Source organism: Acartia tonsa, chromosome 11, assembly GCF_053477335.1.
Source record: "Acartia tonsa isolate MP-2025a chromosome 11, ASM5347733v1, whole genome shotgun sequence".
Lineage (NCBI taxonomy): Eukaryota > Metazoa > Arthropoda > Copepoda > Calanoida > Acartiidae > Acartia > Acartia tonsa.
This window is the reverse complement of record NC_137270.1, coordinates 28,571,096-28,689,814: the sequence shown is the minus strand read 5'-3', so window position 1 is coordinate 28,689,814 and position 118,719 is coordinate 28,571,096. Positions and strand designations below refer to the sequence as shown.

General features: G+C 33.8%; 6 protein-coding genes and 1 long non-coding RNA gene across 7 annotated transcripts; 5 read left to right on the top strand and 2 right to left on the bottom strand.

The window, feature by feature from the left end:
- The first annotated feature begins 433 nt into the window (after window positions 1-433).
- Window positions 434-12,707, top strand: LOC145331756 (uncharacterized). The gene is made up of 21 exons (XM_080176586.1): window positions 434-1,276; window positions 1,769-1,825; window positions 2,086-2,175; window positions 2,476-2,578; window positions 2,909-3,023; window positions 3,333-3,421; window positions 3,625-3,715; window positions 4,065-4,220; window positions 4,752-4,836; window positions 5,494-5,602; window positions 5,912-6,032; window positions 6,744-6,898; window positions 7,276-7,351; window positions 8,190-8,269; window positions 8,912-9,120; window positions 9,437-9,507; window positions 10,286-10,393; window positions 10,566-10,679; window positions 11,319-11,413; window positions 11,714-11,835; window positions 12,533-12,707. Exons 1-21 carry the CDS (start codon window positions 1,206-1,208, stop codon window positions 12,705-12,707), a joined length of 2,292 nt encoding a protein of 763 aa, XP_080032712.1. The 5' UTR covers window positions 434-1,205.
- Window positions 12,708-13,381: 674 nt separating this feature from the next.
- On the top strand, window positions 13,382-21,545 carry LOC145331225 (uncharacterized). The gene is made up of 11 exons (XM_080175842.1): window positions 13,382-13,522; window positions 14,090-14,179; window positions 16,961-17,045; window positions 17,761-17,854; window positions 18,152-18,233; window positions 18,788-18,844; window positions 19,056-19,290; window positions 19,787-19,845; window positions 20,025-20,075; window positions 20,432-21,117; window positions 21,238-21,545. Exons 1-11 carry the CDS (start codon window positions 13,473-13,475, stop codon window positions 21,543-21,545), a joined length of 1,797 nt encoding a protein of 598 aa, XP_080031968.1. The 5' UTR covers window positions 13,382-13,472.
- Window positions 21,546-21,976: 431 nt separating this feature from the next.
- wapl (cohesin release factor wings apart-like) lies at window positions 21,977-55,570 on the top strand. The gene is made up of 22 exons (XM_080176585.1): window positions 21,977-22,319; window positions 22,517-22,736; window positions 23,079-23,318; window positions 23,604-23,725; window positions 23,958-24,174; window positions 24,575-24,690; window positions 24,944-25,059; window positions 25,719-25,770; window positions 26,037-26,128; window positions 27,063-27,171; window positions 29,822-29,904; window positions 30,337-30,438; window positions 30,761-30,841; window positions 34,996-35,078; window positions 36,823-36,900; window positions 37,999-38,121; window positions 38,684-38,871; window positions 43,039-43,173; window positions 43,776-43,866; window positions 52,512-52,573; window positions 53,002-53,118; window positions 53,556-55,570. The coding sequence occupies exons 3-22, from the start codon at window positions 23,303-23,305 to the stop codon at window positions 53,760-53,762; spliced, it is 2,190 nt and encodes a 729-aa protein (XP_080032711.1). The 5' UTR covers window positions 21,977-22,319; window positions 22,517-22,736; window positions 23,079-23,302; the 3' UTR covers window positions 53,763-55,570.
- Window positions 55,571-57,349: 1,779 nt separating this feature from the next.
- LOC145331566 (uncharacterized) lies at window positions 57,350-69,852 on the bottom strand. The gene is made up of 5 exons (XR_013883786.1): window positions 69,780-69,852; window positions 69,215-69,277; window positions 58,698-58,775; window positions 58,261-58,324; window positions 57,350-57,464 (listed from the first exon to the last, which is right to left on the bottom strand). It is a non-coding gene; the product is annotated as an uncharacterized LOC145331566 (long non-coding RNA).
- A 1,988-nt stretch (window positions 69,853-71,840) lies between these two features.
- LOC145331565 (uncharacterized) lies at window positions 71,841-85,383 on the bottom strand. The gene is made up of 12 exons (XM_080176286.1): window positions 85,267-85,383; window positions 84,767-84,845; window positions 84,458-84,502; window positions 83,827-83,868; window positions 77,577-77,609; window positions 77,397-77,468; window positions 76,808-76,849; window positions 76,521-76,563; window positions 76,162-76,193; window positions 75,042-75,103; window positions 73,824-73,891; window positions 71,841-71,956 (listed from the first exon to the last, which is right to left on the bottom strand). The coding sequence occupies exons 1-12, from the start codon at window positions 85,290-85,292 to the stop codon at window positions 71,895-71,897; spliced, it is 606 nt and encodes a 201-aa protein (XP_080032412.1). The 5' UTR covers window positions 85,293-85,383; the 3' UTR covers window positions 71,841-71,894.
- A 16,807-nt stretch (window positions 85,384-102,190) lies between these two features.
- LOC145331442 (uncharacterized) lies at window positions 102,191-103,483 on the top strand. Its single transcript, XM_080176088.1, has 6 exons — window positions 102,191-102,347; window positions 102,455-102,561; window positions 102,658-102,758; window positions 102,850-102,874; window positions 103,005-103,060; window positions 103,366-103,483. The coding sequence occupies exons 1-6, from the start codon at window positions 102,212-102,214 to the stop codon at window positions 103,466-103,468; spliced, it is 528 nt and encodes a 175-aa protein (XP_080032214.1). The 5' UTR covers window positions 102,191-102,211; the 3' UTR covers window positions 103,469-103,483.
- A 123-nt stretch (window positions 103,484-103,606) lies between these two features.
- LOC145331441 (bestrophin homolog 22-like) lies at window positions 103,607-107,613 on the top strand. The gene is made up of 10 exons (XM_080176087.1): window positions 103,607-104,072; window positions 104,166-104,249; window positions 104,310-104,381; window positions 104,991-105,061; window positions 105,163-105,257; window positions 105,361-105,401; window positions 105,554-105,607; window positions 105,959-106,036; window positions 106,479-106,559; window positions 107,074-107,613. Exons 1-10 carry the CDS (start codon window positions 104,013-104,015, stop codon window positions 107,239-107,241), a joined length of 804 nt encoding a protein of 267 aa, XP_080032213.1. The 5' UTR covers window positions 103,607-104,012; the 3' UTR covers window positions 107,242-107,613.
- The last annotated feature ends 11,106 nt before the right edge of the window (window positions 107,614-118,719 follow it).

Sequence of the window (118,719 nt, the reverse complement as noted above, 5' to 3'; positions counted from 1 at the left end):
GTAAATCTAAAAACTAAAGAAAAATAGTAAATTATTATGTCTCCTAACTTTCTAAAAATAATTTATATTCTTTTATTTTATTTTCAAAGTATTGAGATACAGTAAAAAAATAAAGAAGAAAAACAATGAAAGGGAAAAATAGTTTGTAAAGAATTTGTCCGAACAAAATGCCGCGTATCAGAACCAAAGGGATTTAATTTAGGGATGTCAACTTGTTATTATTATTGTAATGCTTTGAAACAAAATGTGTTGTATGTATATACCTCAAATAAGTCAAAACCAATAATTATATTCATATTGTAATATCTGTTCAAAAAAAAAGTTTAATTGTGATTTTTAAATACATAATAAATTTATTGAGATATGTTGTACTACATTTGACCATTTCCGCCTGAGAAAGCATCCATGTAAATTTATGATATGAGAGCCATGATGTGAAACCAGCTTCATCACCCAACCTTAACTTTCAGCAGCAAAACAAATTGTTTATGTTGACAATTTATTTAAGAAATTTTTTGCAGCGATGCTATTCTATTGTTCATTTTGTATGTCCGTTGGTACAATTTAAGGGTAAATTGATTTTCTCGGCTGTTATTATTGATAGTCGGCTATTTTTTTTTGTGTGAAAATACTCCTTATCAATGAAGCATATTCATATTACAACTTTTACTATACTTTACTTTGCCCGACAGTCTGTCGATCGGTAATGCTCTACGTATGTATAAAAGACATGTAAATATTGTAAAAAAAAGTTTTGTGATATTCTGTTATTTTTTTTATCTAATACAATGTGTATACGAATTAAAGCTTTAGATGTTAGTATTGTATTCAAATTATACCTTGTTAGCTATTAAATAAAGTATTAACATAATGTATGTTAGTACCGAAGGATCTCGCTTACCGCTATGCTGATATGGTTCTCCTTTACAGTGTATTTTAGGTCCTGGCAAGGTTTTTTAGCTATTTTGGGGAAGGGTATCACCACCCTTCCAAGAGAATAGGCTAAAGATAAACACATTGACTGAAAAGTAAACAGATTACGGGCCCCTAGAGGCCTCTAGGGGCGTAGCTGCTAGTATATCATATTATAGTATACCTTGTTACATCTTGTATTCTTAGAATTCTTAACATCTTATTGTTCAGACTGCTATGCTGTCAGATAAATTATAGTTAACGGAAAGAAGAATATATTTAATAATATCAAAATGGAAGAAAGTGAAAGAGAAATTGATGAATTATGGAGCTCACTTGAATTGGATGGACCTACTGAAACAAGGTGAAATAACTTAAGTCAGTCAAAACACCCAGACTATCTTATCTATAATATGTTGAAAATATTATATTAAATATATTATTCTCGACTTTTGTAATGAACAAGAATCTTGAATTTGATGTTAACATTATAAAGATTATTTGTTATTGTTAACTTTCTACTAAATTGCTTGAGCTCTCCCTGTTTTTCTATTCTTAATACTTTTATATAAGATTTTATGCTTATATATATCCAAGGGTGTACATTCTGCATGGGATCCCTTGCTAAAGTTGGGACGGGGGGGAATAAAAACTATATGGAAGGAGAATAAAATGAAACAATAGAGTTATAAAAAAATCTGGGGGGGGGGGGGGAGAACAAATGAAATATTTTGCTGCTGGAGAAAAAAGGAATATTGTTCAGAATATACACCCATGTGTATGTCTCCCTTACCTACTAAAAGTATGTTTATTAGTTATAGTATATAACTAGATAATTATGGTTTTATATTTTTAGGATTACCATGAGAGTTGCTGAAATAAAGTCTTATTTGGCCAGCCCTTCAAACTATAGGTGAGTTATGAGTAGGAATATTTAGTATTAAAGATACTCGATGAAATTGAAATGTTTTCCTTTAGTAAGCTAGAGATCGTTTCCACGACCTTATTGACACAAACACGCTGCCGTAGAAGTAACCTGTAAATAATAGAAGATATGTATACAATGCTATTTTATTTTGTACAAGCTTTACTTTTGGTGAAGCTTCATTAAGAGTTACATCTACTGAATGATATAGGTATTTTGTTTATCTGATATATTGTTTATTTTTATAGGCTATGGAACTCGAAACTGCAACGTAAAGGAATTAAACACAAGATAATTGTTTTAAATGATATCATTGTCTATACATCTTCTGGTCGAAGGAAAGCTTATTCAAATTTTTCCATATACCGAAATATTCTAGAATTTTTTTAAGCCATATAAGAAGAGATATTTAAATTTATTATGTTTATAAAAATGCTTTTTGTACTAAAAAAATACTTTGAAATTATTCTCTATCTTCACTAGGTACCTACGTACTTAAAATCAAATGTCCAATTTGCATAACAGTTTAGTAAACCTTATTTTCTAGTGATAGTGTATAGGCAAACATATTTACTCACAAATATAGAGTATCTAGCAGCTTTACTTGAACCAAATTTGAATAATAAGCTTATTTACAGATTAAGAATCCTTGTAAACCCTGTAAAAGAATCCATAAGACTGGGAAAATTGTTGATTGACACAGTTATCATTGCCACCCAAGTTTTTAGACAAAAAATCCAGGTAATTAAAGAGTTGCAATGCTTGCAACACTTAACAAATTCTAATTATATAATCTCTTTTATTAAGAAGTTTTCTCTGTCATAATAGTTCACAGCAGCATATCTCTAATTATCATATTTAGATATTGAACGATCAATCCGATGTTTTATAGATTTTAGGCATGCATGCATCATAGTCAATAAATCACTCACAGAATACAACGTTATATTTAAAAGTTTTAAATTACGTCAATAAACAATAAAAAAAACAGCCTTCTTTCTTTATCTTTATTGACTATTTATTAATATTTTTTCTTTTTAGATGCTTTACCTAAAAATATAAATATTTTAGAGTTTGGCTGAAACTCACTCAACCCTGTCATACCTGTACCTCCATGACTGGATATACCATCCAGATCCTGCAAACGTGGATAAAATATTCTCCTCTCATTTGCCACCATTGCAAGGTTAGTTGATTTACCTACTAAAATTCTTTAATTGTTAAGATACCATTATGAGTTTGTATGAGCTTACCCTTAATTTTGCCATTGATTATGACTGTCAAAGGGTATTTTAACTTTAAATTAGTCATATGGATGTTATTAATATGAGTCTTTATAATATATGCGACTGTTAAATGTTTTTTCCCCCCCCACCAATTGAACATGACGATTTAGGATTGACATTACAACATGTTGAACTTAAAAATGAGCTTGCTTTCATAAAAAAATCAAAGTTTTCTTAACAGCATAACTTTAAAACATTACGATTTTTAGGATATTTATCAGAATCGTGTCCAAATGGGAATCCAACAGGTTCTGAACTTTGTAACTGGACTTATGCTGGAATCGACGAACCTCCTCAGGCAATCAGGCAATAATAATAAATAAAGTAATTGTACATAAAGACATTAAAAATGATAAAATATGTCAAATATATCTGATTTATTCCTAAGAACATGTACTAACATGACTTAAAAACATTCATATTTATGCTATGGCCGTACCGACCCTAATTTTAGATAAGCTTAGCTTGCAAAAAATCAATATTGTCCACTTTTTTTACCAGGTTCATTTGCAACGGTTTAACTCACTTCGAAGTGTTCCCAGTCATGTCCAACGGGCCTATGATCCTACACAGTTCAACCTCAGACACATAGGTTAGGTATTATATTAAATAGGTATTGCTTTCGTCTCAGTGGAAATTTTAATTTGCATAGATGTAAAAAGATACAAAGAAAAGAAAATTATTACATCTAGAGAACGAAAAAACAATATGGTAGTACTTTATTTCCCCAAATTTTTTTTTGCATAATTAAATTGTATGATTATAGACAGCTAACCCTTTGATATTATATCCTTTGTTTAGAGTGCTTTGCATTTTAATGAGGTTCCTCGGTTTAGGGGCCATGGCATTTCCCTTACTCTTTTTTAAAAAATTAAGCGCTTAAAATAAAGGTAATTTTTATCATATTTTTTTAACAACTCAAAAAAAATATTTTTTTTTAGAAAGCCATGGTGTAAGCCAGATATCTTTGAATAGTTCTAAGCCCCCCTTGTGCTTAAGAATTGTAATGAAGTCCAAAGATAGAATGATAGTAAGACAAGAGGATGGGAGAAAACCAGTTATTGGCTTAACTACACTATTGGTTGCTGATTCTACAGGTTGAATTTTATTCTTTTGACTTTGAGCTTTGTTTTTATTAGGGTTGGCAATCCGAATCCGGAATCCGCTCAATTTTTAGCCAATTTTGTTTTTAATAGCGGATTCGGATTCTCGGAAGTGAATTATAGAGAACACCAAGAACATTAATTTTTAGTACATATGTAGCACTTAAATTTTGGAATTAAAAAAAAGCCTTTTAAAATATTGCTAGAATCTGGAATCCGCCAAAAATAAGAATCCTGAATCCGCAGGAATCCGCCTTTTTTTGGATGGATTCTTGCAAGAATCCGAATCCGGTCCAAAAAATTGACGGATTGCCATCCCTAGTTTTTATGGATAGTGTCATCCTTGTTTTAGTTAAGCAATTTTCCCCAAAATTTTCTTCTCATTCACATAGTGAATTAAAAGCATCTTAAAAGTCCACATATGAGTAATATTTGCATTATCTATATGATATGTTTGTTCATTACCAGAAACTATGTCCATTTTAAACATGTTTCTACATAATAAAATTTTTATCCCCAATTTAGGAATGTGTAAACTGATAATTTGGGACGAGGCAGTTTTATCTTTCAACAATATCAGCGAAGGAGATCAAATCTTACTAGCGGGAAGGTAGGTTTTAATATCATCAATTTGACGACTTTGTAACGAATACTCGTTAGCTATTTTTTCTTTAAAGGGGTAGTTTCACGAAATGCATTTGAACTTAATTTAGTGAACCGCATATTTTTTGCTAGGTAATGGGTTAAACTATATTTATACGGCATATATTTTAAAGAATTTCAGTTTTCTACCACGTAGTTTTGAAAATATAAAGACATGAAAATCGTCTTTTTGTGATATATGCAATTTAAAAAGACGATTTTCAAGTCTTGATATTTTAAAAACTACGTGGTAGAAAATTGAAATTCTATCAAATATATTCCATATAAATGTAGTTTAACCAATTAACCATGAAAAAATATGCGGTTCACTAAATGAAGTTCAAATGCATTTCGTGAAACTACCCCTTTAGTATTTGTAAAAATACGTTAATAGAACAATTAACGAAATGAATCTTCCTTAAGTTGATTTTGATTTTACTGTCATTATATTATCTCTTAAGGTTTTGAAACTGATTTAATGATTATTATTCCCCCACCCATGATTTACTTATTTATGAAGAACCTGTTCTTCCAAAAATAAGATAGAGTTCATCTAAAATTCTATTTCTACTTTTTTCGTGGGTAAAGCTAAAAAGTTTGATATTTCATTTTTGTTTGGTTTCAGATACAATTTCAAAGTTGGTGGAAACGACAAATATTTGCTGGAGCCTAAGGTTCGACTCTCTGTGCCAAGGGTTAGGGTGGAACTTAAGCTCAACATTTCAGATCTCAAGGTGTGTGGTAACATTCAAATGTTAATTAAAGAAAATAATATTTTCTCTTTAAATTCAACAAAATCATATTTTCCTTTAGGGATAGGACAATTGAACACAAATTATACCACTGACATTATCCTATACTTAAAAAAACTGGTTGGTTCATGTAATTTGTATATAATAACCATTTCAACAAATATCGTAAGTTTCAATTCGATCAGATAATTCTTTTAATGATAAAAGTGTTACAAAGTATTCTGATTTTAAAAAAATCCAAGGTTCAATATCTTTCTAAATATATTTTTTTAATGTTATCCTAATAACAAGGACGTGTTTGTGCTTGACCACGCAGTGAATGTTGGCCTTCCTCCCCCGGTATGGAATTTCTATACGATAGGAGACTTGACTCAAAACAAAGTACCCTCAGGCAGAATAGTTGACATTATAGGTTAGTAACTTTTAGAAAAACATATTTACAACTAGGATAAAAAATCCATAATTAGCAAATATCGAATTATTGAACAATTTATTAAACATCTAGAAGGAAAATATGTAAGGACTAACAAGATTAGGGTAGTTTTAACATGAATTTCAGACATACATTCTTACAAAAGGCTGACAAAAAAAACCATGTACATATTGAAGAATGCAATGTGGAAAGACCTACTACTAAAAGTAACAAAAGAAATTAATGCAACAGAATTCAATTCAATTCAATTCAATTCAATTCAAATTTATTTACCGTAAGATCCGACAAACCCCTGATCTTGAACAATTATCCTCCATCAGGACAATAAATAATATATATATAATATATTGACAATGTAAAAACAGATAATATTAAATAGTTATTACGATTTGGTTTATTAGATACATTATCACAATGTTTGCAGTTATAAGTGATGGTTTATTATTTATTTTCCATCTAATCATTATATTAAATTGACTACAATAATGATTTAAAGAATTAAATCATAATTACATAATGAATAATAATTGATAATAATGATTAATAAGCGGATAAATGCCCTGCCATGCGCTCAGGTGCAGTACGTAGCGGACATAGGCGGTAAAACATACTTATCATTATATTTTATTTCTCTATATCATATGGAATGTTACCTAATAACTTTTTTAATAGCTTAAATTTTTTTTTCAGGTTTAGTTGTCCATCACGGAAGGTGGGAGCGAGAATCTTGTACAGAACCTAACTCGAACAGTCTGACCGGCCAATTCTGGATCCGGGTATGGATAAAGTTGGTGGACCATACCTGTATTAGGAACAGGGAGAGTAGCCAACATTATGATGATCAGGGAATGGTCTTTTTTTTCTTTTTTTTAACCCAATATTGATGGATTTTTCTGATTTAATATTCGTGGATTTTTATGCTACTGTCACCTTTCTTTGATTCATTGGTTGATTAGTCGCAAGTCCTTAGTTTAGATTAGACCCAGGGATAATACAATATATTTGATATACATCCTCAATGACGATAAACAAAATTACACTTTCTGTAGAATAGATTAAAAATACTTAGTGCTTGAAAAGGCTGGACACTTCTAGTTTAGAATTATTCAATCAAAAATTAATGAACTTAACCAAAGTAATGGTTTTAGGATTTTAAATATGGCACAATGTTTCATGTAACCACAATAGAGATTTCTTGTTAATAAAGACCTTCAACGTCCAGAAAGAAAATTTTGCCTGGATAAAATTGTATGTGGACGTAGAAAAATATGAAAACATTCAAACTTTGCTACCTCAGGGATTTTATTAATAATAGATACTTCGTATTTGTTTTAACTACAACGTACTCTTCACGTATAGAGATGAGTTAGAATCATTAGATGGCTATGTTTTTGCTGTAAACTTTTCCATTTAAATCAGTTTTCAGAGCTGCTTTTCTAACCTAAAGAGGACTATCCACGAACGAGAGCACATGATTCTAAGTACCTTCCAGCATTGACCCTAAGTATTTTCTTTCAGAATATAATAGGTCACCATATATTATTATATATTGACGAGAAAATTTATGTTTCACCATATTTTTATAGGTATTCTAATTGATTTTGAAAACTTTTATGAAGCTAATTCTTTTAATAAAATGGATATTTGATGATACATATGCGAATACTCGTGTTATATAGATTGTAAATTAATCCATATTAGCATTAATTTAAATATACATATGAGATATAGTAAATGTGCTTTTAACTTTTTTTAATTTTTATCATTTGACAAATAACTTAACAAAACGTTTGATATAATTTTAACTAAAAATGGTGGACATTTTTTTACTTTTCTTCAACTTGAAGTGGTGAAACATAAATTTTCTCGTCAATATATTAATAATATATGGTGACCTATTATATTCTGAAAGAAAATACTCAGGATCAATGCTGGAAGGTACTTAGGATCACGTGCTATTGTTCGTGGATAGTCCTCTTTGCTTAGTTAGTAATGTTAGCCTTTAAGTGTGATTAAATAAAGAATAAAGTAAATATTGTCCAGTTAAAATTAAGAACGCGCATCTATTAAGTAAAGGAAATCCATATTAAAATAAACTTCCAAGTATGAAAAGAATGATAAAATAAAATAAATAGGTGCCGGCAGTAATTACAAATCTCCTAGTCGTTTATTCTGAGAATAATTTCTCACATTTAGAGTCATCAAACGAAACTCAGGTATAATATTTGAATTATTTCTTGTCTATCCCTTTATCTAACTAATTACCTAGGTACCTTTAGCAGGGAAATAATCTTTGGATAATTCACATTTTGATAATACCTTTTTGGCTTTCCCTCAAAGTAACTATCGAGCATTGACCCTCCCCCTTTCCCTATTTTCAAAATGAATTAAAATAGGAGGGCGGGTTCCTAACCCTGCTAGTCTATATAAGTATATACCAACTGCCTCTAATACTCAATCCTTATAATAAAGTAACAGGATGTCTTTTTGTCTGTTTGTGTGTCTGTACCGAAGGATCTCGCTAACCGCTGAACCAAACGGGTTCTCCTTAACAGGGTAGCTTCTCATCGGTCCCGGGAAGGTTTATAACTATTTTTCTTCCACTTTTAACTAAAATTTTTACTTTTTCTTTTAAAATCTAAAATAAGAAATTGGGTTATCAAATTCGACTCCCCCCTCCTCAAGTGCCTCTAGATGCCTCTAGGGGCGTAGCCGCTAGTATAATCTAAAGTAACCAACAAACGAAAATTTACACCCCCTTTCCTAATATTTATTTTATTTCAATAATAGAGGGAAGGGGTCAAGAAGGCAAGGGAAATCATTTGTCTTTTTAATTCATTTTGAATAATTTTTTTCAGGTATTTGTTGGAGATTCAGCTTTTTCCAGCCGATTTCTACAAACCTCTATTATTGAAGAACAAGAACAACAAAAGTCTAAAGAGCTACAGCCAGTTATAAATGTTATAAAGAAGAATAATCTAATCATAGAGGAGTTTCGCAACTCCTGGAATTCTGAAGATTCTGCGTGGGCAGAAATTCTGGATGAATGTACAATGGGAGGCAATAGGCAGGCACGTCTTATGTCGAACATTTATTAATTGATGACTTATCTTTAAATAAATACCATTTAAATATCAGCAAGGGAGAGAGGGAGAACGTTATTTTACTTTATTAAACTTTTATAGGACATAAGATTTGTAAAAGGGTCAAATTGTTTTAAATGTCCTATCCATTATCCCTGCATCTAAGTAAATCTATTATATATTAAATCATTTGGGTAGTATCTAAAGCAGGAATCTATTATTTTGGGGTTTTAGGCATTATTGTGCCAAAAAATTAACATCTTTGTAAAACTCTTTTATAAGATGTGTTAAAATTGTTAGTATACCATTGCGACAAATAAAAACCATGTTTTCTTTGAACTACCATCTTGAAGTTATTGAATTCTTACAAGGTAAATACATATTTCTATATCAAAACGTATAGTTAGGATTTTCTGGCATAACTTAAGCTAGCCTTATAATAAAGTAACAGGGTAAATGAAAGAATGTAAAATATTAGTCTATTGAATTAAATCATAAAATACTGAATTATCCTTATATTTTATTTTAAAATGAAGAGTTCTTCTTTTAAGGGGGGTTTTTTTAATGCAACCATCTCGTAATCAATGATTAAATGGCACTTAGAATTCGAATTTCGATCTGAAATTTTGCATGAATAATCCTTGGTAGGTCTATTTTCCCTAAATCGAACAAAAAGTTGGAAAAGTAACGGCTAAAGGCTGGCGGCTCAGCCGTTTTGTCATTTTTGGGATATCTTAAAAGCAAATTAGTCACGAAACCTATTTCCACATAATACATTTTGTGGCTCAAAAACCTTATCAAACGGTTATAGCCGTTAGCTGTTAGTACTAGAAATAAAAAAATGGTTATTGCTATCATTTAACATGAATTAAACCAAAAATATGTTTTAAAAAGTTGATTCCTACGTAATTAATGATGAATTTGCCCTGAAAATAAGCCAAAAACGGCTAAACGGCTGAGCCGCCCGCCGTTACTTTTCCAACTTTTTGTTCGATTTAGGGAAAATAGACCTACCAAGGATTACTCATGAAAAATTTAAGATCGAAATTCGAATTCCAAGTGCCATTTAATCATTGATTACGAGATGGTTGCATTAAAAAAAAAAACCCTTATTGTAAAAGCGTAGTAAATAAAATATTGTTTTTTAAGGTTTGCCATATCTTACCGGTGCAAGAGTGATGTTATCAGGACGGCCTTTGATAATAAGAGAATATACATTAAACTTTAATGGAAGCATAGATTTGATTGAAGAATCAGGTATGAAATCAATTTGGAGGGGGAAATAAATGAATAAACTAAAGAGTTCTCAAACATTTTAAAATGTTTTCCACCTCCTTGGGGGGAAAATGAAATATTTTACAGCCGTTAAAAAAAAATTTGTGTAGAATATACATCCCTGTACCCTTGATAATTTAGAAATTTTTTATAGCAGTGCGACATACACAAGAAATGGATGAAAACCAAGAAAATCCTTCAGTCCAAGATAAACCATTATTATTGGAAGATGAACCTTGTATTTTTAATGCTACCAGACATCCTCTAGGAAATTATTCATTTTAGTTGAAATTCAGAAATAATTCAGTATTCTGTTTTTTAATTTTGTTGAATGTAAAATTTACTTATTGGTCCCAAATAAAAACGTAAATTTGATGCTTTTTTTTAGGTTATGCTAAGTAAAGGTTACAAGAGCCCTGCATGGTTTGTACCACATAGACTGAAAGCACTCTAGGGGTTACTTAAAAGTATTTTCTCAAAAAAAAAATAAAGAGGAAAAGGCAGTGTTGCGGATCCGCATTGATTGTATCCGGATCCGGACCCTCCAAATTTGGTCTGTGCGGATCCGGATCCTTGACATTAAAAATAAAATCACCAAATTTTTAAAAAAATATTTATTCTTTAATCTCGAAGTAAAAAATTCTTTTAATTTTTAAGTCTGAACCCAAACCTTAAAGATTGGCTCTCATCACGAGAATGTCTTTGTAATTGACTATTTTATAAAAATTTAGGTAGATTTTTCCATAAATTTAGACCCCAGAATCCGGATCCTTGGACTCAAAAAATGCGGATCCGGATCCACAACACTGGGGAAAAGTCGGTGTTCACTGTTCACTAATAAGGAAATAACCATAATATTGGTTTGTTCTGTACATAACATGTTAAAAATCGAATAAAATGTTGTCAGATGTTCACTCAACAAGCACTGCTACAGCAAGATATTGTTTCCTAAGTCTGGAAAAGAACAGAGAAGCAGTTGATACAATGATTGTTCAACAACAAGTAAGATATTATTGTTAGGAAGCGGAGCTATATCTTTAGTAAGTAGTGATATGCAATAAATAATACATTAAATACATCATATTAAAATATAAGGGGAATTGGATCATGGAAAGAAAACTAAATTGCTGGTTTTGTCGTATTTTCACAGTAGTTTTCCTCTTATTTATAGCCCCTGCGGGTCAATCATTGACATTAACCTAACCTAAAGTAACCTATCAAAAGCTACTGTGAAAATACGACGAAATCCGCTACTTCTTTTTCTTTCTATATCCAGGAAATTAAACAGCGATGTATTTCTAGGTATTAATGGTTTTGATAGAAGGTCGAGACTTTAAAATCTGGCTGGAAGCGCCCATAGAATTTAAACAACAACTAACAAGCATTCAAGAATCAAATGTAAAATACTGCGTAGACTTTTACAGGTACAATTCTATTTTATGTAGGTTGTCGTGCAGAAAATCACCTTGATTTTAATGAAAAGGGCGTGGGTTCGAATCCCACCGCTGCCACCACGTAAAGAATGGTGCTCACCTTTCTTGGGGCATTGCAAGTTTGATCAACTCTTGAAACACATCCAACCATTAGTATTGTAGTAGCTATACAAAAGTGTCTCAGCCTACTCCATGACTACTTTGGTCCAAACCCTAAGAAACAATGGCTAATTAATCAATCAAAAAATTGTACTGGATAGCACATTGACATAGAATTAGACAGCTGTATAACATCACAGAAATGAAACCTATTTGACTTCATAGCCAGTATTCTTCCTATTATTATTCTTATATATCTTCAATTAACACATCCCTCTTGCTGTCGTCAACAATAAAAAATCATCTTATCCTAAAATAGAGAGAAGGTAGATTGGAGAGCGCAATTGTTCGGGTATAATCCCTTTCGTTGCAACGCCTCTTAAGGGGCGTTTCGCCGTATTTTCGTATTTTTTACCCTAACTCTGTGGGGCGATCACATAACCCAACTTAGCCTTACATAACTTAAAATAACCTATAAAGACTAATGTGAAAATACAACGAAACGCCCCTTATGAGGCGTTGCCACGAAAGGGACTATACCCAATTGTTCATCTTTTGGATGCTATTGTACTTGTATGTTATTGCATAGGTTTCAAGGATCTAAAGAAAACAACCAGAGTTTTGATGGAATGGAGGGGACACTGAGAAGAATTTATACGCCACAACAACAACAGGAGGTGGAACAACAACATAATATTCAACAGCAAGCTAACACAAGTGTTGGGGCCAATCAAACAATGGATTTTTTGTCGGTATTTAGATAGACTGAAACCTATAGGTATGAAAGGAGGTAGAAGAAAATTTTGTTTATATTAACGTTCAAACTTTTCATTCTCAACTATATTTAAGGCGGATTTGAATGCTTGTTATTAATCGGGTAAGCAAACATTTAAAGTTGTGATAGCTTATTAAAGTATATTTATTTAAGACTTATTTTTAAAACTTTAGCTATTTTTTTCTATTCTGAGAGGAAATTTTTATATACCTAATCTTTAAAAGCACTATGAACTAAAAATTCCTGTGATTGTTTGATTTTAAATTATTGTACCAAGTAACTGTATTCAAAATGAAAATTCATTTCAGCATAATATCACATTTGCATAGTTTTTCCTTTTCTCAAAAAAACAATAGCAAATGATAAAAGTGAAGCAAAGGGGAGGCGATTGAAATAATGACCTAATGTGATACATTATATATGTATATGAAATTGAACTGAACACTTAATTAAAACGCTTTTTATTGAATATTTTGTGCCAGACTAAAGTGATCGTCTTATAAGAGTAGCCTCTCTATATTTCACTTTATTTGTCTTTCCTAAAAATATTCTTAATTTTTTTTGGCATGTTCTGTGATTGCTGTTTTTTATTTTGCTACGTTACTATTTAACATATGCCAAATCGTTTTATAATCTATAATTTTTCAGATGTTTTTAATAATGTGACGAGATAGCAATATCAAGTTGTAATTTTTTTCTTCCCAGCTTTACCCTTCTTACTTGACCGCTGTCAGCCTGTGTGTAAGAACACACCATGGCGTTCAGAGGCAAAAAGGGGAGCAAATCCTCGAATCCTTTTGACAGGTTAGTCCGCGATTTCTTAGGATTTCATTTGTATGACCCAGAGAGGGAGGGAGGGAGAGGACAACGGCAGATAAATGAGTCCACCCCCGAAACATTTAAATATTTATCTTATTGAAAATAACATTTTCTCAATTTTTACTTTCCTTACTTGCAATCTAACAAATGCTGAATTTTGTTTTTATAATTTTGGGTCAATCTATCGTCCATACTCCTATCCCTGCAATAAACAATCCATAAAATATGATTATCATCAGATATGTTAATTTATTGTTATTCGACTATATTTGTCATCAGATAGGAAAGGAACATTTAACTGTCCAAAATTTTAAAATCACATTCTTTTATTTGTTGACTTAAAATCTTTGGGGACTTGTATCAAATCTTGATCGAGTTGCACAAAACATAGTGTCCAAACTTTTCCACCAATATTTTTATCTATAAATTGGATTATTAATTCTATTATGATATTTGCCATATCTTTGAAGAGGTTTGAAGTTGGCGTTTAGTGGCTCCAATAAAAAATTAATAGGTAGACTTGAGCAATAAATTGTGATATTTAAATTTTAGGATGATGCAGGAACAATGTAATAAGCCAGTGGCTGCCAAGTCGGCAGGAATTGTCGGAAAGTGGGGGGCTACCAGCTTCACTTCGGTCAGGTAAGCAAATTTTATTGTTGAAAATTTAGATTTAAGTTTTAAAAATTAACACCTACAAATAAAAAAAAATGTATTTAATGTCTTAAATTAAAATTAAAATTGCATTTTTTATAATCTTATAATATGCGTAGAAACTTATTATTAACTTAAAGTTATTATTTAATGACTTTTTATAATACAATAATAAAGATGTACCAATTGGCCTGGTATGGCCCTCTTGACAACCAACCCTTTTATTGAATGCGCGACCTTTGTCTGGAAATTCTAACTCTGCTTTTAACCAACTCATTCCCCATTCTCTAACTATTTATGTCGCACTATGGGCAAACCAAAAACATTAACTTTTTTTCTCACATTTTCTCAAAAAAATTTTGACACCATTTTGTAGCTTAGATTATGGGGATTTAACTTTACTTAAGGCAATTTGCTCGGTTTTGCCGACTAACAGAGTTATTAGTGCCTAAAAATACTCATTAAAATTATATATTTCGTAAGAAAAATAAAAGTAAGACGATGTATGTCGTAACATCTATGTAATACATAAATATATATATATACATATATATGTATGCATATTCATATGACCGTCAACATATGTTTCAGAGGGAATATAATGTAAGCTTGATAAGGATTTGGAATACCAATACTCATACTATTAGGGAAGGGGGGGAAATACTTGAGAGTATGTGCTTAAAATATAACTTAAAAAATTTGCATTTATAATATGTTTCCTAAAAAAAAAGACGAATATTTTTGCATTATATGATAAAGCCAAAAATAGACATTTTTGCTTTAAACACGAATAGGTACTTCGGTAAGTATTGTTGAATTATTATTTTAGAGCAAATACATATAGTAGATACATAATAATACTTATACAAACTTGTATTTGTTGAATTAAGTATTTTTACTATTATTAAAAGTGTACACTTTTGGGATGATTATTGGAACAGAGTAATCTTACTGGTTATTTTATTGTGACCAGAATTATAAGCAAAGCAAAGATTTTTTACCTTTATTGCCAATAAACCATACTATCGCTTTCAAACTTTGGGTATTATTGATTTTTTTGCAGATTGGATTGAACGCCATTATTACTTCCTTAATTCTACATCCTTTATTTAGTTTCCTTTCTTAATCTCCTGGAGTGGTCATAAATTCCTTTATATCATTTTACAACAAAGGATGAGGAAATAAAATCATTAATCTTTATTAAGTTCAATTCCCATTTTTTTGCTTACACATTGACATATACTGATAATTTTGAAATAAAGGTGACAAAGTTTTAAAAACAGCAATTGTTTAAATAAAATTAAACGACATAATATTGTGAATAATCAATTTTCTTTTCCTATAACATATATAAAACATAAATATATAAAATGTAAAATGAGTTTGATTGTGAAACATATGATTAATGTTGTTTTTATGTTACTTTTGGTGATTACTTAAGATTTCTACCCTATCTATGATAAATTACAAAATGCTGTTTTGCAAGAACACCGAAGTTTCCTAGATAATGTTAACCGTAGTATAAGAGTTTATTATAGGTCTAAACTGGAATTTAAAACTCCTCAATTAAAGGATTAGTCCTAAGGAAGGGGAAGGGTTAAAAGGGTTAATATAGACTATCTTTATTCATGGATTCAAATAATGTTTTTTTTTTATTTCGAAGTTTTTCTACATATAGGCCCCGTCCGTGTGTAATGGATAGCTCCTAGAACTAATTTAGGCCTTTAGAAATTAGAATTGTCCTATCCATTTAAAACTAAGCATGATGATTCCTGTAGCAAATACAATTAGGAAAGTTTAGCAATGCCATAACTATTTTGTAATGTTTATTTTTATGTTGATTTATTAAAGGCCCTTTGAAAAAAAAACTTTTTTATTGATATGCTATTGAGTTTAATGAAAATGACTTATACCCTAATAAATTTAATCTGTATTTCTGATAGGTTTAATGCATCCTTTTGTCCCTTCTGTCATTACTGTTTAAATTGCCGCCTTTAATATTTTATTACACATCTTAATTAAAGAACTCCCCCCCTCCCCCCCCCCCCCAATAAAACCCGCCCATTATTCAGAAATTAGCGGCTCAATTTATGAATTAACACCTTTTAAGTATGAATAAATAATCCAAACTTGAGAAACTTTACGAGTCAAGTTTCATCCCAAATTTTCTTATATAATCCCCTGTTTCTTATTCTGTCTGTTACAAAGTTTGTCTGCTAGAAATATTTGAAGCTGTTAATTTTCCCCCAGACCCATAGGCAAGTATGGAATTGGAAATATCGTCGTCAATGGTCAAAACTTAAGAATTAAATAAAATTGATTTTTTTATATAAATAAAATATTTTTAAGCTTTTAAAAATGTTTGAATCATTCTAGAAGAAATGTGCTAACAAATAGTGCATATTTCATCCACTTAAGTATAACAGGAAAAAAATGACAAAAATCGCTATTTTTTGCCCATAGTGTGTCGTGCATCTGACATAGCAGCAGTAGAAACCAATGTTAACATATTTAGCTATGACGCGGTGTTGAGCCGAGATCTGAACTGATCACCTTCTCGACAACCCTCTAGCCTATATCCTATTATATAAAATAGGATTTTTTTTGTCTTACTGAAGCTTAAGATTTTAAAATCTACTGAGACAATTTAGTTCTCGATTGAAGGGAAGGTTCATACTGGTCCTAGGGTGGTTATATTCTATTGTTTGTTCCCTCTTCTATAGAGTACCTAGATGTTAAATGCGTTGACGCTATTATGTCAAATTTTAGGGCTACAAGTGAGAAGCCGGCTACAGCGCACAGACCAAACAAGTTCTTCAAATCAAGAGCTGAAAATTCGGAAAATACGACAGAGGTACTTACATTTTTTGAAATTTTCTATACAGGGGTGTATATTCTACACAAGATTTTTTTTCCCCCCGGCTACAATTCCCCCTAGATTTTTCTCACCAAGTAGGGGGGGAAATGGAAAAATATTTAAAGAACTCTATATTTTATTTATTTTATCCCTCCTACCACACATTTTTTTAGTTTTTTTCACCAAGGAGGGGGGGGGGGGAATGGAAAAAATGTTTTCAGTTTTCTTAATTTTTACTTTTTTTTTCCTCCAACCAATTATTTTTTATTCCCCCCCCCCCCCCCCCCCTTAGCCGGGGATCCCATGTAGAATATACACCCCTGTTTCTATACCTAGTTATTTAATTTCTAACTCAAGACGGATATGATCTAACCCATATTCAAATAGCCTAAAACATGCTCAGGACTGAAACTTAACATTAATATCCACCTATTTTATAGATAAAATGAATGCAATGCATACATAATATATGTTGAGTTTACATAAATAACCTGACGACGTTAGTTCATCTTATGTTGTGTTCGTATGAATAAAAGAAAACCATGAAGTGCGAGTAGAAATATTTTATTATATTACAAGGATTTACCTACTGTACCTATTTATTTTATTAGAAAAGTTTTATTATTTTGGACATGATAATCCTATTTTATTAAATGACAGAATTCAATGTACTTAATCTTATGATTATAATCATCCTTGTTATTTTGCTCAGGTTGAAAGTGCGCCAGTGAAGGAGAAAGAAGAGACTAAGCCCACGAAACCAGTTAGAAAAGATAAAGATGTTAGAATCAAACAATCTGTCAAAGGTATCAATTAGTTGCTACGTCCCATACATCTAGATTTAAAAATAAAAAAATAGTCTAAAAATATTCCAGAACCTATGTTAGTTTTCCCTAATATTAAGAACCCAACGGTTCAGTTGACACCAAGATCTTAACGGACAAACAAAAAAATCATTCTACTTTTTAAATATAACTTAAGGATTGAACTTATTTTTACTTCCTATCTGTCTATTTATCTGCTTCACTAACTATTTTAGTATTTATGTATGCATGTCATTGTCCATATGTATCCATTTGTGTATTGTCTATCTGTCTATCTAGGTGATAAAAAAGAGCGTACAGCCTGGAGTGCCAGTACAGTAGTCCGACCTCCCCTGGAAAGATCTCCACTTCACCCTTCAAGGTAAGCCTTGCATTTTGGGTAATATGTAATTCAGGAAGGAGGCATTGAAAATGTTTAATCTTTTTGTATATATTTTCCAATCGCTGAGCCCTTACTGTAAACTGATGATTTTGATTAGTTGGCTTTTGTTTTTGTCAATTATGTTTGGTATGTTTACATGTGCCCCCCCCCCCCCCCCCCCCAAATCGTCTTGGAGTGGGGCGAAACACTTGACTCTCTATCCCATGAGAGCTCCTTATTACCTTACTCTTGCCGAATATGACAAACAAAGTCATTGTAATATATGATGCTCTCCATAGACATACTTGGGATAATGCATTTACTAAAAATTATGTACATTACAGAATAGAGAATCTATATTATTAAAGATCTCAATAATAATTTACAATAAGTTTACTTTATACCCTGAGAAACTGGTAAATAAACCAATAATTTTATTTAAATTAAATCAAAGGTGCTTATGTAGATTTGACTAATGATAGTTTAATGTTTTTAAGTATTAAATTATGCGTTATATTTGTAAATAAGTTAGGTAACCTTATCTTTCTTTCTAGGTCTCCCCTCCACCCTTCCCCATCCAGTAATCCATCCACAACCCCACCCAGAAGCAGGTAAGACATACTATTCAATGATCTCTATTAGCTTTAAACTGCATTTTTATTAAAGAATTTTATTTTTTTGTAACTAGGTACTTACGCTTAGATATAAATTTTTGGGAAAATTTAACAAAAATATAACATTTATGGCAATAAATGTCTATAATTTTCTCTTAATGAATATGATACATAGATAATTGTCTATGTTTATTTTATTTTTATTTAGGAACCAAAGTAAGAAAGTGGAGGATGTATTATCAAAAGAGAACAAGGAATCCGTCCCCTCCCAACCCAAGTCAGCCAAGGATCAAATGTTCGACTCCCTCGTCTCTGCCTCTAGAACTAATGACAAGAAGGAGGACAGACGGAGGCGGAAGCAGGACGAAGATGGGGGAGGACCGAGGATTAAGTTGAAGATCAGTGTCAATAGATCCCCGGACAAATCTGATAGTACATATAAGGTGAGATTTTGCTTCTTATGACACATGAGTCTTATTTAATTTTTTTGTAATAATACTAGCGACTACGCCTTCCATAGCATCTAGTGGCTCTATATTTGAATGGGTATGTAGGGGCCTTATAATAATAGGGAGGGAAAAAAATACTTTAAGTAGTCATTACCTAGAGTTGTTTATCTCTAGTTACTTTCAAAACATAGGTCAAGAAACATCTTTCAATTATTACCTTTTAATAAATAAACACCCCAAATATTTTTTGTGGTTATGAAGGTTACATACCTATACTTAATTAAAAAAATTAAATGTATGAATTTAGATATTCGTACAACGCTAAAATTAACTTGAATAGGTAGGTATAAATAAGTTATTTTGAATACTTATTGGTTTTAAGTTGCATTTTTCGCAATTGTATGACTGCAAAATTTTGTATTTTTAATCAACAAGATAGAATATGTAAAGATTATTGAATTAGTTTAGAGTAGAATTATTGTTTATTCAGGTTGTGAGAAAAGACGATGATTTGTTGAGTGTTTGTAGTCAAAGTTCTGAAGCCACAAGGAAAAATATGATCAATAAAACTTTGAAAAATTTAAGTCGAAAATATTTAACATAAATATTTACTTTTTGAATTAAAGATGAATAATTTTCTTCCCTAGTTTTTTGCTTTAATAAAAATATATTATATACCTGATTTTAACAAATGATATTTATTCAAATGATGATTTTTCACACTTTAGTGAGGCTGGTAGTGATAAAACAGATGTTTCTAATGGTTTTGCTCATAAAAGGAATGTTTGTTTTCATTATTATTTTATTAAAAAACTAGCGGCTACGTACACTTTCAATTTATGTTTTTTTTTTAATTTTCTCTTGGTTGGGTGGTGGTACCCTCCCCCAAAATAATTATAAACTTTCCCTGGACCTATGAGAATCTACGCTGTAAAGGAGAACCTGATATCGGTTCAGGGGTTAACAAGATCCTTTGGAACAAACGGACAGCAATACAGACATCCTGTTACCTTAAGTTCTTACCTTAGGTTTTTAAAAGAATTTCAGGTTTTCTTTAATTTTTTTGAAATAATAGGTATGAAAATAGCATACGTTTGTTATATAATGAAAATAAAATACCTAATTGGTAACCTAGAAGTAATCCTTACAGCCAAGACCAATCCACCTCTTCAGCTTTCAAGAAAGCAACTGCTCCATCTACAGTGGCTCAATCATCAAAAGCAAAAGCAGTAGCTTCAATGGATCAGCCGGCAGCTGCAAGAGTTTCTAGAGCTATTAACTACAATACAAGTGTACCTGAAAATAAAACCACAAACAGTCACCCACAAGACAAGGCTAACCCACCAACACAACAGCTGACAAAAGTCAAATCAGCAGATCACAACAATTTTGGCGCCAAACCCGCGGCTAAATCAGCTGATCCAGACTTGGGTGGGAAACCAACTAGGTCACGTGGTGGTGGTGGTGCGGAAAAGGCTGTGCTGTTAGAAAATGAACCAATAATAACCAAGCCACTACGTGAAAGTAAAGTTGGAGTCAGTGCTTCCAGTGGAAGTGATGAAGTTTCGGGTTCAAAACCTCCATTCGGCGGAGCCCGTTCCAGATCTCCGGCTGTTATACAGCCAAAATCAACAGCAAGTGATGTCGACACGAAAGAGTCTAAGCCAGTTGCAGGCCTGGGCAAACGGCGTGGACGCCCTGCAGCAGCAGCAGGTGGTAATAATCTAGTGGTGGCCAGTGCTCATATTGAAACCAATCCTTCTAGTGATAAACCTAACAAGGAAGATAAAAGCGAAAGCAGTAAAATTAAATCATCTTCAGGTAATACATTAATATTTTGAATAATATCGTAAGAACTTAGGATATTCCTCATTTGTCTTAATCTCTATGTTCACTATTTCATCAAAAGAGCTAAATTGATCTAAATTTAATTTTATTTAGAAGAAACTAGTGTTCCACCACCAACAAAACGGCGGCTACGTGGCGGATTAGCTGCTAAGCCGCCTTCACTAGAAACAGCTAAACCTGTTCCAGAACCCGTAAAGACAAATATAGCTGTTGAGGAACCGCAAAAGGCTCCCGAAACAATAGAAGCTCCGGCAGTTCCTCCTAAAAGAAAGTTTTTCAAGAGTAAAGCAGTTCCTGTAGTTGCACCCAAGAGCAGCTCGGTAGCTTCTGCAGCAATAAAGACTGAACCCAAGAAAATAGAATCTTCCAATTTTAGCTTTAAAAAGGAAAGCCGCACATGATACCTTTAAAAAAAAGTTTATATTAACATTTTCATATTCATTTCATCTCAACGATAAAACAAATATTATCTTTTTACTTCAAAAAACCCCACTTTTATTAATAAAGCTTGCTTGGAGACAAAAATGAGCTGATTTTATACCTTTAATTTTTCCTTCTAAAATATCTTCAGTCTTCAAATTAAGTCTCTAAACTTCTGACATTTTTGCTAATAGGACCTTTTTGAATGACCTGTATAGCTATAGTATAGAGAACGAGTTTCTATCCAGGTTTTAATAATATAAAGTCACTAGAAGGGGAGAAATATTATCAGAAAAATATGATATGGTAGATAATATGGAGTTTAAGAGTAAAAGATATTGGGTTAATTTAAAATATGCTTAAAGTGGACATATTTAACATTATTGGCTATCATGATTCATGAAACCTTAATTTAGGAGAATTTGGATGCTGATTTTGATCTCAACGAAGGTTTAGTTAAACCTGAACCCTTTTCAAGCAAACCGACGAAATCAACAAGCTCAGAAAGTAAATTATTGTCAAAAACAGAAAATCCTCCAAATAGAAAAGAAGTTAAATTAGAAAACGCACCAACTGTGAATAGTGTAAAATTAGAAAGCGCGCCAACTACCAGTATCAAGTTAGGCTCCGCGCAGCCACCAAAGGCAAAGTTAGTGTCCGCACCTCCCAGATCTCCGTCTCCCGAGTTTAGTTTAGAATTGCCTGATTTGAATGTGGATCAGACACCTCCAATTCCAGAACCCAAGCAAGCACAGGTAAATTGATTTTTAAAAAAACAATGGGCAAAAAAATCATAAAAATCCATTTTATCAAATGAAGGAATTGAAGTCTGACCATTTTTTGCGATAAAGATTCTCCTTATTTTGCTCTGTATTAATGGCATTTTTTTTCTTTTTAAAAGTGTAGAATAGAGAAATAGCATAGGTACAAATAATCTTTGGTCTATTTTCAGACCTATAACAAGAAGCGATTCTTTAAGAGTAGAAATAAAACAGCTACAAATGCGCCTGAGCCGCCACCAAAGCTAGCTTCTGATTTTACGGAAAAAGAGCCGCCAAGAGTTCCTCCGGTTTCTGAACATTTTGTACAAATAGCGGCTGCCGGCGATAGTAAAAGCAGCTCAGCGGCTGATAAGTCGGCCAGTAACCAAGTTTCTAAGATATTAGCTTCAGGTATTAACTTCAAGTTCCACAGTAACATCTATTATATATTATATATTTTTATTACCTACCGTAGTTTAGTTAATAATAAGAGGTTTGTTTGTCCTTTAGTTTATCTTTTTTTATTTGTTGAATTAGATTATTAAAATATATTTATTACCTAACATTACAGAAACATCTAACAGAAATGTCATATTTAGGAATTTATTTTTAAAACATGTTGGACTTTTAGTTTATTGGTACATTTTTAACATCCTGCCTTTCATTAAAAATATTGTAAATAAAATTACCCTTTTTTGATATGTATTTTTAAACAAAATAATATTTTTTCTATAAAAAAATCCATTATTTTAGTAAAATCCCCACCACGACCAACAAGATTTACTCGTAACCGAGAAGCAACTACAACAACAACATCTAGTACAACCAACACTTCAATTGTAACAACAAAGGCTGGAAGTGCAAGTGGACCTAATGGCAATCAGACAACAACTGCTAGTTCTAAACCAAGTGTAGAAGCTTCTAAAGTTGTCCCAGATAAAACTAAGGAAGAGGACTTTACTTCTTCGCAAGAAACTATGCCACCCCCTGAAGGTTCGTACTGTTCATGTTTTAGTATAAATATAATTTCAGTGATACGTCTTGAACTTAAATATTTGGAAAAGAAATTAATATACCTTGAGCCATAACAGGCTCAACTCTTAAGGACAACGGACCATCCTTTTATATAAAGTAGTATTTGTTTGTTTGTCTGTTAAGATCTCGTTGGAATTCGTTCTCCATTTGAATAAAAGGTTGAAGATTATTTTAACCTACATTGTACTCTCCCTCCCTGATTGAGACTCATTCCATGAACTTTAAATATTTTTTGTCTTTTAGATGATTTCAAAGACCCATCAATTGAGGAACGAGTGTCGAAGGGTGTAAAACCTGGGGAGAAGCCTGCAAAGAAGACCTTCTTTAAAAGTAAAAAGGCTCCCGGGGCTGGCCTTCAGTCTAAGGTATGAAAAATCAGTCTATGTAATTTTTTTACTATTTTTTGATCGATTTTGATTAGGACAATATTTATTGTTTTAAAGCATCTCATTTGTTTAGTATGTTGTATCAACAAAGAAAAAATCTCATTATTCCAATGAAGATTTTATTTATAGAATTAAAGTCCTCTTTTTAAAATTCAGTAGGTACTTTAAAAGATTTTAATATTTGAGAATTTTATAAAAATATATTTTTTAGGCAATGTCTTTGTACCGCCATAACGTTGGTTGGAGTGGGGGTAATTTCAAGGGGGAGGATAAAAAGCTAGGGGGTGGAGGTGACATGTATGACATGGGGGATTTCAGCGACGGGGAGGAGGGTGAGGGTGGTGCCCCCACAAATTTGGGAGACATCTCCTTGGCTCCTAGTAAGATTACTAGGGTGGCTACTTATCCCATGGCAGATACAAATACAGGTATATATTCCTTATTAATGTATGCTTTTAAAAAATTGGCATATAGTTGTTGCCTTATCCATACAAAAAATGTTAATGCAGTATCGGCATTTGAATCACCCCGTCCTCAAGGATCTCCAAAACAATGTCTGTCAATCACAAACTTTCAAATTTAGCTAATCTTAGGGCCAAGGTAATAAGGGGATATTATGTCTGAACACGAACTGAAGTTAACTTATTATATTTCAAGAATGCGCAAACTTACCTTGTTTTCAACATGGACTTTATAACAAGGACGTTTAAGAACTAATAGCACAGCAACAATAACTTAAGAATACTAGAATGAATTTTTGATATTTTTCATCGGAATATTTTTCCACTTTACATTTTGTTTTATCTTTACACATAAATCTTTATGTAGACCTTGATGGAGACCTAGTAACTCAAGTGAAATGTCCTAAGTCTTACAAGCCACTGTTCACAGTTATCAAGAACGTAAAGAGGGCCCATGAACTCAACGACCACGGAGAAGACCAGGTACAGAATTGTCATTATATAAAACTATGTCCCGTCATAATAGAAGACGTTAATAACTTTACGCACTGCTGCATTGGCAAGGGCTTGGCATGAAACATATTTTAAATGTTTGGCAGAATGGTTTATCCTATTTACAGGTTATATTTCTATTCCCATATCAGTGAAAGATATTGTGCAAATACTTAATTATTAGGATTTTATAACATGACCAATGACCATATCATATTCTTATTGATTTCCGTATTTTTTTTAGGAATTCCAAGATGACGTAGAGTACATAGTTGAGGGTCTGAATGCGAAGCACAGAATCCCATTGCGTTGTCTGACCGCTATTTCCCTAGCTAGCAAGTGTATGACTCCAAATTTCAGGTTCGTACATTTGTACATAAAAATTATACCTATACTAACTGACCCAAAAAATCATGTTTATAAATAGTGTTTGTTGCAAGACACGTTAAAAAAGAGAAAAAGACATTTGAAATATCATTAACATAGTAGGTAGGCTTTAAAAGAGATTGATTTTGTATTTATTCGTTTTTTGATTGCTAAACAGACTAACGTCTGTTTTTAACAAATATTTCAGTATAGCCTATTTTAATATTAGAATGGATTTAAGTAGGGCACCTTCCATACTAAAGCCATTGTAAATTCAGTTAGATTGAATCAGCTTAATAATGAATGCAGGTTTACAAATGGATTTATTATTACTTGGATCGCTTCATGGTCTATATTACTTTGAACTTTTATAGCGGGCTTTCCCCCATCCCCCTCCTTTCCTTACCCTCCCCCAATTTCCCCCCTCCCCCATCTCCCGGCCCGACCAATCAATTCAAGGGGTTATTGCAACCTAAATTGACGACAATTTTTCTCCTGTCATAATATCTACGTAAATTCTACATCCATTGTCTTACATTTGATGCAGGATTCTTCATTGACATTCAATTATTGTATCTCGTTCTTAAACATTTGAAAACTCTACCTAGTCAACACAAAAAAAAATTATTTACTAAATGAATGAACTAATATAGGATGCATCTGAGAGCTCATAGCGTTGTGGACAAGTTCTTTTCTGAATTACAGGTAAAAACATCTAACATATTTTAAAGAATAAGAAAATGTTTTGAAATGATATATTATGAGATTTAACTCCCCACTACCCCCTAACAAATTTACCCCATTTATGGTAAAAAGCTTTTAGTTATTATAGATTAGGTTAATCCATGATATATTATACATGAAGATGTGTTATTTGCCCCCCCCCCCAAAAAAAAAAATATGATAGACTCGTTAGAAAAGTTTTAATCTTTCTCAAATATACATTATCAAATATTGTGTTTCATATTTAGGATGCCCCGGACAACGCCAGCCTTGCTCTGTGCACAGCTACTGTCATGTTTGTACTGTCTCAGGACAGGCTCAACATGGACCTTGACAGGGAAGCTTCATTCTTTTTATTTTCATATGCAGGAAATACAGGGGGGGGGGGGTGGGCTGATTAACAAGACAAAGAAATAGTAGCTAATGACCTAATAAGCGCATTTGACGGAAAGCTTGCAATTAACTTTACGGTATTTTGTTAAAAAATAAGGAACGTTCTTTATTGGAATAATTCAGAATATGCAAATTAACATTTGTTGTTGTCCCAAAATTTTTCAAGAGATGGTTATATTCTATTTAGCTCATTTTATATCTAAAAAAATACCTTTGTTGAATATTTTGAGCTGGCTAACAGTTACAATAAATAATGAAACATTTGCCTAAATATTAGGGTTGACAATCCGAATCAGGGATCCGGAATCCGTCCAGTTTTTGGTCAATTTTGTAATCCGAATCCGGAATCCGTTTTTTAATAGCGGATTCGTATTCTTAATTGGTAGGCTAAAATTAGCGTCTTGAGTTTTTTCTTTCAACTCCCGCTTTTTGAAGGCAAATATTATTATCATTATAGATAAAATCTGGTTCGATTCTCGGAAGTGAATTATAGAGAACACCAAGAACATTAATTTTTAGGACATATGTAGCACTTAATTCTTTTAATTAAAAAAATGCCTTTTAAAATATTGCTAGAATCCGAATCTGGAATCCGCGGGAATTTTTTGACGGATTCTTGTAAGAATCTGAATCCGAATCCGGACCAAAAATTTGAAGGATTGCCATCCCTACTAAATTCCTTGCAGAGATGTATATTCTGCACAATATAATTTTTTTCTCCCCCAATATGAGGGGGGCAAATGTTTTCTGGACTGTTTATTTCTTTATTTTCCCCTTCTCTTTAGCATGCAGCATATACACCCCTGATACCTTGTAAAATAAAATTCGGGTCAAATTAAGTAGGTACAAAATTATAATAAAATGAGTTTCTTGTGCAGGGACTCGTTGAAGTTGATGTTGAACCTGTTGGACACTGACTCGAAGCTGAGCTCGGCCCTGGAGGATGACTCGGGGCTGGATAAGAAAGAGCTGGAGAAAAATAAACAAAAGGTAATTTATTTTATAATCAAATACACTTTTTTTCTTTCAAGTTCAATTTCTTATAATAAAGGAAAAATTATACAAATGGTTGATTTTGATTGCATCTTTATCTCTTAAAAATATGTCCAGATATGATTCTGTTATTATTACATTTCCTGGTTATAATGTATGGTTTTAACTCTTATTGCATAAATAGACAATTTACATATGATATTCCATTTCTGACAATAGAAATTTAATCAGATTAGGAAAAGGACCAAGCCTCGAGATCTTATTGGTAGATTTTTTTTCTTTGTTGAAGTAATATAAGATTAATATATCTATTTTGTTTTGAGAAAATTTGTATCTCTCTTTACCTTTAATTTATATGTATTGTGTATACTCAATATATAAACATCTATGCAATATATTATTGCATAATAGCAAACAAATGCTAAGCTAAGCCAATATCTTATTAAGAACTTACAGCAGTAATATTCAGGGATACAAGGAAGAAAACTGTTATTCATTATTTCTTCTACGATTTTTACTTATAAAATTGCCTTAGAAAGCTGAAACATATTGGTAAAAAGATAGTTGTGTACATTGATTTATAGAATATTGCCCTTCTCCTCCCTGAGGAGGAGTGCATCTAGAAAAGTTGAACCAAACAACCTCTTCTATCCTATTATTAGTCTCCTTTGCCCTATTGGCACTGACAATCCACCCACTATCAAGATTACTCAGTTGTTATTTTGACAGTTAAATTTTTCGCCTTCCTTCAGTTGAACAATATCTTATATTATTAAGTATAATGTTATAACCCCCCTTACTCAAATGGCCCTGGAAATTAAAAGACTGTTAAATTAACTTTTTTTCAGTTTTATATTTAGCTTCATTGACACAACTTTTTAGGTTAATATGAAACTTCTGGAATAACATACACTAAGTTGCATTTTTTACTTTTAATTCTACTTTTAACTTTGATTTAATAAGATTATCATTAGATAAACTTAACACCCTTCAAGTTTTTAAATTGTTGCGATTTTGCCAGCGCAAAATCTGCTTTTTATTGGCCTGGGACAAAAAGTTGTTGCAGTTATCCAGGAAATATTGCCCTCTTAATCCCCAGAATCTTAGATTTATATTCACATTCATAACAACATGTTTCTATAACTTTTATAGGCAACTTTTTCATCAAAAACGTTTTTAAAAACGGCAATTCTGAATATTTTCATATATTGTTACAATTAAAGTATGCTTTTTCAATTATCTTAGTTTCCAAAACGTCTTTCATCATTGATTATTCTAACTTAAAACTTACAATTTTTGTAAAGATTTTCGTGGTAAAAAAGGTCTCAATATGAATTATAAAATTTTAAAACATGAATTTGGTATAAAATGGATTCTTTAAAGTTAAATAATACCCATTTTTCAACAGTTATCGAACATCTTATTACGAAGGACTATGCATTATGTACAATATATGATTTCTATAGCTGTTATATGCACTTGTTTTACAGTAGAATAATTTGAAAACAAATCCTGCAATTTGGTTGTGGCATTGAAGCGAATTCCTGACTTTTGTACCATATCTATTCCACCGGGATATAGGGATTGGACAATGTACGATAATCTAATAATTCAGTCTTAGATTAAATTAGGGGAGTAAGAATTTGGAAATATTGAGGGAGGGAGGGGGTGGGTGGAGAAAGGGTAGTTCACCGCTATTGTCCTCTCTCTCCGTGATATGTCCTATTTGAAAGGCTGGGCTAATTTGGTCACGCTGATGCTTTTTTATCTCTTAAGTTTTATGCAAACAAAAACTTTTTCTATTTTCTGTTGATATCACCAATTGAATTACATTAGAGTCCTCATTTACATTTTTGTTTTGATCTTTGGCTGACTTTCCGGTCTAGTAATCGAACATAATACCTATAATTATAAAAGAAGAATAAAATGTAATGCAGTATGGATAAGCTTTACCCAATGTATAAATTGTTATTAAAATATAAACTAAATAACACTTTAATGCAAGCTTGTGTGTTAAAGTAATAGATTTAAGGGAGCATGCAAGAAATAACTGCTGAAATACTGCGACCAGTAGACCCAATTCCCAATGTGGTACTCTTTCATCAATTAGATCTGTGTATTTCTTGTAGGTTTCCTTTAAGATAGTTGGATTTAATTCTATAGATAAATGTCTAGTTGCTAAATCTGCACTGGTTAACTTTCACAATAAATTAACAAATGGCCTCAAAAACAACTATATAATACCTATTTAATGGAAAGAGCAAAATTTGCTTTTACTCAGGGAAAAGGGAATTTGATTCTGACAAACAATTTTAGAGGAAAATTTTCCCACAACCCCCTTCCCTCGAGTCCCCCCCCCCATCCTTATTACCCACTCACCTTTATTTACATGAAGAAAAAAAAACTTATACGCCAACTTTACCCCAACAAAATTTTAAATTTTGCGATAATTTTAATTATATGTTTATATGAAGAAAAAAATTAAGTACACTTCTTTTTGTCACAAGAAGAAAAACTTAATACAGTCCCCTAAAGTCTATTTTAATATTCCATTCTCTTAGCTTAAGCTTTACTTCAAGCGTTTTTCTTTCTTGTACGAACTTCTAGATTGTAGAGTAGCTTTGCTTTAAACGATAATGTATTTCAGGTGATAGATATCTGTGCTGAAATGAAAAGAATGGGCCACGCCACTAGTCTTAATTTAGAGCTCATTTCTGCCGATCATTTAAGGTAATATTCTATACATCTTTACATATTATTTATTTTCGAATCTGCAGGGAGGAGGGGACATTGGGCGGTGTACTACAATAGTCCACAAAGATTTATAATAACGCTTTCCTAATGTTAGGCTAAACAACTATAGGGACTATTTTGAATTTTGTTTGAATTAAGTTAAGTGTGCAAACTTTTCAACCACTGATTGTAATCTACAGAAGGGGAAATTTAGTGTATCATAATTGGTGTCGTACATCAATTTTTCAGCTATTGTCTTATCTCTTTAGATCCCTGATAAATATTTTAAATTTGAAATCTAAATTTAAATAAGATTAAGCATGGACTTTATAGTTTATAACTATGAAAAGTAGTTAATATACTAATTTGCTGTATTATTTAATACAAACATCCTGTTACTTTAGTATAAGGATATCCGTTTATTTTCAGTATGGAGACCTTGTTGTCCATGACAAGCCAGAGATCTGGAGAATGGTTCAAGGAGGAGCTCAGAGAACTTGGAGGCATCGGCCATCTGGCCAGAACTGTCAGGTAGAACTTTTTACAAGGACGTACAAGCTTTTTTTTTAAGTTGGTGGTGTACAAAGTCTTAAAGGGAAATAGTTCAAGTATGAAGGGGGAAGGGTTAATACCAACCCACCGTGTTCCTTAGTTTTACAAATTAACCATTTCTACATAGCTCCGACCGTTAATGGTAATGTTGAAATCGTCCTATCGATCACAAACAATGTAAAAAGATTCCCGTAACAGAAGCATAGAAAACATTTTTTAATAATATACTTAATAATTAAAAGTTTATTAGAAGTCATTTTCATCAAGATAAAGATTAATTTATAGATAATATCTTTTATAGTGATTGTATCAATTACCTGACCATCAAGCCAATAGATTCCTGGACTGAGATGCTTAAGGATAAATTGAAAAAGGCTACCAGGTGAGATTTTATCTGTTACAAAAATATATATTTTGTTTCACCTCTCAGCTGCTATACAACCAGACCAAGATAGCGCGCGTATTGATCATGCGCACTTACTTTTTCTGTAATATATCGCGAGGTGAAAAGAATGTAGATTATTTGCCGTTGTCTTCTCCTGTAGGAATGGTCTGTTGGTTATAGTAGTGGTAACAATGAATACAAATAAGCTGAGCCAATTTAGAGTTAATTTAACACATATTTAGTAAAATCTTCAAATTACAAACAACTTTTTCATTTAAATTGAAAAATCTAAAAAAACCTATCTTTTATCTGCATTATTCTGCTTGGTTGTTATCTTGACATTTCTATCTTATTAGGTTTTTTAGGTATAGGTTAAATATTACTTATAATTCTTACTTTAAAAATAATTGAAATAATAGCAGTAAAAACCAAAGGAATTATAATTTTGATATTTTTAACTACAAAATTTTGAAAATTGGAACAAAAACACCAAATAAGGTGAGAAATGTGAAAATAGCTAAAAAACCTGTTAAATAGCAGTCCGACCGCCATGCATGTTTCATATTTTATTATGCTCAATTATAATGGGAAACTCGTCAAAAAGTTTCAGCCTTCTGTCTTTTATAGGAGCCGAGAAAATCACGTGTCTAACGGACAGATGGACATTTGTAATCATAGAGTAGCTTCACTACTAAAAAATACAATTAAGTTCTGAAGAGCAGCACTAAACTATTTATGGTTCCTACAAATGTTGAATTCGATAGTATAACAGTAAAGTTACTTAGTCTTAGGTAGATTTTTAATGTTCTGTAAAAAAAATTTTCTTAGAACTTCTTATATAAGAATTTTGGACAGCTCAAACATTTGGAAAAAATGGTTTTCGTGAATTGCAGATTTTCTGTTTTAAAAGTTTTCACTAAAGAAGTTTTCCCCTTCCTGCAATATATTTGTATGTGTGTGAGTCTGTGTGTGTTTAGGGATTAAAGATGGTAGATTTGTTTAAAATACTTTTTTCATTTTATTACTTTTTGCAGAAGATGATTAAAATGCTCATTTTTTAAAAAAAATATTGAACACTTTGATAATGTTAAAAACACACAAATTAAAATATCTTAGGGTAAGGGGGGGGAAATTTTTTTTTTTTTTGGTTTTTTTGAAAAAAAATGGGGTAAATATTAATATTTTCAAATGAAACCAAGACCAGTAGAAAGCTTACGGAAAGGACTATCAGGTCCTAAAAGGACATTATCCTAGGACTTTTAGAAGTTGGCCGAAATTGACCGCAAAAAAGTTACCGATATTTCCCCATCACCGGGGGAAATATCGGTAATTTTTTTCAACCTAAAAAAAATCGATGAAAAACGACCAAACGGCCAGTCGAACATAAATAATCATAATTAGTATAGGTTATAGGGATTATCCTCAAAAAGTTTCATAATGATCGGACTATTCCTTCTATGTTAAAAATGAATTTTTTTGAAAGACGCGAATTTTCGATTTTTTTTTTCGAAAATTTTTTTTAAAAAAACTTAAAATTAATATAAGAAAAAAACGTATTTTATTACTTTTTAGGCCTGATCCTAAAAAAGCTCACATTGAACTATAGATTTAGCCCAAAAAACATGAAAATTGATTAAAAATTGACCTCAAAAATTGAATTTGAAGCAAAAGTGTCATCTTTGCAAAAAATCTTGACTACATTTTAACCTTAAAAAAATCGATGAAAAAAGGCCAAACGACCAAACAAGCGTAATAAATCATAATTAGTATAGGTGATTGGGATTAACCACAAAAAATTCATAAAGATCGGACTATTCCTCTTATGTCAAAAATATTTTTTTTTCAAAGGACCAGAAATTTTGATTTTTTCCTCGCAAAATTTTGATTCAAAAAATAAAATTAATTTTTTTTTTGTTTTTTATCTGTTCTATTCATTTTTAGGCCTAATTCTTAAAAAGTCCATATGGAATAATAGATTTGACAAAAGAAAACATGAAAACATGACCTTAAAAGTTGAATTTTAATTTCTTTTGAAATTACTGATTTTTCCCCCAGCGCCAACTTTGGTCATTTTTGAAAAAAATATTAACCCGATTTTAAAGCTCTCAACGGATTTGGAAAAAGCGGGCAATTTCTAGTTCAAAACGTTTTTCAGATCAGCTCTAGGTCTTATCAATTTTTGTGTAGGTCGATCTTTACACACCTACACAAAAAATTTTTGGAAAAAAAAAATTTTCGTCCGACTTTGAGACCCAATAAGTACCCTTAATATTCATCTCACAAAAAATTCATTTTATACTTTTTTGTAGGCAATTTAATAAGGAACAAATTTGCTTTTATGTTTTTTCTGTCATTTGAAAGGAACATGGAGAAAAAGGTCATTTAATGAAGGTAGGTCGAAATTACCGAGAATAGCCCCTTACCGAAACTTCCCCCCCCTTACCCTAATATTAAGTTGTTATAATATTAAAAAATATTTTCTTATCCTTAGACACAAAATTTGATTTGTCAAATGATTAGTAACAAATTTGCAATGATATGTCATTGGCAGAATCAAAGAAATGTTTTTATTTCCATGCTTGTTCCAATTAAACTGGCTTAAAATTCACAGATTAACTATATTCATCCAACCTAATGAATGAAACCTATTTAAAAAGATAATTACAATCATTATATTTGTAGTTAAGCTGTGGGTAGACTCTAAACATTAACTCAAAAATTATTATAAAAATGTTGTAATAATGGTCCCTACTCCGTGTCTTTGCATTTTAGCTGCAAGATAAATGAGAGCCTTTACTTGTATAAAAAGTTTTTTATTGCTCCACACTGTTAAGAATAGGGTGGGGAGACAAACTACCTACAAAGATGGAGAGCGAAAGGGCTACTTCTTAAAAACAAACCCAAAATGCAAAGGATTAGAAAGAGTTACTGCGCTTGAACTTTAATATGGCCCATGTTGCCTACTCAAGCTCAAATGAGGATGTACACAAGAATGGTTTTTATTATTTTTAATAGTAACTTTGGCCCTACAGAAGCTTAAATCTGAAATTAGCTCACTCTAGCTTTAAGGGTTCTCGAGTAAACCACCCTCCCCAAACCATGCTAGTGCACATCCTTCTTTACAGACTAAAAAAATATTTTAATTTAATTCTTTTCAAACACTATAGATCCTATGTATCAACACCAAGAAAAGTATGTAGAAGATATTTATCATTGTTCAATTTATACACAGTTTTATAGTTGTTAACCAAAACTTGGAAATTTTCAAGGTTCATTCCAAAGGACACTACAGAATTGTAACTAATAGTTCGCACTTCCTGGATGTATTAATTTATTTTAATTTTGTATGACGTCATGCAATATAAGTATGATAGGATAGTTTGGGGTATTCTTGCCTTATTATGATATTTACCAAAAGTGTGAACAATTTGCTTAACTTGCTTGCGCAAGTACCTTAGTTCAAAATAGTTGTAAACCTTCGCTGGACCTATAAGAAGCTTCATGTTAAAGAAAAACCATATCGGTGCAGTGGTTAGCGAAATCTTCTGTATACAAAGATATCCTGTTGTTTTTATGTAAGGATAATCTCAATGAAGCATAACAGCTAGGGCGGGTCGATTAAAAATCATGTGCAAGTTCCCGTTTTGGTCTCAGATAAAAATGTCTGGCGTCACTTTATTGTCAATGAGAATTTTAGTTAAATCCCCAATATTACTATGACTTTGTTGTTGTTCAACTTGATTTGTAGCCATTGTTAAAATAGAAAATTGTTGGACACCCTGTCACCAATAATTTCTATTAATAGGTCATACGGGATATGTTTATTACACGTCCGTTCAGTCTAGCGGTCAACTACCGACCCACCCAAACAACAACTATCATATATTCTTGGTCGTTTCTGCAAATTGATTATTGAAAATTGCCTCAAAATCGAACTTTCAAGTCGAATAATTACGTTTTACCCCAATCTAATATTTTCTATGATGCAAGGATTTTTTAAGATGTTATTCATTTAGAATTGATGTTTTGGATATCTTTATACCATTTTTATTTATTAATATTAAATATATTTTAACAAATTAAGGATTTAAGGGAAATCCTAATTTTGCTCCATTATTATATCCTGCAAACCTGACTTCTTTTTTATTTAGGATTTTGCGTGTTCTTGAGAATGTGAGCCACGAAAACGAAGAGAACTGTAATTATTTACTGGAATACAAGATAGATAATCAGGGATGACACACACATACAATTATAGACATTTATGTCATGGAGAAAGGGGACATTGGGCTGTTTAATACGCTAGTACCCATAGTTTTATGATAACGTTCGTATTCATTGGCTTTTCAACTTTGGGGACCCTATTCAATATTGATTAGTCGGTTCATTATTTTAAGTGTTCAAACTGTTCAACCACTAATCGTAATCTAAAAAAGGGATAATTTTGTGTATCATCATTTTATCGGCAATTGTCTTATCCCTTTAGATCCCTGCTTATATAAAATAATTGGACGCATAGAAACTAATAAAACAAATATATAAATCCAGGACAATTATCTAGAATTATTCATTCATTGTCACAAGAAAAATAAATATGTAGCTTTGGTAATCTCATTAACATTTGATTATCGGTAAAAAAAATCATGTTTTTCCTTGTTATTTTACCTCATCTTTTATCTATTATATATAGTAGTAAGCTTTTTTTGTCTGTGGCAAAGGATCTCACTAACCGGTGAACCAATATGGTTCTCCTATACAGTGAAGCTTCTTAAAGGTCCAGGGAAGGTTTTTAACTATTTCGGGAGAAGTGTTAACCCACCACCCCCTGAACATAAAATGACCACCCCCTTTACTTTTCTTTAAAAAAAATGAAATGGGGAGCGGTGGACTTCCCCCTTCCCCCATCTTTATTCCCCCTAGAGGCTTCTAGAGGCCGTAGCCGCTAGTATTGGAAAAGATTAATTCAATTGGATCATTAGGTATAATTTTGAGGGAATTAAAGGAATGCAGATTATTTTATGAATTATTGTTAATTTCCTTCCTACAAAAATTCATAAAATAAGTACCTAGGTAATTCAAAGATAGATCAATCTTCTATATACCTACCAATAAAGTTTATTTCCTCATTATATGAATAAATAACCAGAAAAAATCAACAATACCCAAATAAAAAAACTATCTATTCTTTACAATAAAAAATTTTTCATAAAATTAAAATTATTTTATTAGCATAATTGGTTCAACTGGAGAATATTGTCAAATCAAGCAAGTGCAAAAAGAAAGAATTAATTATTTCATAAGAAAAACGTCCTATTGAAAAACATAAATAAATTTCAGTTATAAAAGATTATCTCTAAATAAAACTTTATTTAAATTATTTTCTTTCCAGTTCTATTCAACAGAATTATACTGGAAGAAAAAATAACACACCTGATTAATAACAGAAATACAATAAATGTAAAAATATTTATTTTTACATTTCCTAGCTATTGATATCTTCACCCACTGATTGTTGAAACCAGAATAACTGTACTACATACAACTGTTCAGAAATTTCTATTTCAACCTTAACCCTTTATTACCTAAGCGATTATTTTTAATTTTAATTTTTTCTCATTAAACCAAGTATTTGTCTAATTATAAATTTATCTGATAATTTCCTCTGTTCAACAGACAGACCTATATTGCAGGATATGTATGCAAAATCAGGGATCTAAAGGGATAAGACAATGGATAATAATTTGATGTACATCCCCTACAAAATTATCCCATCTGTAGATTAAAATCATTGGTTGAAACGTTTGAATGCTCAATATAATAATTTAACCAATCAAAATTCTGTGAAGTCCACAAAGTTGTAAAGCCAACGAATAAGAAAATGTTATGATAAAACTTTGGGGACTTGTGTAATAAACATCCCATTGTCCTCTCTCTCTCTCTCTGATGCAAAATTATTTATGTGTATGTTAACTATTAGGAGTTTATATCAAATCTACAAAAGTTGTTTTCCCTGCTTGATAGCGAAGTTCAACTCAATCCTTCCACTGATTTGTCAGGTAAATATTATTTTATTGTAGGGATATATATGGTTTTCAACTAAGTTTAGCTTCTTTCCCCTCTTTATCTCTTTCCCCAGAGTATATAGTAAAAAGTGATTTTTTATGCCTTTTTTGATCAAAGTACAAGATGCTTAAATTGAAACTTTTAACGAATTTTTTTCGTTTTTAATTTTTCCCTCTGTCTTTTATTTTCATTTTGCGCATTTTAACCAACAAAGGGAGAGGAAGGTTGTGCTAAAAAAGTGTGAGTTTTAAGGCCTAAAAACAGTAGTAGAACGATAATATTCACTAAATATGTGCATTTCTTTTTGAAAAGAACTATTGACAAATGTTTGTTAAAGTTAACATAAATTTTTATCCTTCTACTACCTACTGTTTTTAACTTAAAACTCACAACATTGACGGATTTTTGGCACAACCTACTCCCCTCTTATTGATTTTTAAACACTACTGTAGTTTTGCGTTAGAGTCGTATTATTCCTTTTATTTTCCACAAACATTTTGGTAAAATGAAAAATGAAAGTTTTTAAATCTTTCTATTTCTTTTCCGAGTAAAAGTATATACCTACCTATATATTCTTTCATTGCATTTTCTCAACAAAATTGTAAAAAATAATTTTACAAAATAATAAATCATTTTTGCTTGATGAAAAATTGATTTTTTATAAGGTACGCACTTTTTAATACAAAATAAATAGGGAAATCATCTTCAATGAATATTTTTTTTAAATTACTGAAATATCATTGTTATTTGTAAAAGGAATCTTTACATGTAAGTTTTATTTTCCATGTTTAATAGCAGCTGAGAAAATAACACAGTTAAATGAAGAGCTTTACGGACAAAAGAATTATAAACATCTCTTTTAGTAGCGAAGCTACTTTATAGTTCACTTCAATCAGTCAGTCCTTAACGCAATGGGGCAAATGTGATTTTCTCTGCAACTTTTTAAGATACAGCAGACATTTTCAGTGATGATTCCTATGACCTGTGTACATTTAGTCTATACTGTTTTGTCCGACTGTCTCGTTCTTGTTTCAAAAGACAAAAATATTTATTTTGCTTGTTCTTAATGAAAAATCAAACATTATTTTTAGATAAAGATAGCATAGCTGTGGTAATCAGAGAAGCTTTGTTTTCTCTGATGCGAGTTCATATCAACCTGGCCTATGATTATAACTTCAATGCCCTAGGATCTCTAATTATTGGCAGACAAGAAGGTAGGGTTAACTATATTGTAGAATAGCTACTATTGTATAAATTGATGTTCTTTATTTATAATTTTAGGGGATGAGACAATATGGACGATAAATTATTGACGTCCCCACAATTAATACACAAACAAAATTACTGTCGTTCTGTCGATTAGAGGGGGTCATTTTTTTCGCGTATTTTCCTTAAAGTGGGTTTTAGCTTTTAGCAAAATGTGCTGATTAAGAACAGTTTGACTTAATAAGCGCATTTGACTAAAAGCATTCACACAACTCTACAGAAAATACGCGGAAAATAATGACCCCTTTTTTTGGTTACAAGTTTGGACACTGCTAGATTAACCCAACCTTCAAGATTTATTAGATGTACTCAAAACTTTGAAGCCAGCTAATGAGAAAATGTATTATTAAGACATGTCCCCTCCTTCTGCGATTATAACTAATGCAGCAAAAGGTAGTAATTACTCAACTAAAGATTAGATATTCTTTAATAGACGTATTTTAACATAAGGTTGAGAATAAAGATAAATAGCGTTTTAATTTAAGATTTGTATATTTTTGTGTGTCTCAGGTATGATCCAACGGTCGCTGAGGTGTCTCTTCATCATCCCCTTCTGGTTTGTTCCCCTGAGCAAGAGGTTCGAGTGCCTGATCCTGGCCTTGACTCTGCTGGTTAACCTGGTGGAGACCTGCCTGGAGAACAGGAGCCTGCTCATGGACAGTATGGCCGCTCAAAAAGAACTTGGGCTGTGTGTAAAGGTAAAATATTTTAGTTTTATTTTGTGTATTAGTATTCAGGGATCTAAGGCCGATGAATTGAAACATTCCCAAATGATGATTCACTAAATTACCCTTTAGTGGATTAAACGTTTAAACACCCAACTTATGAAACAACTCGCTAAAGTCTCCAAAATTGTTAAGTCAACGAATAAGAAAACGTTGTGGACTAGTGCAATACACAGCCCATTGTCCCATCTCTCTGATTAGTATTAGCTATCATAGGATAGATAGGGGCGTCGTAGCTAGGTGGTAACGCACTGAGTTACGGTGATGAGAGTTCGAGTTCAAGTCCCCATGTGGCAACTCGAATTCTCAGTTGAACATATTCACACAACTTCCCCTGGTTGTGTAAGAGGGGTGATTATTAAGTGGTTTGGATACTTAATAGTCACGTACATAATATCTGTACAACCCTTATCCCAAGCTCCTCTGCGGAGAGCGTCATTCATTACGGTGACTTAATTTGGGACACCTGCCATACTCGGCGAGGGTGAGGTAATAAAGAGTAGCTCCCTTGAGACAGCGGGTCAAGGCATAATGTACTTGGGCGTGGAGCTTGATAGCCCCAGTGGCTATACAAAAGTGTCTCGTCCTCCTCCATGACTACTTAGGTCCAAACACTAAGAAACTATGGCTACACACACACACACAGCTATCATAGATATCATTTTTCACATGATAAAGAACAATTCAGTATCCTTTTTTAATCCATTTATACCTGAAGATTTTTTAAGAATATTACATTTCTATTTCTGTCATTGTTTATATAATATCAGCATCTCTAAAATAAAAATAAATGCTGCTACTTGAAACACTTGAAATGTGATTTCAATATTTATGCTGAATCTTAAAATTTGGGGTTGTCATGTGGTTTACTTATGCCAGCATATTCAAAAATATGTTAAAAAACTGCTCTGCTACGTTTTCTTGAATTAATGTATGAAGTTGAGTTGTTCCAATTGCGACTGCGCACAGCTAGGAAACAGAGAAGAACAGACAAATCTCTGTAACACTTTTGGCCGATTTTTATCTATGCGCTTTTTTACTGGTTAAGATTTTCAAATAAGATGGGACTATGCACGAAAGAGTTAAAGTTTTAACATTTTTATCACAAGAATAGGTAGGTATAAGATTTATAATCAATGATTTTCTTTTTAAAAATTTTTTTGAATTAGTGCAAAAATGGCTACTGCTTGAAATGAATATCAAAAAAGGTTTAGATTAACGACTGCAACTACTGGAAGGTGATAAACATCACTTGCTCTTGTTTATGCATAGTCCCCTTATACTATAAAAGTTTGTCTGTAAAAACCGACAATAATAAACAAGCTACATTGCCCTTAATTAAATTCTAAGTAACTGTAAGTCAACATTACAACTTATTTTAACTTCCCCTAAAACTTAGAAATTCCGCTTCAACCCAAATCATCTATAAAATGCAAATGCATGAAATGGAGCTCCCAATATCTGTTGAAATATCTCACAACCATAGATGAACTAATATGTGGCTCCAAAACAACAAGATATAATTCATCTATTTTATGTAAATAGTGTTGCTTCAACAAAGTCAAATTTTTAAACAATCATAACATTGACTCGGTGCCCTAAATGAAAAAAAAATATGTAAATACTTAAAAATCTCGTAATAAATGGCGTATTGATTAAAATATTTTTAAACTGTATTAGTAAGTTACTCATAAAGATTAAATTATGACAATTTACATTAAATTATCCTATTAATGTATATGGAGGATAAAAGTAGTTGTCGGAACTTAGCATAAAAAATATTCACTAAGATTTTAAATGTTTATTATTTTTGAACTCTTTAGCAGGATAATTTGATAATTCTTATTTTCATACTTTTTTAATAAAGATAAATGAAATATCTATCTTTCTATCTGCCTAAAGCCATGAATTAACTCTATCTGTAATAAACAGTCTTTTAATTTAACCTTTTAGTTGCAAACATATCTCATTTGATTATAAGTAACTACCCAAATAATCATTTGTTTACAATGCTTCAGCCTAACTGCAAATAAACTGCATAATGTTTGGTTAGCAAAGCATAAGTGAAACCAATATGAAATCTGAGCTGCAAATATAACCCTGTAAGTTGCAGAGTCTCCCTGTGTAGTATCTCTCTCCTAATCTAGTCTGCCCTTCCTATGTCTATCCCTCACTTTACAAACTTGTGTGAATACAAAAATGCTATTCCTTGTATTTTAATTTTCTGTTATTTCAAGATTTTTTAATTGAATATAAAGTTTTTTTATTAACAATCCCCAGAGGTATTTATCAGAGCTGTAGGGCTCTCAGATGTAAATTTTACTTACTGCTAATGTCAGACGTGTGATTTTCTACTGTGCACATGGTTAAATTGTTTAGCTCATAAAATTGTGCATTTTATTTTCATTTAATTCATTAAGGCTTTAAAAGGAAAGTGTTGGTTGTCTGCAATAGTTGAGATGAGTAGAAAAATTGACTACAAGTTAATGATAAGTGTAGACAAAGAATGGTAGTTGGATATTAATAAAATGTTAAATAGCATTTTCTTTTTATTGCTTACATTGTATGAAGACTAGGGCATAAGGTAGAGAGAACTGTAATAGTGAGTGAGTAATGTCTCAAGTTTGATTTAATAAATCCTATTCATATTGCAGCCTGCTCGGCTGATCTGCCCTACTTTAGCAAAATTTATGGAAATGGAGATCCTTTATTTCAAATTGAATAATTGAGATAATATAATATAATGTATATCTAATTTACATCAATTGAAATATATTTAGCAACACATAAAGCTGCATTTTCCTCTAATGGAAAAATTAACAGCATACTAGTTTTCAGAAGACTATCACAATAAACCAATGCACACAAAGTTCTAAATTATTGGTGAAAAAACTTTGTATCATGGAAAGAAAACGAAGTAGCGGGGTTCGTCGTATTTTCACTGTAGTTTTAATAGGTTATTTTATGTTAGGTAAATTTTAATAGGTTATTTTAGGTTAGGTAAATGATAATGATTGCCCTGAAATTTAAGGATATTAACCATGCAGGGTTAGAGCCCCCCCTCCCGAAGTGGCTAGAAATAGGAGAAAAGCTACTGTGAAAATACGACGATACCCGCAACTTCGTTTTCTTTCTTGATCCAAACTTTTTAAGCAATAGTCAATCCACGGCATTGGTTTAATTTTGTTGATCAACCTTGAAGAGGATGGTGGAAATTCATCATCAACTCGAGAAAATAAAACTTTAAATCTTAAAAATATAATTTTTACTCTGAGTTCATATGTCAAACCAAACTAAACAGAAGAACCTTCACATACCACTAAAGATAAAGTGCAAAAAAGGCATTATCATTTCAAGGTCATGCATTTTAAAGTTGCTATAATACAAATAGACAAATTAAAAACTTTTTTTTCACTTACCTAAAAGAATTTGTTTGTTAGATACGGGTTCAGCTTTTCAAATTCAAAAAAAATTTGAATAGAATAATAGCAGTTACCTGATCAGTTTAATAAGTAAGAGTTGTTGTTTTTAGAGCATTAAGTCAATGATATGTTCCATGTATTTTTATAAACTAAAATTCAAAAGTAGTTCCAAAGGATAAAGTAGACTAAAATTAAATTGTCTTCTCATGTTATCAAAAGTGTTTAATAATTTATCTTTAAAAGAAGTCTGACCTAAGTTAACTCTTGTATATGTAGAATGTCAATATGAGTTTAAGTTGTTGTGTAATATACAATATACAGATATTTGCAAGAAGCATATCTGCCAATGCATCAAGTAGGCAACATTTATACAATATGCTTTGTGATAATAGAGTATTTGTAGAATTTCAACTTTTTCTAAAGTAACTGTTTTCATCAATAATTAAGGGGGGGGGGGGGGAGGACTACAAAAATTATTTCTATTTTACACATGTTATAAAATTACACTTATAATCTAAACTAAGATAATAACTCATAAACCTTGAGTTAGGATGGGTTTAGGCTATTTTCTACTTTCTCCACTCCCTCGAATACAGCTCCTCCTGATAGTAGAGGAGCAGCCGCTAGTATCTTGTAGTATTATCATTAAAGTTGTTACATTAAAAAATATGTAACAGTAAATAAACATTAATTTCTTATCTATTTTTGATAATTTTAGGAAGAGCCACGTCTGGCTATCGAGGATCTGGTCCAAATGTACCTGGATAGAGAGGAGCTGGCCAGGATATCTGAACAGAAGACAGATAATATTCTTGATGACGTGGAAGAAGAAGTCCAAGAAATTGATCCCACGGTAAGTTCATTATTTAAATGTAAAGGGTAGTTAGTGCTTTCACTCAAATTTTTTATGGACCACCGAAGCCCCCCCCCCCCTCGCCGTCCTTAACCTAAAAAGTTTCAGTGTTGTCGTGATTCAATATGAGGGAAACCGATGGGTATTTCCTCCACGTAGCTTTAACAAAAAATAAACTATGAATCTCTAATTTAATTTGAGATTTTGGGCTTGATATGTATTTAGGCTCTATTTTTATTACTTCGATTAATACACCTTTCAATAGAAAACACCTGGATGCTAGGGTCTAGTATCCTATAAATAACACAACTAATGTTAATGCTGTAAGCTAATTTTATATTTAATGATTTTTTTAAAATTCATACACAAATTATTAGTCTAAAACTATCTTATAATATACATGTTGTAGTAACATTTATTTGTCGGAAGCTCAAGATCTCGGAAACTACTGATCTGAAGTGGATATGAATTTCATGTAAGCTTTACACTTTTCTTAGATTGGTTTTAGGCTATTTTCCTGACATCCCCCGCCCTCCCTTAGAGCTTAGGCTAGGAACAAATCAACTTGTATTATGTAAGTTTATTATTTTTTTCTATTACAGGACGCAGACAAAGACAAGAAAGATACATTGGAGGAAACTGTACAGAAGCTTATTAACAAGGCTGGCAGCCATATGGAATCTTGTATTATAGGTAAGCATTGATATGTTGGTAGACAATCATACCAATATTAATCAGGATAAGATATTTATCTATTTTGAACGATAATGTATCAATAAAATTATGATTTTTATACAATACTTCATACATTTTCGCCTTAACCCTTTACAGTCGGGCCCCTTGCCGCACCTTAATCGGTCGGGGGGGGGTGGGGGGGGCGTTCAACGCCCCCCCTAATTATCTCAGTTCCTATTAGAGCTAGAGGGCTAAATTTTTTGTGCAAGTCCCCTGTTTGATAATGAATTTCCGACCTTTTATAAGTCTAAGTCAATTTTCGCTTCCTTCACCCTTTTATTTAACAACCTTTGTTTTTAGGTCTTTTTTTATTTAAAAATTTCAAACGGCTGTAATTTTCTTATTTTTGAAGCTAGAAGAAAAATTTTTTTCCCAGAAAATGTTTATTTTTTTTGTAAATTTTACATTAGAAATATCAAAATATAAATTTCAGCGGCCGCAGCTGTACTTGGCAGCTGCCAGCCGCCGCAGTCGGCGGTCGGCGGGAAAACGGCGGCGGATCTTCATGAAATTTTAATACGTTGTGTAGACATGTAGAAAAAGCTTAAGTTTAAAATTTGAAGTCTCTAAGTCAAAAATTGCGGCCACAGGAGCCTTTTAAAGATTTCTGGAGACCTGGAGGATCAGGACCTGCAGGATCATACCTGGAACCTGAAAGTGACTTGAACACCTGTATTTCATATAAGGATGTACTACTAGAGGATTTTTTAGTATTTTGGTATGATAAAATGCCTTGTTTTAGTCAAAGAAATATTTTTGCTCTTTACCTGGATGACCCTGCCAGGTTTGCTGGCATCCTGTGCCCAACAGGATGGAGATATTCAAAAAATTCCAACTCTCAGTTATGTGTCATACCCATACTTAAAAAGTCAAGCAGTTTGGGCTCTTTATCTTTCACACACAGAAAATGAGATAGAAAAAACCGGATGGGGGGGCGTTCATCGCCCCCCCCCCCCCCCCCGACCGTTAAGGGTTAAATACGAAAAAAACTATTTCTAATATGACTCACTTTCAGCCATATTGAAAAATTATGTATAGTATCGTATTATAACCAGTTTTCTACTCTAAAAAAAACATGTTAGCTGTTTTTAAAACAACAAACAAGATAATTTTTTTATATTAAATTTTAACTTATATTCCTAGCTGGATACGCCCCCCTTCTTTGGGTTTAGAGGGGGGGGGGGAGGTAATATGCCAGGAAGGAAGGAAGAGAATGAAATGAGTAATGCATCAAAGTTTGGCTATGCTACACCATTAATCTGAGATAGGTTCAGGTTTATGCACCCCTGTCCTGGATAAAATGTTTATTTAAAAAAACATGCGCATTTAGTTTTTTTAATTTCCTGAGAGATTTTTGTCCCCCAATTCCAAAAATATCTTTCCCAAAATCCTAGCTGTTCTATAAGATCTCCAAAAATGCAAATTACTTTTGGCACTGATTTTTCCATATTTTTTCAATAAACTAATAAGAAATTTTGATCAAAACATGTTTTAGTGAACAGTAATAGTTATTTCTCGCATCGTATTATAAACGGCTTTCCGCGGATATAGAATGTACAATTATAAGATTAAAACCCGTTTTTTAAGCCCCGAGGTGCCGAAGGCACGAGCTAAAATAGCTGGTTTTAATCTTATGATTGTACATTTTTATATTCGTAGAAAGCCGTTTATAATACGATGCTAGACATAGTTTTTTCGTATGGATGAGAACCAGTTTCTATCCACCGGATTCGAATGAATACAATGAATACAAGAAAAAGGGTTTATCACACCCTAGATTATACATTCCTTAAATGCCAACAAGACCTAACAGAATCAATAAGAAATACCTGCCATTTTGACCGTTATTAACTGTTAAACATAGCCATTTCTGGTTTTAACCAGAAAAGACATTAAAGGAGCAGTTTTTGGGACTTGACTAAGAAAAACAAAGTTGTAGAACTCCTCTAGTAGTAAACCCTTTTATAAACTATAGGTTTCAAGTCAATTTAAGGTTCCAGGTATGATCCTCCAGGTCTCAAGAAATCTTTAAAAGCCTAATATGACCGCAATTTTTGACTTAGAGACTTTTAAAATTAAGCTTTTCTTACATGTCTACATAACATATTAAGATCTGTTTTTCTGTTGACTGCAGCGGCTGTCAGCTGCCAAGTACAGCTGTGGCCACTGAAACTTATGTTTTAAGATTTCTAATATAAAATTTACTTAAAAATATACATTTTATACATTAAATAAGATTATTAATATTGGTTTGGGGTGGGGGGGGGCGTTGAACCACCCCCCCTCTCTACCTATTATCTCAGCTCCTTTTAGGGCTAAAGGACTTTGTGTGCATGTCCCCTGTTTGATAATGAATTTCTGACTATAAGTAAGTCAAAGTCAATTTTTGCTTCCTTCCCCCTTTTATTTAACAACCTTTGTTTTCAGGTCCTTTTATACTTAAAAGTTTCAAAAGGCTGTCATTTTCTTATTATTAAAGGTAGAAAAATAATTTTTAGAAAATGTATAAGTTTCAGTGGCCGCAGCTGTAATTGGCAGCTGACAGCCGCTGCAGACGGCAGAAAATCAGATCCTAATACGTTATGTAGACATGTAAGAAAAGCTTAATTTTAAAATTTTGAAGTCTCTAAGTCAAAAATTGCGGTCACATTAGGCTTTTAAAGATTTCTGGAGACCTGGAGGATCATACCTGGAACCTTAAATTGACTTGAAACCTATATTTTATATAAGGGTTTACTACTAGAGGAGTTCTACAACTTTGTTTTTCTTAGTCAAGTCCCAAAAACAGCTCCTTTAAAGTCTTTTCATGTTAAAACCAGAAATGGCTATGTTTAACAGTTAATAACGGTCAGAATGGCAGGTATTTCTTATTGATTCTGTTAGGTCTTGTTGGCATTCAAGGGATGTATAATCTAAGGTGTGATAAACCCTTTTTACTGTTCACTAAAACATGTTTTGAACAAAATTTCTTATTAGTTTATTAAAAAAATATTGAAAAATCAGTGCCAATAGTAATTTGCATTTTTTGAGATCTTATAGAACAGCTAGGATTTCGGGAAAGATATTTTTGGAATTGGGGGACAAAAATCTCTCAGGAAATGAAAAAAACTGAATGCGCATGTTTTTTTAAATAAACATTTTATCCAGGACAGGGGTGTATGGCAGAGAGAAATAGGACAATGGGCTGTTTATTAAGATAGTCTCCAAAGTTTTATGATAACGTTTTCTTATTTGTTAGTTTAACAATTTTGGAGACTAGTTTAAGTGTATAAACAACTAAGTTTAACCTACGTAAGGTGTAAATTTATTTTTCATCATTGGAGATGTACATCAATTTATCGGTCATTGTCTTATCCATTTAGATACCTGGGTTTATGAAATTTACAAAACTTAGACCCAATCTCATACTATCAGTCTTCAATGCTAAATGCTTAGTTTTTCTACAAAATCCTGTTTTACTTAAACTGTTTATAACCTATTTTTGAAAGGTATATCAAAAATATACTCTGACACCTGTAGAATCGAACTGCAGAGCTAAAAATGAGAATAATAGCCCCCATCAATTTTTAATAGGATTTTAAAGTTTATTTTTTACTATGGATTAAGTAAATTTTACTGAATCGTGAACTGTCTTTTCTTTTTGGGTAAAATTCTTGCTTCAAAGCATTTTTCTTCATAATATGATAAAAAGATAATGATAGTAAAAAAAATGGCTCTTGATTTTATATTTATAATTATTCATTAAAAGTGAAAGATGTAGGATATATCTTTGAATTAACATAAAAACTATGAGAATTCAGCATTAACCAATGACAAAGCTAGAAATCTTTAAATTTTATATATAGTGTTTTCACAAAGTGACTTATTTCCAATATAATGAAATAACTTTTATTTAATTAAAATGAAAACAATGAAAACAATACACATTAAAGATACATACTTTTTAAAAATATTTTTAAAAATAAGTTTGAATAATCTTATTTCATATCATATTTGTAAATGTGATAAAGATAAATTTGTTGTATTGCATAAACATTTATTATGATTTTATAAAGTTTAGTCCTCTACAGCCGACTTTTATGTGTTTTAAATGGATAAAAGACATGAAACATTTTTATGTTAATTTATTGATATATTGTAAAAAATTTATTTTTAATTAGTTTTGATAGATGAAATTAAAAGACCTAACTTTACTGTATACTAGCATACAATATTTTTGAAGCAAGACACTCTAAAAGCTGAGTATTTTACCCACAAAGGAAAGAAACATCACGATTCAGTAAAATTTATTTAATCCATAGTAAAAAATAAACTCTAAAATCATAATAAAAATCGATGTGGGCAATTGTTCTTACTTTTGGCTTTGCAGTATGATTCTACAGGTGTCAGAGTATATTTTTGATATACTATTTAAAAATAGGTTAAAAACAGTTTAAGTATTGCCAATACAAAATAAAGACCAAAGTAAACTATATCACGTTTAGCTAGGTATATATTTTTGTATGCTTTGTTCAAATTATATCAAATTTTGGAAAATGGGATCGTATTTTCACAGTATCTTTTCTCCTATTTCTAGCTCCTGCGTGGGACTCTAACCCTGCGGGGCCGATCTCATAACCCGAAATAACCTATCAAAATCTACCGTGAAAATACGACGAAACACACTACTTAGTTTTCTTTTCATGATCCTAAATTTTAAATGCTTTAAACAAGGGGGGACGGATGTGCTAATTTTTGAAACCAAAAGTAAAATGCGCATGATCTTAGCCTATAAAAGAGTTACAGCTTTAAAATTTGACACAGCGGTTGCTTTTGTGGAGAACAATATGGATGTGAAGAAACGGCAGTGTCACGTGAAAATATAAGGGAAGTTTTTATGAGAAAAAAATTTTTATCTCAGATGATTGAGAACTGTTTAATTTTGCTAAAAAAGGCAAAAAAATTGGGCTGGAAACGGCGGTTTTCAGCGGGAGCGGCGGTTCCGCTGTTTCTTCACAGTTCCATATTGTTCTCCACAAAAGCAACTGCTGTGCCGAATTTTGGAGTTGTATCTCTTTTATGGGCTGAGAACATGCATGTTTTACTTTTGGTTTCAAAAAGTGGCACATCCACCCCCCACCCCCCTTTGTATACACAACTATGACTCTTCTTTTCTTATAAACCTCTTCCTAATTCAGACCTAATGTGAAGGCATACAGAAATATGCAAAAATATTCCAATTTGCACTTTCTTCCTTCAAAATTCTCAAGGATAGGAAATATACTTATAAAATAAGTTTTTAATAGATATAGTACACTATGTATCTGACTCCAGTAAGATCTTTTGAACAACCCTAAATTATCAATTTCATGGGAAACTCACAATGGTCTTTCAATGGTTTAAAAGATAAACAAAACTCTTTTTGTTGATTTTATTACCTACTTAAAAAGTACATTCATGACGTCTGTAGGTTAAAAACGAAAGGGGGGGGGGAATTTTTTATTTTATGTAAGCTGCTTCTACCTCGTTAGGATATTTTAATCATTGTTCTCTCTATGAGAAAGGAAAGAAATTCAAGGATAAAAATATTTTGTGGTTGCATAGATCAGATGCAATGCAAGTAGTGTATGTGTGTGTGTTTGTGTTGGTTTGTGTGTTAGTTTGTTTCTAAAGGCAGAAATTAAGAGATAGATAAAAAAATCTAGTACACCATGAAAGGGTTAGCAACTTTTAATGGGCTTTTTCAAAACCATAAGGTTCCAAGATTGCAAGGTACAGTATCTTTATCAGTATCACGTATTTTGTTTTAATTAAGCTGAAGCTTTTGATAATGTAATGTTAGGAGGGACTTTGGAGTCAATAATAGCCAATGGATGATAAATTAAATTCAGCCCCCTCTAATCTAGATTAAGCAGAATATTGGTACTTATTATTTTTGACAATATAGTTTCTAACTTTCTAGTATAGCTTTGAAACCTACTAATGTCCGCTGGATTAGAACTGGCTATAAGCCATACTGAAAAATCATGTTATTGCATTGTATTATAGATATTTTTCTAAACCCGCGACCGTGGCTCAACACGTAGCGCATCCGCTCGTCGTCGGGAAGGTGGTAGGTTCGAATCTCGGTCCGACACCGCGTCATAACTAAAGACGTTAATAATGGTTCCTACTGCTGCTATGTCAGGTGCGCGACATAAATAGTTAGAGTAGGGGGAATGCCTTGGCCCAAAACAGGCGCAACTCACTACCATGCACAGTTAGGACTTCTCAGACAAAGGTCGTGCAATAAACGGGTTGGTTGTCTGATGGGCAAATGGATGCTTTACACCGCAATCATAGGGCTTAGGGCTGACAACCCTATCCCATATCCATAAAAAGCCACATTGTTACAGAAACACTGACAAATTGTCAGCGGCCTATGCTCCCCCTGTGGAGTGAAAAGGGCTTGTTACTGTTATAGATATTTTTCTACAAATGATAAACTGAAATTCATAATATTAATACCTATTTTGTTAGCCCAGGCCTTCGGACCCTCAAGGCAAACAAAATACGTTTTAATCATAAAACTTTTCATTTTAATATCCGTGGAAAGCTGTCAATAATACTATGCGATAAATAACTATTATTGAACTTTCCCTAATGTATAATTCCCAAATTCCTGAGGATAAAAGAGAAGGAAAGAGGCGTAAAATTGCGATTGCAATTTTAAAGATATTCTATTTCACAAAATTATTCTTTTATTAAAACTTATTGCTTTCTAAGTATTATCGTTTTGGGAAGCAAATTTTATTTTTTCGTCTTAAAATCGTTCGTTTGGTTTTTTACTATGGAACTTTGTTTTCGATTGGTCGTTTCTAGCACTATACACAAATATCTATTTTATTTAAAGTTACTCAGTTGCTAAAACTAATGAATTGTAAGTCAACTTTAATATATTTATTTGACATAATTGGGTCAAATCTGTTTTATGATTAATAGGTATTTGTTTAATGACGCTAGTAGACAAATTATTTACATTTTATTACCAAAGTCTATACAATTTTTTTGCTATGCCCAATCCCATGTTTGGGTCCATAACCCCTCGGAGCCTATCCCAGCGGTTTTCTAACCCTGTTGGGCTACCCTGTACCAACAACATTAACTAAACTAACATCACCTACAATTGCCCCATAAATAGTTACTTTTAAACTTTTTTCCATTATAAAAATAACCGTTGCTAGCTATTGACGTAATCATCCTATTATATTTTTTTAACATTTATACTTTAATACGTAAGAAAAGCACAAGAAAATCCGCGCATGTCTTCTAATACAAATCCTCGAATTAATAAGTAATAGTCTTATGTAACAAAATATACTTTGTTTTATTGCAAAATATCCTATTAGAGGTGTTCATTCGTCTGCACATATAATTACAATCGCAATAATAATAAATAAATATGAAGGATCAAACGTGGAAAAAGCAGACTGTGCTCTTGTAATAATCTGAGATATATTGATAAATACTAACCCTTTTTTTGAATCATAAAATTAGGTTCTTAATAAGCTTTCATAAAATAGCAATTTAGAAAATTTATCATCGAAGCTATTTTATATTTTTTTTTATACGATACGATATATGAATTTTCAAATGGCTCAGAACTGGTTGTAAACTGGTTTTGTAGCTATACTGAAACATATTTTCTTTAATGTTAAAATGCTGCTCATGCTACCAATAGACAAAAATGTCACACTTTTTAGTAGTTGATCTCAGGGATTTGAAGGGATAAGACTATGGCCGATAAATTGATGTACATCCCGAATGATGAGAAACAAAATTACCCTTTTAGTAGATTAAAATTAACGATTGAAATGTTTGAACACTCAATTAACCAACCAATCAAAATTCATTAAGTCCTTAAAGTTGTTAATCTAACAAATACGAACGTAACTGAAGTTTATAATTTGCTGTTTTATCATCACATCCTAATTAGTAAATGGAACTATGATGTAAACAAAAATAAAGGAAAAAACCTAAATCTGTGATATTTTCATAAATCAAAGAACAAAAGTTTCATTTTAAGAGGAAATTTTCACAAGAAACAAAGGGGGGGCATTTTTTCGCTTAATTTCCGTTAAGTTGTGTGTATCCTTTTAGTCAAATGCTGTTATTAAGTCAAACTGTTCTTAATTATGACCAAATGTATATGTATGAAATGGGCATCAATAATAACAGTTTGACTTAATAAGGGCATTTGACTAACAACCAACTTCACGGAAAATATGCTAATCTGGCCCCCTTTACTATATAAATATAGAAATCTGATATTAGTGGGGATAAAAACCAAGTTTTTTTGATAAAATATCAGAAAACTAAAGTTAACGATTCAAATAAATTAAAGTAAGCTATTTTTAAATGCTAAATGTTTATTCAATTTTTAAAATAACCCATGGCAGTTTCAATTTTGATTCGATTCTTTCTAAGTTTAAAAAGATCTCGGCGGCTGTAAAATATGTAAAAACAGCTGTAGCTGGATTGTAAATTGTCGAAGATTAGGCAAATGGCTGAACCCTCTCAAAGGCTTTGAAATGTCCAATTGTTGGGTTGATTAATTGTTTCTAACGTTATGTTTTTAATTTCAGCTGCGTATATTGGCCTTGTGCTGGGATACTTGGTCAAGGAGAATGATGACTACGAGTGTAGGGTAAGTTAATTTTTTAGTAGCTTCGCTGTATAGACGTACACAAAGCTATGATTCTCTGAAGTTAAGATTCTGATGCACATGGAGATCGGTAGGAAGAATCTTTATCCAATTCTAGATTGGTAAGATGACTCGCAATTATCGTGAAAGCTACTCACTTATTACACCACCCTAGGCTATAGTTTTGGTAGGTGTTCTATATTAAGCTACCCAAATGAAAGATGCTCTCTTTAGAACGAGGAGCTTGTCAGAGTGAAAGCATAATTACAGTTGCTTGATTTAGTATCCTAAATACCTACCAATGTCTGTCTTTATAACATAAGGGCATTTCATTTCGGATAACGTTGCGTGATCATAATCAGAAAATTGCGGCTGTATTTGTCAGCCACGGGCACAAGATCCTTAGGTTAACATGATCCTAATATTTCTAGATTCGCGAGTACCTACCCAGCAAGGATTTCAAGAGTATGGTGGTTGTACTGGAGAAACTGAGCAAGTTTATGGCCATGACCTCCGGGGGCAGCAGCTATGTCAACAAGAGTATTAAGGTATCAAATATCTATCCATCTTACAATCTTTTTTTTAAATATATATCTTCTAATAGAGTTGATCTTTTTCTTTTGTAGTCAAGTATAGACTGTATGTAAGGAATACACTTCAGAGAAATTATTGTAATATAATAAAGGCATAAATTGATGATACAAGAATTACTTTTTTATCCTCCTTTGCCCTATCCTTGAATTTAACATTCGATTTTCAGTGATTTGAAATGTTTACTTTATACACATATCATGATATTTGACGGATTATTCACCATATTACGCACTTATGTACAAGTTTACGGTTCTTCTTTTCGCTTTTTTTGTATTCTTCTGTGTAAATACCAAACTATTTTATTGCAATGTCATAAAACATCTAAAGTTCTATCTAGTCATTTAATTTTCTTTGTCACTAGAGATGTCTTACAATCATATTTTCTATGCAGGGTACTCAGAAAATGATCAAATATCTGGAGAAACTGGACGCCGAGCCGGAATCAGAAAACGAAGGGGACGGATTCGAACTGGACAGCAGCAACCTAGACATGTCATTTGATGTAGAGGACTCTATTAACCTGCCAGATATGCCACGCAATGATTATTCTAGAACACAATATGGTACAACTGCAATAGATGATATGGATGATTTTTAGTGATGCTGTGATGAGTCACACAACGGCATAGTGTTAAAAACCAGAAAATTTCTGGGCGTATAGAAAATTAAAGTTCATTTTATGGCGTAGAACACGATAGTTTAAGGTACACTAAATTATTTGCTTTACAAAGCACAGTGTCCTACAAAACTTGAAAAGTTAGACACTTAAAAGAATGCTAACGATTAATAAAAACTTTTTTTGCACTGTTTGTTAACTAATATTGAAAATTGTTATGTTTTTTATCTAGTTTTTAAAAAATATCATTAACATGTTGTATATATCATTTTATTATTAAAAAAATGTATAATAATTTTTCTTTTAATTTATGTTAAAAACCAAAGACTTGAAAGTAAATAGAAATGCTTTTAGAATTTTTAAATATGACCCGACATTCACTGTAAAATATTATTAATTTTTTTTTATTAATTTGTTATGTTGTAAATTGACACATTTGATTTAAAGAGGGAGGACAATATTTCTCACCATTATGGTCAAAATTTTGTTTAAAAATGCGAAAATTCGTTTAACGCTTCGTATTATAAACAGCTTTCCGCGGATACTAAAATGTACATAGCTATGAGATTGAAACTAGTTTTGTTAGGCCTTGATGCCGAAGGAACGGGCCATCAAAACTGGTTTTAATATTATGATTGTACATTTAAAAATTCGTAGAAAACTGGATGTAATACGATACGTTACATGATTTTTCAGTATGGCTGAGAACTGTTTCTAATCCAGTGGATATTAATAGGTTTCGAAGCGATATAGGAAAACTGATATTTTATTAAATAATCTTTCTATGTCAAATAATGTCATAAATAAAATTGTGAGAAATACTCCCCCCTCTCTTAACAGTAACACTCAGCACTCTGTAAATAAAAACATAATCAGTAGGGTAAGGCGGGGGAAGTTTCGGTAAGGGGCTATTTTCGGTAATTTCGACCTACCTTCATTAAATGACCTTTTTCTCCATGTTCCTTTCAAATGACAGAAAAAAAACATAAAAGCAAATTTGTTCCTTATTAAATTGCCTACAAAAAAGTATAAAATGAATTTTTTTTGAGATGAATATTAAGGGTACTTATTGGGTCTCAAAGTCGGACGAAAAATTTTTTTTTCAAAAATTTTTTAGTAGGTGTGTAAAGATCGACGTACACAAAAATTGGTAAGACCTAGAGCTGATCCGTAAAAACCTTTTGAACTAAGAATTGCCCGCTCTTTCCAAATCTGTTGAGAGCTTTAAAATCGGGGTAATATTTTTTTCAAAAATGACCAAAGTTGGCGCCAGGGGAAATTTCGGTAATTTCAAAAGAAATTAAAATTCAACTTTTATGGTCATGTTTTCATGTTTTCTTTTGTCAAATCTATTATTCCATATGGACTTTTTAAGAATTAGGCCTAAAAATGAATAGAACAGATAAAAAACAAAAAAAAAATTAATTTTATTTTTTGAAGCAAATTTTTGCGAGGAAAAAATCAAAATTTCTGGTCCTTTGAAAAAAAATATTTTTGACATAGGAGGAATAGTCCGATCTTTATGAATTTTTTTGTGGTGAATCCCAATAACCTATACTAATTATGATTTATTACGCTTGTTTGGTCGTTTGGCCTTCTTTCATCGATTTTTTTAAGGTTAAAATGTAGTCAAGATTTTTTGCAAAGATGACACTTTTGCTTCAAATTCGATTATTGAGGTCAATTTTTAATCAATTTTCATGTTTTTTGGTCTAAATCTATAGTTTAATGTGAGCTTTTTTAGGATCAGGCCTAAATAGTAATAAAATACGTTTTTTTCTTATATTAATTTTAAGTTTTTTTTTAAAAATTTTTTGAAAAAAAATTTAAAAATTCGCGTCTTTCAAAAAAATTCATTTTTAACATAGAAGGAATAGTCCGATCATTATGAAATTTTTTGTGGATAATCCCTATAACCTATACTAATTATGATTATTTATGTTCGACTGGCCGTTTGGTCGTTTTTCATCGATTTTTTTAGGTTGAAAAAAATTACCGAAAATTCCCCCGCTGGTGGGGAATTTTCGGCTGGTGGGGAATTTTCGGTAACTTTTTTGCGGTCAATTTCGGCAAACTTCTAAAAGTCCTAGGATAACGTCCTTTTGGGACCTGATAGTCCTTTCCATAAGCTTTCTACCGGTCTTGGTTTCATTTGAAAATATTAATATTTATCCCATTTTTTTTTCAAAAAAACCGAAAAAAACCCGAAATTTCCCCCCCCCCCTTACCCTAGATATTAATAAATTCACAATTTCACAAAGATATTCACTAACAAGGATGACAACATCCATAAAAGCGAAGCTCTGAAACGATATGACAGACGAACATTAACTTTTGTTGAGTGTCAGAACTGAATATACAAAATATGAAAATATAAGGTGTGGCAAAATTATACGTAAATTTGTTGCAAAACTTCTTAAATACAGAATTCTGTTTAAGGACATACTGACATTTTAATACTTGATTATAGAGATGCTTCGCTCATAATATTGTACCTTATTGTAATAGGAATCAGTAATCAAAAAATCAGATCAATCTGATGATTTTATCACATAAAAAATTGTTATTAAAAAAGTAAAAAAATCAACATGTTTAAAATGGACGTACGGACATTCTGGTAACGATTATAGAGTTGCTACGCTTTCTAAATCGTACCTAACTACTACAGGAATCACCATGCAAAGTTTAAAATCGATAGGACAATTCTAACATGCCTAAATTAACGAATAAAAGCTAACTATCTCGGACGGACGGACGTACGGACGGACCGACCCTAATTATAGAAAAGCTTCGCTTTTAAAAATAGCGAAATTATTTGAGGAAATAATAGTTGAACATTACAATTAAAGAGAATACAAATATTTGAATAGGTCAATAGATTATAAAACATTTTCCAAAAGTTTACAATCATAACTTTAAATACATGCCCCTTGATTCGCTTAAATATCTTCATTTTTTTCTATTAGACACTAAATTTAAATAGAATTCGTTTTTATGGCCCTTCTTTAATGAATAACTTTTATTTGATTAACTAAACATATATATCTATAACCTTTAGGACCCAAAAAAAACAAATACACGTTTGATTTATTATTTGTGTTAACGAAAATTGTTAAAATGTTGTGTAGCATTATTAATACAAATATTATTTTGAAAATCTTGTCTTTGTAGTACATAATAAAATATGTAATCGTTCATTGTTTTTTTTTTTGTAGTAGCGAAGCTACTCTATAATTCACTTTGTCTGTAACGCTATGGGAAGAAAGATAATTTCTTAGCTGTTTTTGAAGATAGAAAGCTGAAATTTTTAGTAAATAATGCTTTGACATGCGCATCTATACATTGATTTTGTCCGTCTGTCTGTTGCTCATGCTGCAAAAGACATACACCTTATTTTTGTTAGGTGTTGTGATTTTCATGAAAATACCAAAAAAGTAGAAAAACAACATCCCAATACACACATGTTTAGGTTATATTTCATCGCTACTATTGGACGTAATCGTTCTTGATTATCTTGTAAGCCTTATTTACACATATTTTATACTTGTTGGTCTATCAGTTAAAATAAGAATGTCTAATAATTTATTTACAAGCTTTATGTTTAATACAAACAAATAATTTAAGAATAGCCACAACGGAACAAATTACAAGCAAACATAATACAATGTAGCCCAGTTTTGTCATCTAAAACATTTAGATAATAGTTGTGAGCCAGATCGGGGTGCGCCGAATTTCAGCCAATCATAGCGCGGCATTTCAAAAAATTCTGTGCTCTCATTGGTGAAAGTTGGCTCACCCCGATCTGGCTCACCACTAAAATGATTTAAAGATCCAGCTCTGCTTTTCCGCGAATATATAAAAATGTACTAAAAATTTAGTTTTATTCGCCGAAAACTGGATATGATACGATACGATACATGATTTTTCAATACGGATTAGATCCAGTTTTAATAATACAGTGGATATTAATTGGTTTCGAAATCATACTGGAAAATAAATGAAATTTGAATCCAGGCAGCCACACTTTGTAATACGCATATATCAGGATAATAGGATGTCAAAGGATCTTTATTACTCTAATCGCTGTACCGTTATAGATATCCTTTTCAGTAGAGCTTGCTTTACGTCCTGATTAATTTTATGAGTATTTCGGGCCTAATACACACATATCTCGTGCAAAAACATAACACCTAACATTTTTTTATAACACTAGAAAATGGAGTGTTGACTCCATCATAGTATGATCATCATACCTTCCCCTAAAATGCATCTAGGGGAGTAGCCGCTAGTTTATGCAGGCCTTGGCAGCCGCCAATTAAAACTCATTTAGGTGCTTATTTTAATAAAGACGGATTGCCATATAAACGAGTTAAGACATTCAGTTTAAGTTAAAAAGGTCGAAAAGCCTGCAGCTCGCTCAAAAGTAATTTTCCAAACTTTCCAATACCTGTCCATCTGTTTTGGGCTAAAGATATATCACCTGATTTCCTCGATTTTCTTGATATACATTTGAATATTTTTTTCTTACACCAGTGTGCATAGTTCTAAAAACACAAGGTTAAAAAATCCAAAAGCAAAAAATAATTTTATTAGTATATATGTTTTGGATGTCCGTGATTCTTGCTAACCACTGAACCAATTCTCCACGTTAGGATTCTCGGGATTGTTAAACTCATTAAGTTGAGTGTCCAAACTTTGTAACCACTTATTGAAATATACAGGGGTAATGTGTATCACCATTTGGGATGTACATCATTTTATCGAGCATTGTCCTATATCTTTAGATCCCTGGGTTTTAGAATATTTTCTGCACGCTCCCTGCTCTCTTCAAATACGTAGATGCTACGTGCGCAGCCGTTAATTTTAACAAATAAGAAAAACTTGTAGAGTAGCTATATTAATCTAGAAAAAAATTACATTGAAATCAAATTTCCATTGATGACTTCTTTTTTTATTATCTTTCTTTGCTCTATCCCTTCTTCATATAGTTGTATACTGAAAATAATCACAAAAAAAACTGAAAACGGTTTTTAAAATTAGTGATTTCTTAGTGATCAACATCCGCTGGATTAGAACCGGTTCTCAAAACTCATCTATCGTGTTGTAGACAATTTTTTATTTTACAAGATGCGATAAATAGCAATCTAAAGAGAATCAATTCAACTAAAGATAGAGTGATACGTTCCTAAAGAGCTTTAAGAGCAGAACTATATATCTGTATCTATAGTTGTCGCCCCCCCCCCCAAAAAAAAAGGGTAACTCGTATTAATTTTTTTTTCATGAACCTTTCCCTATATGCCTAACTAAAAGCATATTTTGACTAGCAAAAAAACAAATGACCAAACATTATTTCCTTTTAGCGGCAGAGAAAAGGGGAAAGTTAAGATAAAAACCAGGGATTTTAAGGAATAAGACAGTGGCCGATAAATTGATGTACATCCCCAAAGATGATACACAAAATTATGCCTTCTATGGATTACTATTAGTGGTTAAAATGTTTGGACATTTATCTTACTGAGCCAACCAATTAAAATTCAATAAGAGTTCCCTAAGATGTCAACGAATAAGAAAACATTATTGTTAAAATTATGGGACTAGTCTAATAAACAGCCCAATGTCTCCTCCCTCCCTGGATAGAATCAGTGGTTTTACACCCCCTTAAACAAAAATCAAGGGGGGTGAAATACTTTCAACAAAAGTGGTGTATTTTTTGTGAAGGGGGTGGAAAGCGCGCAATTTTTTGCAATAACATTTAATTTATGGATAATGATACCAAAATCTTACTCCCAATATTTACTATCTATAATATGCTGAAATCCATAGGTATCAATTTGGAGTAAAGATTGAAATATATCCCTTTCTCTGTATTACTGATATAATGGCCAAGGTTATAACCTTTAACAAAAGTTAAATATTCTTCTTTTTTGAGTTTCTTAAGAAAAGTTAGGAGAGCAACATCAATAAGTAGGCTTATCCTTTTATAGAAGTAACATGAATTCTTTCTGTCCGTTAGTAGATTAAGATCTTGGTAACCGATGGACCCAAATGGTTCATTTTACTTTTGTAGCAAACTTTTAAACATTATACAACTTCCTTTTAAAAATCAAACTGGTGGACAAAATAAAATAGATTAGCTTTGCTCCAGAATTTTCTTTTTATTAAGTAAGATTGACAAAATTTCCCTAGTTTAAATATTCAACAAGGATGATAATATTCATAAGTAGCCAAACACAAGAAAACATAGATAGACTGACAAACAGACAAAGTGAGTTAAAGGGTGTTAAAATAAAAACCAATCGCTTCACTTTTTTCAATATAAACCTTACAGTTTTGGTCCAAAACTAATAAAAAATAATACAATTCATGCCCAAGCAATGACAATGAGAAAACAATATTGAATTTTGAATCTACTTACCCTTCCAGAGCCCTAGAGCTTAAGACCTAGCCCTTGCAGAGAAATTTGCCCTACGCCGAAAGTGCATATTTTATTACAAATTTGTCTTTTTAAAAACCAATCGCTCACAATCAGGGATAAGGGATAGGAAACCTGGCCATTAATTAGGTCCCGGCCTAGATTCTAAAAGGATATTGCAACTATTATTAATTACTATCAAACTGGCGGACGCTCCCAAGTAGCTGTCGCTCTAAACCAATAAGAATCGGCCTGTTTTTGTCAACCAATCACCAATTGGGGGAAGTTTTAGAAGCAGACAATTCTGGAAAAAATAATGATTCGTCTGCTATTAAAAAATAAATATAGCAGACAATTCTAGAAAAAATAATGATTCGTCTGCTATTAAAAAATAAATATAAATGGTGTTAGATCACATTAGCTTAATCATTAAATCTGCTTAGAGTTAAACATTAAAAAAGGGCCATATAGAAAAAACAAAAATAACGGGATTATTTTTTAGGAAGTGCGTAGCTAAGAATATTCAATTGGCAGTTTATAAATGAAGTGTTGTATTTCAAATTTTAAAAATTCTATACGGAATGGATAAAACACATTAACCTTAATTTTTGTACTATTAGTCAATTTGTACACAGTACAAATCTATAATTACCTAATAGTATCCATAGAAGTTGATAGAATGTTACCCATTGCTTATTTATTAATTTATTCATTTTCGATTTTAATTAGCAATGATATTTTCAAATAAAATGTTTACTCATAAATAAAATTAAAAATAACACAACTTAAAATCTGTCAGCGACAAACCCAATGATAGCTTTCTGAAAAATTCAAATTACTAGAGTAAAAGATAAAAAAAATTATGGGAGAAAAAAAAATCAAAACAAAATTTTAACAAACGCCATTTATATATTGGGTAAAAAAGATATATTTTTACTTAAGGCTAGCTACCTGAATTTATTCTATTATCTTCTTTGAACTTAATTAGCTATTTCATTATTCTAGCTGATAGTTGTCAATACTAACTACTGCAGCATCCCGAAACTGGTTTTTTAGGCCTAGTTGGAAAATAGGCCTGGAATAATATTTTCTTACGTTTCCCATCCCTTATCCCTGCTCACAATATGAACCACCATAAGTACTTAAAATCTTGTAGATAGACCCCATAATGTTTGGAGTTTTTGATGGGGCATGTAAAGACCTTTCTTTAGACACCTTAACAATGTTTCTAACACAATCTTAGCCAATTTGGTATCAAAAAGATCGACCTGGCAATCATCAAGAACTAGGAATAGACAGAGCCGTTATGACTCAAAGTTGGATGGGAATGTCTTTTTTTATGTCAAATTGGCATAGATTGAGTTAGAAACCTTGTTAAGGTGTCTAAAGAAAGGTTTTTACATGCCCCCATCAAAAACTCTAAACATTATGGGGTCTATCTCCAAGATTTGAAGTACTTATGGTGGTTCAAATTGTGAGCGATCGGTTATTATTTTAACACCCTTTATAAAGCAGAAGTTCAATTGTAAAAATTATGAAAAAAAATCACGAAACATTTGTAGTATAATAAGTTTTTACTTTTTTATGTTTTTAAAGAATGAATGACAGACATAAGGACAATCCAATGTATATGATAATATGCTAGATGGGCACAGATCAAAGAAATTTTTACTAAATATTTCAGCTGGCTTTCCTAATTAACAGCCGAGAAAATAATGTTACGGACGGACAGAGAAAGCAAATTATAGAAAAACTTCGCTTTTAAAAATTGGGTTAACTTGTGGTAGAATACATTTTCCCTTATACTGTAAGATACATCCCCCTACCCAATTTACAATTCTTTTTCAATCCTGTTTAAATATTAAGGAAAAGACAATTTACGATTAAAATATGCACATCCTTAGTGATGATAAATCAAATTAACCCTTCTGAAGATTGAATTATTGGTTCCAATTGATTATTTAATAAAAGTGTGGTATCCGCCTAGGTTAAATGGCAGACACCCGAGTTCAAATGACTACGGCAGTGCGAACAGACGTGGACAGGTATATTATAGAGAAGCTACGCTTCTCTAGCAATCACTAAATAATAAACAGAGTCTATTCAGATGTTCCTTTATTCAGGGTCTAAGGTTTACTAAAGTTATATACAACAAACAATAAATACACAGCTTGGAATAAGTAATCATAAAGCAGAATCAATATAAATACATATACAATAATCAGATTGGGCAATAATGATCCCCCATCCCTGGAAAGGGTGGGGGAACCAAACAATACAGCTTAACCATAATAAGGCTGTCAAAATCTATCATTAATTTTAAAGCATAGGGAGGGGTCGGCTGACCCCTTCCCCAGTACTCGGGGGAGGGCCCTCGGCCCTTCTCCGAACCAAGGTCAGGGTTGCCATAGAACATTGCTCACGGTTGCACAATACCACAACTCTCCCCTCGGAAGGCTGGGAGGGGGTATCCCTGCCAGACTTCCGACAGTGGTTGAGGCCTTCAGCCCCCTCATTAGGGGCTTATTATGTACAAGAGATAATGATTCAATGGAATCCTAGTGGTGATTTTCAGGGCTGATGGGCCCCCAACGTGGGGTAGAAGGTAGAGGCTGGCTTTTGTTGGGCATGTAGCTCGGCGCCAGCGGGTGTCAGGTTGGCATGGGGCGCAGCCGCTGCGGGACCGGTCAGCAACGGGGCATTCTGGTTGGTGTTGGCAGCGGCTGGGGCACTGGCTACCAGGTTGACTGTCTGGGCGACAGCCTGGCCTCCCGAGGGGCCGCGGGGCTTTCCAGAGTGTGGCCCAGGCCTGCCTGGGCGGTCATTTCCACTATCGGCTGATTTCATGGATACCATCTCCTCGGCTGCTTCCCGGCCAATAGGAATGGCATCCCAGTCCACTGAAAAGTCCCGGGACTTGGCATGGGTGAGCCTGGCCCTGGCCAAGGCCTTACGATACAAGGTTGGGTGATACAGGAATACTTGTGACATCGCGTTCATGGCGGCTTGTACACCTCCTTGTGCAGCTGCCAGGGAGATGATGGTTAAGTCTCCCAGCAGCTTGAGGATCAACAGCAGCAGACACAGTATGGCTGCGCCGTCTCCCCACTCGTGAATAGCCTGTCTGAACCCAGCCCAGACATCCAGGGTTTCCTCCCCTTCCTCCGCCAGTCGGTCAATATTGTAGGACACGATCCCATGGTCTCCGGTGGCTGAACAGCTGCCTTGCTGGACACATGAGCCATACGACAGGCCGGTCAGCATGGCGGCCTTATACGCCGGGAACGCTAGTAGCTGCTGCCAGTCATTCAGCTCGGCCTGAGAATACAATCCTCCCGAGCTAAAGTCATCCAAGGGCTCGGTCAGCAGCTGCTTGGGTGTATCCAGCGGGGGCGGCCTCTTCTTAGGTGCAGGAGTTAGCTCTATCCATCCTTCCTCGGCGTGTACAGTTAGGGGGTAGGTGGAGGAGCAGGGAATCTTGGTGGCGTGGCCGCTATACACCTTTGTCACTGCATCTACAAATCCTGTGGGCTCCACCGGCACCTTGTCCCAACATTCATTGCTCTCCCTTACCACGTACTTATTACGTTGGCAGGTAAGCTGGAGCAATACATCTCCCCTCAAAATAGAGAACGTGCTCCCCTGGACACGCACCGGATGGGCCGGGTCTAGCTGCTGGAGCTTCCAGCAATTGGCCGCTACTTCTTCTGATGCTGCGCTTCTCATTCGAGTTTCCAGGGTAAATCCGATGTAACCTGCGTGTATCTGGGCCTGGAGGGGGACATCCACGTCCCTGGCCGATACTCTGGGCAACGCTGCCGCGGCCGGGTCGGCTGCCACGAACAATGCTGGGTGGTTGGTGGCATGGGCCTCAAAGTCGCAGTTCACTATTGAGGTGGGGGTAGTCATGTTGATGAAGAATTGGGCCTGATGGTCAAACAGGAACGCATCCATCACCAGGCTGGGCTGGAAGCTGCGGATCAGCCTCAAGGGGCAATCTCTCCCCAGGTGGTCCCACACATATGTGGCCTCTCCAGTGATACAGGACAGCTCGGAATGGGGACACTCTAGGGTCAGGTGGTCAGACTGGGACTCCACCCGTCCGTTCTCAACTAGGTAGGTCTCTTCCTTGACCAGCAGCCGTCGCTCCTGGAGCACTAATTCATTTCAGTACAGCTGGCCTTCAAAATGGACGTCCTCCCCTTCACAACCCACCCCCTCGGGGCTGTTGACCAATGCGCCTACCATATCGAGGGTAAAGAACAGGGGGTGGTTCAGCTGGAACGTCAATGGCTGGGTCTTGCCTGGCAGGGTGTAGACTCGGCTCCGGGCCAGGTCCCGGCACGTTTCTGGGTCAATCTTGGTTGGCCGCATGAGGGTGGGGACCGAGGTCACCTTCAGGTGGCCCCAGACTCCACACCTAAATGTCCACTGGGACACTGTGAGTTGACAGCTATATCCCATGGTCTCCCGAATCTTGACTTGCTGCAGGACATGTACCTCATGGCCCAAGGGCACCTCCTGGTGTAGCGGCTCCTTGCTACACATCTGCTCCTTGTTGTAGGCGGTGACATGGGTGGGGTTGGCACAGTCCCACCCTACTAAGACATAGCTAGTTGTAGGCCACACAGCTGCTAGCAATAGGCCCCACAGAACCATCCACCAATGGGAGAATCTGCCAGACAGCCATCGTCCTCGCGCACGCATCTGGGGATCCTCGGCTCTGGCCACAACTGCTTCCTGGGGCTGGACACTGCTGGACTGCTCCTGGCTAGATATAAATTTCCATTGAGTGTTATCTTTGGACGCCCGGGGCGTCCCGATGCCCTCCCCAATGACAGACTGACAGGCGACGGGCGCCTGTCTGGGCGTCGGCTCCCCTAGCCCCAAGTTGGCCCTTCCCTCGTCCATGGCATGCCCAGTGGCATGGGGCTGGAGTGCGTGTGGCACAGGCTCGCCCTGTATTACATCCCTCCCCTGCCCTAGGAACTCAGGTGCATGTGGCACAGGCAAGTCCTGATAACCCCAAATCTCAATCTCCCCAGCCTCTGGTGCGGGAGGCACAGGCAAGGCTGGAGGGTCACAATATTTTGGATACAATGCATTTGTCAATTTTAACTTATCCTGGCTCAGTTGAGGGTGGTAGACAGCTGGACTCTCTCTGCTGGCAGGGGGCTCTGGATGATGGATAGCTGGACTCTCCCTGCTGGCTGGTGGCGCTGGCTGACTGGGGGTGAGGATGTCACCCCTCCCTCTGGGGCTGCAGGCTCGTTCCAGGGTCCAGGTATCTCGGTGGCGGCGACGGTTGTCGCCCCAGGCATCAGTGTGGGGGCGCTGGATAGCACCCCCCAGTCTTCACAGGTGGCGGCGGTGGTTGCCGCCCCAGACATCAGCTTGGGGGTGCGGGATCACACCTCTCGTCCTTCCCAGGTGGCGACGCCGGATGGCGCCCCATACATTGACTCAGATGCGCTGGCTAGCGCCTCTTGCCTCTCCCGCTCTGCGGCCGCCAGGGCCTCCCCGTACACTGTCTCGGTGGCGCTGGGTAGCGCCCCTCCGCTCGTGCTGGGGGGACTCGGTCTGGCAGGCCCCATCATGTTGAGGCTGAATGGTTGAGGCCGCAGGACTTCTGGCTCCGCAATGTTGGTTGGCTGCATGAACTCCGGTCCCAAGTGGTTGAGGCTGAAGCCCAGGCCAACCCGGTTCAGCCGCTCCTCCCAGCACGTTGATCCTGGCTGGGATAGTCCCAAACTGCGGCATTCCTTCTGATTGGCCCGCCGCGCTGGGGGCGCGCTCCCTTCCATGTTGGCTACCCGGCTGGGCTTCCCTGAGTGAGCGCCCTTGTCAGCTACACGTCTCCTGCCGGCTACCTGGTCCCAGTCAGCCTTGCACTCGGCTGCCGTATGGCCTGCGTAATGGCAACGTTCACATTTGGCAGGAGGGTCACGGCGTGGCTGGGTGTGTTGCTCTTCTAGGTTGACCTCCATAGGCGTAGGACAATCTCTGATTCGGTGGCCCTTCCCATGGCAGCGCTAGCAGCAGCCTGGAATCTTGTCGTCTGGTGCAACCTTCCCCATCTGGTGGAGACCCGGAGCCAAGGCGCCAATCTCCATTGGCTCCGACTCATCGTACTGGGGCAACTGGACGCTGGCCGATCCCGTGAGCCCGTCGGTGGCGTCCACTAGGCACACACCCTCCTTCAGCTGCTTGGTGATCATGGTCACGGTGAACATGGCTCGCCTCGTGTACTCAGGTACCGAGGCGATCTCATGACCCATCATAACGCGTTTCACATTGGCATTGCGAATGCCGCGATTTAGTTCATCTATCAATAACTCCAAATCTTCGTGGCTGTAGGCCTCCCGGTACAGCGCACACTTTGTGGATATGTAGGCTTGTATAGGCTCCGTCGAGTGTTGCCTGTAGTCTCTGAAGGCTTGCTTCAGGGTCTGAGACTCATAGGCTGGACGAAATAACATTTCACACTCGGCCTTGACTTGTTCGTATGTCAAGGCTTGGCCTGCCTCTCCAAACAGATGAGAGGCCATCTCCGCCGCTTGCCCTGCCAGGGATAGTAAAAGGGCGTTGCGGCGGTTCAGTGTGTCATGGGGGGGTACACGGTAAGCCGCCCATGACATCTCCAGCCTCCGGATGTGGGAGTTCCAGGACTGCTTGGGCGGTCCTCGGTACTCCGGCAGGTTACTCAACATCAGCTTGCGGTACTCGGCTGGAGCCGGCTGGGGATCGTCCTGGAGCCATCCTTGGAGCTGGTCGCCTCCTTGCGCTTGTGGCTGCTCCATCGGGTCAAAGGTTCAGCGGCGGGACACTAAGTGTTAAGTCAATACTAGGGGAGGTTTACACTTATGGCTTCTATCCTAGCAGCCAATACCGTTTATCACTTGGTTGGTAGTTTGAACTACAAAGATCTAAAATAGGTGTACACTAGGATACTTGTCACTAGCTTCTAAGCTTTAAGGTAGGCTGGTAGGTGTAGATAGTTGTTGAGGGTCTGAACTGCTGTCAGGAACTGATTTGGTTTTCCTTATCACACTGTAGATAGGAGGGAGGAGCTTGCAAGTCTTTTTTTCTAAAAATATCTCTGTTGTATGCTGTAGAGTAGCTCCTCTCCTGTGTGTGTGTGTGTGCGTGAAATCTCCTTTCCTTGCAACGCGCCTACGCGCCATCAGATTGCGCACACAGGTAAAACGCGCATCTATCCCTCAATCTGCTCTCTCATTGGTCCGCTTCATCTCCTTTGTCCGTTGAATTTTTCGTTGCGTCCCAAGCTCCGCTGCGCAACCCGTGATTTGCGCTCCGTTCTCCCGGTCGCTATCTCCGCACGGTGGACGGACTTATCCAAGTGTGGGGAGAAGGGGGAGTGCGTGAGGGGACGGGGTAAAGCCGTCCTTCCCCCTATGGGGAGGGGGGTGCTGCAGGTTTGAGGTGACTGGGTGGTGAGGTAATTGTGCTTCTTCCTTAATCCTTGGCTTATTCTTATGTCACCTCAATTGTATTTGCTTCAATTTATGGTGGGCCCCTCCCCTTCCGTTGGGATAAGGGGGTGTATTTGTCGTGCTGTAGGTTTGGGGTCAGATTGTTTACCAATACATTGTTATCTTACATCTAGGTTCTATTTTTGGCTTTATCACAATACACAACAAATTTGTTTACCAAGCCCTGCCCATAAATCTATTGTTCAGCTTTCACACCAGGGTGGTAATCCATAAAATCTGATATAATATCTGTTTTTCTCAATGGGTGGCTGCGCTGTAGCCTCTCAGGATACTTGGAATTGACGCAGTTTTTTTTCTGCTTGGTACACTACACTAGTATTTTCGCTCACAGCTCGCAGCTATTTGGCTTGTTTCAGCCAGTCGGCGGCAGGGAATGTCCCGTCCTGCAGCGCCGTGGATCCGAATCTGGTTGGTGGCGGCAGGGAATGTCCCGTCCTGCAGCGCCGTGGGTTCGGATCCTGCTATCTTTTGCAGTAAATGTTGGCCTATTTTCAGCCGTTTGCAATTATTTGGCCTGTTTCAGCCCGTCCGCAGGCCTGTTTCAGCCCTTGAGCGCTCAATCCTCTGTTAGATTTCGGCGCTCTTCGCGGTTCTCCGTCAAGTTTCGCTGCTCTCCGCAGTCTCTCGTCCAATTTCGCTACTCTCCGCAGCTCGGGTTCCGCCACACTTAGTGGTCTTTCGCTAGGTTTCGCTTTTACAACTGCCGGATACAGAGTTAGACCTTGCTCTCCAGGGTGGGTAATTCAGGTTGCTTGTGTCAGTTTTGCCAGTTTCACTGCTGGGAGTACCTTAGCCTCAGCTGCACGTCTGCTCTACACTTGTGGTTTGCCGTAATCTCACACAGCTGTCACCAAAAGTTGTGGTATCCGCCTAGGTTAAATGGCAGACACCCGAGTTCAAATGACTACGGCAGTGCGAACAGACGTGGACACGTATATTATAGAGAAGCTACGCTTCTCTAGCAATCACTAAATAATAAACAGAGTCTATTCAGATGTTCCTTTATTCAGGGTCTAAGGTTTACTAAAGTTATATACAACAAACAATAAATACACAGCTTGGAATAAGTAATCATAAAGCAGAATCAATATAAATACATATACAATAATCAGATTGGGCAATAATGATCCCCCATCCCTGGAAAGGGTGGGGGAACCAAACAATACAGCTTAACCATAATAAGGCTGTCAAAATCTATCATTAATTTTAAAGCATAGGGAGGGGTCGGCTGACCCCTTCCCCAGTACTCGGGGGAGGGCCCTCGGCCCTTCTCCGAACCAAGGTCAGGGTTGCCATAGAACATGGCTCACGGCTGCCGAATACCACCCAATTTTTAAAAGCCAACTTATAGAATAAGGTTTTAACAAATGTATCTCTTATTAGTTATTATTTGGGAGCGGGGGGAATTAACACTTCAACATCAATATATAAGATATTATTCTATTAACCTAACTATAAATGTAACAAATTGTCTAATATTAAAATGTGAAAGAAATTCAATTTCTTACGTAAGAATCTCATTACAACCAAGTTTAGACATTTCACTGATAACATGGAATTCATCTCGGAGACTAGAAAATTAAAAATATTGAATATAAACAAGGATGAATAATATCATATCCAAAGGCAGCGTAGCAATTAACACCAGATAATATTGGCAGAAATTGGAATTAAATTATTCTATATTAAATTATTTTTATATTAACAAATTTTTGTTTTATATTTGTAAATCCGCAAATAAAAGAAAAAAACGATATGAATTAAAGAATGTACGGACATATCAAAATTAAATTATAAGAGAGCTACTAAAAATTGATAAAAATCTAATGCCAAGATGAAATAAAAATACTTTGTGTAGACATATTCTTATTAAGAGGGACAGACTGACATGGGTCATATAAAGAGTAGCAAAACTTTTAAAAAGTATAAAACTTGTATTTTAATTCGAACCTGTCAACTTCAACAGTTTTTAATTAATAGTGTTGAATTTACAGCTTAACTTGAGAACGTTGTCATCAGAGTATAAAAAAAGGATTTTGATTAATTTGTGAATTTGTATATTGATTATTTTACCTTTGAATATCTGTATATTTTTTTCTCTCTTCGTAGATCTCTCTGGGTAATTGATCGTCTGTCCTTCCACTGTTTATTAAATATAATATTTCAATCAAAATATAAAAGTAGGATAACAAAAAAAACCTACCCTTTTAAAAAATGTTTAATGTAAAAGAGTTGTTACATTTAAAGTTCTAAAGTTTGGAAATGATTGGAGTTTACTATGACTCCTGAATATCTGCAAAATTTTTATCTACCGTAATCACTATTATGATTATTATGAAGTAAAATATAAATTTTTTCCTGAGTATTGTGTAACTCCTCATGTTCTATTCAGGTTGGAGTTTACAAGTTATGGAGTGATGATCCCCCCTGTGTAACTCTTCATGTTCTATTCAGGTTGAAGTTTTCAAGTTATGGAGTGATGACCCCCCCCCACCCCCTGTGTAACTCTTCATGTTCTATTCAGGTTGGAGTTTTCAAGTTATGGAGTGATGACTCCCCCCCTGTGTAACTCTTCATGTTCTATTCAGGTTGGAGTTTACAAGTTATGGAGTGATGACCCCCCCCCCCCCTGTGTAACTCTTCATGTTCTATTCAGGTTGGAGTTTACAAGTTATGGAGTGATGACCCCCGCCCCCCCCCCCCACCCTGTGTATTGATCCAGGTTATATTTAGGCGGGAGTTTACAAGTAATAAAGTTATGACCCCCCCCCCCCCCACTCTGTGTATCTGTCCAGGTTCTATTTAGGTTGGAGTTTACAATTTATAAAGTGATGACCACCCCCCCCCCTTTATGTACCTGCCTCTGTTCTATTTAGGTGGGAGTTTACAAGTAATAGAGTGATGAACCCCCCCCCCCCCCTACCCCTTGTGTATCTGTCCATGTACTAATTAGGCTGGAGTTTACCATTTATTGAGTGATGACCCCTCCCTCCCCCCACCCTCGTGTATATATCCAGGTTCTATTTATGCATCTGTTTAGGTTCTATGTATTTAGTCGGGAGTGTACAATTTATGGAGTGTTGTGTTGACCCCCCTCCCCCTTGTGTATCTGTCCAGGTTCTGTTTAGGCGGGAGTTTACAATAGACTATAAAAGTTTTAAAGATTTTTAATCAATATAATAGATTTGAAATCTGCATAAAATTTTAAGGATTTTTTATAAAATTCGTTTTTTATATAATTCTTTATTTAAAGTTAATAAATTTTGACCAATAGGATAGCTGGATTGGAAACTACCTACGCTCTAATTGGTTGAATGATGTACGTCTTTTAAGCTTCTCCAATCAGAGCGCAGATAGTTTTAAATCCACCAATCACAGATCTCAAAATTATTTAACTTAATTTGTATTTGCGCCCTTAAATAAAGAATTATATAAAAAACTAATTTTATAAAAAATCCTTAAAATTTTATGCAGATTTCAAATCTATTATATTGATTAAAAATCTTTCCAACTTTTATAGTCTAGTTTACAAGTAATGGATTGATAAACATTTTCAACCCCACACACACGCTTGTGTATCTGTTTTTGGAGTGATGAACCCCATCCCCTCTCCTTGTGTATCTGTCCAGGTTCTATTTAGGCGGGAGTTTACAAGTTATGGAGTGATGACACGACCTTGTGTATCTGTACAGGTATGATTTAGGCGGGAGTTTAGTGATGACTCCCCCCCCCCTCGTTTGTATCTGTACAGGTTCTTTTTAGGCGAGAGTTTACAAGTAATAGAGTGATGAAACCCCCCCCCCCCTACCCCTTGTGTATCTGTCCATGTACTAATTAGGCTGGAGTTTACCATTTATGGAGTGATGACAGACCCCCCCCCCCTCCCTCGTGTATATATCCAGGTTCTATTTATGCAGGAGTTTACAAGTTATAGAGTAATGCCCCCCCCCCCTAAACTTCATAAACCTGTTTCCTCATCTTGGCTTTAGAACTTTTGGTACTTTGAAAAAAATTATAGCTTGGTACAAACTGACAGTGTTCTAACATTTCACTTATAATTTTAATGTACATAAGGGGTAATTTTGTTTATCATAATTAGGGATGTTCATCAATTTTTATTCCACGGAGAGGAGGTAGGTATGTTTTTTTTGTATTTTTTTTTTTTTTTGGGGGGGGGGTCTTTTAGCTCTATAACTGTGCCTTGTCCGGATTGCTCCAGAAGCCGTCTTTGTCCAGTTTAACATTATCCTGGATTACCAACATTTATTATACATATCAATTCAGATCTACAAAACTTTGGTTCTCACATAGAATGACTAAAATCTATAATATATTTATTGGCACATTATTTATAACTAGTTGCTTCGCCCCTAGATTCTAAGGGAGCACCCTGGTAGGTCTAAAACAACCCCAAAACCAATTCTGACCAACATTTTTCTAGATCCCTAGCTTCAGACACAAAAAAACTTACTACTTCATACTTCATATATTAGGTCAGTCAATTTATGTGATCAAATGTTTTGGCGACAAAATATTATCATCCTTGTTCCGAATCCAACACATTTATTTCTATTTTTATACAAACTAGTTATAAACTGCTATGAAACCCTATCCTTTATGGGTTTTAAAACAAACTGTTGTATAGATATTCTTGATTTAAACTGTTTTAACTCATTTTTGGAAGGGGTATCAAAAATACACTCTGACACCTGTAGAATCATACTGCAGGGTTTAAAAAATTGCTCTTTTGATTTGATTTATATTTATTTATATATATCATTCAGAGAGAAGTGAACATACGACTGTAAATGCCAAAAGTTATACAACTCTCATAAATTGACTGATGACTTTGAGAACTTTTAATAAATCTTAATTGGTCGTTTCAAACTAACAGTGTATGAACTTTTCAACCATCTACAGAAGGTCTCTCTCTAGTTTTATCACTTAATATTCCTGGATTACTTTAGAAATTATAAAATCATTAATAGATTTTTTTTGTAGAAACTTTTAGTATCCAAAGGCTTTGTTTTTTGAACAGTTAAAAATGCAGTTAAAAAGGCGTTTAATAATTTAGCTATTTATACTAAATTTAAATATGTAATATTCTCTGAACATGAAAACTTTCTTCCTACCTAATCTCGTAACTATTTATATTCTTTGGAAATTTCTGTGGAAATTATTCAGAAATACTTATTGTCATTCGATGCAGGGAGGAAGGGGACAATGGGCTATTTATTTCACTAGTCCCCAAAGATTTTAGATGACGTTTTCTTATTCGTTAGCCTAAAAACTTCGGGACTTTTATTAAATTTGATTTGTTGGTTAATTACGTTGAGTGTTCAAACGTTTTAACCACTAAATGTAATGCACAGAAGAGATAATTTTGTGTATCCTCATTGGGTATGTCCATTACTTCATTGGCCATTGTCTTATCCCTTTAGATCCCTGCATTTAATTGCAACTTTACAGTAGACAGATAGTTCTAGATGTGAAGCTACTCAGTAAATTTAAGATTATTGTTTTCCTCTGTGATCCTTAATATTATAGAATTAGAAACTAAAGTAATGATTCGGCTAATTATAATCTACATAAATAAAGATCTTGGCAGTTTCCTTCAAATTGCCTAGTCGAACACAGACAACCACCCACCCTATCCGTATATTAGAAGAAAATGAAAATTAGGGGAGGGGGCAGTTTATTGTGTTTTTTTTTCTACTTTAGGTTAGGTTAAATTGGGTATGGAGTAGCATGTCTGGCTTCGCACTGGTAAGGCATACATCAGAAAAGGAACTGGTTGTTTCAATGCTCGCCAGGCACTTTGAGGGAAAGCACCAAGAAAGTTGTTTCCAGTATAGCTTCGAAACCAATTAATATTCGCAGGGTCAAAACCGGTTCTCAACCATACTGAAAAATCATATTTAGCATCGCATTACAGACAGTTTTCTACGAATATCTAATTAAAACTGGTTTTAATCTTATAATTTTTAATTTTGATAACCTCGGATAACTGTCTATGACAAGATGCGATGAATAACTATGCTATTGTTTATTATAAATGTTAATTTCTTGAAGTAATCTAGAAAATTGTTCCTACTATTATTATAAATGTTAATTCCTTGAAGTAAGCTAGAAACTTGTTCCTACTGCTGCCACAACTCCATGGAATTTCCCAAGGAATAAATATTCTAAATAAAAAAATCATCCAATTATATACATTATACAGGTGTCCATCGGAAACTGTTTTTTTTTAAACGCTTATTACTCCCTTAATATTTGAGCTATCTTAGTAAAATAAAAAGTATTTGGCATCTTACTACTGACCATTTTATGGGATAACGATGAAAAATCCACAAAATAAATAAGGATTAGTTAGGGTCCTAACGGCTGGTCGCTCAGACTTTCTAAGCACACCAATAGAACTGGCTTGACACGGCAAACAAGAAATTCCCAATATTCAAGAATCTGAAGTTTAATATAAGTAAACAACATGTAAAAAAAGGCATAATATAATAATATTGATCTTCTTTGTTAATTTTTCACATGAGCTCGCTTCAAATGCACACAAGAACCTGAAATATACCAGATTTTTTAATTAGACTACAATGCCAGTTCTTATAATGTCTGGAGTAAGTCTTTGTGATCCACCGTTTAAACACCATCTTTGTATTACCTTGTAGATTTTTTCTGTTAACTTTGCGGATTTTTCATCACTTTATCATTAAATGGTCAGTAGTTGGCTGCCAAACACTTTTTATTTTACTAAGATAGCTCAAATATTAAGGGAGTAATAAGCGTTTAAAAAAAACAGTTTCCGAGGGACACCCTGTAGAAGTCAGCTTTTTTTGTCTGTAGCGAAAGATCTCACTAACCGCTGATCCGATGGTTCTCCTTTACAGATAAGCTTCTCATAGGTCCTGGGAAGGTTTATAACAATTTTGGGGAAGGCTACCACCACCTTCAAAAAATCTCCCCTAGAAAAAATTACTTTTTCCCCAAAATTGATTTGTTTTATTTTTGTAAACTAAAATTTAAATCAATTTTCCCTCATTAGCCCTCACCCCCCATGGGCCCCTAGAGGGATCTAGGGGGGGGGGGGGGGTCAAAACTGAAAACAAGGGAAAAATCTTTAATTTCCATGTAAATATAACTGCAACCATTATCAAAGTACATTTCTGTATATAGTTAGCATGTATGGGTTGGTGAGTTGGAGGGGAGGAGGGTTTTAACCCTTGACTATGTATCAAATTTCAGGGGTCGAGTAAAATATTTTAAAACTTTTTTTCAATCTCCCCCATCCCACCCATGGGGCTTAAATGACATGCACGCCCTTGTTACCTGGAGCCAGAATTATTATCTGGGATTTGTCTACCGTCTCGTTCAATAAAACCGTCTGTCAGCTTAACATATTCATTATCATTATTATTGTGCATTTATTTTTACCTGTAATAAAGTAACAGGATGTCTTCTTTCTTGTCTGTTTGTTTGTTTGTTCAAATGGATCCCGCTAACTGCTGAACCGATATGGTTCTCCTTTACAGGGTTACTTCTCATAGGTCCTGGGAAGGTGGTTGAATTTGTTCCACTGGCAAGATTTTTTGGTCTTTTGATAACTCGTTTTACCCCATCCCTTATCCTCTACCCCACTTTTGCTTTCATTACAAAATTCTTCCATCCTAACTTAACAACGCTGCTCAATAATGTAGCTCACCAAATTTACACATAAGGTGACGTTAACATGGGAAATACATATAATTAATTATGAAAATAATATATCCAAGTGCGTCTGTCGATAAAAAGAGAAAGACGCAATAAATCATTTAGCTCTTTATTTTTAATTTTTTAAGTTTAAAAATATTGTACTCGGCTATTCCTTGGCCGATTTAGGCTTTTAATCATATCCTGGCCGAGACAAATTTAGACCATTGACTAATCAAAAATCGGTTCAGTTAGAGGGATACCCAACGTCTCAATTTATTGCTACCAAAAGTCTTATAACTACGTTGCAATTATATAAAAACCCGTAAATTGAGTTTAATCAAAGGAGTATACTACACATTTAAATCACGCCCCCATCCCGTGATACAGCGTGGCATTAATTTGTCATCGACCGGGAAGGTTTATAACTATTTTACGGGAGGGTACCACCAACCTCCCGCGATAAATCGCCATTATCCGTTAGTGTATATATAAGAGGATACACTTTTGTTTCTATGGGAAAGGTTTGTTTGGGGAGAGGAAATGTGAAATCATTTTAGATTTTAACAAACCATCAAATACTTGTGAGTTAGTCCGTTTATTTGTTTACGAGATCTTATTAAACAAAAACATATGCTCAAAAACCACTCTTTTTGCAAAAGAGCAGAGTCCAAACTCTTCAGCCAATTATCTTTGTTTATCATAATTGGAAACAATCAACTAAATGCACATTGTCCAACTGAAATATTAAATTTAATACCTGGAAAGATAAAACACCACAGGTTCTATACCCTGAAATTTATAATGTAAAAATAGTTATTTTTCGCATCTTTCCTCGGATATTAAATTGAAAAATTCTACGAGTAACACAAATTTTGTTAGCCCTGTTGCCCCGAAGGCCCGGGATAACAAAACTAGTTTTAATATTATGATTGTACAATTTTACATTCGTAGAAAACTGGATATGATACGATAGATACGAAACATTATTTTTCAGTATTGCTTAGAACCGGTTCTAATCCATACGTTGATAGATTTCGAGGCAATACTGGAAAGGTATTTACTAATTAAAATATTCAAAATATCCTACTACTTGGTCTAATATTTATAAGTTCTCACCATAAAATGTTCCTGTGTTATTGTTATCATACACAAACACAGCCTGCAATGCAAAATTAATTTACGCAGAAGGGGATCATTATACTGGTGCTCACATAAACACGTTCTCTAATTCGTAGGCTCATAAAACTTTGATTAATCTTGTTAAATTATGATTGAATGGTAGAAACTGTATTAATAAAACTATTCAACTTATAATCTTAATCTTCAGAAGTTGTATGCGATATGAAGGAAACCTACACAAATATTGCCCTCCATCTTAAATTTCCTGCACAACTACTGTTTACCTTTGACATAGGCTTAATAGTTCTTGGTTCATGTGGTCCTCCCTGAAACAAGTAAAATTCAAAATCTTTGTAATCAGGTATAAGGTATAGCCAACAAGCGAAATAAATCTAAAATAATATTTGGGGGCCAAAGGTCGTCAATTTTACTATGTGTTGCCCCCCTAACGACAGCTGAAAAATACGTATAGGTTTCGTGATTTTCCCCCCGAGTTGATGTCATTGCTAGTATAAGCTGCTTTGAAATAAATTAGAGGGCTATATCGTAATTTGTGTTATGTCATTGTAAAGAAATCTAACTTTTGCAGGGCTACCCTGAAACTCATTTAATATAATCTAACCCATGTGGGTGGCCCTAACCCTACGATGACTATTCCTGTAGTGTTCTAACTCTGCGGGGCTACCCTGTGCTCTTTCAACATGTACTTTTTCAAACAGGGATTAGAATATGAGGTGGAGTATCCAAATCATACGATTTATCATGGGTTTCAGGGTTGGTGGAGTTTTTTTACAGATGGTGTGTGTGTGTGTGTTTATTTTGACTTTTGACATATGTATAATAAATTTACAAATAAAAATATTTATATTTTACCTTATTTCCATAGTCAGAGCATACCACGGAGACAATTGGATCCGACAAATATTTACTACTATAATTCTCTATCTATAAAAAGTAATATAGTTTTTTACATACATGTTGTAGAAATATAAATCATACTAACTAAGCGTATTTTAAACTTGTATAAGAATTAGCTATTAAAATTAATCCAACCTGAATTCTGATGGATATAGCATTATTACCACCCTATGATTAGGAAAAAATAACAAATAATTAAGTGTTAGAAAAATTGTTCATTGAAAATGTTTGGTTTTTCCTGTTAATGTCCATACCCCTTTATATTTTTTAAAAATGGCGGGGGGGGGGGATCTTTTTCTATACGCCTAACACTAGCGGGAGAAATCAACCCTGCGGTGCCTAGGTCTTCTCGGCTACCATGTAACTAATATAACTCAGCCTAAACTGAACTAATGTAAAAAAAACAAATGCATAAAAAGCTACTCCTTCTCATTTTAATTTTTTTCAGGGTTCGGAAGCCGCGCTATCAGCCGCGCGGCTGCGGCTGCGGCTGAATCCTAATTTGCGGCTGCGGCTGCGGCTGCTTAAAGTTATGGAAGTGGCTGAGGCTGAGAGTGGCTGAGGCTTAGTGCGGCTGAGAGTGGCTGCGGCTGAATGCGGCTGAGGCTTAATAAGAATTGGGGTGGCTGAGGCTTACAGTGGCTGAATTGGAATTTTGTGGCTGAGGCTTCGAGCGGCTGAGGCTTACAGTGGCTGAGGGTGGCTGAGGCTTACAGTGGCTGAAGGATTTGTGGCTGAGGCTGCGGCTTACTGAAAGCCGCGCGGCTCATAGCGGCTGCGGCTTACAGTGGCTGATTGGAAAATTAAGCCGCGCGGCTGAGTGAGGCTGAGGCTGAGAGTGGCTGATAACATAATTAAGCCTCGCGGCTGATTCTGAGGCTGCGGCTTACTGAAAGCCGTGCGGCTGAGGCTGTGGCTGAATTAAATTCAGCCGCACAGCTGAATGCGGCTGCGGCTGAATACAATATTAAGCCTTGCGGCTGATCTTATGGCTGATTATAAAATAAGCTTTGCAGCTGAGGCTTCGGCTAAATTGGATTTTTTAAATGCATTCTAGGACATTTTTTTGGAGAGTTGAGGGTGGTTAGGGGTTGTGAGAATAAGAGTGGAGGGAAGAGGGGGAAGGACAGCAGGATTTTTTCAAATGTTTGATTCATAATTAGTACCCAAATTTTATACTGGTACCCAAAGTTTTATACTGGTACCCAAAGTTTATAATGGTACCCAAACTTTTATTCTAGTACCCAAAGTTTTATACTGGTACTCAAAGTTTTATACTGGTACCCAAAGTTTTAGTCTGGAACCCAAAGTTTTATAATGGTACCCAAAGTTTTAGACTAGAACCCAAAGTTTTATACTGGTACCCAAATTTTACTGGTAACCAAAGTTTTATACTGGTACACAAAGTTTTATACTGGTACCCAAAGTTTTATACTGGTACCCAAAATTTTATACTGGTACCCAAAGTTTTATACTGGTACCCAAAGTTTTATACTAGTACCCAAAATTATATACTAGTACTCAAATTTTATTCTGGTATCCAAAGTTTTAATCTAGTACCCAAAGTTTTATACTAGTACTCAAAGTTTTATACTGGTACCCAAAGTTTTTATACAGGTACCCAAAGTTTTAGACTAGTACTCAAATTTTATTCTGGTACCCAAAGTTTTATACTTGTACCAAAAGTTTTATACTAGAACCCAAAGTTTTATACTGGTACCCAAAGTTTTATACTGGTACCCAAAGTTTTAAACTGGTACCCAAAGTTTTATACTGGTACTAAAAATTTATGCTGGTACCCAAAGTTTTTTACTGGTACCCAAAGTTTTATACTAGAACCCAAAGTTTTATACTGGTACCCAAAGTTTTATACTGGTACCCAAAGTTTTATACAGTTACCCAAATTTTATACTGGTACCCAAATTTTATACTGGTACCCAAAGTTTTATACTGGTACCCAAAGTTTTATACTGGTACCCAAAGTTTAATACTGGTACCCAAAATTTTATACTAATACCTAAAATTTTGTTTCAATATTGGTACCCAAAGTTTTATACTGGTACCTTAAGTATTATACAAGTACCCAAAGTTTTATACTGGTACCCAAATTTTATATTGGTACCCAAAGTTTTATACTGGTACCCAAAGTTTTATACTGGTACCCAAAATTTTATACTAATAGCCAAAAATTTATTCTGGTACCCAAAGTTTTATACTGGTACCCAAAGTTTTATACTAATAGACAAAAATTTATTCTGATACCCAAAGTTTTATACTGGTACCCAAAGTTTTATACAAGTTTTTTAGCAGTAGGAATTTATTTCAACATCTTTAGTTATGATGCAGTACAAAGCCTATCAACTCCCAGACGACGAGCCGATGCGCTACATGTTGAGCCACGGTCGAGGGTTTCTATGACATTAACTCAAGGTCCAACAACCCTGGATAACTAAGGGGAATTATATCTTTCCTTTGCGCCTGTTCATGTTGCACACCTAGCACCTAGGAACCATTTAATGTCTTCAGTTATAACGCAGTGTCTGCGCGAGATTCGAACCTATTACATCCCTGATGACAAGCAGATGCGCTACTTGTTGAACCTTGGGGAACCAATTCTTTTCTTTTCTGTATTAGTTTAAGTGACATCTATCCAGCAACCAACTTTTTTTATTGAACTACCTGCCTGAAAGTTTTATGGTAATGAGTTACGCCTGTTTATGAGCCAAGGAAATCCTCCTACTCCAACTTTACATGTTGCACACCTGCCATAGCAGCAGTAGGAACCATTTAATGTCTTCAGTTATAACACAGTGTCTGGCCGAGATTCGAACCTATTACCTCCCTGATGACAAGCAGATGCGCTTCTTGTTGAACCTTGGATAATTAAGGGGAACCAATTCTTTCCAATTTAAGTGACATCTATCCAGCAACCAACTACCTGCCAGAAAGTCCTATGGTAATGAATTACGCCTGTTTAAGAGCCAAGGAAATCTTACTCTAACTTTACATGTTGCATACCTGGCATAGCTGCAGTAGGAACCATTTAACGTCTTTAGTTTTCGCGCAGTGTCTGGCCAAGATTCGAACCTATTACCTCCATGATGACAAGCAGATGCGCTACATGTTGAGCCATGGTACGCAGGTTAAATTTGTCTTAAAAATAATCGTCTTTAAAATGCTTATCATATGTACACTTGCAATAAATGTATTTGTCATAAAAACTTACCTCTTATGAAAAATGTTTTTTTACAAAAGTGCTTTTTATTACAATTATTCATGGGTATAATTTTTATGACTAACTTGTTATGTCACATAATCTTAATGACAATGTAATTATGAAGTTATTACAAAAAATACTAAACAATAGGTACTGGAAAAAGAAGAACTGAATTAAAATAATTTTTTGGGGGGTAGGGTGATTTTTATTGGGTGGGGAGGGCCAGGGCGAGTAAATCACATTTTTAATTTTGGGGTGATGTTTAATTTTTTTTCTAAGGCAATTTTTTTCTGGTAGTGTGATGGTACCCTCCCCCAAAATAGTTGTAAACCTTCCTAGTACCTATAAGAAACTACCCTGAATAGGAGCACCATATCGGTTTAGTAGTTAGCGAGATCCTGTAGTACAAACATATAGACAGACAAACAAACAGACATCATAATACTTAATGATCTAAAAATAAGACAAATTTTCATTTTGAAATATTGGAGCTCTGATAGCTTTTTGGTACGGTAACAGCTTTGAACCATCTATCATCCGGGTTCGAATCCCAGAAGAAAAAAAAATTTGGGGGGATGAATGGTGACTTTTATTATTTTTTTATGGGAAAATAGGGGGGAGTTTGGTTGAGCACCCACCAGTTTTAATTTTAGTTTTTTAAAAAATTCAAAAACTTGGAAAAGGCAATTTAAAAAGTTTACATTAGTTCAGTAGTTATCGAATTCTTAATCTACAGACAAAATAACTCTCCATACTTTATACATTTCCCCCAAAAAATTATAAACTTTCCCTGGATCAATAAGAAGCTTCACATTACCACTTTATATAATAGAATATGTGGATATATTAAAAAAAAGAAAATTTGTTAATAAAATTATGGACCTCATTTATTGGCCAGTTCATTTATATATCCCATAAGAGGGGAGAGATGGATTAAAGGGGGTGTATGGGGGTTATTGTTATTTTAGCCAGCTGAGATTATTTCTTTATCAGAGTACATGAAAATATGGACAACATCAAAGTAATAATATATCGATTCATGTATTGCTTATAAATTCAGAAATTGTATAACATAATGATAAAGATAAAGAAACATTTTTTTTATAATAATTGCAGTTTCGAAAATAAAATCAATTTTAGTAAGCATCTTTGTAAAATAAACAAAATCGGATGATATATGATAATCATTTAACTATTTCAATCTATCGAGTACATAAAGATTATGTAGATTTTTTTTGCATATTATACAGGACAATTTATTGCATTTTACAGACCTTTTTTAACCAACTTTAAAAAGTAAAATACATCGCTGTTTAAATTTTTTTTGTTAGAAAACATATTAGGATAATTTGTGTTCAAAATAAACACACACACACACCCTCCCCCCTCCTCAAATCTTAATTTAATTATTTTCATTAATTTAAAAATACTATGAAAAATGAAATATGTATAAATCTTTTTTTTTGCATAACTTTTTTAGTGTCTCTCATCAACCACAAAGTATTAAATACATTTAAAATTGAAGAAATATCTAAGTAGGAGAAGCTTAATTATATAGAACAAGTATTGCGTACCTAAACGGAAAAATAATAGAGAAGCTACAATATAACTTGAGTATCACAAAAATTGATTGCCCCCTGTGAGGTTTGAACTCACGGTCCCTAGTTTACAAGACGAGTGCTCTACCATTGAGCTAAATAGGCCACTTGTACAAGAAAAAAAATTTAAGATAATGCAAATTCATAGTGAATATTAAGTAAATTCTGAAAAATTTGTATCTTTTAAAAACAATAAAATTAGGCAAACGTCAGTAGGGCAGTTACCCTATAAATAGTATTCAATAATATTCAAAAGTATCAACGTTCAAAAACGTATTGCTCCTGGTGAAATTCGAACTTATAACCCCGGCATAACAGTGTAGAAGAACCGTGCGCTAACTGATTGCGCCACTGGAGCTCTTATATTACAGGTTCAAACTTTTTGTAGTTGTTCGAGATGGTAGTTTCTATGTTGTAATTTTAAAAAAAACTTAAGATAAAATTTTTATAAAAGAATATAAAAAAATTTAAAAGTATAACATTTAAAAAAATTATTTTTGGGCGATGGAAATGTCTGACCCCCACCCCAAAATTAGCTCAAAACCATCCAATGTCAATATATATATAACTAGCGGCTACGCCCTAGAGGCCTTTAGGGGGCACTTGAGGAAGAGAGAGAGTCAAATTTAATAACCCAATTTCTTATTTTAAATTTTTAAAGAAAAGTAAAAAAAAAATTTTTTTTTGGGGGGGGGAATTTTTTTTTTAGGGGGGGGGGGGCCTCCCCCCTCATTTTTAATTTTAGTTTAAAAAATTTAAAACACAGATACACAGACACATAGACATCCTGTTACTTTAGTAAAAGTATTCCTGAGAAGGACAACATTGTCAGTTCAGTGGTTGCTGAGATCTTAAGCTTCAGACAGACAAAATTAAATGAAAATTAAGCCCCGCGGCTGAATTGACGGCTGAGGCTTGTACTAATTTAGCACCTGCGGCTGCGGCTGGGGCTTACAATATCTCAGCCGCGCGGCTGTGTCAAAGCTGCGGCTGAATTAAAAAAATTAAGCTGCGGCTGAGGCTGCGGCTTACAAATATCAAGCCGCGCGGCTGCGGCTGCGGCATAATCATAACTTTGCAGCTGCGGCTGAGGCTTTCTTGAAGCCGCGCGGCTGAGTGCGGCTGCGGCTTCAAATTATTAACAGCCGCGCGGCTGAGTGTGGCTGAGGCTTCCCCAACTATAAGCCGCGCGGCAGATTGCGGCTGAGGCTTAGAGGGGCGTTGGCTGAATGAGGCTTAGTGCGGCTGAGGCTTAATGTGGCTGAATTGGAGTTTTGTGGCTGAGGCTTACAGTGGCTGAGGCTTACAGTGGCTGAATGCGGCTGAGGCTTACAGTGGCTTATGTTTTCTTTAAGCCGCGCGGCTGCGACTAAGGCTGAGGCTTATTGGGTGGCTGAGGAAGCCGCGCGGCTGATTTTGAGGCTTCTCGTAAGCCGCGCGGCTGATGGTGGCTGAGGCTGAGGCTGCGGCTGCGGCTTCCGAACCCTGATTTTTTTTAATTGGAAGGAGGGGTTTATGTGCACGACTAGGAAACAAGTGGGAAACAGTCATATTTAAAAGAGTTCACTACCTTATCCTTAAACTTTTCTATATATTCTTTTACTTCAGTATTCTGAATAAAACAATAATTATATCCACAAGTAGTGAAGTAATATCATTTTGGTATTATCATGTAAAATTATGTCTTTGTCAATATTAAGAGAAGAAATGTGTCATAAATTAATTCCTTAATTTCGCTGACCCATTCCAAGAACATCAAAGGTGGTGGTGGGAGGGGGGGGGGGGCAAAGAGGTGTTTTCAAACCCAATTTAGAAGGATTATAGTTTTTAGTTTTTAATGTTTTTAATAAATGAAAAAAGTCAAAGAAGAATTACAATAACCATAAGAAACGAAACACAAATAAACTGAGTGGACATAAAAAAAACAGATAAACTGAGTTTTAGAGCAGATATTTAGTTATCATAAAAAGGAGAGGGAGAAAAAGAAAGAGGGAGAGAATACAATGATAAATCTTTAAAATAAAAATCAATTTCCCTTTTGTAGGAATACTTATTGGTATTTGGAGTCTTAACAACAAATTTCAACTCTCTATCTTAAATAGGAGATGAGAAAATCGAGTTTTGCTAAAAAATGTTTCAACTGAAATACACACAAATATTTAAAATTATAGAATAGTTCGTTACTAAAAATTGTATAGTACCTTTCGAAAATAACCAAATTCAGTAAACTTTAATGCACCAATTTTCTACAAAAATAAGATAATGCCTGTTTTACATACAATATTGAATAATTTTGTTAATTTAATAACGATAATGATAATAACTGTTCGAGAATCACTAGTGAACTAATTGTTTTCCAACTCAGGGAAGCTTCACAATGTCTAAGGGTGGTTTTCAGCTATTTTATTATCAGGATTAAGTCATTTTTTCTTCCCTATCCTTTCTAATACAATACACAGCCCCTAGATGCCAGGGACGCACCCACTAGTTAAAATACACATTAAACTTACTTGAATTTTTCTTGAGATTTTGTCAATTTTTTTCCTAAGTTTGTCATCGCTATGTGCAATCAGTGTTTGTAAACTTAAACTTATAATTAAAATTTTGTCAGTAAAATAATAATGGAATCAAAAGAGTCACTATTCACGTACTGCTTGAATTTGAGTAGCGAAGCTATTCTATGATCCACGTTGTCTGTCCGGACAATTATAGGGGAAATGATATTTTATTTTAAGATAGATTTTTGGTGAATATTCCCTATAATAGTTATATAATAAACAGTTATTAAACTCTTAATATTGATAGGGGAAAATTTAAGTTGCCTATATGAACCTTATTTATTGGTTAGTATGTTTATACAGTAAATGAAGTAAAGGGGGTGGATGGGGGTATCGCTATTTTAGCCTGTTGTGAATGTCACTTTATTAGAGAACATGAAAATCTGGTGCAACATCCAAGTAATAATATATCGTAATATACTACTTTTAAAGTCGGATAATTAACTACTCACATGTAAAATAACAATAAAATGTTCATTTTTTCTCATATCTACACATTTAATAACTGAATCACAATCATTTTTATAATTTTTTCCTATCAACGGAAACATTTGATAACAACTTACAAATGGATGTAGAATATACGTGGATATTATGACGGTAAAAATTGTCGTCCATTTAGTTTGCTAACATGCAACTGGTTTATTGATCAATTCCAGGAGGAGGAGAGGATGGGGTAAAAAGATACTTGTTTTTTATCTGCTGCAAGTTTCACTTTATTATAGAACACGAAAATCTGGTGTAAGATCCAAGTAATACTATATCCATTAACCCTTTACAGTCGGGCCCCTTGCAGCACCTTAATAAGTCGGGGGAGGGAGGGGGGCGTTCAACGCCCCCCCCCCCTTATTATCTCAGTTATAAGTCCAAGTCAATTTTCGCTTCCTTTACCCTTTTATTTTACAACCTTTGTTTTTAGGTCTTTTTTTACTTAAAAATTTCAAACAGCTGTAATTTTTTTATTTTTGAAGCTAGAAGAACAATTTTTTGCAGAAAATGTTTATCTTTATGTAAATTTTACAGTAGAAATATCAAAATGTAAATTTTAGCGGCCGCAGCTGTACTTGGCAGCTGCCAGCCGCCGCAGTCGGAGGTCAGCGGGAAAACAGCGGCGGATCTTTATGAAATATTAATACGTTATGTAGACATGTAAGAAAAGCCGTAAAAAATTGCGGTCACAGGAGCCTTTTAAAGATTTCTGGAGGATCAGGACCTGCAGGGTCATACCTGGAACCTGAAAGTGACTTGAACACCTGTATTTCATTTAAGGATGTACTACTAGAGGATATTTTAGTATTTTGGTTTGATAAAATGCTTTGTTTTAGTCAAAAAAATATTTTTGCTCTTTACCTGGATGACCCTGGTTTGCTGGCATCCTGTGCCCGCCAGGATGGAGATGTTCAAAAAATTCCAACTCTTGTTATGTGTCATACCCATACTTAAAAAGTCACGAAGTTTGGGCTCTTTATCTTTCACACACAGAAAATGAGATAGAAAAAACTTTTCAACGGCCCCTCCCCCCCGCCCCCCGACCGTTAAGGGTTAACTTACTATACTTTCCATAACGAAATAGTTTTGTGCGCAGCATCTACTATATTTTAAAGAACTGTATACATATATATATATATATATATATATTACAGTAAAATTCAAGAAAATATTTTGAAATGTTTTCCTCAAAATTGGATAGTTGTTTATTAAAAATTCCATATGTGTGAATCTTTGTTACATCCATTATTCTGCCTCAAAAGATCTTGCTAATAATTGTATTTAGCTCACCATGAAATATACCTACTTGGGTTCAAATATTAACAAAACATATTCTCGTATTCATTCGAATCCGGTGGATAGAACCAGTTCTCATCCATTCCGCGGAAAGCCGTTTATAATACGATGCGAGAAATAACTATTATTTCTCTCAGAGCTGCTACGAATCTTCAAATAGCCAATTATATCAACAAAACTAAAAATTAGAGCTAATGTTTAACAAAAAATTCTGCTCATAAAATTAGATACATATATGCTGTTATTCAAGGTTACCCCTTTTCGAAGAAAAACAGCCCCTTATGGCCATGGACGAAGCCTCTTTATTTCATATTGTAAATTAAAAGCATAATAGTAATTTAGAGTTTATTCGCTTTTAGTTTCAGAAAAAATGATATAAATATATTCTGAAGGGAAACTATGAAAGTTAACATTTTAAAATTTTAAATTATACTAACATCAAGCACTCTGTGTTGGTTTGGGTAGGAGAGAGCAGAAAGAATAGCCTAAAACCATCAAAGATCCTATGCAAAGCTTCCCTATAAGGGAGAACTCAATCGGTTCAGTATTTATTGAGATCAAAAGATTGGGGCAAAAAAAAGGATGGTTTTTCACTAGTAATCAAGGACGAATAAGTCCAATAGAAGGAAAGCTATTTGAAATTGTAGGCAAAATATACGCAAAACAGAAACACTAAATAAATTTCTTTTTACATATATAGAAAAAGTCAAAAATCAAATTTCATGACATCATTAAGAGAATGGATGAAATGTATAATGTCTATCACCTCCTTCTAGAGGGTGAAAACAGTAATTGTAGATTATTTTTCTACTACAACAATAAAACTAGTTCCAACCTCCTTACTGTTCAAATAAAGTCAACATACAGTTTTGTACCAATTAGAGATTAAAAGTGTTATAAAAAGTTGCACTTATCAAGTGATCCACAGACACAAATACAAATGAATGGTAGTAACAAACAGTTCGATAGGCAGACATATTCTAGTATATATAGAGAAGCTATAAATTAATTTAAATGGATGGATCATGGAAAGAAAACGAAGTAGTTTGTTTCGTCGTATTTTCACAGTAGCCTCTATATTATGTCTAGCTCCTGCGGGGAGCTCTGAGCCTCTGGGGCAATCATTAACATTTACCTAACCTAACCTAAAATAACCTATCAAACGCTACTGTGAAAATACGACGAATCCCATTGCTTTGTTTTCTTTCCATGATCCAAATTGACAAATGTTCGAGAGTGTAGATCACCTAAAACTATTGCAGAAATAACTAAATCTAAATGATTTTAAGTTAACAGAGTATCTCTTTATAAATTCTTTAGGAATGATATTTTTCCAATTTTCACGTCTTCCTTTAAATATCTAATAAATGTCAATATTACGAAATAACAGTTTTTAAAATGAAAATATTTAATATAAATTATACATTTGGAATTTCTTAACAGTCTTATTTGTACTTTTATTTAATTCTATACATGTATACTAGCGGCTTCGCCTCTAGGGGCTCTATATTCGAAGGGATCTGTATTTGGAAAGGCAGAAAAAAGTCTAAAACCATCTCGGACCTATCAGAAATTTTACTGTAAAGAAGAACCATATCGGTTAAGAGGTCCTTTGCTAAAGCCAAAAAAGCTTACTGCTTTATACTGTAAAATTTGATTAAATTCATAAACACAACTTATTTTTATTTATGGAATACTATTGTTTCACTAATAAATAGATCATAAGTTCCAATTAAGATGTATAAAATAAGAGTTAAAAAATGTATGTCTTCTCATAAGATTCCCCCTCCCTTCCACCCCATTTTTTATTTTAGTTTTTTGTTGGGGGGGGGGGGGAATTTTTTCTAGGGGCGATTACTCTTGGGAGGGTGTAAACCTTCCAGGGACCTATGAAAAGCTACCCTGTTAAGGAGAACCCGATCCGTTAAGCAGTTAGACAGCGGTACAGACAAACAGACATCTTGTTACTTTATTATAAGGATAAAAGTATTTTCAATTTGTCGTAACTAGGATAAAAAATGTTTAAATGTGTGTCAAGGAATGCAATTATATTCAGGCATCTCAAGGGATAAGACAATGGTCGATAAATTGATGTACATCCCCAGATGATATGGACGTTGTCCAACTTTGAGTAACAATAAAATAGTGGGGCTTGTTATTATAGTTAATTACAGAAGTATCACAGTAGGGTTTCTGATTTAATCCACAAATACTTACAAGATTTTTTTTGCTTAGTGCAAACCAAAACAATCTAGTCTGAGTTATGTTTATTTTGAACTTTATTGTCTGCTAGCGTTTGTGTAGACTTTTTTCTTAAAGCTTGGTCTGCTAAAAAAGTATTTTTTGAGCGGCATTCTCGCGCTAATTACCAAGCCCTTAAAAATTAGGCAAAATTAGATAAGAATTGTGTTGGTTGGTTCAAGTACCCAAAGAACAAGTCCACCAAACGAATTGATTTTATATTTATTGTCCCATCCTTATATACCTGGTTTCACTTTCAAATATCTTTTCTTGCAATTCAAAACTTCAAAACAATTAATGTCAACATTTTTATTCCGAATAACGTTACTTGTTTTTAAAAGCGAAGCTTTTCTAGGATTAGGGTCGGTCCGTCCGTCCGTCCGTACGTCCGTCCGAGATAGATAGCTTTTTTCGTTAATTTAGGCATGTTAGAATTGTCCTATCGATTTCAAACTTTGCATGGTGATTCCTCTAGTAGTTAGGTACGATTTAGAAAGCGTAGCAACTCTATAATCATTACCAGAATGTCCGTACGTCCATTTTAAACATGTTATTTTTTTCTACTTTTTTAGCAACAAATTTTTATGTGATCCAATAATCCGTTTGATCTGATTTTTAGTATATTGATTCCTGGGACAGCAAAGTACTATTATAAACGAAGCAACTCTATAATCAAGTCCTAAAAATGTAAGTATGTTTATAAACATTATCCTGTATCAAGCAGTTTTTCAACAAATTTACTTGCAATTTTGCTTCGACTCTTACACTTTTATATTTCTAATTATTCATTCTGACACTATACAAGTGTTAATGTCCGTTTGTCCTACTGTTTCAGTGCTTCGCTTTTATGGATGTTGTCATCCTTGTTTATTTAAAGATATTTTTGTACTGTGAAGCATAAGATAATCACAAGGATGAAACACATCCAAAAATAATGAAACATAGAAACAAACTAAATACTATTGAAATTTTAAGAACAACCCAACAACAAACTTAATAGCAAAAGTATTAAAATTCTAATTTTTAAAAGAAATTTTAGATAAATATCATAAGTATTAAAGGAGTAATGAAAATTACACGAAACCATTGCTCGATCTTTCTAAATTTTATGATTTAGACAAAATGTATTAGTTTTAGTAATGGATGCTTGGATGTTACACCAGATTTTCAAGTTCTCTAACAAACGTGCAGCGGGCTGAAATAAAGATACCTCCCATAAACCCATCCCCTGAAAGAACTTGTCATTAAATGGGTTCCACGTTAGCAACCTAAATTGACAACAACTTTTCCCCTGTCATAATGTCCATGTATATTTTGCATCCATTGTTTTAGTTAAAATTTCGTTTTTGACTTGTTTACAAATCATAAAACATAAAAGTAACAAAATGAACACATTATTCTTGTCAACTAAACTAGATAATTCTGGATTTGAGCCTTCTTTTTTGGTCGCGTAGCATTTCCATATTTTGAGTATCAAGTTTTATCTGTCCTTGCGTCGGTTAAAAGTTATAAAGTTGACATAAACAACAATTACTAGAAAAGTTTAGGTGACATTTAAAAATGATTTAAGTTTGTTAAAAGAATTGCAAAAGGTTGGTAATTTTTCTAGAATGGGCGTGAGTACACACTTCCGTCCTACTGAAACAGAGTAGCTGCGCTACTAAATTAAGCAAAAAAGTAGCAGAAATATCCCAAAACCATTTGTTTAAATATCTTCGTTTTCTTCGGTTCGATTTAACACATTTAGATTTTTTCTTGTTTGTTTAAAATAGTTTTGAATTTTATGGTTTTATTACTATGTCACTAAGGCATACATACAATACAAGAATGACTTTATTCGAAATTAAAAGTTAAAGTGTAATTGGATTTACCTAATTCTTCCAAAGATTTTCCATAATAAGAGTCTGTCCGTCTGTTACTGATAGCAACTATTGTTAATTTTCCATGTTAGAATTTTTTGAATGAATTTCATAATGTGGACTCCTGTGATAATTAGGTATCATATAGAATGCGTAGCGGAAAGTTTTTTGGAACCATGATTCTTAGAGCATCAAGACATAATACTATGAGTAAAACTATAATCGTGTCCAAAAAATTAAAGTATGTCACTAAAGTATTTTGTATTTAAGCAATTTTGTCCAGTCATTTTATAGCTTTGCTTTTATAAATTTTGTCGTCCTTATTAAGATTCAAATCATGACCTAAAAAACTAGACACTATATTCGTCTATTTTTAGGGTCAAGCCGTTATGCAGATTGTATGACATAATGTACAGATTGATCTTCAGTGTTAATTGAAAGCAAAAACACTTCTTTGTCTCTGTTTCAAGTTTTTGACCATCTACAAATAAAAATTGATGAACGATATCTGAAACAAAGATTTGTATTTTTGAAAAGGTTTTAGTATTTAATACAAAATGACCATGAGTATGTATAAAGCCGAAGGCACGTTCTAAAAAAACTGGGTTTAATCTAATGATTGTGCATTTTTATATCCGTAGAAAACTGTATATAATACGATGCTAGACATAAGTTTTCCGTATGGCTGAGAACCGGTTCTAATCCACCGAATATTGATTGGGTTCGAAGCGATACGAGAAAAAAACTATCATCAAAGAGTTTTGGCGTGCTTTATTAACATTCAGACTATAACAATGTGGATCAAAAAATGTATCCTTATAATAAAGTAACAGGATGTGTGTTTGTCTGTGTGTCTGTCTGTACCGAAGGATCTCGCTAACTGCTCAACAACCGAGAAGGTTCTCCTTAACAGAGTAAATTCTCATATGTCCCGGGATGGTTTATAACTTTTTTGGGGGAGGGTACCACTACTCTCTTAAGAGAAATCGTAATAAAATCGAAAAAAATTCTATTCTATCGAAAAAATATTTGATAGACTTGAAAGCAACATAAAGAGGTATCGTAAAGAACAAAAAACACATATAAAGTGCCACTAGAGGCCTCTAGGGGCGTAGCCGCTAGTAAAATATAGGTCAACTAGTAACATTATATTTTGCATTTTTTTTTTACAGTACACCGTTATAATACGAATCTGCACTGAGAGGGTAGAGAAAATTACTTGTAAATTACACTAGTAAACCAATATTTTATACTCACCGTCTCTTATTTATTGGCTCAAAACTAAATGGCTTTAATGGAATTTTAATTGGTACATTTAAACTATAAGTGTCTAAAGTTTTTTAATTTTTTTTATCTACCGAGGGAGTAATTTTGTTTACCATAATTGGGGATGTATATCAATTTATCGTCCACTGTCTTATCCCTTTAGATTCCTGAATACTTACACACAAAGAAATGTTTTTGATGAGTGGTAAATATAGGCAACAAATTCAGGGTCATGGGAATAAGTAGTAAACTTTAAGTTCGTCAGAAATATTTTTACCAAAAGGTCTTATCATAAGAATTGCATTAAAAAAGAAACTTTCAACCATTAAGCTAAATAGATGATATTTAATACAACTTTTTGGAAACAGAATGTGCCCTTTTTCTTAATTTAAATACATATTGTATGAGTGCGTTTCAAGCAACGTGACTTTACAAGTTTACAATTGAAATACTTGCTGACTTAAAAAACCAATCAATTAAAAAAATCCACTTCAAAAGAAGAACCGAACATAATAATTATTTTTACCAGATTCTTCTTAACCCTTCTCTTTATCTATGCAACTTGTAGTACAACTAAAAGCAAATGGTTGGAGTAATCTTGTGTCGGTATGTATTTCTTGTATTCCCCGGCAAGTTCGAACCCATTAATTCCTTTTTCCTTACACCAGAATTCCCCAGAGAATGAGTGTGTTACGTGGCATTCCTAACTATCTCCGCGCGTGGCTTGTAAACAAACAAAAGAGACGCGCACTTTTCCTTTGATAATTCCCATGTGAGGAGCTACGTGAATGAAAATAATGTATTGCTTGAATATACATGCGCTCTGACATGTGGAAGATCTCAAATAAGCCTTCCTGCTTAGTTTGACATCATATGTGGTAAGAATTTATCTTTTAATTCTTGAAAATAAGCGTAGAATGGTACAATTTTATGAAGAAATTTAAATCATTAATTTTTCAACAAATAGACCATTTAACTGCTAAGTTTTGATATACGAATATTTACTTTTATAATGTTGATTATTTTATTCTAAAATTATCAATTTCTGATGCGATTTAATATGATTCGTGCCAATTTTAAGTTTTTTAGAAAATTCATATTTTTTATTAAATTAAAATCACGCAACCTTGATGCTAAAAAATAATAACAATTAATTTTATGTAATTAATTCTTATATTTTTGTTTTAGACTTACTGTTTTCATGGTAATAAATACACATTCGTAAACTTCACTATGTTGGTCATTCGGGAGGCTTCGAGATAAGATTTCGAGAACGGCTAGGCATTGCGTTCCGAAACAATGAAAACAAGACAGAACAGATGCAGCTAAGAAGAATCTGTGAAGTTTTGTGAATGTGTTGGTTGTGATACCTTACCACACATTATTATAGTCATAATCAGTACAGTTAACTTTAGTGACAATCATGGGTCCTAAAAAGAATAAAGGTGATCAATTGAGAAAGCGGCTGCGCCCAGCCGTTGATGCCCTAACCAGTGAGCTAAGTAGAGTGATGAAGTTGGTCAGTGATACTTCAGAACTTGATGTTAGACATCTCACTAAGGAGTCAATCCTTGTCCACGACAAGTTCGAAACGTTCGACAGCATCATGGACGGTTTTAACAAGCTTGGTTTGAGAATCCAAGAGCTTGATGAGTTTAGTGACATTTATTCTGATATAGTTACTGTGCAAAAAGACTATAGTGCCTTGAAGGATGCTCTTGATGCTATAGAAGAGCTTAATGACATTCAAAGTGTTGTTGATTTAGTTGGTGATAATTTGCCTAACCATCAGGCTGAACTATATGATCGATGTTTGAAAATCGTGAAAGTTATTAAAGGGTCATATTTTCCCTTGCCCGATCCAATTATAAACACTTTGTCTGCATTGATGAAACAATTGGCTGAGGTTAAGCTTGAACCTGTGAAGCCATCCACGACGACGGCGGGTGCCCCAGCAGCATCGCCATTTGTGTCACCGTTTGGCACACCACAGTTCGCCACCGGTTCTATGTTCACGCCAGGATATATGAATCGTGTTGACGAGCGGCTTCTCCCCTCATTCGACGGCCAGGAAGCATCTTACGTAAGTTTTAAGGACAATTTTAAAAAGCTTACTGTAGGACAGGACCCGTCGTATTTGCAGTTATTGTTGAGCAGTGAGAAGGTCTGTAAAAATAAAGAGCTGAGACTCCAATTAACTCAGATTCAATCGCATGAATCTCAGTGGGCTTACCTTGACTCGCGTTTCAAGTCTAAGACACGTCAAATGCTCTGCCTTTTCAACCAATGGGAGAAAAAGTCTAAGCCGTCGGACTCCAACCAGATTGTGACTGTGTTAGCAGAGTTCGGTGGTGCAGTTAGCCAGCTGGAGCAGCTGACTAAAGATGATGAAGATGATGAGGTTACCACCAGCCAGTGGTTGACCGTGATTCTCCTGGAGATGTTATCCAAAAAACTTCCTCGAGACTTTCAAGACAAGCTTAATTTGGCATTGGGCTCCATGGACACCCCAAATGTGCCAAAGTTGATGCAGATTATCGAAGAGCAGAGGGGCGCTATTTTAATGCGGTGCTCGACTGATATGGACACCCCCACTAAGAAGAAGGGTAATCCTGCGGCAGCAGCTACAGCCGTAGGTAAACCTGGGTCTACAGCAAAGACCAAGAAGAAACAGCCTTGCCCGTCGGAAGGTTGCAGTTCTGAACACTTGTTGTTTAAGTGTTCTAAGTTTAGGGATCTGTCTGTTCCTGAACGTAAAAACTTTATCAAGAAGATCGGCGCCTGTCTGCTTTGCCTTCAAAGGGGACACAGGGTTGCTGATTGTCCTAAGGCCGATAGACTTGGCAGCTGTACTATAGACAGCTGCAACCAGCCTCATAATTCATTGTTACACGAATCTGTTGCTGGTGGACAAGTTGCGGCAGTTTATGAATCACAGTTGTTCAGCAAGAACAATTATATGCTGATGTTGCAGCAGCTCCCAGCCGTGGCGGCTGACAAACGCCAAGTCACCGTCAACGCGATGTGGGATTCTGGAGCAAATCTCACACTAATTTCTAGAAGTATCGCCAAGAAGTTAGAGTTGCCATCAACTGGTCGCACAGCTACTATTTCTTTGGCGGATGGAAAGAGCCAAGCATGTCCTACGGTTAAAATCTGCTTGGTTGACCGCAACCGGAATTGCCATATTCTGGAGGCGGCGGTAGTGCCCAGCATTGGTACTAACGAAGGGTTACGTTCTATTGATCCTGCAGCCGCCGCCGAAATTTTCGATATGAAGCCTGATAATTTCTCTATGGTTGATGGTAAGATAGATGTTCTTATTGGGCACCTGACACCAGCTATGTTCCCGTGTGCAGATAAAATGGTTGGTGATTCTAGACTGTACAGAAGCTTATTTGGTACAGGTTATCTAGTTGTGTCTGCAGACGGCAGGACTGTGGCTAATCCTGTCGCTTGTAAAGCTACTAAGCTAGAGGTCAGCAAGATGGAGTTCCTTTCCACGGAGAGTCTGGGGATACAGCCGCCATCAATGTGCAGCGGCTGTAGGAACTGCCGCCATTGCGCTGCCATTGCCGCCGGGCAGTCCGCCTTGGACGTGCGCAAGCGGCAGCTGATTGAAGAAGGTTTGACGCTGGATCTTGAGAGCCGTATCTGGACGGCTTCATATCCTTATAGGACACCGCCAAGTGTGTTGTTTGATAATTCGGAGCAGGCGTACAAGATTGCGCTCCGTGACCGGCAGAGAATGGTCAAAAAAGGTGAATACGATACTCTGCCAAGTGTTTAATGAAGCTGTTTCTCGTGGTGTTTACATTAAAGCATCGCCAGAAGATCTGTCTTATACTGGGCCTGTTTATTATTCGAGCCTGGTGTGTGCATATAAAGAAAGTATTTCAACGCCGTTGAGGATATGCGCCAACAGCAGCCTCTGTTGCAAGGGGATGAGTCTCAACAGTATTATGATGGATGGGCCAGTTCCATTATATTCCCTGATGCACAATCTTATTCGGTTCAGAAGCTACAAGTGTGCGCTTGTGGCTGATATCCAGAAGTTTTATAATAGTTTGTTAGCTACCTATGAAGATTCTCAGCTGAAACGCGTATTTTTTGCTGATACAGTTGATGGAGAGCCGGAGGTTTACCTCACCAAAACTGTTAATTTTGGTGAGGCCCTCGCAGGCGATATGGCCGTGACCGCCCTCAGACTCACTGGTCGTATTTTTGGTGGAAGATCCCTGCAGGATGTTCATGATGTTTATGGATCTGAGAAGATTAAAGGTTCTGATGTTGTAGCCAATCAAGATGTGTGGAGAGATGTTCAGCAGCCGCTCAGATCTGAATTTGTGTTGTATCAAGATCCTCCTTCTGTAAAATTGGAGACTTGTACCTACGTAGATGACCACTTAAGCGGTCATAACAGTAAACCTGAAGCTGTCCAGCTGGTCCGAGGGCTGGAGCAGATGATTGAACCTGGAAATTTCAGATTTAAATCTGTTATTTATTCTGGAGATGATGTTGACAGAGCAAAAGTTTTGGGCATTGTTTGGGACCCAAAACAGGATATATTGTTTTTGCCTGTTAGAGCCAACCACGGCGCGAAGATTAAAGGTAGAAAGTTGCTGGAGGACCTGGACTTGGAGGATCTCTGGAGAAGTCTACCTGAAACGATAACTAAACGAGAAGTTTGGAGAATCGTACAACAATTGTACGACCCGTTGGGTTTAGCTTCACCATTGTTGCTTAAATCCAAGCTATGTCTATGCTCAGTTTGCATACATGGATGTGACTGGGATGATTCCATACCTGGAGAGTTGAGGTCTGAGTTTGTGAGCAGCCTCCAGGACAGGGCGGCACTTGGAAATGTGTCGTTCAGACGTTCGATGGTTCCTGATAAGCCATTGGGGCTTCCAATGGTAATTGGTTTCTGTGATGCATCAAACTCAGCCTATGCAGCCATTATTTACCTGAGGTGGCCAACGGCTGGAGGATTTGATGTAGTTTTGTGTTGCGCCAAGTCACGTGTCGCACCAGTTAAGATGGAGTCTATACCGAGGTTAGAAATGTTGTCTTGTCTAATCTTGGCAAGGCTTGTGGATACAGTTGTCAGAGCCCTACCATTTGACATCTCTGGCAAAGTATTTTTTAGTGATAGCAGCTGCGCCCTAGCACAATTATCTAGTGACAGTGTTATGCTAAATGTCTTCAACAGTCATCGTGTTTCGCGGATTTAGCTACGCGAGGTTTGTGTACAATTGAGGATGTACAACCTGGATCTACTTACCAGGAAGGTCCAAGCTGGTTGCGCCTGGAACAGGACCAGTGGCCCGTTAAAACGGCGGGTGAGGTTAACGCATCTATTCCTGAGAGTGAGCTTAATCCAAAGATGGCGAAGCTCAAGTGCATGTTCACACAAATGGTGGACAATGATTTCTGGAGGTCGCTGGCAAGGAGGACCTGCAAGCAGGCAAGAAGGACTGTAGCTGCAGTTCTTAAGGCTGCTAACCTATTCAAATTGTTACTTGTCAAGAAACGTGGTGTTGCAACAAATGAGGATGGTGGTAGCAACAATGATAGTTCTAGGTATTATGAGAACTATACTTTCACAAACACTTATTTGGATTCTGTTTGTGACCTGTTTTTGACATCCTTCAACCAAGAGAAGGAAATGACCATGGACGCCGAGGGGAAGTTCAATTCTCTTCAGCCGTATCATCACAAAGTCCAGGTTTATTGGCCCATAGTGGGTCACGATGGATGCTTTCCTCTTCGGACATTTACAATACTTAAAATGGCCGCCAGAGGTGACGAAGCTCTTGAGGCCGCAGCTGGAGGCCCAAGGAAAGTTATGAAGGACAGCCCAGGTGTTGTCTTGCTTAGCCGCCACAACAGGCTGGCCAAGCTGATACTACAACAAGCTCATGATGAGCTGGGCCATGGAGGCCACAGGAAGACTTTGGCTCAAAGCCGAAGGTATGCTTGGATCACACATGGCCGCATGGAGGCTATGAAAGTGGTCAAGAATTGTGCTGCATGTTCCATTGAGTATGCCAAGCGTTCGAGTCCCGCAATGGCTAATATCCTGCCCGACCGTGTGGAGCCGTCAGTGCCTTTTCACCATGTCCATATGGACCTTGCTGGACCCATAGAAGTTGTGAAACCTGGCGTTGGCACCAGGAAAACCAAGACAAAGTACAAGGTCTGGTTGTTGATAGTAGCTTGTAGATTTACACAGGCTGTGTTTATTGATGTTTTGACAGATTATTCAACTGAAGCCGTGCTGGTCGGCTTGAGAAAACTTCAGGCGTTTTACAATATGCCAAGAAGAGTCACAACTGATCGTGGTACCAATTTTGCAGGTACTAAACGCATTCTGGATGAACTTTTGAAGGATACAAGGATGCATTTTGAGTGGCATCTTGTGCCCACAGCTGCACATTCATTTGTTGGCACTGTGGAGAGACAGGTTGGGCTGGTCAAGCGAGTGTTGAACAAGAAGTTGGCCGGAGCTACCGTAACCTTCAATGATTTACTGTTGTTGTGTGCTGAGACAGCTAGAGTGCTAAATTCTAAACCGTTGACTTATGCCACTGCTGGCGAAGATGTCAACACCTGGAGAATTATTTCACCTGCTGATTTGCTTGGAGGCAGGACAAATGATGCAATCTGTACGTTTGAAACCGATTGCAAGGACAAGATTACCAAGAGGTTGGAGAACTTGGAGGAGTTGACCAGGCAGTTCCATCAGGTGTACAAGGAGCAGCTCATGCCCGAGCTGTTGAAGTCCATCAAGTGGCGCCGCAACGAGGTGCTGCTTGAGCCAGGAGATGTGGTGCTTGTTGATGACAGCACAAGTTTGATGAAGAAATTTAAATTGGGACGAATTCAAGAAGTGCGCCCAGGTGGAAGGACCGTGGTTGCCAGATACAAGTTATCAGACGACGCCGCCGCCACAGATAACGAGATTTCCGCAAGACGACTACTGAAGATCAATCTACCCAAAGTTTAGTATAAGTATCGTTCTTGTTTAACTTTGATTTTTATTTTTCGGTAGATTTATCAGATTTTTTTCGAAAGACAAAAAAACGCAATTTTTGATACAATTTCGTTTAAACTTTCAAATCGATGCAAGATTTTTTTCATTTGAAATGCAAACTTAAGTTTTTATACGTTTTCGCAAGTTCTTTCAATGATTTAAGTCTTTCCGAGACCTGGGATTTTTTTCGAGGAAAATTTCCTAGGTACCTATGCAGATATAAACATTTTTATCCTTGTTGGATTGAAATTTGATATGATAAGAAATTAACAAATGAGAGTTTATACATCATTTAAATATTTCTTTATGAATTTTATTACAATCACATAAATAATTTAAATATTACATGCATATTAAAATTATTACTATTTACCTTTGAACTGATGTACCTAAAGAAAAAATGCAGATTTTTTTCGCGATGAATTATGTAGATTCTTTGATTTTCGTAGAATTTAGCTTAATAAGACCGCTTTACGACGTACCTAAGCTCTGTTTCCTCGGCCAGGCCCGACGCAAAACGGCAAAACTAAAGCATAGAATATTTTATTTTTGATTTGATTTGCTTTGATTGATGAATTTAAAAGTTTCTTTGAATTATTTCATGATTCTTTTTATTTTTGTTTTGAATTAAACATCACTAATTATGTTTGTTTCAGTTGATGCAGCCCTGCGCCAGAAATCCTGTTAGAAATTATGCAGTATCAAAAGATGTGATGGAAAGTCATAACGTCCAACAGGATAGCTGGCACACGGCGTTTATTATTATTTGATGGACATTGTTAGTTTGTATCTTGAGGGATTCATTCTAACTGAGGCCCAGATTGCCTTTAATCATAACTGTATGAATATGTATATGTTGCTTTCTTCTTAAAACAGAGAGAAATTGAAGATTCAGCATTTTAGAGAAGTTCTTTTCTTACATTGAGCTTTTGTTTTATTTTAGTAAATTTAATTTGCATATTTTAATTGCAATTTTAATTTTACGCAATTTTGATTCACGAAGATTTAAAATTATGAAATTTTAATTTTCCGAAGTTTGATGATTTTTTTACAGTCATATTTTATTTAGATTTAAGAATCTATTTTATTAAAACATGTTTAGATTTAAGGATCTTACTTATCTTATCTGAAGAATGTTTAGATGTAAGCATAATTATTTTTCTGTCGGAGAAAAATTCTAATTATTGAGAAGTTTTTATGCAATTTTACTTTTCTTTTCTAGCAAAAAGATTTAGTAGAAGAAATGTCATTATTTAATCTTTCTTTCTTTTGATGAAAAAAGTTTGAGTTGATTATTTAATTATCGATGCGATTTTTAGTATAAAAATCATTTACCTATTTTATTATGTAGGTACCTAATTGAAGTTTAGGTACTAATGATTATTAATTCATGTATTCGCAATTACATGGTCTGTAATTCTAATTTTATTGAGATTATGAGGCCATGATATAATGAGATGTGTGAGTGGTAAATGTGCAATTCATGAATGTTGAATGCTTTTCCATTTCCTTATTCCTGTCCTTATGTGGTAACTGAGGCAGTTTGAGTCGTTGTGGTATACGTAAGTTTCCATAACCAATTTTTGGCCTTATGGCCATGACATTTTAAACTCTTGTAATTTATGCGTTATGAGATTGTGATTTCGTGGACACTGTCTGCACGCATGTTGCAAAGATGAGGTATTGTGTTCGATTCCCAGTGAATAGACGGGTGTGTGTCGGTATGTATTTCTTGTATTCCCCGGCAAGTTCGAACCCATTAATTCCTTTTTCCTTACACCAGAATTCCCCAGAGAATGAGTGTGTTACGTGGCATTCCTAACTATCTCCGCGCGTGGCTTGTAAACAAACAAAAGAGACGCGCACTTTTCCTTTGATAATTCCCATGTGAGGAGTTACGTGAATGAAAATAATGTATTGCTTGAATATACATGCGCTCTGACATGTGGAAGATCTCAAATAAGCCTTCCTGCTTAGTTTGACATCATATGTGGTAAGAATTTATCTTTTAATTCTTGAAAATAAGCGTAGAATGGTACAATTTTATGAAGAAATTTAAATCATTAATTTTTCAACAAATAGACCATTTAACTGCTAAGTTTTTATATACGAATATTTACTTTTATAATGTTGATTATTTTATTCTAAAATTATCAATTTCTGATGCGATTTAATATGATTCGTGCCAATTTTAAGTTTTTTAGAAAATTCATATTTTTTATTAAATTAAAATCACGCAACCTTGATGCTAAAAAATAATAACAATTAATTTTATGTAATTAATTCTTATATTTTTGTTTTAGACTTACTGTTTTCATGGTAATAAATACACATTCGTAAACTTCACTATGTTGGTCATTCGGGAGGCTTCGAGATAAGATTTCGAGAACGGCTAGGCATTGCGTTCCGAAACAAATCTAGAAACCACCAAGGGATGTCATACTCAGAATTAAAAATATGTTAGTTTGTATTATAGGTATATAATTATAGATGTATATTCTAGAAAACCACCTCGCCCCCTTCTTAAAGACATTTTTGCAAGTCGACGAGAAAGAATTCAGTGAAATTAAATTAGGTTTTGTCTTCGGCGGCCCAATGAGGATGAAAACTTTGACGCCGTTTTACTGGGATGGAATGCATAGACACATGTTTCCCCTAAGCCTGTGAGAAATATTCAGTCAAATTATTGGTCGAGCTTCTAGAAATTTTATATGGACAATTGTTAAACTTCTTTTTTGCTATAATAGGAACAGCAAAATTGATGAAAGGAAAGGAAAATGTTTCTCAAGTTTCCTTTTTTAATGTTACAATCATGGGATCATTTTTTATTTATCACTATTGAAAAAATGAAAATTCTCAATCTTGGGGGCTTGTCAAGAGTACAAACAAATCTCACTAATAAGTCAATGATAAGCTTTGCCCAGAGTACATCTAATTATGAATTTGTTGCATATTATTTGCACAATTTATAGTTTATTTGTTGACAATAAAATATGAGATAAGCAATGTACAAGATTATGTTTTAAATATTTGCTAGTTTCTGGTAAAATTGTCAATTTGTCTACAAGCCTTGTTAAGTATTGACAAAATTATCTTACATTTTTAACAGACTAAAATTTTTGATAGACTTCCTTTTACAAACACTTATTGTGATAATATAATTCCAATTAATATTTAAACTTTTTCTTTTAAAGAAGATTTAGACTAAAAATGGCAGAGGTACCAACAATATACCATGTTCAGGATTCTAACATCCCAAACAAAAAACAAAATATGATTCCAACATTTGTAACAAAAAAGAACTTTACTGCAATTAATATTTGGAAGTTGGAACAAACAACAAAAGGTGGGAAAAATAAATTATTTTAAATATTAGAATCATTAATTTTATTTTACTTTCTATATATTTTAAAGATTTTATTTCATTGATAATTTTGTATTTTTTAAAATAAGACGGCTTAAAATTTGGTGGCAAGATAAATGATCTGAGGAGATTACCAAGTGGAAAATACAAGGAGTCTAATTCATGGAATACTGGAAACCTCAATCTAAACCTGACAGTAAGCAAAACAATAAGGGTTTACAAATTATTCAAATTTATTAAGAAATACTGTTTTTACAAAACAAATTTTGATTAACTTTATTATTGTTTTTAGGTGACCTGGCACCAGAAACTGGCCAAGAACATCTTGATGAAAATAGGACCATCCCTCATGGTTTATCTTGCCATTTACTTTGTTATCAATGTTGTTTATAGGTATATCCTTAAATGATAGTTCAGATAACAGGTTTTGATTATGTCATTATTTTCAAAAATTTTTATTTATAATTTTTAAACTTAATTTTAGAGTTTTCCTTGGTGACCAGCAAAAGGTACTTAAAGTTAATTAACGAAAAAAACATTAAAAATAGCAGGAAGCTTCAGGTGAAAATATGTTATTTAATATTTAATTGTTATATTAAAAAATAATTTAAAAATGATAAATTTATTTCACATTTTTAGAAAGATTTTGAAGGAATTGTTAACTATTTTAAAGAAGAGATAGAACCTTTGTCTAGGTATCTTATACATAAATAATTATGTATATTTCATTTTAACACACTTTAACATTCTTATGTAAAATCTTGGATATTGTTCATGAAAAATTGCAAGATTTATGAGACCAAATTTAAAATGCACATTGTTACATTCCATTCTAGTTTCCAGAGATTCATGCAAAAAAGTTTGAATTAAAGATTATTTGCAGTTACTTATCTTTCCTCCAAACTAAATGAAAAGTTCCATATATGAATATTTCATCAGTGCTCTGTAGGTCTGTATAATATTCAAGGTTGTTTGCTTTTTAACTTTTTATTTTATTTAGAGATTTGACATTCTTGCTTGGATTCTACACAACTCTAGGCAAATTATCATATTGTTATAATATTAAAAATTACACCTTTCCAACAATTATGAATAGGTTTTAAAATATACAATAACAATATGATTATTGTTTTAGTTGTCAAAAGGAATTAATTGAACCAAGATATTTTCCCTATTTAAAAAAATCATTATTAAAGAACGTGTCCTAACTTTTGTGATTTTGTTTTAGCCCATTCGTGATGAGCTCCTAAAGTTTAAAGGTTTGATTCCACGGGGTTCAACAAAATCTACTTTTTAAATAATTACCCGACAGAATTTAAAAAGTAAGGTGTCAAATTAAAGATCTTACTATTTTTGTTCATAATGGCAATTTTCTTTTTTTTGTGGCGTTTTAGTACCTTAAAATCAATTTAATCTAAAAAAACTTAAATTACTTAAAATATAAGAGGTCTACAAAATAAAACCGATTGCATATCTAAATTCTATGGATCATTTTACATCTACTACTTACTAAAAACACCAACTAGCTATTTTTTAAAAAATCACAAAATTTAGGACACATTCTTTTAAGTAAAAATAAAATTTTACAATGAAAAGTTTAATATAAATCTGGTTTTAAATTAAATTCAAAGATGGTGGGATCAATTCATGAGCCTACCGAATCCTGATAATGTTGCCCTGCTTTGTTCAGCTCTAACTGACACCCAGGTAACTAAACTTGAATGGCAGATTGCTCAGATTATCAATAATATTTTATTTTTTGTTATCACTATTGTATTGATAGTCAAATTGTTTTTTTAGGATCCTAAAGCTAAAGTGTTTTGCAATGATCTGCTGAGACTGGTGGTTTTAGCATTCACACTCTGTATGAGAAAAATAAGCAAGGTAATGCAAGATGATTCCTGAAGTTATTTAAACAACATTTATGACACAAATACACTTTAGAATATTCAACTTGAGTTTCCAAATGATGAGGATCTTTTGACAGCTGGTCTGATCACAAAATCTGAACTAGAGGTTAATATTTTGTTACGTTTCAAGTAAAATGGAACCTGTAGTCTGATTATAGTGCACCTGAAAATGAATTTTCTGTGTAAACACTATCTAGTATTTTTATGATATTAACTATAAACTTATTTTTAGGTTCCTGTTGTCTTTCCTGATATTATATTGCTAAAATATTTACTCATAGTGACTAATTTTCAGGATTGCAGTAGAAGAAATGAGTAATGTGGTTAAAGAGAATTATCCATCTATGATAAAAATCCAATATTATATACAGGATGACAATCACCCAAAAAATATTTTATTGCTTATTGTTGCTGTAAATGTTTGCAATTTTTAGCTTAGTTTTACAAATTTTTGCAAATGCATGTTGAAACTAACTAAAAAACTAACTGATTAACATGAGAATGCTACCCTGGTTAATTTGGAGTGAACAATAATGTGAAAGGTATGAAACATTTTTTTTACAGGATAAGAATGATAGTGTTACAGGAGATATTGTAAGTTATGATTTAGTTATTAGGTTTATTAATAATAAATTATTTGTTTTTCAGCTGTGCCATAACCTACAGCAAGAAAGGAAAGACAGTGATACAGATGAAAATATAATTTTCTGTTTAGTTTTTGCATGATAAGAGCAATGGGAACATCAACTCCTTGTATTTAGTACCTTTGAATTGGGCTATGAATAGGTAAACTATTGTAATAACATAACATTAGTTTGGTATTAAAGATTTCTAAATTTATGTATCTATAAATTTGATTTGTTAAATTTCGATTAATTTAATTTTAGGGTAAAACAAGGAAAATTTGACAATCTAATTATCAGTGATAGAAAAGAAATTATGAGAGAGCTTATTAAACATAGAGATGGCCTGTATACTGTTGGTAAATACTTTTCCTTCTTTTACTAATTGTTGTTAATGCTACCAATTGTAACAATTTTTTTAAAAAGTTTTTTTTCTGAATTAAAATTTTCAATTTTGCTTAGATGTATATCAATGGGAAAAAATCCCACCTGTTTATCGACAGGTATGGTATTATTGTAAAATGTTTTTATTTTATAAAATAATTCAAAGATAAAAAAATAAATTTCTTTTGCACACTTAAATAAATTGAGTGTTATATAATTTCAACAGAAAAAAAGAAAACAAGCCATTCATGAAAATTTGAAATATTTGTAGGTTGTCTATATTGCTGTTTATGTATTCTTTGCCTTCTCACTTCTTTCAAATCAAGTAAGTTTTTATTATTTTAGACATGTTTATTCTCTAAAAGTATATACGTCTGTCTGTCTATCTGTACTAACCCTTCAACACATAAATGTAAATAAAGTTATGAAGAATACCTGATGAAATGTACCTTGCACAAATTTCTCTCTTTCTCCTATTTTGCATACACATGTAATTGTAGGTATTTTGTATCTTTTAATATTATATCCCCTTTCTTATTCTTAATGATTGGCTGTATATTTTGCCTACAATTTAAAAAGGCTTTCCTACTGTTTGATCTTATTGTTCTTGATTTATTATATTTGTATTCAAAATGTTTTCTTGTACTTAAAAAAATCTATTTTGAACATTTGGTAGGTTCTAGAAAATGGACCAGACACATTCATTCCTATATTTCTTCTTTTGAAATTCATTTTTTACTTTGGATGGTTTAAGGTAAACAATTATTGTTACATTCTATGGCTTGAATTTGTACTTAAAGATGATCTAATTTTTTAATGTCCTGAAGACTTTTTTTCTGTCTATTCAAATGATTTTAGTCCCATTTTTATAATGTATTGCAAAGGCCTTTTTTTATATAAAAATTGTTAAATATGTAAATGCAATGATTTTTTTTTGTGAAGATTCTATTGGAATCTAAAATTGTAGATTAGAGTAAAATAATTGAGGAGGAAGGGAAATGTCCCATCCCGTGAACCCTGTACCGGCTCTCTATTGGGTCTTTGAATATCAACCAATAGCGTAGTAAATTATTACATTGCTAAGTCACTATAAAAGAGTAGAAAGCAATTTGCTGGCAGACAAAAAATGTACACAAGATGGATCCATGTAGTTGTCTTGGTTATACATCTATTCTTAATATATTTATAATTTATAGGTTGCAGAGGCTCTGAGAAATCCTTTTGGTATTGATGGAGATGATTTTGAAATTGCTGCTTATCTAGCAAGAAATATCTGGGTAAAAATTCATTTTTAATAATCCTTATAATAAAGTAAAAGGATATCTGTCTGTACCAAAGGATGTTGTAAACCACTTAACCGAAACAGTTTATAACTATTTTGGGTGAGAGTACCACCACCCTCCCAAGAGAAATCGTCATAAAACACACTAAAAATATTGAATTATTTTTATGGACGTACGGACTTTCTGGTAAGGAGTGTAGAGTTCCTAAATCATATCTAACTGGTATAGGAATCATCATGCAAAGATTGAAATCGATGGGACAATTCTAATATGTCTGAATTAATGAAAGAGCTAACTGTTCTGGACAGACGGACCGACCCTAATTATTAAAAAGCTTCGCTTTTAAAATAGAGCAAAAATAAGTAAAGGAATGCAAGATTTCTGAAAGGAAGGTGTAGATGTTAATGAGGTGCATAACTTTTATTTTAAATATATGAATTAAAGTGATATGAAATTCTTGATTTTTTCTACTTTTAGTGTAACTTTAGTTTGGATAAATTTATTTTAGAGTTGTAATGTTCATCTCCAATCTGCAATAGTTGGCCACCCTGTTGATCAGAACAACAACAATGTTGGTAACACTGTTCCTAATGATGAAGTTGCTTTCAAAATTGAAGATCTTAAAGATAAAATTGAGATTTCTTACTTTGAGGATGATAATAAAAGATGCTTTTAGTTATATAAAATTTGAATTTAATGTATTGATAAAAAAATCTTTTATTTGTATTCACTATAATTATATTTAAAGTTTAAAATTCTTTATTCAATGTCCAACCAAATCTCAAATTTAACATTCTAATATTAAGTTTTTTGTTCCTATGATTTTAAATTGGCTATGTCTGGAAATTGATACTTGTGTAACTTTTATCAATACACACCTCAATAGTTTTGAAATGGGTGGTTTTGTTGTTGAATAGGACAGGAAATTGTAAAATAGATTTATCATTTAGATCCAGAACTTTTTCTTCTTTAACTATTTGTTATGTATCTCTTTTAAATATGTACAGTACAAAGTTTTAAGAATAAAAATTATCCATTTCAATTTGTACTTTTTGTGTTTTTATTGAAAGTGATAAAATTTAAAAAATAATTAAAAGGGGGGGGGGGGGCGAAAGTGACACTTTTTGAAACCAAAACTAAAAGTCAAAGGAACTCAACTAAAAAAAGAGTTACAGGTCTGACATTTTGCATGGCAGTTGCTTTATAGGGGTACAATATGGAACTGTAAAGAAACGGCGGCGCAACCGCCGAGAAAAGGCAAAAAATTTTCCGCGGGAAACGGCGGTTTTCGGCGGTTGCGCCGCCGTTTCTTTACAGTTCCATATTGTACCCCTATAAAGCAACTGCCATGCAAAATCTCAGACCTGTAACTCTTTTTTTAGTTGAGTTCCTTTGTTGACTTTTAGTTTTGGTTACAAAAAGTGTCACTTTCGCCCCCCCCCCTTTAAAAAGGATGACAACACCTATGTAAGCGAATCTCTAAAATCAGATGGTAGGACAAACAATAATAAGGCAGCATATTGTTTAAGGGCATACTTACATTTTTAAGACTTGATTAAAAGATGTTTTGTTTATAACATTTTCCATGTTGAAATAGAAACAGTTTTTTTAAAACATATTTTGATAATTTTTTTTATATATATCATCTACAACACTTATGAAAGCGAATCTCTAAAATCAGATGGTAGGACAAACAATAATAAGGCAGCATATTGTTTAAGGGCATACTTACATTTTTAGTACCTCATTATAAAGATGTATTGCTTATAACATTTTCCCTGTTGAAATAGAATTAGTTTTTTCAAACTAATTTTAATAATTTTTTTTATATATATATCACCTTTCTGTTATGGAAATAATTAGGCCAAGTATGAAATTGTTCGGACAATTCTATCTAAACTGAATTATTGATAAGACTTTTTACTATGGACATATGGACCGACAGTGACCCTAAAGAAACAAGGTTTGTAAAAATATAATCCTTAAACAAAAGTAACAGAATCTCTGTGTGTACCAAATGATCTCGCTAACCGCTGAACTGATACTGTTCTCCTTTACAGTGTAGCTTCTCATATATCCTGGGCGGATTTATAACTATTTTTTTTTGTAAACGGTTAATTTTGACATAGATTGAAAAGAAAACATTTTACGATAGACACCTCTAGGGGCGTCTACGCTAGTAAGGAATTATAAATAGTATTAGAATAAAATAAATATAATATAATAGAACAAGTCTTAGGTAACTCAGGTGCAAACCAAACTATGATCAGTTCTTGAAAATGAAAGTAGGTACATTTTCTGTGTTCTGTATTTACGCAATTTTGCAACAAATTTATGTACAATTTTGTTTAGACATACTAGTGTTTAGTTTATTAATTTTGACAATCTACAAGAGTTATTGTTCGTTTGTCCTTCTGATTTAAAGCTTTACTTTTATGGATGTGGGCATCCTTGTTTATTTATATCTAAATAAATATTGACAAACAAAAATACAAATATATCTATATCATTAGTGAATAATTAATTTCTTTTATTTTGCCAAAAGTGACAATTTTAACGTTGAGACCCAAGTTAATATGAAAAGATATACAAGAAAACATTTTGATATTATTTAGATAAAAAGTTTACACTGTTTATTTTTTTGAACAGGAAACAGATGAGTATTAGAGTTATTTTTTACACTTCTTCCCCTCGGGGGTAACAAAACTGGTTCTAATTTAATGATTTTTTAATTTTAAAATCCGCATAAAGAATTCTATTATACAATGCAATAAAAACTTTTAAATCTTATAAGAAATGTCTCTAAGAAATGTAAATAGTGAGCAAATATTAAAGTGGTAAAAGGTTCAATCATAAGTAAAGAAATAACTAAAAACAACTTAGAAATTTAGGGAAATGTCATTTAAACTCCATTTTTATGTTAGTGCTTGTGCTTGCAATAAAGTTTTAATTATTTTGCAGAAAAAATCATATATTACGAAACCTTTCTCACATATTCTTATGTTTTTTAACATTCATATTTTGCAGCATGACTCACAGACCGACAGACAAAGTTTATACTGTTCATAATCTACACAAAAAGTTAGCCCTCTATTATCTTAATGACAGCTGAGATAATCACATTTTTTCAATAGCGTTACGGCCTGACTGACGGACGGACAGACAAAGTAAATTATATGAATATCCAAAATAGAGGTTCAATTTTTCATGTGGAAAACTGTATTTTAAAATGCAGAGAAGTTGTGTGAAATCTGGTATTGTCCTGATTTTCTCCTTCATATATGACAAAACATCAGGGATGGAGAGGACAATGAATTTATTTTCCCACTAATATTATCAATGAGATACTATATCTTTAGTAGAATAAAAATATTGAAAGGTGAATAGAATTCAAATAAAAAAATCGGATCATGAAAAAAAACGAAGTCGCGGATTTCGTCGTATTTTCACAGTTGCTTTACTCCTATTTATAGCCCCTGCGGGGGGATCTAAATCTGAGGGGCCAATTTCCTAACCCATCGAGGCAATCATTAACATTTATTTTGAATTTAAAGAAAGTCTACTATTTTGCCTATTTAAAAAGCACAAAAGCAGCCTCAGTCTTGTCTTCATAAAAATATAAAATTCGGGTATAGTCGCTTTCGTGGCAATGCCTCTTAGAGCTCCCCGCAGGGGCTAGAAATAGGGAAAAAGCTACTGTGAAAATATGATAAAACGCCCCTTAAAAATCGTTGCCACGAAAGCGACTATACCCTAAAATTCTTTTGATATTGATTTTACCCATCCCTTTATTCTTTTTTAAAATGCAAGTTAGAGAAGAAAAATTGATGAGATTTAAGTCAAACTTGAAGAAAAACTTACAGATTTCATAATCCCTAGAGACACTTTTTTTGGAGAAAGAAAATAGTTATATAATGAATTTTTTTGGTCATAAAAAAGTAGAAATTGAGGCAATTGGGCTTCTAATACATAATACCTGTTTTATAATGTTGAAAAATTAATTATATGTCTTTTTAGATGTTTTTTAATATCCTCAATTCTTGAAAAACAATATATTTTTTTAACTACGCTAAATTCAAGAAACCCACGTTAACTGGAAGATAAGGAAATCTCATATCTCAGCGATGCCCCAAATCGTGCCAAATCCAAAGAAGTTTAGAGAACCATTGTGCTTGGCCTATTTTCTAACAAGAAATAAACAGCAATAATGATAAAATTTAAGAAAATATAATTTCTTATATCACTTATTACTGATTTGCGCAGATTATATTTGTTTAGAATAGCTGAGCTACTATAATAGTTATTTATTGCATCGTATTTTTAAAATTATGATTGTACATTTTTATATTCGTAGAAAACTGGATATAATATGATATGATACATAATTTTCAGTATGGCTTAGAACCGATTCTAATACAGCGGGTATTATTCGGTTTCGAAGCCGTACTGGAATGGTTATTAAGATATATAAGTTTTCCGGAATTTTAAAGTTAGGGGGAAATTTGAAATCTGCATCAAATTTTGAGGATTTTTTATAAAACTCGTTTTTTCTATAATTCTTTATCTAAAAGCGGAAATGCAATTTAAGTTAATTAATTTTGGCATCTGTGATTGGTGGATTTAAAAAATCTGCGCTCTGATTGGATGGCGTACATCATTCAACCAATTAGAGCGCAGGTAGTTTAAAATCAACCTATCCTATTGGTCAAAATTAATTAACTTAAAATGCATTTTCGCTTTTAGATAAAGAATTATACAAAAAACGAATTTTATAAAAAATCCTTAAAATTTGATGCAGATTTCAAATCTCCCCCTAACATTAAAATTCCGGAAATATCTTAATGGTTATTTCTGGCAGCCAGGTCAACTACCCTTACTATATTTTGAATTGCATCATAACAATTTCAAATTTAAATATTTGTTTTCGCAATTTAGACTTTACTTAGCTAGAGTTTTACAAAAAATGGATTTTTAAAGTTTGTTGCCTTTCTCACTTTCAGTATAGGATTTAAGTCTGTGTAATAAAATCTTTAATGATTTTGTTAGGAGGGAGGGGACATTGGACTGTTATCAAACTAGTCCTCAAAGTCTTATGTCAACGTTTTCTTGTTCGTTGGCTTAACAACCTTGGGGACTGAATTTTGATTGGTTAGTTCATTCAGTTGAGTGTTCTAACGTTTTTACCACTAATTTTAATCTACAGAAGAGGTAATTTTGTTTTTCAAAATGTAAGGTTTACAAAAATTTATGGGACATTGTACTATTTCTTTAGATCACTGGATTTTTTCCAATTGCGCTTTTTTGTTTACAGACCTTGAAAAAGTTATTTGAAGGTAATTCTTACAAATGAGGTGAGAAATCTGTTTGTACATAAAGATCTCTCAAACCAAAAGGCAATGGGATTCTTAATATCAATGAAGTTCCTTTCCGGGAAGGTATTATCTTAAATTAGGGAAAGTTGCCCCTGGGAACCTCCCCACATATTTTTTTCCTTTTCGTAATTTTAGCCAAACTATAGTAAATATGCAGAATTAAATATGAACTTTTACAGCGTCAAAATTAATTTCTTTAAAATCAAGTAGCTCATTGGTCTACAACAACTTACTCAAAACTTTGCATTTTATTTTGAGGAGAAAAGTATAATTGTAGACAGAGAAACAAGGATGATAAGACCCATGAGACCACAGCTCAGACAATCAAACAGTCAATAAAATATTATTTTTCTTTCAAATTCAGTGTTAATATAACGCAAAAATGCTTAAAATAGGATGTTTCATTACGACGTATAAACTTAATAATAAAGAAGCTTTTCTTATTTAAAGGTTACTCTTCAAAATTAAGATAATAATATAAAGTTTAAAATTTATAAGACCATTCTAACTTGCTTAAATTAGAAATAAAAGTTGTCTGTTATCTATCTATCTATCTACATATATTGACGAAAAGAAGGTAATATTGTAAATATTGGTATTGTCTGAATAAAGGTTACCTTACAGCAATATTTACTGGAATATTCAATCCATCTCCTTATCCTCATTTTTTAGCATATTTTCCATTAATTTGTTTGTGACTATTTGGTCAAATGCGTTTATTATGTCAAACTGTTCTCAATTATGTATGAAATGTTCATAATGAAGAAAAGAACAGTTTGACTTATTAAGCGCATTTGCCTAAGTGGTTACCATTACATCGTAAGGGCGGATTTCTTCTTCGATTTTAAGTGATCATCTAGAGAATCCATACCATCACCCACGTGTAATGGGATGTGATACTCTAACACCCAAGAATATTAGGTTAAGTAACATCCATCAGACAACCAACCCTTTGATTGCACGACTTTTGTCTGAGAAGTCCTAACTGTGCATGGTAGTGACATTCTCCCTACTCTTACCATTTTTGTTGCGCAGCAGTAGGAACCATTTTTAACGTCTTTAGTTATGACGCGGTGTCGGCCCGAGATTCCCTGGCGATGAGCGGATGCACTACGTGTTGAGCCACGATCGCCTAAGTGGTTACCCCCTTTGTAAAAAAGAAGACACAACATTAGGTTAGAATAGATCTAGGTTTCTTGTAGTAAATATTAACCAAGGTCATATTTTGTAAATATTGTAATAAAAATGTAAATTCTAGTAATGCAAATCCTGGACATTGATTGATGTGCAAGATTATGATATTTTGGCAAAAAAATTTTATAATTATAATAGGTTGTTACCCTTTAACTAGACATTAGAAAATTCAAACAAGTACAATCATGAACAAAACTTAAAATTAAATTTTTTAATAACAATAAATGCAAAACTACTTTTATGAAAATAAGAGAATAAGGACTTATATTCTTTAAATCCGCGTAGAAAATATTAGAAGAAAAATGTAGACAAACAAAACTGATTTATTTTGAATTAAAAATCTTAAAAACTGCAAACTTTAAGTTTGAACTTTTTCATGTTTTGGCCTAATAAGCTCTTAAAATTCATCAGATTTATTTTAATTCATTAATATTTTGAAGATAATCTACTAAATTAAGCTACATAGAAAAGAAATCAATAATCAATAAAAAGATGTTATAAGGGTAAGTAGGTCAACAATAATTATGTTTGCCAAATTTGTGAATTGTTTCCTAGACACTTTATACATATGTACACAAATAAAACATTTCAAGGATACAGGAATTAACAATGTATGTTTAGTTATACCACCTAACAAGGACATTCAGACTTGGTAATATCTTATCCCTTCAGATCTTATTTTTTGTTTATTATTACTCTGGCATTGTCCCCTAAATATATTAAGAGGGAACCTCATTCTTAGACCAGGCTTTCCCTCAGAGAGAGGACATTGCACTGTTTATTATTTAGTCCTCAAAGTTTTATAATAACATTTTCTTAATCGTTGGCTTAACAACTTTGGGAACTTTTATTGAATTATAATTGGTTGATTCATTAAACTTAGTGTCCAAACGTTTCTACCACTAATTGTAATCTACAGAAGGGGTAATTCTGTGTATCATTATTGGGATGTATCGGCTATTGTCTTATTCCTAACAGGGAATAAAAAATCTAACCCTTTATTTCTGTTAAGATTGTATTGCCAAGTTATATTCAAAAAGAATTCTATTTGTGTCTCTTCTACTCATCACATATAAGAGTGTTTATATATTTCAGACAAAATTCTTTAATTACTATTCTATTCAAAAAAAAATATGCATTACTTTTAAAATATAAATACTGTCATTTATAATATTTTTATTTTTTATTTTACTATATTACTATAATTTTGGTGTGTAAAGATTAACCTGAGGTGAATTAAAAATTTGTTTTGGCTATCTGCCTCACTAAAATTAGTGAGGCTCGAAAAAATGTTTTGAGAAAAATCCTCCCAAATCGCATAAAAAATTTACAAAAATTTAATAAAATCATAAAAAGGTGTTATTACCATAAGATTTTGTTTATTTTTTGTAGGTTTTTAATGCGATTTTGGGGGATTTTACGCAAAATTTTTCAGCGAGCCTCACTAATTTTAATAAGGCAGTGAGCTAAAATTTTTTTTAAGAATCCACCTCTGACTTGTAACCTTGTGATTTTTAAAAGGGATAAATTTCTTTTGGAGGGTTAATTACTAAATGATTGCTATTTTTTTAAATGGAAACATTAGATTTTTAAGAATTTTGAAGGAACACAATACACATATACAGATTTGATTTATATTGTTTACCTGTCTGAAAAGAAAACAGGGTTGACAAACAACTAATCACAAGTCTGAATAACAGAACAGGGTTGACAAACAACTAATCACAAGTCTGAATAACAGAACAGGGTTGACAAACAACTAATCACAAGTCTGAATAAGAGAACAGGGTTGACAAACAACTAATGACAAGTCTGAATAAGAAATCAGGGTTGACAAACAACTAATCACAAGTTAGAATAAGAGAACTGAGTTGACAAACAACTAATCACATTCACAGGTTAGAATAAGAGAACAGGGTTGACAAAATCTTATCTAAAATTCTTACTTTATTATCCTGGGTTACCAAATAATTAACCAAAAAAAGTGAGGATCAAGAAAGAAAAGATTTATTTTCTTATTTTCTTTCTTTGGCAACCATGATCTATGATCAAGTTGTTTTCAAAATTTAGAATACAAATACTGATATACATATTTAGTATTTGTGAATTTTATTTTGAAGGTTAATTTTATTGTTTTTGTGTATTTAATATCTTTAAGTAGTGAAGCTACACTTTAATTACAATGTATATACTTAATATATAAATGATGTCGGAAAAAATGTTTAAAAGGCATCTGACATTTTCTATAAAGATTCCTCAGACCAATATATCTTTAACCAATTTGTTTATTCCTCCATAGGGAATATTATTTTTATTTTATTTTTTTAGTTCCTTATGGATGCTATCCATCTTGTTTTGTATTCTTTTGTTTTGGTTTGTTTTGTCTTCTAAAATACAACAAACTCAATATTTCATTTTTATATTTTTGTCCTATTTGATAAATTTTTAATGCCCTGAGTTTTTACTTTGTACCTAAATAACATTAAATATATTATGAAGAAAAATACAATTTACATAAGTTTTTTGTATTCGAATTTTGGATAAAAAATGTATAATTCATAATTTCATAAATTTTTTTTATTTTCATATTTTCCAACTTGCAATATATGTTCTAAGTTAGGATCCCTCACACTGTTTGTATTTAATCCAAGATCATGTTCAACATATTAAAGTCAGCTATAAAATTTCTGTACCTTTACTTTAAAGGTTTAAAATTATACAAAATGGTACAACTAGAGTAAAATAATGTCAATTTTGATTTTATAGACACAACTTCTAAAACTAAAAAATAATATTTTTATTCAATATTATGCATTAATAATAAAATGATATTATTAAAAATAATCATTAAAAAGTACGTTTGATTATTTTTTATAACCGTAGACACAATCGTCATTTAAAGCAAAATGTCTCTTTAAGGCCCTTACTGTACATCATATATTATATAGAAGTAATCTTGTAATATGAAAATAATTGCGTCATAATACTGCAGAAAAATATGAGTACAAGACATTTATGTTTTTACGTCATAAATTTTGCATTCTCCTTGTACATATATGTTACAGTTTTTTTTATATCTATAATACATGGTATTTTATAAAAAGTAAATGTTTGGTTTTGACACTAACGGATTTTAAAAATATAAAACTAAAGAAATCATCCTACAAAAAGGAATAAATTAATATTTTGGATAATTTGATATTGTAGTTACTAGATGTTCGTTATAGTTATCACTGTTTTAAACAAATTTATCTCTGTTTTTTTTTACTTTTTATAAGTTACTTGCATTTAGAATACATTTACCAATTTAAAAATAAGATTAGAAATAAATTATATTTAATTATTATTTTATACAATACCATTAAGATAGAAAAGGCAGATTACTAATAATGCTATCGGATAACTAGCTGTAAACCCCTCATTTCATATTTTACAAATCAATTCCTATAATTCTTAAGTAGAGGAGAAGGATGAGAGAGAGACAGAGCGAGATAGAGAGAGAGAGAAGGAAAGAGAGAAGGAGAGAGAGATAGAATGAGAATGATTGGTTGAGAGAGAGAGAGAGAGGGAGAAAGAAAGAAAGAAAAAAAAGAAAGGACAACTGTTACACAGTGCCTGGAGTATGTAATTTGATTATTAATTTTTAGTTAATACTATGACGGACTTGCGGGAGTACTTACAGACCAAAGTCATGGAGTGGCTGTGCTACTAAATTTTTTATATATGGTGAATAATGGCAATATAAAGGAATTTTCCATTAAAAGTTACGTCTTAGTAAAGAACCAATAAACAAAACACAAATTTGTAATTACAAATAATTAGTCTATATATATACAAAAGTAGTAGGATAAGAATACAGCAAATTTTGTGTCTATACAGTAAGGTCTGTAGAATTGCGGGTAGACTGAAAATATACCGTAAAGTTTGGCACTCATTAGGTGTTTTGCAGTTTAAAAAAATGCTAAACTCTATTCTGATTTGTTAGGAGAGTGACATTTTGACAATGAAAATACTAAATATCTGATGAGTGAAAAATATGTTAGTTCTTGTGAAATCCTATTATATAAAGTAGTTAGGTTTTTGTCTGGAGCTGTCTGGAGCTACTGAACCGATGGATTTTGAGTTTTAGGGAAGCATCTCATATATGTTATCCTTGTTAAATCTAAATCTTAGGATGGGTTTAGGCTATTTTCATTCAAACTAAACACCTAGACAAAGTCGTGCAAGCAAAGTGACAGTAAAAATTACCTTATAATCATGAACTTTTCTGTTTTAAATACACCTCTGTAAACCATTCACTAAAATCATGAGGTTTTTAATGTTAAAAAAAGGTCGCACAATCAAATGGTTGGTTGGCTATTGGTATAACACAAAATACGACTGCTAGTGTGATGAAGGTTTAGTTTAAGAAGATTTGTCATTAAATCAAATATATTCTTGATTTTTTTGGTTGTTTTATTGGAAGCAGAAGAAAATGTTATTTTGTAAACCTCAGTGTATAATTAACTCTTTTATTACTTTACTTTTCCTTCGTAAAACATAATATTTCATTATATATATTTTGTCAGAAATAATGGAAAGGCCAAAAAATAGATCTAAAAAGGTGGTCAATTCTACTAAGCCCCCCAACGACAGCTAAAAATTACCCATAGGTTTTTTTGTTGGTATAAGTAGATATTTTGTCAAGACTTGGCAGTCACTTTATAGGGTTAATTATGTTAATTATACAGCCGCTTAAATTTAGTTTTTCTGCAGTTAAAACCACAGCTGTTTATTTAAAATCTTTTACCGCCAGTTCAAAAACAGCTGTTTTCATCTGATATGCTTTTTTTGTTTTATAGCCGTAGCCATTCGTTCGTTTTTTTGTCTCAGTATTAAAATACCTTCGTTGAAGTGAAAAGATTAGATCATTCAGGATTTTTAACATTGCAATAATATGTAAATGTTTTAAGATCAAACGTTTAATCAAAGTCAGAGTACTTTAAACTTTAAATATATGCCATATAAATATAGTGTAGCCCATTAACTAACAAAAACTATCCGGTTCACTAAATTAAGTTCAAATGCATTTCGTGAAACTACCCCTTTCAATTTTATTTGGGAGAAAAAAAGTTGTATATCTTATTTAAGAACTTTATACATAAATTAGAATTCATAAATAAAATTTGAGAAAAATAACTTAGAAACGAAATTGTTAACATTCAAAAGTAGCAAAGCAAATTCAAGAAAAATGCCATAATAAAAGTAATGATGACCTTTTAACTTTTACTTCAACTGTGATTGTATTTCTGGTAGGGTGAGCGGTCCAAATCCCTACTAGGCGGCGTGAATTCTGATAGATCCCACTGGCGGAAAAGTTGGCGGCCGGAGTGAAACTTCAACTGTTGCTTGTAGAAGGAGTATATTTGAACTGAATTAATATGGACAATACATGGGTTTAAATGGGTGAACGGTGGTGAACTGCCAGGTGATAAGAGGGGGTGCGGAGGTGTAGCTAGGGAAAAGGGAAGGCTCCTCAGTGGGGAGGGGAAGGGGGGTGATAATCCCCCTGTCCCTCTAGTGGGGGTGTTGACCGCTCAAAATAACTT

Bases quoted from the DNA above. Each gene is read 5' to 3' on its own strand.
- LOC145331756 (XM_080176586.1), top strand. From the start codon at position 1,206: ATGGAAGAAAGTGAAAGAGAAATTGATGAATTATGGAGCTCACTTGAA. The intron at 3,422-3,624 runs GCAATCAGGCAA...TTTTTTTACCAG, and splicing joins GAATCGACGAACCTCCTCAG to GTTCATTTGCAACGGTTTAA. The intron at 8,270-8,911 runs GTATAATATTTG...AATTTTTTTCAG, and splicing joins AGTCATCAAACGAAACTCAG to GTATTTGTTGGAGATTCAGC.
- LOC145331225 (XM_080175842.1), top strand. From the start codon at position 13,473: ATGGCGTTCAGAGGCAAAAAGGGGAGCAAATCCTCGAATCCTTTTGAC. The intron at 18,234-18,787 runs GTAAGCCTTGCA...CTTTCTTTCTAG, and splicing joins TCTCCACTTCACCCTTCAAG to GTCTCCCCTCCACCCTTCCC. The intron at 18,845-19,055 runs GTAAGACATACT...ATTTTTATTTAG, and splicing joins ACAACCCCACCCAGAAGCAG to GAACCAAAGTAAGAAAGTGG.
- wapl (XM_080176585.1), top strand. The intron at 24,691-24,943 runs GTACAGAATTGT...TATTTTTTTTAG, and splicing joins ACGACCACGGAGAAGACCAG to GAATTCCAAGATGACGTAGA. The intron at 25,060-25,718 runs GTTCGTACATTT...GAACTAATATAG, and splicing joins TGTATGACTCCAAATTTCAG to GATGCATCTGAGAGCTCATA.
- LOC145331565 (XM_080176286.1), bottom strand. From the start codon at position 85,292: ATGAACATTTTATTGTTATTTTACAT. The intron at 76,194-76,520 runs GTGAGAACTTAT...TATAAATTTCAG, and splicing joins TAACACAGGAACATTTTATG to GGTATAGAACCTGTGGTGTT. The intron at 71,957-73,823 runs AGGAATTAACAT...TGTTGGTAATCC, and splicing joins CAAGTTTCTAGCTTACTTCA to AGGATAATGTTAAACTGGAC.
- LOC145331442 (XM_080176088.1), top strand. From the start codon at position 102,212: ATGGCAGAGGTACCAACAATATACCATGTTCAGGATTCTAACATCCCA. The intron at 102,348-102,454 runs GTGGGAAAAATA...TTTTAAAATAAG, and splicing joins GTTGGAACAAACAACAAAAG to ACGGCTTAAAATTTGGTGGC. The intron at 102,875-103,004 runs GTACTTAAAGTT...TCACATTTTTAG, and splicing joins TCCTTGGTGACCAGCAAAAG to AAAGATTTTGAAGGAATTGT.
- LOC145331441 (XM_080176087.1), top strand. From the start codon at position 104,013: ATGAGCCTACCGAATCCTGATAATGTTGCCCTGCTTTGTTCAGCTCTA. The intron at 104,382-104,990 runs GTTAATATTTTG...TTTTCTGTTTAG, and splicing joins TCACAAAATCTGAACTAGAG to TTTTTGCATGATAAGAGCAA. The intron at 105,062-105,162 runs GTAAACTATTGT...ATTTAATTTTAG, and splicing joins TTGAATTGGGCTATGAATAG to GGTAAAACAAGGAAAATTTG.